Below are 144179 nucleotides of genomic sequence, written 5' to 3'. Positions count from 1 at the left end.
GAAGAGATCTAGCTGACACCAAATTATTGTTAGTTTAGCAATATGCATGGATCAGCTGCTGTAAACATTTTGCCATCAAAAACCAAAACAGGGGGTATAGAAATAGCAGTCTGAGGTGACTCAGGGCAGCCAGAAAGGATTTCCTTTAGCAGATTTACAAAGGCATATCTTCATCCATGATAAGCAGAGAGCTGCAGTAAATGAAACCTCTGCAAGTTTGCACCAAGGTGAGTAGTGCAGCTGACACTCCTGAGAGATAGGTTGCCATCCACAAGAATGTGGACAAGTTTCAGGAGTAAGCCCATGAGAACTTCCTGAGGTACAACAAGGCCATATGCAAGGTGTGGCACCTGGGTTGGAGCAATCCCCAATATCAGCAAAGGCTTGGGAATGAGGAGATTGACAGCAGCCCTGCCACAAAGGATTTGAGGCTCCTGGTGGATGAAAACCTGGAGGTGTCTTGACAACATACACTCACAGCTCAGAAAGTCAACCAGACAGCATCAAAAGCACTGTGGCCAGCAGATCAAGGGAGACAATTTTATCTCTCTACTCTGCTCTAGCAAGACTCGGGGTGCTACACACAGCACCCCAGAATGCTACACCCGGCTCTGGGGCCCTCAGCACAGGAAAAACCTGGACCTGCTGGAGTCCAAAGGAGGGCCATGAAGATGGTCAGAGGGCTGGAGCACCTCACTTGAGGAAAGACTGGAGAAGAGAAGAGTCCAGGAAGACCTTACTGCCACAATTCAGTGCTTACAGGGGGCTTTTGAGAAAGATGGAAACAGACTTTTTAGAAGGACCTGATGCAACAGGACAAGAATAGATTGAGTCCAGATAGGTGAAACACTGGAACAGTTTGCCCAAACACACTGCAGATGTCCCATCCCTGGAAGTGTTCAAGGTGAGGTTGGATAGACCTTTGACCTTCAACCTGGTCTGGTTGAAGCCATCCCTGATCATTACAGGAAGGTTGAACTAGATGAGTTTCAAAGGTCCCTTCTAACCCAAACTATTCTATGACTTAGTGTCAAGGGGAAAGTAATGATGATGATGATGATGATGATGATGATGATTACTACTTCTCTTATTATTAATGACTGTAAAATTCATTAATAACTATTCAAAATTATTAATAAGATCATGTCACTCTGTAAATGACAGTTAAAAAATAAAGGGCCACTTTTGCCCTGCATCATCTTCTTCTGTCCTACTTCATTTTCAAATAGACCCATATTTTCTGTTGTCCTCTTATCATGTAAAGGAGGGCCAATTCTTTTGTTGTAACTAGGATTTTTCAGAATAATAATTAGTCTCAGAACTCTGCAAACAAGATTGCCAGTGAAATTGTAACACCCATGAAAACATTTTTTATCTTTTTTTTCAGAAATTATTTGTAAAGTTTTCAGCAACTCTCCTAATAATTCTGTTGGTGTTACAATGGAAGAGAGATTACACTCATGTTTCTCTGAATTTCTGTTTCTAACAAGAATAAAGTAGAAACAAAACCCAATTTCTAAAATCATAACAAAATATATTAATAGCTTCAGAAAAGTAATTTTTTAGCAGAAATGCCAGATTTTAATGAACTTTTCAAAGCAGACCAAGCCATCCTTTCAAATGTTGGACAAATCTACTTTTCAAACAGCATTTCAGAATTGTGATCTTCAGATTTGCCTCAAAATGCCAGTTTCTGTGTTTTTTCTGCAACAGGTAAAATCTTCATGTTGGAAACTACATGCTCCACATGTATGTTCAATAGTTGTTGACCTTGAAAAGAGCACATTAACCCTCGTAAATTTCTAGTTCCAATAAAGAATATATTTGGAAATCATGAAAAGAAAAAATATCACCTTTGAAACTATACTTTGAAACTATAATCTCTTTTAAACATTACTTTAGAAACTACATTTGACCGTGCCATCGAGAATTTAATTAGGATATTTCACAGGTAATGACTTTTTATTTTCCAGTTCAACCATCCATAAAATGGAATCCTCTGTGTGGTCACTGAAGCATTTGTAATTAGACTTTTCTTTACAACTAAGCAGAAGACACCCAGAGTAAGAAATAACACTTTCAAATTTTTGTGTCCTCCAGCTTTAGAGAGAAAACATTGTCATGAGGTAAGCATGGAATTGCCCCTTTTTACAGAAAGTGACTGTTCAGACCATGAAATCTGTGACTAGTGACCAGAGAATCAGTGCTTGTACCAAAGAGCCTTTTCCCATGTTGCTGGATGGCTCACAAGCCACTGTAAGGGGCATGTCTACCTTGTTGGACAAAGTGCTGTGAGGAAGTGTGCCTTGCCTTCAATGAGAGAAAAGGATGAGAATCCACAACAGAAAAGCCAACTCCCTGAACACAAGTTTATTCCAAAACCTGTCAGAAACGCACATATATGACAGTCTTTCTCATAGGTGAGAATGAGTGGTTTAAGCTGTTACTATTTCTTGGTTACCTGATATCTTCTCAAGGTCTGATTTGGAATATGGTTTGAAACAGTTTTACCTCTCAGAAATCTTCTGTCTTCAGCAAGTTCTTACTGATTCCCTTTGTTTAAGAGTCATACCACTGTTAACTAAAGGTCCCCATAGTGACAAATGTAGCCATTATCAACAGACACTGAAAAATCAGCAAAGAGGAAGAAGCCAGGAACAAAAGTTTGGCAATGCATCCAGTCAGCAACAGTAGATGCCTGTCAAAAACAGAAACATCCAAATCCATGAGTCCACACCCAGAACACAATGTACAGTGGGCTATCTGACTCTGACACCTACCTCTGACACTGAGCCTGACCTGGACTTATCCCACCCCCAGCCCACCTCCTTTTCAGTGGGATCCCCAATCCATCTGCCCGGCTACTATGCCTGATATCTCACTCATCTTCCTGTATGGAGCAGTGGGCTCTCGCTGCCCTCTGTCACAAAGAAGGTGGGTGAAACTAAGCAGATAATGACTCATAAATCATGGAAACTAAAGAAGGACACACATAGACAGTGGCCAATGAGGAGGCAATCTGATACCTTATTTTGCACCCACAAACATCCTCAAAAGACAGATAGAGAAACCTTCTTCTCTTAACGCATGAAAGGAAGTTGATGAAGGTATTTTTTCTGGTCTTAATAAGACTTCTTATATTGTGTCTCACTACATCCTTCTGGACAAGTTACTCAACTGTGGTATGAGTAGGGTAAAGGTGTACTAGCTATAGAACTGTCTGAATAATAGCTCAAAGGACTGCAGGGAATGGAGCTACCTGTGGCTGGAGACAGCCTCTGGAGACAGAGGTGCTCCTCAGGGCTCAATTCTAGGGCCAGTGCTGTTCAATATTTGTCAATGACCTGGATGCTGGAGTTGAATGCACCATTAGAGAGCTTGATGATGAGTTCAAACTGGGAGGTGCCATTGACTCTCTCATGGGACAAGAGGCCTTCCAGAAAGCTCTAGATAGATTGGTGCATTGAGCAATCATCAAGGGCATGAAATTTAACAAGAACAGACACTGGACACTGCCTCTGGCATGTGTTACCCCTGGCACAAACATGAATTGGGAGTGGCTGGAGAGCAGCCCTGCAGAAAGGGACCCAGGGGTGCTGGTTGGCGGCAGGCTCAGTGTGAGGCAACAGTGTGACAGGGCAAACCCCAGCAAGAGCTGCATCAAACACAGCTCAGCAAAGCAATAGTTTTTTTGTTTCTTTATTGTTAGTACACTAGTCCATGTTACCTAAGTAATTTTCGTGATTGTTTTGTATTTTGTTTTTTCTTAAGCTTACACTGTACTTCTAACGTCACGCTTACTTATCTGACCCACTTTTCACTTCCCATACATTTTGCTTCCTATCTTGAAGTCAGTGAAATTTTGTCTTTAAAACAGGCTTTATATTTCTTCTGCAACGGGGTGCTTTTCACTTGTTCATTTTTGAATGAAAGTAGCCATGATCACTGTGAATTCAGCATTGAGTCTATGTGTGAGTCTTATTGGGAGCACAGACACCAGACAGTAATGTTCAGAAAATCTAAGAACTCTCCATCTTTTAAGTGGACCTCTGTAGGGTCTGTGTTGGAGATAGGCACCAATGTGCTCGGGCATATGTGCTGGAAAAAGTGCATCACAGAGTAAGAGATGCTTAGGAAGTTTCTGTACCACAGAGGATGCAAAATTGGGCTTGGTCCATTCCAGTGGTGGATGGGTACTAATCAGAAGTCTTGTGCATTCTTTTATCCTCTATAGGTGACTCAAGATTTCTTTTCCATCTGATACATGGATGGTCTCAGGAATCATAAATGCTCATAACCTTTTCCTGTTTTGAAGCACAAAGCTTTTACACTGATAGACAGACAGGGTCTTGAAAGAATTCAATACTTCATAATTATTCTTATTTGGAAAAGTCATTTTCCTTCCACACAAAAGATGGAAAAATTTGACCCACATAATACACAATAACCACTGTCATTGTATTACTTAAAGAAAAGATTAAATTATTCAGGAAAACTGTCTTATTGGTATTATATTTCTACCCTAGAAAGGAAAGGAAGTAGAGTCTTAGACTGTCTGGGATGAACTTTCCTTAAATTAGCCCTGCATGGCAAGAAAAGCCATTAACCCTAGAGTACAAAAATGACTGCATCATTCATCATAGATCAAGGCTTGTAGTTTTCAAGGTTTCCATACTAAAAATACAACAATTTAATTAGTATTATAAACTGTGCAATGCTTTACTGACATCTATTTAATATAAAAGTGTCCAGATTTTGGTATGAAAAATATCCACTCATTGTCTAATATCCAAAGGCATCCATAGCTGCTCATCTGTCTCTGTACAAACTGTGATAGAATTTATAATATAAACCATTATAATAGGGATGATTAAGTACAAGGAGAAGAATCCTGCTCTCTGTGCAGGGGTGTAAATGCAGAGCAACACCATTAGCTCATATGTCATTGCCCTACAATTTAATAGGAAGGCATCATCATATTTTCAGTTACAGACACGCTAGTAGTAGAGATAAAGAATGTTGCATATGCCTGTAACCTAATGATTTAAAGACACCCTCACCCTAGGTCCTTCTTCTTGCCAAATGTCACATACATTAAATATAGAATCATCAACTCACAGAATGTTTTGGGCTGGAAAGGACCTTTAAGGGCCATATAGTCCCACTTCCCTGCAATGAAAAGAGTCAATTTTCACTAGACTTGATTGTACAAATACCCAGTCCAACCTGATTTTGAACACTTTCATGGATGGGGTATCCACAGCTCCTCTGGGCAACCTTTTTTAATGTCTCACCACCCTATTGCAATTGTTGGGTGTAGCTGTCAGTAAATTCCTTCTCCACAAAATCCTTACATCTGCAATTTAGAGGTAAGAATGTTGTGGAGCTTATCAAAGGCCTTACAGAAATTCATGTAGGTGACATCTATAATTCTTACCTGATCCAAAAATGCAGTTTATCAGCATTTGTTTCCTATAGCAGCATGAGAGTATAGCTGGCTGTAATGTTTTGGCCATAATTATGAATACTGCTTTACAGTACCAAGAGCTTCCAGAACATCACAGAGCACATCCTATCCCAAAAATAGGTTAATGCAGGCACTTCCAAAACTTTCCTATTTGTCATTATGAAACCATTACTAGAATGAAATAAAAAAATATTCTGTAAAAACTTGTTTTAGAAAATCCACATAATTACTAAATTAAAGCCTTATTTTTGGTAGGTCTGTAATAAAATTTTATTAAATTCTGTGGAAGTCATTGTTTAGCAGAGAGGAATCTGTGGACATAATCATTCTAAATATGTATGCTGGTTCTCAAACAGGTTCCAGAGATTTTGATTGGTTTTTTGGTAACAATTAGAAGGCTTGATTACAAATTTTTGCTTTTTTTTTTCATTGACAATTAGAATGCTCTATTTGCTTTTAAGGAAAATCACCTACATACAGAGTGAGTTGGGGAATCTCAGAATGACTGAAAATTTAGGCAAAATACAGTCTGATTGAAGTAAGCAGTTCATTTTCAGGGAGCAATCCATTTTCATCATTATGGTCACATAATTAAATCAAACAAACAGCAAAGCAGAACTTCTGCACTGCAACTACTGGAATTTTACCAAATGTTAATGAAAAAACATTCCACAAATAGCTTCAAAAATGCATTTGAAGCTAAAATTATGCAGGTAGTGTTTTCATTTATAAATCTATGTTCTTCCAATTCTAGAAATGGAGATAACTTGTGGGTTTTTTGCTGTATCTCCCATCTGCAGAAATTGGGCTTCAGATTAGCACCACATAACATTGTAATTTTAAAACATGTGTTCTATAGATGTGCTGTGTGCAAAGTTAAAGTACTGTTCATAGTGTCCAAAAGAACTTCAAAAACTGGAATTCATTATTCCTGCAAGCAAGAAGTGCAAAGAAATCTGTAACCTTTGGGTTTTGAGAAAAGTGGAATAGTACAGTATGAATGAGTAGATGGATATAATCTTTTCCATACAAATAAGACTGAGTCACACAATCTGTTTCACACACAGATGAATAAAGGAAAATTATTGTATGCTTAACACATTTTACTTATTTACTTATGACTATAAATATAATCACTCTACAGATGAACAGAAAACATGGAAGATTTTGTGATGCTGCCTTGCAAAAGGTAAGAAACAGGCAACATATCAGTGTCTCAGAAATGAAGCTTTACCATCTGTATTGTTTTTTGAGGAACATTGTGTTGAGGGCTAAGATGCTACTCTACCTCAGTTGTAATGCATTACTCATGATGTAATTAATTACTCATGATGCAGATCCCAGACTGCTCCTCTGTATTCAACCACCACCAGTAGAGAAAATAGTGTCACTAAGTGAGGAGATGGTATTGCTTGTTCTAATTAGCAAGTGTTCACAAATAGATGTCTGAAAACAACAGGAAAAACTAGCATTGCTGAAAATAATGTCCAGAAAAAGAAAGAAAGATGGGGTAAATTATTGCCAGCACAATAACTACTTTCAATAACAAAGGAAAGCTGCTTCTCACGACTGCTGTGGCAATGCGAAGAGCATTACAACTGACTTGACAACTAACAAAGGCTTTGGACTGATGCCTTTACTGTCTTCCCTTGACAAAAGCTGATGTCCTGGTTTGACCTAGTGTTTTTGAAACAGGCTAGGCTCTGCACCCAGGAATAACACATGCCAATATTTTTGCAGAATCACTGGAGGAGGTATGAGGATAAAAAATAAATGAACTATTATAGAGCGTTTCATACCCTAATTAAAAACAATATAGCACCAGGTCTTATTCCCTAATAGACCTGAGCCTCCCTGAAGCAACAGAAGGACACTTACAGGCTTTACTGGCATTCTGAAAGGGAAACAAAACTTCTTCAGGCCCAGATGGATTTCATGATTATCAAACCAAATTTCTAGAACAGGACGCTGCCTACAGAGTTCACCACTTTGTAAACATATGTAAATATGAGCTATTCCGTCTGGATGTTATTGCTCAGTCATCTGAAATATGACTGGTCCTCCGACAGGTGAAAATTGGGTTCTTCAGATCAGTTGTGCCAAGGTACCCAGCTATCAGGTTGGCAGACCTGGCCTGAACATTACTACCAGGACATTATCATCTATTCTGTATCTCCTGCTTTACTAATGAGTCTTTCCACTCTTATTAAGACTTTTGACTGCTTTGAAATCATTATATCACTTTATCAAGAGAAGTGTGTTAGGCTAGACAGAGAAGTTTTCACTTCAAAAACATATTTTAGACGTCTTCTGTGTGAGGGAAGAGAATTAGGAGCACCTTCACACCTTTTAAACATGGAAACATATTGAAGTTTCAAGTACTCATTAATGCAGAAAATGCAATCTCCTTTTATCAGCTTTTTCAATGGAACAGTTTTATACCAAATGAACTTATTTGACACCCTTTTTCCCAGGCACAGAGAGATATTTGAATAAATAGTGCATTAACCTATTTTTTAAAAGTCTGCAAAGCTGGAAAGGAGCCAGGAAGATTTTAATGCAGTATTTTAATTTTTATAGGATTCCAATATTTGCCAGTTTTCCATTTTGTTGCTTTACTATAACTCTTGAATTCTTACATGGCTTCAGAGCTTTAAAAATATCAATAACAAATGCTTTTAAATCATTTATGGTTCTGAATTAGACTCATTTACAAAAGCATAATTTTATAGAGTTAGATTGAAATCTAACTCTATGGTGGTAATTTCATACAGAATAGAAATCCTTATTCTCCTAAATTTTCTTCTCAAAAGTCAACAACCTGCTTATAAGAGGTGGATGGGAGTTTAAAAATAAGGATGTTTTTACTTAAAGGTCCATAAAGTGTAAGCAATACAGAAATCTATGCTGTACTATGCTACTAGAACTAAAATGTTTTTTCTGTATCTGAGGCTTAGACTACCTCTAGCAAATTCTCAGCCTTTGACAAGACTAGAAACTATGTTATCAGATTAAAAGTGCAATTTCCAGTCAAACTATGAACTTTGAATAGGAACTGAATGAAACAGATCACATAATCCAAACTGATATTTACCAAGGGTCAGAAATTCCTATGGCTTTCAGAAAGGAAAAGAAAAGAAAAGTGTATGGACTTTGGAAGCAAAATCAGGCTACATAGAATGATTACAGAAGTGTTGTTTGACACAGTAGGGAGAAAATTAATGTGGCCAAAACTTAATTTCAATCATTCTCACTTTAGTTCATGATAATATTGTGTAGGTTATCTGGGAGCTCTTGTCAAACATTTGAAAGACAATGCAGTCATCAATCAAAGCCAGGATGTGTTCCTGAAGGTCATGCCTTCTTAAGGTTATTGTCTAGTGGACAAAGGGCAGGCAGTGGATGTGGGGTATTTTATTTTTAGCAAAGTTTTTGGTACAGTCTCGGACATTTTCCTTCTGGACAAAATGTTGAGCATACGGGAGGACACATACACAATATAATGGTTGAAAAATTGGATGAAGGATTGTGTTCAAAGAGCTGTAGTAAAGGGGGTAACTTTTGGCCATGGCCAGATACTGGTGGTGTTTTCAGGGCTCTCAGCATAATGCTTTTATGGTTTTTTTTTATGTCAGATACCTGGACACAAAAGTGAAATGCACTTTAAGTAAGTTTGCAGGCAACACTAAACTAGGAGGAGAAACTGGTTGCCTTGAGGGTAGAGATGCCTTACAAAGAGAGATATTTAAAAGATTAGAGTGCTGTAAGATCACCAGCATATAAAATTTAACAGCATGTCTCACTTTGTACCTGGGAGAATGTAATGGAAAATGTATATATAGACTGGGCAACCAGATTCTGAGGTGCAGCCCTGTAGAAAGGGATAGAGTTTTGGTCAATGGTTGTTCTGATGGGAGTCAACAATGTGCTCCAGCAGCCAAAAGGCCAACAGTATCCTGGGGTATGTCAAGTGCAGTATAGCTAACTGGCCAAAATAAGTGATTGTCCCAATGTACTTAGCACTGGTGCAGCCTCATCTGGAGTACTGTATGCAGTTTTGGGTTCCCCAAAATTAAAACAAAATTACAATGCGTCCTAAAGAGGGCAACAAACATGTTGAAAGGACTAGAGAGCAGCTGAGGATGTTAGGTTTGTCCAGCTTATTGAAGTGTAGGCTAAGACATAATCTCATTGTTGTCTACACCTTTGACATGAAGGAAAGCAGAGACAGAGATGCTGAATTCTTCTGTCTTGTGTGTGCTAAAAAGACTTGAGGGAATGGCTTAAGCATCAGGGAAAGTTCAGATTGGATATAGATGAGTATCTTCCTCACAAAGAAGGTGGAAAGCACTGGAAATTGTCAAGGCTCCAAGCTTGGTTTTCATGAAGTGGTCAGACATAAGTCTTTGATATATAAGCCTGTGATCTGTCCACAGAGCAGGTGACCAAAGCATTTATTTATGCTGCTGCTCAACAGTAGCCAATCATTTTATTTAGACTGTGCATTGCTGGTGTCCTTTCATAGCTAAACATTTCTTCTGCTGTAGAGTCCAGCCCTACACTTTACTTGAAGCTTAGCAGCACTACCTATTTCAAGTCTCCAAGTCATAATGCATCTGTGAAGGCTCTTCATCCTGCAGAATCTAAGTATGCTGCACAGTCAATGGGTTTCAATTTTTTTCTTGTGTTGTCAAATTGATTGTGCAGGCATAGAAGGTGTGTCCTGGCCATTTGGACAGATGGAAGCCAGTGAGAGATTCTTGACCTTCCTAGTATGTACTAAGTTCGGCCATATAACGGCTGTTTCTTCTTCTTCCATTTTCTGATAAATGCCTACTAAATTGTTTCTCCTGCACCTTACATTCATCACCTGTGGTGTAAGGTTCAATCTCCCACAGCTCTCAGCAGTGCTAGGAAATTATTTTATCTGCAAACTTCTTTAAGGTCCTTGAATGTAAGATGCGATGGAAGAGTGACATAGAAGTTAGAGGAGGGAAGTCCTCTGGATAAAAGTTTTACTTTATAACATTACAGTGATTATTACTTTATCTGCCTTGCAGAAAAACAATTTAATATTTTCCATAGGAGAATGCATTGATGTGTACGAACACTCAAAAGAGAGGAATTCCCTTTCAACTACATATTTCTGCTTATTAGTTAGTAATCCTTTAATGCTGGTGGTGTTACTGCTTTGAAGAACAAGTGCCTACAGGCAGATGTCATAGCTTGAAAAGTGTCAAGAGACTCAGCGATTTCTGAAGACAAGTGAACTCAAAGAGGAGAAGAGAAGGATTTGATTTAGGACACACATATCAAATGTGGCTGTTCATAATTCTATTTATGTTAGTAGGACTAATGTGCTTCAGCTTGCCAGCTGTATTTAAAACTAGCAAAACATATTGCTCACTCTCAAAACATGTACATCCTTTCCCTGTGAGCTGCAGGGAAAGGGCTCCAAAAGCAGCACTTGGACAAAGAGCAGCAGACCACAGGAACAGGGAAATGAGGAACATCTGGATAATACATAATTGCAAAGTTAAGCAGCTTCCAGTCTATTATTCTCATGCAGTGAGCAGAGAAACTGCGATATTAGTGGTAGAAAGCTGGCATCTTTTCTGTTTGGCCAGGTATCATAGTTTAACCTCAGCCAGCAACTAAGAATCACACATCAATTTGATCTCTCCTCCAGTGGGAAGGGCAGCCAAAGGAAAAAAATTAATCTTCATGGCTTGATATAAGTACATTTAATTATTGAAACAAAATAAAATTTAATAATACTCCTAATGACAAAAATAATACTAATGACAAAAGTAGCAATAATACTAATACTTCTAATAACAAATAATAATGCTAATAACAAAATAATAATACTAATGACAAAAATAGCAATAATTACAATAATAGTAATGATAACAATAGCAACAATAATAATTTTAACAAAAAGGAGAGAGTAAAACTCAAGAGAAAGAAGCAAGATGCACAACACAAGTGTTCACTGCCCGCAATAGCGAACAATAGTGAACAGTATCGAACAGCAGTGAACAGTAGTGATGCCTAACCCAGAAGGCACTTGGCCCCTTTCCACATAACTCTCCCTCATTTATATACTGGACATGGTGTTCTATGGTATGGAATATCTTTTTGGCCAGTTCACGTCAGCTGTCCTGTCCATGGTCCCTTCCAGCTTCTTGGGCACCTGCTCACTGGCAGAGAATAGGACACTGAAAAGTTGTTGTCTCAGAGTAAACACTGCTCAGCAATAGTCAAAAGCATTGCTATGTTATCATTATTCTCACACTGATTTCAAAACACAGCATGTACCAGTTACTAAGATGAAAATGAAGTCCATCACAGCCAAAACAAAGATAGTATCCACCCCTGATTCCATACAATTTACTTCATACCAGGTCCAACACTTCCTAATAACACATCACCTTTTTGTCTCTTGGTATTTATTATACACACAGGTATAATTTCCTTAGTCTATGAACCATCCCTGTAAAAGTCCAATTAGTTAATTTAGACCATGACCTTGGACTCAATCTATCAAAGCTGCCTAGGTCAGTATCTAGAAGTAGTTTTGGCTGTATTTCCACCCTGGGGCAGGTGATTTCAGCTGTACTAGACACCCCTCTAAGTGAAGGCTGTGATCTTCACTCTGCCGTTAAAGAGATTGAGAAAGATGCATCATCGATTTAAATTTTGGTACGACTGGGTTACCTTTATTACCTTTACCTTTAGCAGTTCTTATGTTTCAGTTCCAGCATGTCTGGTATGGCCATAGTCAGTGATGGCATGAATCACAGAATCACAGAATCACAGAATCATGGAATCACAGAATCACAGAGTGGGTAGTGATGGAAGGGACCACAGTGGGTCATCTGGTCCAAGGGCCCTGTGCAAGCAGGACATTTCTAGAGCACATGGCACAGGATTGTGTCCAGACAGTTCTTGAGTATCTCCAGTGAGGGAGACTCCACAACCTCTTTGGGTAACCAGTTGCATTACGGATCACCCACACTGTAAAGAAGCTCTTCCTCATATTCAGATGGAACTTCCTGTACATCCTTTTCTGTCTGTTGGCTCTTGTCCTATTGTTTGGCAACACCAAGAAGAGGCTATGTCCATCTTCTTGACACCCTTCCTTCAGATACTGACAGACAATGATGAGGTCCCTCTCAGTCATCTCTTCTCAACACTGAACAGGCCCAAGGCCCAGCTTCCTCAGCCTTTCCTCATAAGAAAAATGCTCCAGTCCCTTAATCATCTTCAGAGTTCTCTGCTGGACACACTCCAGGAACTCCATGTTTCTCTTGTACTGAAGTACTCAGAACGGGACAGAGGACTTCAGATGTGGCCTCACTAAGGCCACGATGAGAGGCAGGATCACCTCCCTTGACCAGGTGGCACTGCTCTTCCTAATTACACTCCAGGTTATCACTGCTGGCTCACAGAGAGCTTGTTGTCCACCAGGACCCCCAGCTCCTTCTCCACAGAGCTGCTTCCCAGCAGGTCACCCCCAGGCTGTGCTGGTGCCTGGGGTTGTTCCTCCCCAGCTGCAGGACCCTGCCCTTGCCTTGGCTGAATTTCAGAAGGTTCCTCTGTGCCCATCTCTCCAGGCTGCTGAGGTCCTTCTGAAGGGCTGCACAGCCCTCTGGGCTATCGGCCACTCCTCCCAGCTTTGTGTTGTCAGCAAAATTGCTGAGGAGGTCTCTGCCCTTCATCCAAGTCATTGATGGATAAATTAAACAAGACTGGGCCCAGTATTGAATCTCAGGAGATGCCACCACTGACAGGCCTCCAGCTAGAGCCTGTGCCACTGATTTTGAGTCTGGGATCTGCTGTTCAGCCAGTTCTCAATCCACCTCCCTGTCCATTCATCCACTGTTCCTGAATTTGTCTGTGAGGACATTGTTAGAGACAGTGTCAAAAGCCTCAGAGTTGCTGCTCTCCTCTCATCCATCCATGTAGTTGTTTCATCGTGGAAGGCAATCAGGTTGGTCAAGCATGATTTTCCTTTAGTGAATCTGTGCTGACTACTCCTGATCACCTTCTTTTCCTCCCTGTGATAGAAGTGGCCTCCAGAATGAGGTGCTCCATCACCTTTCCAGGGACTGAGGTGAGGCTGACTGGCTGATAGTGCCCTGCATCCTACTTCTTACTTTACTTGAAAACTGGGGTGACATCTGCTTTCTTCAGTCCTCAGGCACTAGTCCTGATCTCCATGACCTTTCAAAGTTAAGGAAACATAGCTATGATGTCCATCAGCTGTCTCAGCACTCCTGTGTGCATCCTGCACATAGGACTTGTAGATGGCAAGTTTCCTTAAGTGTTCTCCAACCCAACCCTTCTTGACCAAGGAAAATGCTTCCAGCATTTTTTTTACCCTGGTCTCCTGAGATCCCTGCAGGCTGGTCTTGCCAATTGTCACGCTGTTTTTTTAAGATTTTCTAAGCCTTCTGATGATGACATTCTTGTAGTGAACTTTCTCACACACTTTCTGTAAATAACTTATTGTTTTGCATTCCTTTATGGAGGAGGAGAGAGTTGAGGGACTGTTGGTTTGACCGGTGTCATTGGAGAGGTGGCACTGTCACCCTCCAATCCGCTGTCACTTTTAGAAAACTATAAATGTTGGAGTCAGAAAATAAACTTCCCTTTTTCTCTTCACCTTGAGAACGGTGGTGAGCTTGTGTTCTTTCGTGTCCTATAGCAACAGCCAATCATGACTGTCTAAGACAGACAGGACACAGCTTTGACTCAATTGGCCAAGGAAACAAAACAACCTTCACCAGTGTCCAATAACCAAATCACTTTTGGTTAAAAATCTCCATAACACATTCCACATGTGCAAAACAAGAGGAGCAGTGAATAGGGGTAAGAATTGTTTCCTCTTCTTCTCTGAAGTTCTTACTGCCTTCCCTAGGAAAAATCCTGGAAGAGAGAATTATGTCTCTCTCTGTTCAAAGAATGTGAATACCACAGCCAGTGAAGACCAAAACAAAGGTGTCACTCAGTAACTCTGCCTTCTCCACATCCTGTTACCATGGTCCCCTAGGCCCACATTATCCTTTGTTTTCTTTCTGTTATTGATGTATTTGAAAAAGCCTTTCTTGTTATTCTTGACATCCTTGGTCAGATTTAATTCTGTGTGGGCCTTGGCCTTCCTTGTCTCATTTCTACTAGTCTGACAGCCTCCCAACATTATTTCTAAGTGGCATGACCCTACTTGTACCTTCTGTGTGTTTTGTGCTTATACTTGAGTAATGACACGAGTTCTTTATTAATCCATGCAGATGTCCCACTTCTTTGCCTAATTTCTTGCTCATCACAATGTATCATTCTTGAGCCTGAGGAAGCCATCCTTGTATAACAAACTGTCTTTGACCTTCTTTCCCCCCAAGGCCACAATAATCTTCTTTTAGTCTCAATCTCTGTTAAACTTTTATACTTAAAGCCCCATATAGGGGCTTTTTACCCCTTAAAAGCCCCATATAGGGCTTTTACGAGGTAAGCAGGTCCTGCTGATCACCCCTTGGCTCTCCAGTCAGCAAACCAGCCTATAGGGAGGAACCGTGGAGTCTCCATTGCAGAAATCCTCTGACTGGTGCACCTTTGAGGTAGCAATTGGCACCAGCTGTTTTTCAGCAACCCCACAACAGAAAGGTCCTTCAAGAGACTAGTCAAGGTAGACAGCTTCCTAACTTCCTTCATCTCCAGGGCAGCTATACCAAAGACTAGTTGTTATCCTTTTGGGTCCTTGAAATACTCTCTCCTGAGGTAGTTTACTCCAAAGATGCCTCTCAGGCAATCATAATAAGGCGCTTTTTCCACTCAGTCCCAGTCAGGCTGACATCAGCCTCCATTACAGTAGCTTCTGGGATTCCCCTGCCATTCCAGAAACACAAATGGATTCTCTCCCTGCATAGTTTGATGGTATTAAGTGTACATTGTGCACTGGTGTCTACTAGAGATCCCCATGGAGCTGATGGGCCAGGTCATCAGATCTACAGAGTCTAGTAAACCATGTCCCACTCCTCCACCTGACAGGGGTCAGACCCCTCTAGTCCTAGTCATAGGATTCCTCACTTAGTTGTAAAAACAGATTAGAATTCCTTTCCATGTGATATTGAGGAAGATCAATCCTTCCACTTTGCCAAGGGAGCTAGTAACTGAAGACTGGACAGCAAGTTTTCTGGAAGAGCCCTCATTTGTGATTGTTTTCCCTTCCAGGTACCCATGCCTCTAGGGTTGTGGTGTGTATTTTCTATAAACTCCCTCTTGATCAAAAGAAGGCTTCCTATTAATAGCTGAGATACTGGTCCACACATGGTTCATGTGCACTGGACTTGGTCTGTTTCTGTGGGTAATTGCACATTTCTTGCAAGCAGATGTGTAATCTCTAGCACAGCTAATTCCCTGAGGCATGGGATACCTCTTCCAACTGTGGTCCACTTGCCAGGGTGTCACATAACCTCTTCTTTGTTGGGATACTTCACATTTAACAGGAGTTACCTTCAGAGAGTCTGAGGATTTATGTCCCTTTTCCAATCACATTGTCAATGCCCATTTTCCTTACCATTTAGGGTAAGCACTACCTAGCAAGAGCCAAAACATCAGTGTGTTATCAGCATTATTCTCATACTGAATCCAAACCACAGCATTGTATCAGCTACTAGGAAAAAAAAGCAAGGCTGTACTGTGGAGTCTATTGAATCTTTTCTCATGAATCAGAGCAGAAAGTAATTGAGATCAGTTAAAGATGCATATCACTGTCTCCAGTGCATTTACTAGGCATAAAACAATGGGTGAAATTCTGCATCCATCACTGCGAAGTACCATGAATTGAAAAAGAGGAAGCTCTTTATGATATACATGTACAATTACAGGTTTTAATTTAGCCATTATCTCTCAGGAAGAAGCTTAGAGCATTTGGGACAGTTCCATGTAAACATAACATCAATATATAACATTACTCAAAAAGACAAATAGAATGTTAAAAATTGTAAGGGGAAAAATCAAGCAAAGAGCAGGAAATACCACACTGCTACTATATAGATATTTTTTGCAACTTCATCTAATCAATACAATATAATATAATATAATAGCTCAAAAAAATAGAAAAATGTATCTTCTCTTCAGAGTAATGTTGCAGAAATTGAAGAGATACAGCAAAAGGTGGTGTAGCTGATCAGTGTTGCAGAACAGCTCCTCAAGTAAGAAAAGATAAATAGATGAGGATTCCTTGAGCCTTGAAAGCAAACAGCTGCTGAAAAAAAATGGTACATGAATGTGAACAAAAAAGATTAACAGGTAATCAACAGGTTTGATGAGGATAAAATTTTGGGAGATACCTTGTGAAATTTAAAAGTAGGATAGAAATTTTTTCTATTGAAAAGCAAGTCCTTGTTCTCCATAACATAATTAAAGTGCAGGCTAATAAGGTCATTGACTGTCACGACTGTAAAAGCAGGGAAATTCCAAAGCAAAAAAAAGAAAAAAGCACCACGTTTTTTCCACACATTGAAACATCTGATCATGTGTCAATAAAAACTATTCATATGAAAGCTGATCATTGTCCAAGCATCAACACAACTCAAACCTTGAAGTACAGCACTGTTTGAAAGTAAAGAAAAAGAAGTCATATTTTTTTTATCCATCTCATAACTTAGTTTAGGTTCCAAAGGGAAAACTCCTGTTTGTGCAGGACTTCAGGAAAAGCCTCTTTAACAAGAAAATACTTGCATTACCAGCTAAATTGACAATAATGGCTGTCCCCAAGGCCCAGATTGTTTTCCCTTCACCTAGTCAGTTGTTCTTCTGTAATTTGTCTTGCAACAAGCTGTTCAGACAACACAGGGGATGCACCACACTCATTCAGTTTTCTGTTCTTCATTGCAAATGGGTTTGCATTGCCTTCAGCACAAGGACATCATCAATCAAGTTGATTTTTGCTCTGAATATCTGGAATAGGTGGCTTTCTTTCTACCATTTAGGTGTTCCTTAATTCTTTGTTACTATTGCAGTTGACGTGAGGGGATAAAGAAAAAAAATTATGATCATGGTCAGATGAGAAGGAGCCTGGCAACCAGACTGACTTGTGCTTTGCATTTGGGGAGAACATTTACTATTTTGTAGTGCTCTCCCAACTTTAGTGTGATTTAGCAGCAGTTGCAAAGTGAAATGCATCTGATTTGTACTTTTTCTGTATTTTATATCAGTAATAGATGCAGTCTCTTTGAAGTCTCTGCTTAGATTAAAGAAGAATGCATTTAAATGAATACTCTTCATTTTTATCTACTCTTATAAGAAAGATAGTGATGGAGAAAATATGTCCTTTTTTATTTAGCTCTACTATGGGATGGGAAGATCCTCATCTGATAAAAGAAATAATCATGATGTCAGTTGACCTACTTAGAAAAAACATGAAACAGAATTTAAACCACCTTAACCTGTTGCCTTCTACTCATTTGTCACACTAAAAGAAAAACTCATAGAAGCAGGGTTGGAAAATAGCTTGGAACTAGTTCCACAAGCTGCAAATTATCATGCTTGGAGTAACTTCTTTCTGTGCTGAGTCAGAAAGAACTGTGTAATACTGAACTACTGCTCCTGGGATGTCTGTATCACATGCAATACAAAACCATGGGCCACAACAAACACCCTCACCACTGAGGTGTGGAGTCACTGACAGTGCCGTTTTACTCCTAACATGTAATCAGGGTGAGCCTGTGGTCTGTAGAGTATGTTGGAATTTTCAGCCTAGAAGCCCTGGTCTCATTTAGGGCAGTTCCCCACACACATATACAGAAAGTTGTTGATGTAAGTTATAAATTCATAAAGCACAAATGTAGCTGAGATTCTGAAATTACAAATAAGTTGTCTAGAGATACTCGGGTCTGCAGTGAGATGCTGTCTTGTGCTGATGTAATTTTGCTGCATATATCCATTGCAGTCTCCCAGTCCACTGTTTTTCTCATCCTCATTGGTGTACAGATTTCATCCTTCTTTACATTTACTGCCAAAAGCAGAAGCTTCTGCTATTTTACCAGACACTAGGTAAATCCCCAGTAAAACAGATCCCCTTGGAGAGAAATGAAAAAGCAGTTTTGGCCTCCACTGTGCACATAAAGTAAGAGGAACTGGAGGGTGTCTGTGACCATGTTCTGGGCAGGCTGAAAGCTTCAGAGTATCCAAATATTGGTAATTACCTTGTCCCCAGAGAAACAGCAAATTTTGAGACAATCTAAACCACTGTGTGGATGTTCAAGATCCTCATTTTTTGACTTTTAAACCAACATCATCTTAGCCATAGTTGAGCAAGCACATTACTATAATTCTTCTAAAAATAAAGAGCAGCTAGAGAGTACTGAGAGGCTTCAACAGCTTGACAATCAGCTAAGAGTAAAGGTTCATGGATCATTAACTCTTTGGGTTTCCCAATGCCTGCTGTTGCAGTCTGATTTGTTCCCTAAGGGCCTCAGGCCCAACAGCCTTCTAGGAGCCATTGGAAAGTGAGAACATCCACTTCTTGGGATCGGGTCTCATCACTAAGGGTTGACAGACAGGACTGCAAGTATATGAAGAAATTTAGAGGTAATAGTGGAGGCCAGAGAAAGAGATGGAAACCTGTCTCAGCTGGGTGAAACTGGACTCACAATGAACAGTATTATTCTCAGCAGCAGTGTAAAAACCCTAGTGGGAAGACCTACAGTAGAGGCACGCAAAAGCAGAAACGTAAGTGAGATGCACTGGCAGGAGCAACCTTTGACAATTTGCACTTGAGGAAGTTCTGACACAAGCTGCTCAGAGTTGGAGGGTGCTCAGGACAATGGGACCCATGCTAAGAGAAAGACACCTCTAACTGACTTTGCATGTCTTCTTGACCACTTTTCTATGGTTGAACAATGGTTCAGAGTAATGCAGTGGAGACAAGATTAGGGGGTGTGGTGGAGGAACATAAGGGATAGAAAATGGTGGTAGTCAATTTTTACAAATGTTTGCTGTCTGTTTCCATTAGACATCCAGTATTCCCAGTGTACAAGCCTCAAATCTTGGCACAAAATACATTTATAGGCAGTTTACAGTTAAAGAGTTTCACTAAATACAAATTCTTTTTAGGTGGGCCTCATTTCCTGGTATCTTGATTAGTAATTTGCAGAGCAAAAGACTTCCCTTGAATTTCTGGTCCAACTTCAGCAGTAGCAGCAAAGACCCTCATCTCCATTTCAGATGTACAAAAGTTTATCCAACTTACACTATGATAGCCAGATTCAGGTTATGAATATATTGGCAATGTAGTCTTCCACATTCAAGAAAAATTAGGCTTGCTGGGTCCCGAACCCAAGGCAGACTACTAGTATAGGGTAAAATAGTATGACCTGATACAATGTCTAAGCCACTATTTATCTCAGGAACAGCAGAAGTGGTTCAGTTCTTATTATATCAAGGAAAAACTACTAAGCACTGAAGAATTAGCTGCCCTTATACTCTTATCTTGAATTTTGTATCCCCTTATATCTCATCTCCTGCTGTCTTTTCTGTGTTTTTCAAAACTCGATATCTTAAAGTCTTCTACTTTTCTTTACCATTTGGATTCTTAGCTAACATTTTTTACCCATAGCAGAGTATTGCCACTTCTGGAAATATAAAAATTAAGGTGGCATTCTGCTTCGGAACAACAAGAGCAAAAGAGTACTAAATAACACAAAACCTAATCACATATATTTTATTAAGAGAAAGCAGAACACTTCAAGTAAAAACAGTTTGCCATAACCTAGTTACTTTTTTACTAGTAATATTCTAGGCAGTAATATACTTAACAGGAAATGTTGAAATTGAAAACATATAGCATATAAAATAACAGATGTCAAAAAGAAGTGTCATCATTAGAGCAGGGTACAGGCATGGAAAATAAAACACTTCTATTTTGTCCAGACAAATATGGTCTATGAGCACAGTCAGCACAACTGTTCTGTTGTGTTTCATTTAACCTCCCCATAAAAGAGGAAATTGCAGGCATAGCTTATTGCATGGTCAAGCTAATCTACTTAATATTAGTAAAGCTGAGAGGGCAGAAGGCAATATCAAACTGTGGGTTATACATTATGTCAACTAATTCAGTACTGCTCCAATAAATCTGTCTTACTAAACGAATTTCTGTGCTTAAGCAATGTTGCTAGCAATTTGAAATTCTCCAGGAAGATGTAATATATTTGTATGGAAACCAAATCTTTGCATTGCTTCATTGCCAAGAAGAAATCAAATATATATCTATTGCAGAAAATGTATACTAAAAAAATTGGATAAATGGAAGTAACAGCTGTGTGAAAACAAGGACTTGAAACAACTAAAAGTATCATTTCTTTCAGTGAAGTATTTGGAGCTGCATAACCTTGAAACAAAATCTGTGCATAGCAACAGAAGTGAATTTGGCAGTCAGCTGTATTTACATTCTGTGCTATTAGCTTTTTGAAATATAAATATCTTGCTTTTACCACTCTTCTGGTACAAAAGTAACTGGTATAAAAGTTGAGGTTTGATTCTTTTCACCCTTTGACGGAAAGGAAAGTGAGTGCTTGGCAGAAATGCAGTCTTAGGAGAAGAAATTAGGTTTTACAGGAAGAACAAGAAAAGAGAGAGGAAAAGAATGAGAAAGAATCCAGTTCTCCTTTTGATACTGTATGACCCCACTGGCAGATTGGCTCCACAAAGAGGGTGAAGATAGATGTGCTCATTTCTGGAATGGCCCTCTGTCACATTGTGTTTCTGCAGCTTTCAGCCACCTCACTGGTCTTTGGTCACCTGAAAGTATAAGTATCACTCCCACTGTGTATATGAAAAGCAACTAAGAAAAGCAATTCATTGCTCAGAATTCGCTTGACTGCTGTTCTCACCCCAGGTGGAAAATTTTCAAGGGCGTGCAGTGAGGATGACGCTGTACCAAAGCCCTGACTAGCACGAGAGAGCATTGCAGATGCAGAACTGCACATAGCAGCATGAGAAGCTGCAGAAACAAGTCCCTGCTCAGACCTCGGCTGACCCCATTTCCCTGCCCCTCCATCCGAGGCTGCTTTGCAAGCTGAACTGCTCTGTTGCTGCTCTGTGAGCGAGGCGGGTGAAGAAATTCTGTGTGAGCACAGAATGCAGTTGTTCCCTCCTGCCCCACATGTTCAAGCTCCTCTGTTAACATACAGGTGCTGTGCAGATTCAGCCACTTCTCCTGTGGCCAGGTGGAAGCAGCCCACACAAAGCATATGTGGATAGCACCAGGAGGCAGTGCACCAATGCCGTGCTTAAGCCTTGGGAAACCTCCCCACTGTGGCAGTTCCAGCAGGACACTGACCTACCAAAATCAGTTTGATGGAAGAAGAGCTCCTCTACCACCACTACCATCACCTTTTTTCCTACTTTGATCATATCTGTCTGTCAGACTTAATTCCCATCTAGAGGGAAGGATGCTGTGGCCAGGGCTACTTCTCCCAGACACATTGAGTGCTGTTACTTATCTCTGAGGAGAGGCTGAGGAGACCCATCCTGACAGAAGGGCAGAGGCCACAGATAGACTGCAGGGCTTCCTGGGATTTCACCATTAGTACTGTGGTTTTCAGAGCTAAAACCTTGCAGCAATAAAGTCAGCAAAGTATTGCCAAGGCCACCAGAGGAACGCACACACACAGAACTCAGCATATTCCAGAGTGGATATGCAGAACATGGAATCAGGTTTTCCTGTATTTCTTTATTAGTACCCTAGCATCAAATCTTGTATCAAGAAAATAGTTTGGGCACAAAACATTTGGGGCACTAACTTAATACACAATGGGTATTAAGATGCTCAGAATACCACATCAGGTGAAACAGGTTAATCATAATTTTGATTAGTCTTCTACTGTTAGCATAACTTAAATATTTAACCTTGATTTTTCCTCTCACTGAGGGGAAAAAAATCCCAAATAACTGGAGAGTGAAAGTCCATGTAAATCTTTCAGATTCCATACAGATTTTCCTACTAAAAGGAAAATGATAATTTTTTTTTTCTTAAGAAGATAGTGTCAAGAATAAACCTATCATTAAAAATATGAGCAGCAGACTGGGGAATCTCCCAAGTCAGCATCATGTGTCTTCCAGGCGAGAGGAAAACTCCCTGTAAGGCAGACAGGGAGTTTGAATTATTAAAGCTGAAGGAATAATCGACTCAGACTGATCAGAGCAGGGCTCTCTTGAGAGCTGGTGGGGTTTTTCCGTTGGCAGGGAGACTATGTTTTGTACGTGAGCTGCATTTAAAGCAGTTTATTTCCATATTGCTTTCTCAAGCAGAATTTCTATTGCTGCAAGTAGTTTCCAAAGAAACCTCCACCACTTCACCACCCACACACACACAAAACACCCCTGTTGTTAGAGATGATCAAAAATCAAATGAGAAATTAAGATTAAACTCTCAAGAAAATAAAAAGTAATTTCCCCATCACTCCACTGATTCCAAGGGGAGAATTTTGGGGGAATTTTTTGGCTGAAAATAGCTACACCTACAAGTACATAATGCAGCAAAATGAAAATCAATGGGCACAGGGTTTCCCAGGCAACCTCTTATCAATTGTCTGTTTCTTGGTGATACTGTTCACTGCAATATAAAACCTTGAACAGTTTCATCTGCCGCAGACTGAAAGAAGGGGGGTGGCAGAGGGAATCACCCAAACAAGAGGCTCATGTATAAATGAGTACTTATGAGTATACTTATAAATGAGTACTTATTTATACTCATGTATAAATGAGTACTGCAAAATAAGATTATTTTGATTCCTCTGAATAATTTCCAAGCTATCCGAGTGCAAAGACTGGTTGTCAAGTCATGCATTAATATATTAAGAGAAATTATTATCCTAAACACTAAAGTATTTTCAGTCTCTTACAGAAAATATATGCTGTATTTTAAAAAATATTTCCTGGCACCCCTGTGAAATAGTTCTGGCTTCTTTCATAATTCAGATCTGTCGCTCACATTTATTATGACTTGCACCTCCTGAGGTTTCACAAGAAGAAATGCCAATCATGCTGCAGACATACATAAATAATCACTTTGTTGGAGTCAGCCTCAAAGAGCCAGGCATCAGGAAAAGCAATCTAAGGTCCTGACATTCTCTCCTCACCATGTCAGTTGCCTTGTTTATAAATTCTCCTCGAGGTGGGGAACAGAGCACAGCTGGGTGCTGTGCTCTCACCTTGCAAATTTGCCTGGTGGTATCACAAAGGGCTGGAAGTCCCAGTGCAGCTGAAAGCTCATGAAAGCTCATGTTTTGGGTGGGTATTTATGTGTTACAAAGGTACCCACCTGCATTGAAAAAAATTAAAAGTCTCCAATTACTAAACACAAAAGCTTTTCAGGTTATAAGAATGCCGTTAGCCATAAGCCTACTATCCTCACTGACAAACACCTTGCATAAAAATTCTCCTGCAAGTTCCTGCAACTGTCAGATCTTCACCTTCTCTTTCTCTCCAGCACCTTTCCCTGTCCTGGCTTTTGCCTTTTCCTGCCTTTTTTGTCTATTTGCTTTCATGAAAAACTGACATTTGGGTCAGTCCTGCCAAGGTGGGTAAAGAGTATGCGCTGGTAACCTATGGAGCCCCTAAGAAATCACAAGAGTATTTCAGGGGCCACCTTTCAACTCCCATCCTGCTGCACCAATTGTAGCTCCACAAGTACAACAACAAGGCAAACTCTGCTGTCTTTTTATCCTTTCATGTTCCCTTGAGAAGATGGTGAAAATGTGTCCCGTATCTTGGTGCATACACACAGAGGGAAACAAATCCTTCATTTTCTTTTATTTTCTCCTCAAATGGCAAAACCACTAAAGTCAGTTGTGGGCACACAGCTTTGTGGATTCCTCCCTCATGCAATTTAGATTGGAGATATGGGGAAACACACAGCTGGGAACCTTCAGATCAAAATAGTTAGCAGGGAAGTAAGGGAAGAAATTTATGCCAATAAAATGAGGTCAAAAGCTGACACTATACTTTGAATACTAAACAGACTAGCACTGCCTGGATATGTTCAATCACTTCCATATTTTTACTGCAGCTTGATTCTAAATTTTACTTTTAAATCAAAAGGGTAAAACATTCGACAGAAAGGGAATGTGACCTAGCTTTGGTAACAGCAACAACCAGTAAACAGCAAGTGAAGCAGAACACACATCACTGATAGCTGACATCTCATTGAGTTGGAGTTTTTGAGACTCCCAGAGTAAAACTCAGTAATAATTACTAAATATTACAAAAGGAGATTGATTTTATTTGGTACCCATACCAAACACTATGGCACAATTTACTACAATTGTTTATTTTGTTGGCTATATGTAAATAGTAGAACACAGAAATAATGTTTTGAAAATTAATTGAAGCAGAAGACAAAATCTGCTAGTCTCATCTGCAAGAGTCAAGAGGGAGAGATTAAGCAATACTACTACTTGAACTTCGCTAATTCATAAAAATTTTTCTGGATTATTTAATCTACTTTGCAAGACAGTAAAGTAATCCAGTCCCTGATCAATTATTTTTGCCGCAGCAGCACCTCTACACAAGACAGCATCCTGCAAGAGCTGCTTCACTATTTCTTAGTGTGGAACAGACTGGCGAGCCTCATTGGAGGTAAAGCACTAGATGGAAAAGATAGGGTGTATGGTCAGTACGGGATTGATCACTACAGTACAGAGGTACCACCTCTAACTGCAAAAGATCACCTCCAGAGAAGCAATTCAGTGTAGAAAGAAGCCTCACTAACATCAATATCTTGCTAGTGTCAGAAAGCAAAAGCGCTTGCAGTCTTACACGGCATAGCTATGGAAGGCAGGGCAACAGCAATTTTTCAATTTGATAGTAATATATACAAAATACTTGAGTGCTTCTCTCCATTCCAGATCTCCAACAAAACTTATTCTACAGTAAGTAGAGATTTTGGATATTTTAGGGACAAAAACCATCATTGCTTCAGATTTATTAATATTTTTCTCCGCAACACCTGTTGCTATGTAGGCAGGACATAGGTCTACTGATGAAAAGCCCTTCACTGTCACCTACCTTAACACTTAGCTACTGGCCAGAGGGTAATATAGAGCTTACACTCAGAGCTAAAGAAATCAAAATTAGAAGTCTTTTTCCTCAATGAAATGGGGGTGAAAATGTGTGATGCACTCTGTGATCTAACCACACCACTTCCTCTGTGTAAAATGTTTTATCATCATATGTTGTGGTTACAGGAGAAAGAGTACCAATATGGGTGTAGCCAAAGTATGCATTCTACACCCATCTGCATTATTCCTGATGAACTGTTAATAGTGGGCCATTTGCAGAAGCTGTCCCATGCACATCCCACAAATGAGCTGGGTGTAAGGTTTTCTTTGTCTTCACATGATGATCCTTAAGGGGGATCATCTCTGCCAATGAGCCATCGAGGACCCCCCATAATATTCTATGGCTCATAGGAATACATAATTCCATTGTGAAAATGCCCACCCTGGGGGAGGTACCAAACATTCCCTGCCTGTATATAATCTGTGGCTCAGGACACCACCACCACCACTGGACATCTGGAGGGGGACCAGACTTTCCACAGGACCACGTCTTTTGACAAGACTGCAATCATCTCTCAACAGCACCACAACCACTGCTTAATTGGACTGAGACCACCACCCCGATTAACAGGGGCCATGTTGTATCCTGTGGTTTTAAGCCTGTTTTCTGTATTCATTGTATGTATTGTAACCTTTCTATTAAATTTTAACTTTGACCTAAAGTCTCTTGCAAGCTATTTGTGTGGGGTTAACTTCTCCTGCTGGCTTACCTTCAAGCCAGCACAGCTTATTAAAAATAATACCTAAAAAACACTCTCTCATTACAGCTGACTGACCTTAAATCTTCATGTATTTTTGCTATATGTCCAGATGGCCATAATCCTTAAAACCCCTCTATTAATTACCTTGATTAGCTAGGCAAAACACTGTAAGTTTTTGATGTGCAGAACTCTTTACCTTTTTATCACCAGTTCCAAGTTCTGAAGTATCAAAGGACAGAGGTACCACCACCTGATCACAATCACACAAAAAGACGTGAAATTAAGAGGTGTATCCATCCTGAACCCAAAGGGAGTGCTCCTCTCAAATGCAAAATCTGGCCTCTGTAAACTGTAGTACAAGGTTTCTCAGTCAGCAAAGAGTCTATGCTACCCCCTCATTGTACTTGTGGGTTTTGACAATTGAAGAACTTGATGCTGATTTCACTCTCCTGCTGCTCCAGCCAGTTCTGCTTTATGCAACCAGGTATTCCAGAATGCCCCTGCACACACAGGCTCCTCACAAAGGCTTTGTTGGTGTTGGGACTGGCATTACTGGAATGGCTTAACGGCACAGACATCTCTAGGGGTCTTCATGAATGAAAATGTTCCAAACTAGAAAAACTAAGTAAAATAACTGTTATGCTAATTCCACTACTCACCCAGCAGGAGAAAAAGCACTTTATGACTGATTTTTGGCAGTAATTTTACTCAGTATTGCCCAAAAATACTGAAGCAAAAGCAGTTACCTGTGCACAACTCTGGCATTAGAGTGCTGTTGATAGCTGTTTCCAGTTCCAGAAGTTAAATGAATGCCCAAAATCTCCTTTCACTCAAAAGTAGGATCAGTTAAATGTTGAAAGAATGGATGCCATTCTGAATTCATCACCAACAGAGTTAACAGGCTTCAGCATTTTATTACTTTGCAATATAACCCAAAGAATATTGCTGTTACTGAGATATATCATGATTGTTTATAAGAGAATATAGCACAGCTATTTTACTGAGAGTACAAGCAGGAGCCTCAAAGTTTAAATTGTGGCTTTTTTCCTAATGTTCACAATAAATGAAGTGCAGCATAATTAAATATATTAAAATTTGGCTTTTTGTCAAGGGTAAACAAAACTAACCTAAAAGATTACCATGATAACAGATTATGTGCATTTTTTTCCACATGTGGAGTTTGCAAAGTTCCTAAGTGGCAGCATTAAAAATCTATAAAACTCAAAGGTTATTACTGAATTGAGACCTTTACAGAGGAATCACAGTTTTCAAATATAAATATGAATCCTGTTTTCTCAACGAAATCCTAATATTTAATATAGAAAGCATAGCTGAATACCTGTTTTTTTTCAGAAAATATAACAGAATTTCCTTATGAATGACAACATTTCAAAGGTTATTAGCTTTTCAAAGGACTAAATGCCAGCAGCCTGTGGATTGAAAAATGTTTTATTGCAAGAGGAATGTGCTAGAATGTGCTATTTCACTTTCTTATTAACTATTTCTGGTTAAAAGAAAAAATGTGCTGGATAACCACAGACTCCTGCTAAATGCTCCACTCACCAGCAATGCTAAGGACTCATCCTCTGGACCTTATAAATCCAGGTAAGCTCATGGACAAGCTTTCCCCTATCCTGTTGGATACAACTTTTTACTTGACTCTAAAATGAGATCATGAAATTAAAAATATGTGTAATAAACAGAGGCATCTTTATAGTAGTCTCCTAATTTAATTGCACAGCATCCTGTTGGTTGTCCAGCAGTTTCTTGAGATTTCAATATTATAGAGTTGGGATGGTTTTGTCTCTAACAGCACTTGTGTCTTCAAGATATGATCAATAATAGAATCTTGGTATTTTCTGCCCTGGAAAGATTTTCCTTTTGCAGCATGATTAGACATGGCATAAAACAGACAACCGCTTTCAGGTGGGGCAGTAAGAGCTGTGGAACTTCTTACAGGGTGCATGTTTTCTGCTGTGAAAAAAGCAAGCTATCATAGTGTGGTTTGATTTTTGCCTAAAAGCCACCTCCATATCAGGGGGTTTCATCAGTATCTACAGCAATGCTGGAACAGTCACGACATTTCTAAGGGATGAATATAGAACTTATTAATCAGATGAAAATTTGAAGTCACTAATGTCTCTTTCATTTTTTGTTTGTTGCCAGTGAGTAAGCTCCTCTAAAAGGCTTGGTCTACAGCAAAGTTAATGAACCCCCACAGGACAGATACAGCTTACACAGCAAGATTTCTTATGCTGACACAGCTTGTTACTACTGCCACAAACGAAATAAACTGTATTGACTTGTTTGTGAGAATGAGTTGCATTTGCACCAGACATTTACTCTGCTGGTATAAAAATGCCCATTATTTTATTTTTTACCCCACAAGCCTCAGAGACATCACTGGACTTGGAAGAGCTTTTTGCACCTACCTGTCCCAATGCCTTTCCCCCTCCCTCTTCTGTTGGAGAGGTCATTTCATAACTGACTGTGTTGTTTATGAGTTGGTGGGTAGCCATAAGTTATTTGGGCATTTGTTTTTCACTGTCCCTAAAAATGCTTGGGGGAAGAGGCAAGGGAGGAAAATTAAATTCTTATTTTTATTTAATCAGACTTCAGAAATTTGTTTTGGAATGTAATTGGCAGGAATAGGATCTGCGTGGAAAATTTTGGTTTACCATTTCACACATGCACAATTCTCAAAGGTATGTAATAACTCCTAAAACAGGTTGCTGCAGACTTAGGAGACTATTTCTTTCCCCTTGTGCCTATCCAGTCCAAAATACTGTGTTCATAGATTAAAATTCTTGGTAATCCAAAAGATTCTTATATTATTTCATAGCTTCCAGTGTATTTCTGCTCCCTCTTAATCTACATTAAGGAGACTGCAAAGACAAACAACTTTGCAGAAGTAGGAATGGTAGTCACACTAAAGAAAGTATTTGTATTTGCTGGAAAAGGAGAGTCATTCAGCAGAGAAGCACATATTAAAAGGCAGATATGACTGAATTCACTTATTTTAGCATACAGGTGCTCTGTATCGTTGCAAGTTTCATAACATAAGCTGCAAGCAGCAACTGCCAGAGAGAAAAGAACTAAATATGTCTTTTCTGCTTCTTTTTAATACAGAAGTAAAGACTAAGACTTCTGTTATACATTGGAAAGGCAAATTCTACCCATCTGGTCAAAATTTTAGGAGATAACAAGAAATTGGTATTTGGGAAAAAAATCAAAGAAGTTTTAACATCTGTTTCAAAATTATGAAAAGATGATTCTTCTGAAAGTTCAAGTACCCTTTATACTATTGCCTGTGACGTAAGGAACAATTATCCTCTTATTTAAGGGAGGACCATCCTCGTTTTAAGGAACACTTCTGCACCTCCTTATAGATTAGGAAAACATATAACAAAGCAAATACATTTATGAAAGCAGAAACGTCTCATATCTACATGTCAATCTCAGCACCTTATTTACTCCCTTCTGTATCAACTCCAGGCATATTTTTAAACTTCAGATTTGAAAATGCAGTATCAGATGCCACCACCCTTCCCAAGATCTTTACAGCAGTACTGTCAACTGCCTGGTGAAGGAAGATGTAATTATTCATGTACAAAGCCATTACTCAAGTTAACGTTCATAACAAACAATTCATAAATTTGAAATTAGTCAACCAGAAAAGAGGATTTTTTCTCCCTGAACGTACACATTTTGCAAAACTATAAAGAAAAAAAACTGCAATAACTAAATAATTGTAAACTCTACATTCTCTGGCCTTTTTCATTCTTTATTCATGAATCTGTAGCTCCCACATTTTAAGCTTTTCTTTGGCAGAACATCACCACCTAGTGATCATGTGTGCTTACAGGAGCTTCCAGAAAGCTGATTAGAACCCAAAAACAGAAGGCTGATGGGAGGAGAAAAAGAAAGTTTAAGTGAAGAAAAATCCTTTTATTATTTACGTTGGAAACAGTTCCTAAGGAAGATTGAATAGGACACTCTAAAGTAATATAAGAAGATTTTTAGAGACTGATTAATTGAATAACAGTTAAGTAACAATATTATTAAATGGATCCTTTTTGCTGACACTATCTCAGATCAATTTATTTCATTAATATCAGATAAAATTACAATTAAATTTACATGTAAAATACTAAGAAAGAGGAAATTCAGACATTTTTAGGAAAACCCTCCCAGTAGTGACAGCTATTAAGTGGAAATAGCATCTTGACTACATGTTATACCCTAAAACAAGGCTAGTACACATCATAGAATTAAAACCCATATTTACCAGCATCTCATATAGTCCAATTGGTAAGTTTCTTTGGAATTTTTTTTTTTGGCTCTGAGATACCCAAGAATCAAGATGGAGGTCTCATTTGTAGATAAGCTTCTCCCAAGCAAATCACTTAGTATTGCAATCACTGTTGAAGTGTTTCTTTCTGTGAGACCATACCACCACTCCAGTTACACTCTGTTCACCTTTGAAGCAATTTTAAAAGGCAGAAATACAAAATAAAGACTAACTCAGTATATATTTTCTAAATATTAGAAAAAAAAGGAAACATACCAAATTTTTGCAAATGTGTTCAGACTTATAAAATTAAATGTCATTGCTATGTTGAGCTAAATAAAGTAAAAGATAACAAAAGAACACACATTTAAAAGCCAGCAACATTGAACTGTTCCCTAGAACGTTTCTCAAAAGTGGACATACCTGGAGTTTTCAGCTTGTTCAAACAATGAACATAGCTATAATTAACACAAAGGAGCCACACAAATCTGTGCAAAAAGCAAGAAAGTATTTAATACAATGAAACTACATTGCAGTCAGTTTCACCAGGGAAGAATCACCTCAACAAAATGGTTTATTTTCAGGAAGTTCCTTCAGAATACTCATAAATGCTTTAAATGCTTGCTAAAGCTTATTCTCCCAAATTCTTCTGCTTAGATGCGCACTGGAAGGATCATATTTATGCCTTTCCTGCCAATAAAGTTCAATTCCAGGCCCCATTCTGCAGTTTTGTCGGTTATATTTTCAACGGCTAAAAGTGGGAATCTCAAGCAAGAGCCGTAGCAAAGGGAAGATTACAGAGTCCATGATCTATCCTAAGCAGGAGGTGACAAAGAACTGCCCAAAAGGGAAGGCAAGCCACACCAAGCCCAGGCACAAAGGGACAGAGGCCAAAGCTTCACTACTCCTGCATACAAGGGGCTCACCCCTTGTGAGCACAGGCCTTTGGCACGGGGCCAGTGCCAGGCTGCCAGAGGGGAGCCCATGGCCTCAGCAGGGCTCAGGCTGTCCACAGCCAGCATCCCTCCAACTTCAGGTGGGCATTCCAGGCTCTGAGTGCCACTCTGCCTGCATGGGGGGATGCCCTGAGCATTACTGGCTGGCCCTGAGCCTGCTCAGCATCCCACGGGAGCAACACAGGTGGAGAATGCCAGCAGACAAGAGGCCCACACTGTGTGTGTGTCTCAAACACCGATAACTGCATGGCTGTGGAGTCAGCCAAGGACTCCTGGTAAAAACATGCGAGAGCTGTTGGGAGGAACCCAGCACTATTGGTAATAACTGCACATCAGAAAGAACAACTTGTGACTGGAGAAGGGGGCCATGCAGAGGTAGGACACCACTTCTCTGGGACAAACATCCGTGTTCTAGTGCCTGGAGGTAAACACAACACAGTACAGGAAAACAGTAAGAATAAAGCTAAGAAGTGAGCCTAGGCTGCAGAGCAGAGTCAAGATCATGCAAGAACCACCACAAAGCCTCTGACCTATTTCCAGAAAGGTCTGAAAAAATGGACTGTGCATGACAATTAATTGGCATACTAAGCAAGAAACCTGGTTTCTGAGCAGGGAAACCTACCCATAGAAAGGAAGCCCCTAAATCCTGGGCAGTGCTTACAGGACCATGGACATCTATTTTATCATCTGCATCAATCACAAAACCAGGAATGACATCCCATCATCTGGGTTGATAATGGAACTAGGATTGCTGGTCTCTTTTTCTCTCCCTTTTTCTTTCTCTCTCCCTCCTCTTTAATCCACCTCTCCTTTTCTCCCTTCTCTTTCACCATGCCCCTTTCTCCCAAACCCTGTGCCATGTGTAAATAGGGTAGGCTAGGACTGACATAGCAATTTCCATGCCAAGTGTGTAATCTAGAACCGGGACTAGTGGTCTCTCATGCACATTTTTTTTCTTGCCCTCCCTCTGTTTAATTCATGGTTTATTCTCTGTTTTCCCTTTCACCCTGCCCTTTCTCCCAAATCCTCTGCCTTGTGTATAGGACAGGGTATGGACTAACATAAACATAGCAATTTCCATGCCAAGTGTGTAAGTTACTAATAAAACTTGGTGAGATTTTGCAGACCCTGTCACTTTTGCTGTTCCTTTTGATCACGAGCATTTATGAGTATTGGATGCTTCCTTCCCCTTAAGGGGGGATTTACAAGGGGGTGGTTTCACCATGGACACACTAACATAAGTTCTGTCTGAAGAAGTTTTCTTCCTCCCATTTCTGGGAATCTCCTGGACCAGTCCTGCAGGAGAGGACCACAGAGATGCCAATGGAGGAGAACACGATCCCCAGCTGGTGGGGCAACCACAGCGAGCAGGGCACAGCCACAAGCTCTTAGGGCTTGGGGGCTGCACTGCGCTGTACCTCATCCCATGGCACATACACAGTGCACAGGAGCCGTGTTCCTGTACAAGTCGCCCGTGTGGTCTCTAGTGGGATCCAGAGGCCCAGCCAGCAGTCAGCTGCCACACAGGACCAGGCACACAGCATGCCTGTGGAAGCTCCCCTGGGGAAGCAGGACCCAGAAATGCCTTTGCCCAACATGGAGGAGAACATCAGCAGGACACCTCTGCCAGGCCCTGAGAAGCATGAGAAGGATCAGAGAATCATCTCCCGGACAGAACCTTCTCACATGCTGAAGACCAGCAGCCAGGTAGCCGTTGTACATCCCAGGAGACCTGCATCAAATACTGGAGCTATATCACAGAAAATATCCTTCACAAGAAACTGCCAGGATCTAAATATTTGGACTACCTCCCAGATATTACCACCCAGTTGGATCTGGCACCCTTTCCTACACCTGATACAATCCTGAGGAACTATTATCAGGTATTAAGCTTTCACCAGACCTCTTTAAGGTCTGTTTGTTTTTAACACAGTAGGCCACTTCTCACATTACACTTCATTTACCCTGGATCACCACCAAATGGTAGACAGCTGATTTTTTTCTCTAATTTAAGACCTCCAGAAGCAGTGCATCAGCCAGAACTATCCCTTCTGTATTTGGTACTAATTACCTGTAATCCAGCCAAACAAAGTATAAAAGCCCAGCTGCAGCAGGATTCACAGACTACAGGCAAGACAGAGACACGTATCTTAATGAACACAAGAAGCAGGAACCATTGTGTAACCCAGCTTCTCTCCAGTTTGGAACTGGATCTCAGTTCCATGCCGTACTTATCCTCACTTGAAATTAAAGAAGGAGGTCCTTAAGATAGTCCAAATCCAGAGATAGTATTTTGTCTTACCTCTGTTACTCAGCACCTTCCCTCCCTCCACCAGTAGATGTGAACCAAACCCAAACTTCAATGGTTCCCTTAAACAGTAAATAGATACATCCCAACTGGCCCACAGGTAACTGGGAATGCTCCAAGAGACTGCAGAACAACTGCAGAGCCACTTCAAGCAAGATCAATACAAAATCTTTTATCTACAGTTTCATTATAAAATTTTTCATACAGGTTATTTGACAGCATGAAGACAATCAAAAAAAAACCCCAAAAACTGAAGGACAGAGAAAGGCACCAAGTCTAAAAAATCCAGTTTATGCCAAGTACCTTGTTCAATGAGAACACTGAGAAGCTGAACATTTTAGTACAGATTTTCTGCCTCCCTTCCATCAGTTTCAGATCTAGGGAAAAAACAACACATTCCAGCTTCTACTCTTACAAAGAAATAAGTTTACCTCTTAGGGTCCTTTTAATAAGGATTCCTCCAAATGCCATGTTAATGAACAGCAATGACTACTTTGATCATGTGGAGAGAAAAGGTAGCAGTCAGAGAGGACATGAGAAGCATGTCCTAGGCCTGTTTATGAAATTATTGCATCTTGACTGGCAGAGATAAGTAGCAACATGCAAAAATCTGACTGTTTTCTAAGAGCAGGGTTCCTGTAGGTTATATTTATTATTTTTATATAAATTAAAGAGGGTGCTAAACAAGTAATAAATGTCTCCCTAGGGAAAAAAAAAAAAAGAGAGAGGAGATGGATTTTAAAGAACACTACTTGGTGCAAATGAGTCTTCAGTTCTGGATTCAAGATGAAAACATATTATACATATATTTTTTAAGATGTTTGTTTGTTTTTTTAATGCCTAAAGATCCCTTTTCTTTTAAATCTCTGGATACCTTTTTCATTTCCTTATCTTCCACAGCCATTCACATCCTTGGCAGCTTTTTTATTGACTGCACAAGGCCCTGCAGTAGCCTGTTTCAGGTCTAACTTAAATTTCTAATGATGCTGTGCCAGAGTTAATGAATACATGGGATAGTCTGAACTATGAGAACATCCTAAGAAGACATCAGAAACTAAGTAGAAGCTCAGAAGCAGAAAAAGCTCTCAGTTTAACTCAAGAATGAGCAACATTGCTGACAGTGAGCAGACTAAATTTGCAACAGCCTTACATTACAGTATGTTAATGACTTAGGAAAAGCCCAATAAATGAAAACAGCAGTAGTAGAGAAGAAAGAAATGAACTTGAAAGACAAGGTATAGAAAGAAAAATTGAAGACTTCATTGAAAGATAAAGCAACTGGTGCCAATGTACTGGCAATTATTTTTTATTTTTTATAAAGGAAGTAGAAATCTTATAACAATGTTCAAGTTAGTGAACTGTTAGAATACCATTTGGCCACAGGCCTCTGAAAGATTGTTTCAGCTTGTCAAAGTGTGAGTATTTTTCCGGGAAAAAAAAATTGAAACTGGAAATACCACTGGATCAATCCACACTCAAAAAAGTCTCACACTTCTTTCCCTTCTGTATTTAAACTAGAATTCAAAAACTAGCATCCTCCAGCTGTCTAGTTGTTTGTAATTTACTATATCCTTCTCTCTTGTACTATGGATACAGAAGTTCATCAAACTATGGATACAGAAGTTCATCAATTACAGAATCTCCCAACATATTTGGAGACTTCTATTCTCAATTTATTTATTTTAATCAAACTGCAAGAATGATTAATTAACATTAAACTGGCTTCTTTCATACATTTATTGGATTGAGAATGCTTTAAATGTAAACTGTCTGCTGTGCTATTTTAAACCCACAAACAACTTACATGTGGTGCGCTGCTTTAAACTTAGTTTTGAACTTTACCACATTATCAAGTATCTGCCCACTACTGTAGAAAAAAAAATCAGTCAAAAAAAGACTCGTGGATAACCTTATTGACATTTTTTAAAACAAGGAAACACTGAAACAAACATAATTCCCTCTTTTTTTCACTGCTAGCTAAGAGCTAGCATGACTAAGAGCTTCAGGAATTCGTTTGTTGTGCCACCTTCTTCCTTATCTTGGTATTGTAGGCATGCTGCTGGTTCTAGTGGTTAGAGCTGATGTTTCAATGTCAGCTAGAAAAAATCAAAAGGAAGAAAACATTTAGTTCTCTGTGTACCTGTTCTTCCACAAGCTACAAATGACAGTACTGAAATGATATAGTGCATGTTGAGACCTTCTCCTCTATCATAAAACCAGAGTGCAATACAGGAAATAATGACTACCTCGACTTCATTATCTGACATGCTTAATGAGTTGAGTTTTTTCATTCCAAAGGAATATGGTCCCAAAGCTGCAGCAACTGCTCTCCAACTTGTGGTTCGAGCTCCTAGAAGCAATCAGGAAATTAAAAAATTTATTAGCACTGCTGCGATTGTGCATATAAAAACTATTTTTTACAAAATCCTTAGAAGAGGTTGCTGGTGGTCTTTCTGAAAGAATTGTTACTTTTGCTATTGTGACTTATATTAGAACTATCCCTACAACAAGGGGTCAACAGCAGATTAGAAACATTCATAAGCAATCCTCATCTACCAGTTGTTTGGGGTTTTTTGTTTCAGGCAAGATGTCTGTTCTCAAAAAAGAATTCTTAATGAAGATACCATCACTAGAACAGATGTGCCATACAATTTGTGCGTTCCACAGGCCACTTCCTTATTAACTAAAGATCATTATTCTCCACATCTTTTAGGTTTAATTCCATTAAATGCAGTGGAGAATGTGGAAAGGCAGGTCACAGATAATGCAGTGGTTCTTGGTGGAATCACAGACAATAATATAAATCACTTATTTTTGATATTGTTCAGATTCTTTAGGTCTTAAGAACCACTTAGAGGAGAAGCACTGTCAACTTCAACATGTGCTACGTTCCTTTCCTTATTCTTACAATACTCTCCTTCCCTTATTTTTCAACTGAAGAGTTTTTGGGGAAGCAGTGAGAAGACAATACAAAAAGTTTAGCTCCAGAATCTTGTATCAAGGAGATGTTTTGGGAGAGGACTGAGGAGAATGCAAAAACTGCTGCAGAGAATTCTTGTGCAAATTCTTTTCTGGCTTTTTGTACTTGCATTTAGCTTTAATAGATTGGAGAATAGTACTAAGCTTTATTCTGCCTCAAATATCAAGATTCTCTTGAGGCTTTACAGAAAATGCAAACCTATAATTATGAACGGTTATTTGGGTATGACAGACTATTTTATCTCAGAGGACACATCTGAATCAAACAGGAAACAAACCTCCAGAAATTAAAAGAAAACCACCACCAACACTTCATTTATTTTGAAGAAATCCAGCTTTAAATATTTTTTTTAAATAACTGGTTTGATTTTAACAAATTCACTACTGCAACAGTAATTATGCATTAGCTGAAGCTACAATGCGCTCCAAGGAACTGTGATTCAGATTAATACATACATGAACACAGTTGAGTTAAAGGCTGAACAAGCTAATGAAGAAAACACAGTTCCACCAAGTAAAGGAGACTTTAGAAAAGAGTAACTACCTGGCCATCTCTGCTTATCTGTACTTTCTTATTGTCATTCCAAGGGTTGAGCAAATGATGTGCAAACTGGAAAGGAATGCTTTCTTTTCGGATCCACTCCACCTTAAATACACCTCCAAATCCAGCAGATCCCCAGTCCTGACTTTTCTCACGCCCTATTGATGAACACATTCTAGCAAAACCCTGGAAAAAAAAATTAAATATGAAAGAACAGACATAATGAGAGCACATCTATTTATGCTGGAATTAAATAAATGAGTGGACTTCATATGAAACTTTCAAATTAGTTTCAGTGATTGATTCAAACATTCACACACATGAAGCTGGATCTCCCAAAATGTTTACACCTAGAAAGTTGGAAGTATAATTTGTTTTTTCCACATCAAATATACATTCTAGAATATGAGCATAAAGGATATCTTTCAATTAATCTTTCACAATTAACATTCAAGCAGCTTTTTAAAGCTTCATAACAGAGGTTGAAAAGCTGCTGTAAAAAGTGCAAGGTATCAAGATGAATGTTCTATGCCCATTAGCTATTCCTCGCTACTTGTACAAAATTCTTTCAAACATCTCTTCCTTCCTTCCTTCCATCTGTCCTTCCATCCTTCTTTCCCTTATGCCCTCTTTGTTAACAAACATTCATATACAATTAAAAATGAGGAGCTGCTCTCCAAAGAAATAAGTTAAAGCTGCCAAAAGTTTCTTCTTTAATGAAGCTGAAAGAAATTCCAACAAGACAAGTATTCAGAAATGAAATGAAAGAAACCACAAATCCAAGATTGCATTTAATTTATTTAGGGATACCCTTTAAACACAGACCACAAACAAAACAAAAATAAACCCAGACCATGCACAATGTATCAACTGTTCAGGCAAATTTACTCCAGTTATGACTTAGGAGTCCAAGAGATGCAGTGCACTGCCTAAGGTTACCAGCACACACTGCTGCTGTAAGTCATGTAGTCCTAGACAGCTCAAGCCTTAAATTAAAATAAATTAAAATTAATAAAAGGAACAGAGGAAAAATACAGGTGGAAAGTAGAGACACCTGAGGCAAGAAAATATTATTAGAAATGTTAATCTCATGTTCCCATGAAGATAAGTGCATTGTCAAAACCGGAAGGGCAAGGCAACATAATCCATCTACATCCCGAGTTCCATGTGTCCTCTCCTCCCAGCTTTCTTGTCTAAGACCACCAATACAACAGTCCATTTTCAGATTCAAATGGCATGCTGAAAATTACTTTCCAATATGGCATTTGCATTTGCCAAATCACGGTACACATACGTACATTTCACCACAATCCTTCAGTGATATCATCAAGATCTCTATGTTTGGACTGGTTAATTAAATTTTAAGTTTAGCTGACTTCTATTAATAGTTTATAATATATAAAGAGGTAAATTGAACTTTCTTTACTTGGAGCAATTGAGTTTAGCAGGCTCTACAAAACAGTTTAACTGCAACTTTGTACTAGCAGGCCAAGTCTTTACCGTTAAGCTGGCCACAAATACATCAACAAACTGCTGACAAATACCTCACTAAATGTGAACTCAAGACAGCTCTGAAAGAAACATGGCCATGTCTTTCCAGCTTCCTAACTTTGAGAAACTACAGTTCCAGCAAAACAGTTTTTATTAAAACTTGTATTAAAGACATATGAGTTTCCTGGCTTTAGAAAGCTGTGACTTGATTGTATCTTCTTGTTCACTTACAATATTTATTTTGGCATGCAGAGAAAAAGTCAGCAATTCCCTGCTTTGTATGGGTTTCTTTGTTTGTTCCACTGCTGCTGTTTTAAAGCATTTATGTAGGGTAGAAACATTATTCTGACTCATTATGTTTGGAGACAATCTAGTTTTATCCTTTGAGGGAAAAATCGAGTTCATTAAAAGAGACTACTTTGGAGAAGAATGAACTACTCTTCCTCAGCAATCAAGACACATTGGCACAGTACTTATTATGAAGTGAGAAGTCATAAGCAAAGCCCTCCACACTGTACACAGCCATTTGCTGCACTTTCCTAAATCATCAACCACTACCAATAGTTGGTATTAGCTAAGGACTCACCTGGAAGTGTCCAGACCCTTGAACAGAAAATACTAAGTAAACCATGCTGCTTTCCCAAAAGGCTCCATTCAGTTTTCGTTCATTACTTGGCATAGTGGACCATATACCCTTCTGCTGAGAAATCTCAATGTTCTGCAAGTTGCTACTTTTCATTATAAAGTACCGAACTGGCATATTTTGTCTTGGTGAAGGTGATTTGGAAGCCTGAAAGAATTAAATTAAATTAATAAATACAATAAAATAATAATACAATAAAAATAATAATACAATAACAAAAAATACAATAAAATAAACCAAGCTTTAGCTCTGAAGTTCTACATGCATGCAGACAGACCTTTCAAGGAGTTTTTCTTCTCTTCTCCAAGGTTATACAAGAAATACACTATCTATCAGCTATTCCTGTCAGAATTGACTTGAAAGTATATTTACATCTATTTTACATTTTTAAGCATTTTTCAAAATTATAATTAATTCATGAGGGGCAGCAAACAATTATGGCAGAACAAGCCTACAGAGTCTAGTGATTAATTACAATTTTTTGAAGTCTGAGACAACTTCAGATGACACAAAATTAATCACTCTAGACTGCAGCCTGCAGCACACTTGCATTTCCATTTCCAGGAAACAAATTTTCTCCCTGTAACATTGGCTGAATTTAAAAAATACAGGGAGATTTATGAAAATAACCTCACTAAAAATGTATGCTTTAATAAATAATCATCAAAAAAACTGCCAAGCAGTCATAATGTTGCAGATAACACAAAACTTAAAGAGAATCAGTACCAATGTATGCTATAACAGAAACAGAGGAAGACAGAATCCACAGAATTCAGAAATGCATGTACTGTACACACTGTCACTGTTTATTATACCAAGTTCCAAAAAAAAACTACCTCAAAATTGGATTTTTTTTTCTACTTTGAATAGCTTTTATAAAAAGATATTTATTCTTGATTTTTGATTCCAAAAGAAATATTATGTGGTTGTTAACGATGAAAATCTAAGTTAGGTTCTTAATTTATCAATACAATACCTGGTAGTTTCTGAAAGATATCACCAAGAGATTCTATTAATTTTGAAGAGCATGGTAATATGTTTGTAAGAACTGTACCTTTCCAGACATTGGAGAAGATGGACTAGCACAGGGGCTAGGGAAGCTACTGCTGTCTGCAGATTTCACTGATGATCGATCTGACCGGTCATCTGAAGTTTGTTTGGAGTGTAAAGTATTTTTTCGTTTGTACTTCTTTGGCTGATGAAGTATGGGACGTGTAGACCCCATCAGAACTCTAAAATGTAAAGGTAGATACACAACAGATCCTTTTTGGAAGAGGTCACAGAATAATTTATATCTACATATCAGCCTACTAGATGACCATATATATTAGTCATTCCAAAACATATAAAACACTAAATAAAAAAGGATGCATTCACTCTGTAATGGTTAAACCTCTTCTGCTACTTCCCAAGGAGTACAACTCATGGACACTATTTCTGACTGCTCTCCCAAACAGCCAGCATAGATATTAAATAATTCTCAATGAAATCACAACTAACAACACAGCACAGGGCAGTATCAAAGCTTTCAGCTGTATTTATGTAGTTTCTTTCTTCTTAAAAGTAGCAGAAATTCAAGTGATGTTTTTACAGATAAATAAATTTACAAGCTACAGTCTCTGGAAGATCTCAACATCTTACTTTTCAGCATGAGAGGAGTCAGAGAATTCAGTTTCTGCTGTACTTCTCCTGGTGTTAGTTGACCTCCATGTAGATGGTACAAGACGATCTTCAGAAGCCACAGGTCTTGGTCTCTGACCAATTCCTGAAGGCTGCTGCAAACCTGCAGACTGTTCTTCAGCAGTTAAAACAGCTACAACTGCTCTTACAATTGCTTCATCAGCTTGAGACCATGATTTAGAGGGAGCTCGCATGCGACGCAGAAATAAGCTATGCCACTTCTGTCTGAGTTGCAACACCAAGCCAGCAGCCTGTAATGAATTTCAGTTCTGTTAAAGACTAATAAATGTATCAGTTAGGCAAAGGGTATCCTACGCCCCTGCGTCTTTCCTATCAGGCAGCAGGTGGCATTCTGGCAAACTGAAAGGCAAGTCTAAGGGCTCGGGGTGGCGGGGGGGGGGGGAGAAAACCTCACATTTAAATTATGCTGTTATCTTTTCTCTCCTCAGGTCCAAGATAATTTCTAAACCATTTCATGCTGCACTGCACAAAACTTTAAATTCTATTGTAAACACACAGGATTTTTCATTTTTCACTTTAAAAATTTATTGTTTCTTTAAAAGCAGTCTTTTCATGTCTAATGCCCTTCTGCCAGTTCAGTTTGTATTTATGGGCTCTTCAGACATACTTGATGGAAAAGACCTCTGGTTACTCTTCCTTCTAACACAATCAGAGCTTTGCAATAACCAGAAGACTTGTATCCTCAAAGGCTAGGGCTCTTTTCTTCTTTTTATAAAACCTGACAGCAATTTTCTTTCAGCAGCTCCAGTTTCAGGTGCTCCATTTTAGTCAAGCAACTTAAGTCATCCTCTCAGAAGAGGACATACACAATATGCCATTTTTACTGTTCTCTCAGCTCCTGCTCAAATTTTGTCTAACCCAGCTCAAGCTAAGGTCTTGTGTGATGGGAGAACCACACAGGCAATACAGGTGACCACAAACAGCAGAAGAGCCATTATACAGCCACTACTCCTGCACCTTGCTGCTCCCTGCAGCCATTTTCTTTTGTCTGGCAGTTTCTTTAGAATCTCCTAACTTATGGAAATGGATCAAACTGCCAGGCTGGAAATCATAAAACATCAGATACCCAAATTGCTTCTGAAGCAAATCCAACAGCAGCTGACTGCTGAGGCTTTCCTGCTTCCCAGTGTGATATGTAGGACAGCCGCACCATGACAGAGGAAGAAGGATGAACACTTGCAGTTGGCTAGGTAACTAATTCTTTCTTACTTTTTGCTCACAGGTGCAAGATTTAAGAGTTATGAGTTGTATCAATCCATAGGAAGCCCTACAACTTGGATATTGAATATGTGAATTCACGCAAATGACTAGCCTGGGCAAAAGAAGATTGAGTCCGTGTTTGTGTGTTTTTCATATTTCTTACTGAACTCATGAAATAAAAGTTAACTAAAAGATAGTGTGTTTTCCTGTAAATTTGAGAGACTTGAAGGGATCACAATAGCCATTCTTACAGCAAATCTTTGGCTATCCAACTGTTTTAAGAATCTTTTTAGGATGGTATGGCATAAATATTCTTCTACACAAAACAAGCATGGAAGTGATAGATTACGTACCTCAGAGTCCAGTTTGAGGTGGAGCCATTCATCTAGCTTCAGTAATGATACATTAGAAGTTGTTCTGTCCTCCATCTCACTGTCACTGCTACCACTGGATACCCTGTCTCCTGAATTAAGTATAAAAAATGCATTAACATTTCTGTATTATTTACATTCACATACAAAAACTCGAACATCACTATATTACCAGTAATAAGCTAATTTTCCTTCTAAATTTTCACTTAAAATGTAAACATTTGTAAACACACTTTTTCATTTCTGCATATACATCCCAGGGAAGGTCTTTGCATCAGTTAGAAGACCAGGTTCCCAGACCTCCTAAGAGCCCTACTACATAAACACCCATACTGATGTGATCTGACTCTTTCATTTCACCAATAACAAGCCATTATCAAAGTTTTGCCTGAAGTTGTTTGTAAAACCACATATTGCTCTATGCTTTCTATTTTAGTATAACGATTAAGAAAAAAAAATATAAATGCACATGGCTATTTAGGATTCCTTTTTCAAAGTGCAATTCAATCATCATTAACATTATTTTAAGGGTAACAGTTTCAGAGCAATCAGGAAAGTCAGCCTGGACTCTTACTTCAAGCTAGTATTTCTACAGAACTGACAACAGATAAGATTATTTTTGCTTCTATTCTTACAGCACGCCATTTAAATATGAAAAAAGGAAATCTTAATAAATTGTCTACTACTTCTAGCTAATAATTTGGCTAATTGACATTAAAAGTTATCAGTAGAAAATAATCTTTAAAATGCATGTGTCAATTGAAAGCAATATGATTATTTGCCACATTAACTCTAACTATATTATTCAGTTTGAATCATCCGGTTCAAAGTATCAAATAAACTAGGCTGTAGAAAAAATATACATACTACATTTCTCAGCATTAGTACTGTCTTTAAACATTTTGGTTACATTTTTTATTTTTTTGAAAACTATACTGTAATTTCTGAGACTCCAGAATCGTACAAGGATTCACAAAACTCAAGACATTTGTTACACAGCCTCTAAATTATTCCTGAACAGCTACAGGAACTATATATAGCTCTGTATTTCAAGAAATAGCCAAATTATGTAGAAAATAGACTTGCAAAATAAATTTTCCAAATCACATACTAGTATAATACCAACACAAACATTCCAAATCCAGACTCTGGTATACCTTGACAGGATGAACATGCCTGTAAAGCATTACTTGGTAACCTAGCTGGTCCACAGAAGAGAGCCACAGTGATGGGTGTTACAACAGAACAGCACCTGATGTTTGCTATCCTGTGAGCTCTCGTCATTTCATCGTATATCAGCCAGTCTGTAGGGAGTGCCTGAACAGCTGCAGTTTGGCCATTCACTGGGGGAATCTGTGCAAGAGCAAATAAGACTAGGTTATTTTATCATCTATGTGTCATTAAAATAAATTTTAAACTTAGTTCCTACATTATGTATGTAGAAATAAATACATAAATATTTACATACACAAGAAAAGCCAAGTATATTCAACCAGACTTACAAGTTATCTTATCACTTTGAAGAAAAATATTTTGCTTTAAAAGAGGATCTAAAGAAGTATCAGTTTCAGAGCAGAACTTTTTCTTCATAACAATAAGCAGAGATTGTTACCTCATCCAAATACTTATACAACTAGCTTTTTCTTTTAATATTTTGTCTTGTTCCACTTAGCACGACTAACTGAAATACTGGAAAAATACATCAACTCCAATTTTTCATTCTACCACCCGCCAGAAAAAATATTTCCTAAAACGTTCAAAGTGTCTTTACCTTTTTATACTGAGGTTGACTAAGAACAGAGGTTGGATGAAATCGCACTTTCTTCTCCTTTGGTGCAGTTAAAACCAGGCTCTCTCGGTCTACATGCACGAGATTGGGATACATCCCAGCCACTAAGGCAGCTTTAACTACAGCCCAGTTTTCAGAGTTAGCATTAACATCTCTAATATCAGCTCCTGCTCTGGCTCTAACAAAACCTGAAGAAAGAAGGAGATCAAAACTGTGTTATATTTGCTTGTATTTAAGATCTTTTTTGCTTCTCAAAAGGAATTTGAAAAACAAAAATTAAATAAACTACAAATTGCATTTTTCACAACTGCCAACATTAACAGCACCCTTACACTGAACTCCTTCCTGATACGGGGTTTCATACTAATGCAAAATAGAACTACTTTTTACAATACTTCTTAACACAATATTAGAAATTGTGTAATTTAATTGCAACTTGATTACAACTTAGCATGAGTGGACCCTGCCTAAAACCTAGAGTAGGTGAACTTTAAATATAGTGCAGGTGAACTGTTTGTTAGCATGAACAGCTAAGCAGGGGAAGTATAAGATATCTCTGGATAAAGGATGAGACCTTGGAAGTGGCCCAAGGCTGGCTGAAGCTGTAAAATAAGAGCAGGTGATGGGCTGCCCACACTGAGTTAGTGGAAGACCCCAGACCATAAACTGCCATTGGATCAAGAGAAGCATGCAAGGAACAAGCAGGGCACGTGAAGATCAGGCACACTGACAGTAAGGGATAAAGGGATTTCATTATTCAGGACACTCTCCAGGGACATCCAGCTTGACCTGAAATTAACTGACTCTGCCTCAGAACCTAGGGTCTGAACTCATTTTAACAACTGCATCAGGAAAAAATTTACTAGAACATAAAAACCCAAGGAAACATGTCTCACACTGCAAGACAGCAAGATATTGAACAATCAGGGTGCTTTCAGTTATGCCTGCTGTTCCCCAGCCACATTTTCTTACCCTACCATCTCCCCCATGCCCAGCATGAATATGTACTGGTCTTTTTCAACAATAGGAAGGAAAATGACAAGTAAACACTACTTTCCTTACAATTTGTAAACACTTAACTCTAAAATTATGTTAGAACTTTTTCTAACATATTTATTTACCTGAGGCTCTAAGCTGACCAAGCAACTGTGTTCTCATTCCTACGATGATTTGCATTGTGGCTTGAGACAGGAAGTTCTTTTCACAGAAGGCTCTCTCCCAGCCATCACTGCGTGCCTTCTGCCATGCCTGTAAAGAATAATTTTTTAACATTTGCCTACTAATTTAAATATCTAAAATTCAAAAATGCAGAGTTCTAAAAGCTACATTTATGTCAATAAAATTAACCAAAGTAAATGTATCGAACCTGATTTATTTAACTACTAGATTTTTTTTCCCATTCCCTCACTGAAATATAATGATAATTAATTTATTTTAAGTTCATTATGTTATTATTGAGATCACTATGTCAAGGTCACTATTTTAAGTTACCCATGTAACAGGATATAAAGTGGCATCTTGCTGGAACTTACAGAATTTAATCAGGTTTGAAAAGGTCACACAAAATGTGTGCCTCAGAATGTGAGTCCAATATACAGGAAGGCCACAATCTACCACTCTATGTCCAGTTTGGCTGGTAGGTCATTTACTCTGATGTGTGAACAGTCCTTGTTATGAAAGGATACCTGAAAAGCCCTGAGAAGCACCATGTGGTCGCTGAAGGTTCCCGCAGTGAAACACTTCCTGCACAGCATGGCCGCACGCTTTTGAGAGGCCAGCGTGGGCAGCACAAAAGGGTCTCGGTAGGCAAGAGCACAGGCAATGGTCAGGACAGGATCCAGGCACTTCAAAACAACAGCACACAACACCATTTTACCGAGGTGTGGCTCCACTGGCAATTCAGTGAGATGATAACCAAGTTCAGTGAGATCTTCCCAAGGGTCCATGGCATCTATAGTCTGTTTGAAAAAAGAAAAAAAGTGGGGATGTAGGGAAAAGGGGAAGAAGGGGTAAGGGGGCAAAATTAATTTACAATGAAAGCAGAAAAGATATTAATTACATCACCTGGATTTGCTCCCAAACACTAAAGAAGCAAGTCAAACTAGTTTCAATTAAGATTTTACAGTAGTCCCTTCCTTTAACATGGAAAAATACATACACACACACACAAAATGAAAACAAACAAAAATTCAAAGCATCCTTAAGTAAGTGAACAAGACTTTCAGTACAATTAAAAGTCAGTAAGATATGTTACCACACCACAAATACTAATTAAACATAACTCCCATCTAAATTGTATTCCTCTGCTGACCTTGAGCATTTGCAGAGCATTTTTCACAATGAAAGCTGGTGGAGGATCAGGAGCTTTCAAAAGAAAGTCAACAACTGAACAATTAATTGGAGCCAGAAGTTTTGTGTGTAAACAAAGCTCCTGCAAATTAAAAAGAAGAAAAATACTATTAAGGTTTGGGAAAGAGAAAATACTTACACACCTTTTTGGAGTTATTAGTATGGTCTGGTGATAATACATTTTTTAGAAGTTGTAACTTCTAAGTGAACACACACCTGAAGTGGCATTCTTAGAAGTTCTGGAGTCTGAAATTCCAACATATTCTCAAATCGGAGCCTACTGAAGAGACGAAAACAGACTCCAGGCTGACAGCGCCCAGCCCTGGAAAATAAAATGTGGGAAGCTGTGAAAATTAAGAGTTTCTTTTTTATAAAAACCCAACCAAACAAAAAACAACCCACAAAAACTTAGAATGCAATTGCAGAGGAAGGTCTAAGAGAATGGTAATTTTGTTGTTAAGAGGAAGTCCCTCACATGAATTAAAAGAGTTTTCCAGTACATTATTTTTGACAGTGTGGAAATTTATATAATTTTATTATAAGAAAATACTTATAATTTTATTATAAGAAAAATCTGGACAAAAAAAAAAAAGCAAGACCTATCTAAATAAAGTGATGCAATTTTGCTAACTTGAGATCAATCCAAACCTCAGTCATCTTTTGCCATAGGGAACCTAAGTTGGAAACTTTGTTTCTTCCTCTTTAAATTCCCCAGTTAGAAGTCTAGATGTAAATGGTAAAATGAAGACCCAAAAACATGTGAATGAAGGAACAGAGACAGCAAATGCTCACAATTCATGCTTAAAAACCTGGAGGATAATGACAACATTTTATCTCCAAACGGGCATTTTTTGCTGTCTACACACATAACTTCTCAGCCCTAACTCACTGCGCTGGGAAGAATATGATCTTGAGCATCCTGGTGAATATACAAAGTCATGAATACTCTGGAGCTGGTCAATAAGGAATCACTGCTCCGTGTCACTTCTAAAAAAGGGATGCTAGGATATCAATTAAAAACGAGCAGTAGGCACTCCTTTGCCCACTGACAAGTTACTGTGGCTGCTGGTGCTACATGGCAGAAAGAGAAATTAAGTTCACAGGGGACAACAACCTAGACCTAATATAAGTTCTGGGACATTCTTGAGTGCTGCTTCTCTGTATCTTGGGAAATCAGTCCAAGAAAATACATGCTGACTCTTTGTTTACTGCAGAGAAGAAGTATTAGCCATTGTTCAACATGACACTGGACTAGCCTAGAAAAATTACCCAGTGTGGCTGCTATAGGTTTGCAATTTACTCTTAATATATGGGATGGTGGATATCTGCAAAATAAAAATCAGTATGAAGCATTTATTACCTGCCTTTTCTCTGGATAGCACTGGCTTTTGAAATCCACACCATCTTCAGCATTGTAACACAACTCAGTGCATCAAAAGACTTCTATAAAAGCACAGCAAGGAACATAAAACCATGATTAACCATGATACATGATATAAAAAGTTATTATTAAGCTTTTAACAGAAGTTCTTTGAAAAATAGAAAAAATAATTTTAACAAACATCAGCAGCTTCTGGCACAAAGGTATGCTCTGAGGTACCTCCTTTCAATTGAATTGATAATGTATGTTTTGCATTATCTTTGTGCCATAGTTTCCTAAATTGAAGTTTTCTTTCTAGTCTCAGGAGGTAATTTTGAATGAATAAAATTATATCATATATATCAAATTTATTACAAAATCAATAAAATCAAAATACAGACTGTATTTTGAATTATCACAAATCAGGAAAAAAACGTGTTGTTGTATTGATTAAAGTCTTCTTTGTCTCACTTGGAAATCACATCCTTATTTTCTTACATTTGATGCAAAGTTACAGAAAAACTGTATTACCACAGCAACTTTAGAAATTTGGCATGTATTTCCTCTATGAAATCCAACTTCATTTTCAAAGACATAGGTCTTAAACTACCTCATCATACTGTATCTCCTTTCCTTCACACATAATTTGTGAATGGGCATTCAACACAATACTTAAACACTTAATGGCTTTGATTTGGACTTGACACAATAGTAGGACAAAGAGAACTCCCAGTGCTCTCTTAAGTCTCAGGATGTTGGTGGTCTAAACAGATGGACTTGTTTAAAACAACTAACAGAAACTATAAATTAAAAAAAATACATTAGCATATCAATCTACAACAGTTTTTACAAGGTTTATCAAAAGCTAATTATTTACAGTATTTGTCATAAAATAAATGTCAAAACCTCTGTGATCTTTGTTACTTGACATGCACTAGCTGTCAGCCTACTAGAAGAAAACAGTCCTCTAAAATTTACCTATTATGTATTGTAGAATAACACTAGGAAGTTTACTTGTCAGAGAAAGTTTTAACCAATCATACCTCTTTCACCTTGCCTGAGTCAATAACAAATACAACATCATTGACTGTTATGCTGGTTTCTGCTATATTTGTAGAAAGAATCTGCAAATAAAACAACCAAAACTGTAGTTAAAAGCAAAGACAAAAGAGATTCATACGGTATCTGATAAAGTGCTCTAAAACTTACTATTTTGCGCACACCAGGAGGTGGACTTTTAAGCACTTTCTTCTGATCCGAAGTCTGCATATTTGAATGAAGCATGAAAACCTGGCATCTAGTGCAAGACAAAGAGTACATTTAAGTATTTTTAAAGACACAATGAAAACCTCGACCATAGGAACCAGAGACTTTACCTGTGCGCATTGTCAGCAAATCTCCTGTCATCAAATAGAATACGGTCCCTCAGGCTAACTATCTCATCATATCCAGGAAGAAATATTAAAATCGCTCCTGAAAAAGACGGGGGTTGGCAGAGTTAAGCAGCAAATTCACTTAAAATACACATCAGTACTGTGCAGAGTAGCATTTGGTAGCATTACCTATTTAGTGTTTCCAAAAGAAGGGCACAATTCATCAAAGGCTGAAAGTACAGTCATCTATTGGGAGTGTGTGTTCATACTTACCGGTCTCACAACTATGACAGATGTTATAAAGTAAGTGCATAATAAGGTCAAGATCCACTTTTTCATCATCAAAACTGTGATGATAAGCTGTCAACAGCTCTCTGTCCTCTGCACTAAGGTCACTACCACTTGTTCGGACCAGGGAACTTTCATCCAGATTTCCAAATCCTGCTGAAGCACTAAAATAGAAAAATGCACAGACCAGAGTCAAGTCCGCTTGTTTCAGGTTTGCATTCAGCCAGTAAGTAAATTTAGATCAACACCAAGACTACTCCTTTCAAATTTAAATTTTAAAGAGTAGCAGAACAGCATCTTCAAAATACTATTACTGTTCACTGATTTAAGTGTAATCCAACAAAGCATGAAACTTCAATTTTTAGCATACCTTTACTTTTCTTACTCTTTATTGAAACACAGCCATAAGCAAAGCGCCAGAATTCAAAGTATAAAGACACTACATGTTTACCTGTTAAATAAAAAGTATTTAAAAGAAATGTTTGCCCAAATGTTTTCCTCACATGAACAGGTACTACGCAAATGAAAACTACACTAAAAAGTGCTCTAAAAACACTGGTCTCTACCAAATGATAACTGAACTATAACTGTAAGGTAATCAGAAACCAATTCTTAAATGACCTAGTGTAAGTGTTACTTGTATTAAATTTCTTTAATATGGCTACTATGTAATGACAACAATGTATAGATAAAAAACAACAGGTTTGTTTCCTAAATAAGCATCTAAATTAAAATGGTAAACGGTAGAATCATTATCTCTATTTATCTAAGTCAGTATATTCATATCCTGCCTAGACATATAATCATGATAGCAATGCCCACATCAAAATGATAAAAAATAACAATATGAAAGAAGTCTACACAACTCTAACTATATTTATCCTAGGATTTGCAAACATAATCAATGAAATACACCGTTTTTTTTTTTAAGACCATCTTTTTGAAACATTCCTGGTCTCAAATAAATCCTGCTATTTAGGTCAGATTTAAAGGCATAAAAAGCTAAAAATTGTTCTGATTAGAAGACAAAATTCCAATTTCCCTTCAACATTTCCCTTCAACTGTTTCTGCAAAGTAATTATAGCTTACCTGTAGGATTCCAACAGGTCAACAACCTCGGTCTGTCCAAAGTGCTTAGCCCAGTCCACAGCCATCCTGAAAAAAAACACAGAAATCTTTTTTAAATTTCTCACTTCAAAAGACACACAGCCTAAGACTCTGAATTAAGAATGCAATTTATAATTTCCAGAATAAACTGTGATAAACAGAAATTAGAAAATGCTTTGAATGTCAAAATTTACTATTGCATATAGTAGTCTATTAAGTTAGCAATTGGTTTAAATGTTGAAGAAAATTCTTTCTCGTTTGTATATTGACAAATGAATCTGTGTTTTGGTTTGTCTGTTTGTTTTTACCAGCCATTAGAAGATCTGCAGTGGATATTTGCTCCCATACTGATCAGCTGCTCTACTTGACTCAAAAAGCCTCTCCCTGAAGCAATCATTAATGCAGTCGCGCTGGTTTCACTGTGCCTATAATCAACTGAGAATTACAAATAAATTAATAAACAAATAAACCAGCAAACCAGATAAAAACATTCTTTCTTTTTCACCTAAATGTGGTATGAATGTGGCTTACATGACTTTTAAAATCTAGGCCAGAGAGAATTTGTTTTCTGACTTCATCCCACCATTCAGTTTGCATGAATTTAACACTACTTGAGACACACTGTAACATCTGTTAATACTTCAAACCAAGTACAAACAAAAAATAACTAAACAATTCATTAATTCTGCTAATTCTATTCACTTTTCCAAGAGGCATCAATTCAAACCTAGCAACACTTGAAACTGGAGATAAAGCAGCCACAGAAATTCAACTCATTTGTTATTGCTTTTTTCTTATGTTATAAGATGACAGACTTACCACTGACATTTTCATTTAAAATGAGATGGAACACCTGAGCAAAGGCATCAGTATCTTTATGCAACCAGATGTCAGAAAGACAAGAATCCATTTCTTTTATTAACCATAGTTCAAGGCAATTCGCATCTTTTTCAGTCTGAAGAGGAAAAACAGTATTGAAAGATAGATGTCTTCCAAGATTTATCTTTATTCTCCTATATTACACATGAAAAAATTGAACAGTTGCTTTTCCAAGTAGCAATCAGCATTCAGGTACCAGTTAAAGCATTTGTTGTACCATGCAAGTACTTTAAGCAATGGCAGTTCAGCTATTTAAGCTGAAGAGAAGTTGTGCACAAACCATTTTAAGTGAAAAGCACACTTTGGCTAGAGTAGTTCTTGGTAACTTCAAAAAAATCATCTATAAGATATGTTAATACCCTTCAAGAAATTCTACAGGACTAGTATCTTTGGAAAACAGCTCTTAAAGCAGATTTAAACACATTTTCCAACAAAAGGAAAAACTTACCAGTTGATTAAATACTGAGTCACCATTGTCACCCAAAAGACTACACTCTTCAGCTGCTCTTGGGACAAACCTTGGTCTCTCAGGTTCCAGCTTACTATTATTTTCTTGAGCAGCACACCACTCAGTAAGAGTGCTTTGCTGTTTTTCTTCTGCAATGCATAAAAGATTTCCATGGAAAGTTTTACAGCCATCCTAATTATCCATTAATTTCAGTTTAAAAAAACTGCAGTATCTAATTACAAAGTTTAAACTGTTTGATCTCTTATTTAATCTAGAACATTGTTACCAGTCCAATATAAATTCCATGATTAAGAGCACCTAAAGTGCACCATGGCAAAAATCTACTATAAGAACAAGGTAAGAAATACCACTTGGTTGCTTAAACCATTAAGCCTGCAACTTGCTGTATTCAAACGAGATTCCTAAGTAGCTTCTACACAATTCTCAATCCAGATGTTCCTGCACAAGTGAAATGCCAAAGAGCAGTGATATAACTCTTGCATGTAACAACTAATTTTTGCGTACCAGTAAAATAAACAGTAGAAGCCATCAGTGCCCCAACTGAGCTTTTCTACTTACAGTGATCAGAGCTGAGCATCACGATAAATATGTAGTTAGGACTGCATGTTACAGCTTTGGGATTGGCCTTTTCAATTTTTTTTATACTCATGAAGATAATTACTTTCAGCTGTCAGAAAAATTTCTCAAATATCGTGATCAATATACCCAAATACCTAATCAATTGAAAAGAATCCCCTATATTTGGTTCAAGTGTTACTGGAGGAGTAACAAGGAGTTACTGTTCCTTGACCTAAATATGTTAAATGCATCCATGTCTGCAGAATGTACTTAAAAATGTTAATAGTAGAAAGTACCTCTGTGCAAGACATACAAAAACCTGCATTCTCTAATGGCCACATTTAAATTTGTGCCTAAATGTCAGCATATTGTATCTTATGTTTCTATAGTGTTCATGTGGGCAAAGCCCCACATTATGTAATTCTACTTCATAATAATTAGGAAAAAATATAAAATTTATCAACTAAAGAAAGTAAGAATATAACCACTGAAAGTAAAAATACTTTTCTTCAATCACAATTTACATCAACAATGTAAACACAGAGTTTTAAAGATACGCGCTGCCATCTAATCGTCTCATTTAAAAATCTGACTTTAGAATTTTAACAGAGAATCATTTTACTTGTTCAATCAATCAATCCAGTAGAGTCATTGTCAAGACATAACAATTAACAAGTCCACCAACCTTGCTGCTTCTCTTTTTTGTACTTGACCATCTCTTTGTTTGTATACCCAGTACTTCGTAAAATGTCCTCCAAAAACATCTCTTTAACTTCAAAAGGTCTTCCTTGGACTAAAAGTAGAAATAATTCAAGAAAGATTAGATATTCCCAAGCTTTGCATTAAGAACATTAATTCTTAAAAATAGTTTTTACAGACAGGAAAGTGAATTAAACATGATTAGGGCCATATTTAATGAATTCTTATATTCCTTGGAAGGTCTTGTAAGAATATCTTCGCTTGAGATTATCTTCTTTAAGTGATTGGGACATAAAAAAAAATTCAAAAAGGAAATGTCAGGTGCATATCATGTTTTTCATTAACCTCTTCAATTCTATTAAGTGTGAATAGCAAGAGATGTAAGATTGACAGTTCTTTACTGCAATTTTATCAAATGAGAAGAAAATAGTCACTTTTGTTTAGGCGTACAAAGAAAAATTCACTGTGTCAGCCACCTGAATTACTCAATGTAAGAGCAATTAAGACAGTTTTAGTGTAAGATCCCACGAGCAGACTGCCATGTCTGTATTCAGACACTACCTCCTTTCATGAGAAGTATACAAGAAGATGGACTTCTCTCAGTGTCCTCAATTACTGCAGCCAATTTTGGCTTTCTTTGCTGACCACTTCCCATGCTCTTTCTCTCCTAAGAACTTACTCTGATTTCTCTTTTAACATCACTGTTTTCTAGACCTTATTTATGGATATCAAATTATGTTTCTACATAGGAAGAATTCATATCTATTTTAGGTTCCTTAGCAGACACTTACCACAACTAAGTTCAGATCACCTAGGACTTATCTCTCCTTCCGAAAGAACCAGCTACAGTTCACATATTTACAGAAGCTGTCATAAAAGAAGTCTTCTAACAGTAATCACAAATTCTGTGTTCTACAGAAACTCACAACTAAAAAATATTGGTTTCTGTGGTCAGGATTGTGTCAACTATACTGCTGAAGAATCAAAGCTTTTTCATTATATTAATGGATAAAGTATCTAAACCCTCTTTTCTTCACTCTTAAATTAGCAAAATTGGAAAAAGCATCTTTTCAATTGTGATTATCCTGTGAAGTCCAGTATGTGATAATAGTATAACCACTGCAGTAAACTGAAGAAAGAGACAGTAGCCAGAATTTCTAAAATAAATCTATTAATCTAAAAGGATGAGAAGCTGCAAAAAAAGTAAACTGGAAAGCCACACAAAAATTACAATGAGGTTTTTTCCCTCCAAAAAAAATTAGCAAATATTAAAATCAAGTGTAACTTCCAGATTCATGCCTCCAACAAGCTGCAAGCCTTATTTTTCTAGGCAATAATTTAAACCTGAAAACCAGAAATGAACCCTTTTATGTGTAAATAAGAAAAAATAGTGCTTTCTCATTAACATCCCATAAAATTAACCAATGACTTGTGTAAAAAATTCTAAACAAAGCAAAGAATCATATGATTAAAACATATATCCCAATTTGCCTAGGACTGCATTTCTGAAATGAATAGATATAGTTATGTGAGTTTTATCCTCTAACTAGTAGCAATCTCTGAAACCAGAACTACAATCTACTGGAATATACTAATATATATCACACTCTTGTAAATGCTAGGGTCTGTATCGCTATGCAGACCAGCATTTTAGAACCTTCTCCTTGAACTGAACATAGACGGGACCAGGACATCCCTGCATTTACAAAATATCCATTGATTAAAACAATTCCCTCTGAGGTAGATGCAAATAGTTAAGAAATAACAAACATAAGTAAACAAGGAACAACCACTGCTGGTAACTGTAAGTGTATTTATCACCTGCCTTTACTCAGAACGGTTTGGTACAGATCAGTTAAGATCTAGGAACCTCAAGGCAGGTATACTGAGATTTCAGAGTTTACTTAAATACTTACTGTGTATTACTGGGCAACATCCAAAATACCTAATAAAGAGGTCTGCATCTAGAGCAGCACTAGAAATAATTAGTTTTAAATTAGCTTGGCTTTGCAACACATCTCTCAGTTTTATAAGCAAGAAGTCACTGAACCTATCCCTTTCATGTACTTCATCCTGTATGAAAGAAAAGCAAAAAAAAAGAATGTCTCAACATCACAGATCCAAGATCATAACTTTTCACAAATATGATTTTTTTTTAATTAAAACATGTAATTTGGTGGTGCATTGCAGAGGTATTAAAATGCTTAAGTTTAACTTAAGAAGGATTTTTTTAAAAACTTAAAAGTAAAAAAAAAAAACTTCAAAAAGTTTTGTAATGGTATCAGAGTAGATTGCACTGTAATGAACAACCTATCACAGACCCTCATTTCAGAGATCAAAAGGAGCATCAGAAACTTCCCTAACTCTTGCACTTGAATCTCATTTTCAAGATAAAGCCACAAACTGCAAATACTAAAATCTTATTTCAATAAAATTACCCTTCACAACTGATAAGAATTTTTAAAAAATTATGATACCACATAATGATAAAAAATATCGTTTTCTTAGATCAAATAAATTATGCACAAAGCTAATCATTAAGGCACATGTCTGATTAATCATCTTTGCCTATCTTCTGTTTAGTTTTATATTCCGAATGTATGAATCAAGAACAAGATTTGCAGGCTGAAGTCAAGAATGCACAAACCATTCTTCTGCTTTTTTCCTCCTTGGTAAACAGACAGCCACCTAAACTTACCATGGTTTTTTTCTTTTTCAGCAGTGGAGAACTTGCAGTAAACATTCTGGTTCCACTGACTTAATCAAACTCCACAACAGGAAGTTCACATAATCATACATGAACATAAATAATTTCTAGAAATTAGACTACATTTTATGTTGAAAACATTGGGCAAACAAAGGGACTGCAAACTTGGTACTGCAAAATCAAGTACATGATAGCAGAAATTCTGACACACTTGTATTGAACCTTCCTAAGGCTTTTCTGCTGACAGAGGAAATTCAGAAAAATTTTGACCTCTACCTCCACAATCCCATCACAATTCCAAAATTAACTGTTGACAAAAACCTAATATAAGATGCTTTTACAAGAAAAAAAACAACAAACCCCAGAAAAATATGCATGTTACAATAAAAAAATCGGTAACTCTTTAAAGTTAATTCAGATTCTAACTTAACAGAAAAACCTTAAATGTCCATCAAATTAATACAGAAAACTAGGGCCTCATCTTCCAATTAAGAAACAATACATCCTGCTCCACCTCACATGAAATACAAGGTCCTTACCACAATGACATGTGTCACGGTTGATAGGGTGCTGTCTCCTGCCATCAACGTGCGAAGCAGTATGCCATTAGTGCAAAAGGTTACCAGTGTCTTTGGAGAAACCCTAGTGAACAGTGAACAAAGATGCTTCTGCTTTTTTCACCACTTAAATGCTGCTAGCTTTCCACTATTTACTGAAAATTAAAGATTGAAGGGCTCCTCACCAGAAGTGGAATCACAGTTCTGTCACCAAAGAGTTCACGCATACTGTTTGTTTATAAACTATGCCTGTTCCCTAAGAGTTCTTAAGGATTCTTAGTGCTAATGCTCAAAAGTTTCAGACAAGTGATTAATAAACAAGGAGAGATTAATTTTTTCTAAATTAATAAGCAAGTGAAACAAAATCTGGAGAACCTCGCCATGTTGTTGTATTAATTTACTGGAAAATCCAGTGTGGACTGCCTTGAAAAAACAGGTTACAATTCTTACAAATGCCCTCAGATATAGTCTTTGTCTACATGTGGTAGGTTGACCTTGGCTGAATGCCAGGCACCCACTCAGACTGCTCTATCCCTCTCCTTCTCAGCTGGACAGTGGAGAAGGAATTCAACAAAAAGTTAAAGGGTCAAGGTAAGGACAGGGAGAGATCACTCACCAGTTACCACCATGGGCAAAACAGACTTGACTTGCACAACTAGGTTTAGTGTATTACCAATTAAATCCAAGTAGGATAATGAGAAATAGAATCAAATGTTACAAGACCTCCTGCCACACTGCCCTTCTTTCCAGGTTTAACTTCCATTTTTCTCTAATTCCTACCCCTCAGTACACAGGGGGACACGGAACAGAAGCTGTGGTCAATTCACATGTTGTCTCTGCTGCTCCTTCCTCCTCACAGGGGGGATTTCTCACACTCTTCACAGATTGCTCCAGTGTAGGTCCCTCCCATGTGGTGCAGTCCTTCAGGAAGAGACTGCTCCAGCATGGGACTGCCATGGGTTCACAAATCCCATCAGCAAAACTGCTCCAGTGAAAACTCCACTCTCTTTAGGGCATGTCCTGACATGTCCTCTCAGGAGCCTGCTCCAGCACAGGCTTCCCACAGGGTCACAACCTCCTTTGGACAACCACCTGCTCTAGTATTATGGTCCTCCACAGGCTGCAGGTGGACTGCTCCATTGTGGACTTCCATGGGCTGCAGGGGAACATCCTCCCACACTATAGTCTTCACCACAGGAATCTCTGCTCTGGCACCTGGAGCACCTCGTGCCACTCCTTTGGCACTGACCTTGGTGTCTGCAGAACTATTCCCCTCAAATATTCGCAATCCTCTCTTTCTACTGCTGTGCAGATTTTCTTCTCAAATATGCTGCTCCAGAGTCAAGCCCACTGTTGCCGATGGGCTCAGCCTCGGCTAGAGGTGGGCGTTTCTTATAGCCACATGCCAGAGGCTTTATCACATACATGGCAAGCTTCTTCTCACAAAAAACACCCCCCTCACTACCAAAACTTTGCTATACAAACACAATACACTATACTTGACTGAATCTCAAAGATAAGCTTATACTTGACTGAATCTCAAAGATAAGCTGAACCTTTTCATATGCTTTGATTTTTCAAGAATCTAAAGTTCTTTAAAAGTACCAACTACCTGTGCTAGTTGTGCAAGTAAAAACAGCAATTACTTCCTCCAACACTGACACTGTAAGTACTGAAAACTGTAGAGTACTAAACAAAGGAACACACATACATATGTCTCTATTTCAAGTATGTAATTCTTTTTTCAATTCAAAAATACTCTTACATGTTGAATTCAGGGAACACATACCAGATGGAAGTGCTTTACTTTTTTAATCTCTTCTCTCTTTTACATCAGCCTTCTAGAAATCAGCCCTGCTGTCTAATAGACACTAAAACATAAAAAAACACATTTCTGTGTTACTGCAAACACTTCTATCCAACATTTTTTGCCACAATGGAAATAGTGCCATCTCTCCCTTTTGCTCTTTCTCAAGTGAAGTCTTTGGTTCTTCTGCACTGCTTCCAGTAATTCTTCCAGCTGACCTACACTTTGTTTTCTTCATACAGCATAATTCTTCCACACAATAATATCCCCCTTACTTGCAATTAATCTTTACTTGCTCTTCTAATCTTCTAATGCTCTTCTTCTAGCCTTGTGGCCTTCAGTATGCGTAACAAAATTCTTCAACTTGGCTTTGCTGTTGAAGTGCATTCATTTTCATTAGAAATGTATTATCTTCATCCATATAAGCAACATAACTTAAATGCTACTCTTTTGCCATCTTCCTCTCACTTGTATCCCAGCTGCTGCCCATTCCTGAAAATCCCACTATTTACACAATTCAAAGATTTTAGAAACCCTACTCTATTTTAGGAGCAAATTCCTCAGGTCATCTAGAATTTCTGCTTTTGTTTTAAAAATAAAAGATGAAACAGAGTAAATTTAACCCAAAGTAGATTGTTAAAGCTCAACATCACTGTTCACTTTCCAATTTTGTTGTTTTCCCTCTTCTCTGCCCTGTAAACTCTCCCCACATCACTTTTGTCACAGCATGCTGGTCTTCCTAGCTATTTTCAAATCTTGCAGAATTTTTGGATCTATCGATGTTAAAAGTACAGAGGACAAGGATATCCACACACATACTCCCTAGAAGAAATCAAGAGAAAGCACTTGCAGTTCAGTTCCATAGAACAACTCACTGCATGAAACTGTGTCATACAGGAGAAAAAACATCCTTTTCAACTCTTAAACATTCATTACCCAAAATAACACATCCTACTGATCCTACACAGTGATATTTTACTGGGCTGTAAACCAAATACTCTGTTGTTTACATAACCAAGACACAAAACATTAATACCAGATCAACTGACTTTAAAAAATGTCATCAGTACCTGCTTTCTAATCGGATCTGATAACCAATTGTATGGCCAATCTTTTCTCTTCTTTCTGCTGCCACTCTTTCAGCCACAGCAAGTGCTGCCAAACGTCTTGGCTGAGTGCAAAATATACGGCAGGGAGTTCCATTTTTGTGACAGTCATCAAGAATAAACTGGGGGATCTGTAAAGAAGTGGTTTAAATGTACTTTTTAGTTTGATAGACTCATAACTTTTTTATGACAATTAAACAATTTAACTACACCTCAGTATCACACACATTGTAAAATTATTCACAATAGGATTATCATTGCAAATATACCTGAAGTGGTAAAAAAGGCCAGAAAAGTCAATTTCGTCTATTAAGTTTCATCTCCTTCAAACAAAACACAGCAACAAAAACAAGAAAACCCAACCAAACAAACAAAGGCTGAAGTTCTCTCCTCCGCTTCAGGGAAATCTATATAAAAAACCCTTGCAGACAATCTTTCACTGTAAAACAATAATACTCCAGATACCAGGAACTAGCTTTAGAAGGAAAAGGGCATACAAAACTGTAGCTACTTTTCCTTCAATATTCTATGATTATTTTAAAGAATAGCTGATATCCATCAGATAATTGTGCAGAATATTTTATGCTTTAAATATGTATCTACTGGTTTAGTACTGCAAAAGCAAAAAAGTTAACTGGAACACTAGACTTTGAACCATACAGGAAAACAAAATCCTTAGAACTAGAATAAAAAAATTCCTTATTACAAAAATATTACAGATTTGGCATCAGTTTGGTATAAATACTGTTATGTTTTTTATTTCACTAAAACGTACTTGAGTGGTTTTTCCTGATCCAGTCTCTCCTACAATCAAAACAACTTTATGGTCCTTTATTATTTTAACAATTTCTTCCTGCTTTTCAAAAACTGGTAGTGATTGCCTGAAAGAATCAAACTCTGATTCCCCTCTTTTCACAGGAACCTGGGGGATACCATCACTAAGTCGTCCACTTGTCTTCACTTCTTTGTTTTCTGTGAAAAGAAGTCAATAAATTATAAAGGAAGGTCACTAAAACACTGGTTAAAATTGTACTTAAAAATTAACATTTCTGATTTTATTAGCATCCCTGTTGATAAAGTGAGAAACCCGTGAGATATTTAAAAGTGGTTTTCACAGTAACATGTCCTGTTATGGTGCTTGAAATAAATATAGTTCAAATTTTTTACTTACATAGAAATTTTAAATTGAATTATCACAGTATTAAACTGAATCATCACAGTACATTGCTCAAGTTATAAAAAGGCTTGAAAAGCTTAAAGAGAAATAGAAACTAAATCAGAGAAAAAAAGCCTTGGCCTTTGTATCTGTTTACACATTCCCATCTCAAGGATTTCTGCCTACAGAAATCCACCGGAGAGGTAAACATTTAAGTTATTCCAAAGTGACAAGTGTGTTTTCCAACAAAAAGACAACTTTACTGTGATTAACATGCCTTCTTTCACATCCTTACTTGTCTTTTAAGACCTCCTTTCAGTCAGTCTTAAATAACCTAACAGTCTAGTCCATAAGATTTGTCTTAACAGGTACTAATTGAAACATGATGTAATGAGAGCCCAGGAGCCACACAGCAGTGTGATGTATCAGAAAGCAATGCGTAAGTAGGTAAAAAACCTGCAGTCTTCTGAGGAGGCTACTTCAACATCAGTATCTTAAATGCTACTCTACAATTCCTTAATAATTATTTTCCACAAGAATGAGAAGCTCACTGTCAATGCAATTATATAGGCATAATGCAATTATTTACTGCTATTAACAGATTCATGTGTTAAATTCTAAACACTGTATTACCAAGACAGACACAGACTAACAGATTAAAAGAGCCAAAGAGCATTCTGGAGACGTAAAGAAAGATAAATTTTACACTATTCATTAATTTATACCCTATATCCCTAAGAAATTGCTTTTTGGTACTTTTATTATAGTTTCCCTCTGCTCACTAAACAATCCTATTAAACAAATGAAAGAATGGAGAAAGAAAACTAGCAAAGGAAGCACTTAAAGCACGAACACAATTAATGAGAAATATCCCTTTAAACAAAGCATACTGCTATGTTCTTTGTTTACTACATCCAGCTTTTTACACAGAAACACAACATAACTTTTACAAACGTGACTTTAAGGCAACAACCACGTTAAAAGCATTATTTAAAAAACCTATCTTTTATCAGAAGTTTGTCTTCCAGAGGACTTTATATACTCAAGAAATCAAGAAGTTTATATATTAGCCCGAGTTTACTTAATAGCTCTTACAGACCGAATCTATTTTAGATGACAAAACAAAATATGAACTCCTTATTTTATCAAGGACATGAATTCCTACAAGCACAACAGACAGTCTCATTTTCTCTTAAGGATATTCTTACACAGAGTGATGTCTCCTTAATCGTACCCCATGGAACTTGCAGGAATACACATTTCACAACGGTATTTAAAAAAAAAAATCTGTCTGAAATTGTCTCAAAGAAATCAAAATTAACTTGACACAGGGTAGACATTGCAACGTGGGTGACTTGACTGCATGAGCATCCTATGACATGGGTTTTAAAAGATCCTATATTAACAATTACAAGACAAGAAAATGATAAGGTTTGCTTAGAAGGAAGAGTTAGGACAGAAGAGACAGAAAATAGAGGGGTTTGTTTTGGGGTTGGGTTGTGGGTTGTTTTTTCAAGTAGTATTGATTGATAAGTCCATGTCCATATTGACAAGACACACTGAACCTACCAGATTCAACAGCATATGCATTTCCTTGTTCTGTCTTTGGCAGAAGTTCTGTTCGTTCTTTATTTGTGACAGGAAAATTTCGAATTAAAGTACAAATACTGTGTTTTGTACCAGGAGTTAAGGCACAACTCATTACTGCACGTTTGAGTTCTGATCCATCCTTTTTTCTTACGGTTAGGTACCGATTTGCTCCTTTTCTGGGAGAAAGAAAAAAAGGCATTTCAGGAATAAGCAAACTAGTTACCTCCATGTAATGATCTTTGACAATAATTCCTTCAATGTGACTTTCAGCTTATTTTCAAATACAATGTCATAACAAGAATCCTCCAAATAATGTCCTAGGTAGCATAATGCAACATTCACAATAATCATCATCAAAAGCAGCTTCTCTTCATGTGAGGTAATGCAGAACAGACACTGCAGACATTGGATGACTATGCCTCGGTTATCACTGCGTTTGTCTCTCAAAATACAGCAGCTCTACCAATCATTTTATCAATCAATACTGAGAGTTATGACATCAAACAACTTTTAGACTAACTTGAAAGATTTATAACATAAAAATCAACAAATAAGCAGAATAGACAAAAAAGCTCCCTGCTAGTGGCATTCCAAGCCTTAACAAAATCCAAAAAATGTATCAGATCTCAGGATGTTCAATATCAAAGATTTATTATGTAGAAATGGAGCTGAAACACTTAATCATAACAGTGATCTACTTCTCAGACTGAACTCTTGACACTAAAATGCAAAGAATTGTCATAAATGTATTTGAAACTGAACTAACTTGTGTCTGGGCTACAACTGACACATCAACACTTTTAAAACAACTTCTCAGGGTAAGAACAAAAGGTCATACTAAGAGCCCAGTGACCTGTCCCTGGCAAGGGTGGAAGACTGCTGTAGGTATGCCGGTGCTGGCAAGGGCAGCCTCTGTGAGGAGAGGCACAGCCACCTCCAGCAGCCCCTGGCAAAAACTACTCTGTCCTCTTTACATCCTCATTTCAAATACTTACATACACTGTTGAGACCCCCCTGAGCCTTGTCTTCTGCAGGCTAAAAAGTCCTAGCACCCTGGCCCTTTCTGCACAAAGGAGATGCTCCATCCCCTTCACCAGGTTTTTGGTCCTTCACTGAACTCTCACCCCAGTCTAGGTCTCTGTCCTCCTGGTGATCCCAACCCTGGACAGACACAACACTCTTGGTGTAGCCTAATCAGTGCTAGAGTAGAGTAGAGGTGAGTAGAGTAGTGAACTATGACCTCCCTCTGCCTGCTAGCAACACTTGAACCCTCTACTATGCTTCCCAACAGAAGCACTCTTTTGAACATGCTATTTTAAGTTGCACCTGTCAACGCAGGAGATTCTATGCAAAACCTTTGAAAATACATTAGTGCAGGGAAAAACCACAGGAAAGATCTTTATGAGAAGTCTTTCTTATGCACATGAAGTCCTCAAAACTGCATTACAACCTAGTACATCATGCGTTTTTTTATTCAGACATCAAGCAAAGCACAGAGACAATTATTTTTATATTTACTTATTAAAGTCTCTTCTCTAGTACCATTCCCCATGACACTGCAGGACAAGTTAAAAACAAAGATCGTTTTAACACTGATAACGAAATCCCATAAATTTGCACCAGAAAAAGAAAATAAGACATAAAATAAGAGTCAAACTTACCCTTTACTCTTCGATATCAGTCCAAGAGAATGACAGAGCCGGTGAACAAATGCTCTTTCGGTTCTAGTGAAAGAAGACGGAAACTCCATTTCTGGAAAGAGAATTAAAAAAATAAAAACCCGAGCACAAAAACTCAACAGGCAAAATCTCTGACGTAAGACCTCGGCGCCGCGAGTTTATCAGTCGCCAAACCCACCAGGCTTCCCGTGCACAGCGGGACCGGTGGCAGCGCTGTCCCCGGGCAGCCAAGCGGGACTCGGCCGCCTCGGGGCAGCGCGGCCGCCCGAGATGCTCCTGCCGGGAGAGCCCGCGGGCCCGGCTGCCCGCCCGCCCCGCTCCGCCTGGCTCCCCCACGCACCCGTGTCCTCGCCATAGCGGAACCGCTCCAGAGCGAGGTTCACCGCGATCTCCACCTCCTCGTCCACACGGATATCTTTCAGACCTTTGCCGCCTCGGCCGCGGCCCGGCGCGGCGGGAGCGCCCGAGCCCGCTGTGCCCGCGCCGTGCTGCCGCGGCGGGACATTCCTGGGCCGCGACATGGCTCCGGCACAGAGCAGGGGCTCCGCCGCACTCCGGGACCGCGGGCGCTGCCCACGACGCAGCAGCAGGGCCGGGCGGGCGCGGCGCCGTGACGTGTGCCCAGCGCCGGGCGGCGGCGGGCGGAGAGCGCAGCGGCGCGGCGGCGGCGGGAGGCGGAGCCGCCCTGCAGACGGAAGGAAGCGCCGGCGGGGTTTGTGCCCGGCAGAGCCTTACGGAGCGTGTCGTGGGGCCGGTGTTGCGCAATAGTGCCACAGTGGCCGTGACTGAAGAGGCGGCGCTGATACCTGTCAGGTATCATGCGATTTCATTGAATGACGTTCAGAGTAGGTGGTAATATTGCAGTCCTCAGCCGTGTTTGTTTTGAATGTTTTACGGAGTCATCAAGATTTTCCTTCTCCTTTTCTCTCATTTCCGTCTTTATTTCTCTTCTTTCTTGTTATGTCTTGGCAAAGTACGGCTAACATATTCTATTCCTTGGTTTGTGCCAAAGTCAGTGGTGAGGACTGGCAGGTTGTTAGTTGTAGAAGTTGAGAGCTTGTTAGCCAACACTTCTGCAGTTATAGATTAGTACTGGAAGGGCTAGTTGCTGTATTTTAGGTGACTGTATAGTAAAAGGATAAAAGTCCCTGACATGTGGACTGGTGTCTTTGTTCAAGGGAACAAAGAATTTACAGCGAACATCACATCCCCAACCAAATGGGTCATTATATGTCAGACAGGGAAGTTTTCTCAACAGTTTGGCAATCCAAATGGGGTCCCAGGTCACCACCTTCACAGCCTCCCTTATTCAAACATCCAGCTGCTGTGGAGTTCATGGGGAACTACCTGAGTTCACCTGAGATCTTTGAAGCAGGGAGGATACAAAAGATAAACACTAAAGTTCCCCAAGTATATTTAACATAAGCTACAAGGCTCTCCAATTATTTTTAATAAATTTCTCTAATTATTTCAGACTTTTCCTTCCTGCAGCATTATGTACATGGTTGGTGAAATTAGGTTAGCGCATAGAGCATGGGTCTGATCGGGAAAAGGTACACTTAAAGGGGTTTTTAGGGTCTCTCCCAAGTTGCACAGGGGACTGAGGTCACCTGTAAGGTGTGCAGGGGAGATTGAAATCTCTCCTAAGGCATGTGGGAGCTGTGGTCCCCTGTAAATCATGCCAGAGGTTTGGAGTCCCTAGTAAGGCATGCAGGGGCAGGGGTCCCTCGGAAGGCCTGCAGGGGGGTTGAGGTTGAAGGTCAGCTGTTGAACTGGGATCAGTCAGTCCTAAACAACAGGCAAAAGCTCTTCAGAACAGGTTTGTGATCTCTGCTGCTCTTCACCAACTGGAGTGGGGAGATGAACTCAGATGCCCAAATCCTGAGTGGCACAGATGAGTGTCGCAAGACACCCAGTGTGCTGATGTAACCCATCCCAGAGAAGCCATCAGGAGCTCCAGGGAGAGTTCTGACAGTGCCCAGTGAGTTCTCAACAGCCTGTGGCTATCCAGGGGAAGGGGAAGTCCATGTCACACTGTACCCATATCCACAGCAGGTCTCCAAGGTGAACTGCCCATATCCTAGCATTGCTCTGTGAACATTGATGGATGATTTGAGGGATTAACTAAACTTGGTATAGCAAGAGAAGATAGGTAGGAGAGTTGTTTAAGCATTTTAAAAGATGAAGTAGGAAACTATTTAAAAGCCTGTGCTATATCATGTGAAAGCGGCAGTGCTTTAGTGTATGGTGATTCCTTGAACACATTTCAAGAGTTTATTTTGCAACTAACAAATAGGCAATTGACCACATCTCTGGAAAGCACTCACACTGAAGGAGTTGCTCATTCTAGATTGCTATGTGCACACCATCTCTTCAAAGAGGGGGACCCAAAAAGATCTGATGTAGAGGTACACTAATCTTCAAACCATGTTTGTGACTATTTGATTGTTGTGGTGTAAATTTGAAATACTATTCCAAGAGGAGGTTCTTCAGAAGTTATGCTGAAGTGCTGCTTTATTTTTTGTACTTGCACAACTAGTAATTGTAATATGGTGGTAATTCTGCGTATATGTCAAAACAGTAGTTACAAATGCAAATTTTTCTACACGTACATTTATTTCAAGTGTGAGGATGGTAAACATGCAAATAATATTTCAAGACTTCCTCCAGAATATGGAGAACTGTTGCAGTTGTCTGGTAAGATTTGCTATTCATAAACAAAGGGCATTCTCAGTGGCCTGGTTTACCAGTGCAGTTACAGGAGCAGGAAATCTTTTTAGTATTCAAAATAATGTTATATCTATTAACTTGGAGAACTCCGTTTCATTTTCTTACAGGAGGATAATATGCAAAGAGTACTGCCTGAGCAAGAAACTGTCTCTGTTGCCTGGTGTTTTGCATTGCCCCTTTGATGAAAAACAAAAGGAAAAGCTGCTGTTTTAAAAAAAAAAAGTTGAATGAGAAAGTGTTTTTACCTTTAGGAGGTATGTTAGGCCCCGTGAATCTGCAGAGACTTCAGCACTTACTGCTAGACCTTGATGCAGAAGGTACAAGGTTGATCTTTGCTGTTTATAGCTTAGTTTTCATTTTTATTTAATCTTTTACTCATGGTACGTGGTCTCTATCGCGCCAATGGTGTCTTTTCTATCGCCTATACTGGGACTAGTAAATGCTTTAGTTGGGTGTGGGGAAATAGCTTTGTTATTCCAGGTCATGTCGATTGGGCTAGAGTTTGGCATCAAGACGATCTGGTATTAGCAGACATTTTTCAGGTGTAAGCTGAATGCTATGGCTTAAGCTACGTCTTGGTAGCCTAAGTGCACCTTCCGGTGCACCCTTATTTTGTTACGACTTACCTCATCTTTGCCTGGATAACTTATTAGTTTATTGGGGGGGGGGGTTGCGAGGAGGGTGCCGGGCGGTATGTACATGCCCCAGGGCTGGCCTAAAGAGGGCTGTCCCTCTTGATTGTCCCACTTTACTGCTAAATCCACCTTTCAGGGGTTATTTCATACCCCTTTGCCATTATGTTCTAACTTAGAAAATGTAGCCTATTGCTGCCATTCCATAGGCTATACCTTGACCTGTCTTTTTAGCGTGGTGGGGCTATTGCGCTCATTGTTGGGCTTTCAGGGGAGGTGGGCTGGCGACGGCGTTATGTAGGCTGTTTTGACAAGGAATGGTCAGGTATATCGTGTATCATCGATTACAGAACAGGCTCCTCTAGGTGGGTTTGGGGCACCGCCAAGTCCTTAGAGTTTTAAGTGTTGGTGCTCATCATTCTCAGGCGGATGCTTTAGTGGGTGTAAGCTTCAAGATTTAGGGCCAGGCATAGTGGGGTATCTAATCCCAGTTTGGGCCCTGGCTTTCGTGGAGTTCAATTAATCGTTGTTCTAAGATCTTCTTTGATGGGGAGGCCTTATTGGCATCTTGGGCTTGTGACAGCTTAGTTGCTTTTTAATCTTAGCTACTTGGATAGCATGTGACCACTCTTTACGCCATTATAAAGTTAATTTGGGTCTCCTGTATGACCGCGGTGGCTGGCACAGGATTTACCAACCCTAGATTTGCTATGGCTAAGTCAAGTTTACACTCATTGCTTAATATTAACTACTGCTGAGTACCCGTGGGGGTGTGGCAACTGCAAGGCGTTCTGGGCTACGGTTGTGGTGAGCCTGATACCCGCTCCTGTCTACCTAATTAAGGTGTCCAGGGCACCTACACTGGAGCACGGATACTTGCATGTATATACCTAGCAAAAACTAACAGTAAGGTTAGGATTAAGTATTTTGTCCTTGGGTGTGTGTGGCAGCCATCTTGACATCTTCAGTGTCATGCTTTCTATAAGCTACAAGGACGTAAAATTTGGTGGGTAGTTGGTTGATGGTTTGTCATCATGGTTTGTATTTTTTTTTTGTTTTTGGAGAGGGGCCAGTTTTGGGGTTAATTCTGTTTGTTTGGGGGTGGTTGGGGAGTGATGATGGTGGCTGGTTGTCATTTTTGACAGTAGGAAATAGAGAGGAAGATTAATTGAAAGTATATTGAAGGCAAGTGGTTTGGACAATGTAGAGATAAATGGTTTAGTTATTTGACAAAAAAAAAAAATGTCAAGATAAAAAAAATAGATGCATAAAATGGAATTTAAATGTTAATTCCTAGTAAATGATAAAATAATTAATATGTCCGGCAAGCATTACACTATCTGTTGTGTAGAGGTAGGTACCGCGCCCTCCATGAATGGGGTCAAGTGCATCAGTGCTAAGTTTGGGACGACCTTATCCGTCAGACCATGACGTTCTGGGTGTTAGGGGATTCATATGCTCGACAGTCATGTGATGGACATGTCAAGAGGAAGATAACAGCTGCTGTGCACTTGAAGGGCTTATTGAAGAGACGCTAAAAGAAAACAAGTGTAGGAGGTCGGTATGCCAAGGTATTGAACTTAGGAAGGAGTATTCAACCGACCACTTGTATCTGTGAAGAGCAAGGAGGAGAGAATGGGGCAAGTTATAGTCCTGAAGTTACAACCAATAGTGCAAAAGAGCAAGTATAGGAGAGGTATGTGCTTGCAGGGCAATAACCTAAAGTATATATGACGTTGAGTATCTTGTTGAGTCACCATAGCTCGGTTCTCGTGAGAAGCGCGATCAATAGATAACCATGTCCTCTGGCTTGGGAGCGCTTGAAAGCTGTTGGTCAGGAATATTACCTAGGAGGTGGGCAAATCCTGTAGACTAGGGGAATTCAAAGGTGTACTGGGACATTCCTCATTCACAAGGTTGGGTGTTGTGCATAGTAGATAAGGTCCTGGGTCTTTGAGTAATGCTTGTGGCTTGGCTGCAATTAAGATACAAAATTACTGGAATCAGCTCTTGTTGTACAGTTCATGAAAAAAACCTTTCCTAAGAAAATTGTGATAAGAACGAATGGTTGTAATACTAGATTGTGTTGCCCTAGCAGAAAGGGAACAGACTGCATCTCCATTCATGTTTCAGCTGTGTCAAAAGGAAATTTAAGTATTTAGACTGTATTTTGGGGAAGGGGCAATAAAAGATAACAAAGAGGGGTCATAATTAAACTCCCACGTCTGATCACAAAAAGTAGGCTTGAGGTTTTCTCAGAGCTGTGGCATCTGACATCCTCAGATTCCTAGGTTAGGGCAATTGACTAAGTCTTTGATTGAGACAACTGACAACTTCAAGAATAGCTAGTGGAGAGGTAATGCAGAAATTAGGACCTCACAAGAGATCGATTGCAACTAATTCAGTTGCAGCAGGAGCACCAGCTTGTATTAACTCCGTGGCAGCAGCAGGAGGAACCCAGAATTCTAACACTACAACAGACACATAGATATCACATCTTAACACCTTTAATTCAAAATCTAATAGCAGAACCTAATGATGGAGAAAAACATCACCAGTGTGAACAAATGATACCCATTCCAAGTAAAGCAGAATATCAATTCTGACAAAGAATATTTAGTCACTCTGGCTAGATGGTTTCATGATAAATCCTATAGAGGGACACGGGCAATATTTATCCAAGTACAAAAAATATGGCCAGCAATAGCCACCACAGGAATTTAGCTCCAGGAATTTATGCCACCACAAAAGAGAATCACAAATGGCTGCCTGACTTGACATGAGTTTTCAGGCAGCAGACTGAGTTCACAATTAGGAGAATGACCATGGACTGATTTCCATTCTCAGGGAATGCAAAGAGACCCTGCAGACATACCACCTGTGGCTGGGTGGTAGTCAACCAGCTGTAAGGCTGGGCAGAAGCCTTTTTTTCCAACAAAAAAGACTTATTCAGGAGGAATAATAGAAGCCTTCTTAAAGAAATCAGTGCTCATTTTATAGCAAATATGATACCAAAATTTTCCAGATAGAAACTTTCTACAAGAGTTCTGAGTATTAGAAAGCAGGCATTCTTTATTGAAGCATGCTGATCACTTGGAGGACCCTTTCTCTAATTAATTGCCCTGAGTGTTGCATACCCACTGATTTACATAATCGTTAGCTATCCCCACTTACTTGATGTGTATGTTTTACTTTATTTTACATTCTCACACCCCTTATCAGAAATCCTTATATGGTTCTTTGGGGGTCGTTTTCCATGGTCTTCAGCATCTGGTGTCCTTTTTAGGTAGCTGCTCCTTGACCCCCACTTTTGAGTAAGCACAATATTCTTTATAACTCCTGTTTTGTCAGCCTTGCAGAGCTTAGCTGGCATCCTACTTGTCTTCCAGGACTTCTGTTTGATTAAGTTACATCCTATTTTTATTTTTCCAAGGCTATACTGTTCTGTTCTACTGTCCTTATCAAATACAATCAATCAGCTTGCTAACAACACCAAGGTCACATAAACATTCATGTATTCTCACACAATCCCCATATGAATCATTTATTTAAAGAGTTGGCCTCAATGATCATTGTAGGTCCCTCAGAATATTTTCTGTGTGAACTTATGTCCCAGTTAAGGCCTGTTAGATGGTGATGAATGCTTGACTTAGTATGTTAACAAGTAGAGAAGGATCAGTCTCTTGATCAGTAACTGACTTTTGAGGATCCTTTGTGGTTTCATATCAATAAACATTTTTGTCCTATGACATTCTTGTTGGCCTTCATACTGTTAACTTTGTTACTTGTTATAATGCTGTATGTAAAAGCAATGGTAAAATGCATTGAAATGGTTTTGTTTCCCTCTCAGTATATTAGCAGGTATGCTTAATGAATACACGTGTGTTAAGGTAAGTGTTAAGATATCTAGTCAATGCAGATAGCTCCGTGTGCAGCTGCAGTGCCAGCTGCAGACTGGGCTCTGACAGGCAGTAACCGAAGGAAAGAGATTGTGAACTAGTGCCTTTTTATTTTGCATTTTAATAGTTTCCTTAAAAGGGGTGAAGAAAAGTGATCCTAAAAGTTTCCCTAAGAGAAAAGCTGTCCTGGGGGTTGGAAGAGGCCAGAAGCCATTGAATTTTTCTATTCAGACAGCCCTGAGAGTTCTTGGGATCAGTAGTGGGGGAACCTCCTGCTTTGTGACCCAACATTGTACCAGAGAGAAGACCAGCCATTTTCCATGACAGAAGCTCTCTTCCTCCATGCCTCTCGGAGCTGGTTTTGCAGCAGCCTAACACTGGAGTGAGGATTTCTCTCTCCAGTTCTTAGAAAGTGCCGAGTTTGAGTTATGAGGTTACAGATAGAGGGGCTAAAGTTATTTGTCATGCGTTGACGGGCTGGAACAGAGAGGAACAGAGACAATTCACAGAATGACTAGGTTGGAAGAGACCTTCAAGATCATCAAGTTCAATCTGTGCCCTAACACCTCAACTAAACCATGGCATCGAGTGCCATATCCAATCTTTTTTTAAACACATCCAGGGATGGTGACTCCACCACCTCCCTGGGAAGACCATTCCAGTACTTTATCACTCTTTCTGTGAAAAACTTTTTCCTAATATCCAACCTATATTTCCCTTGACACAGCTTGAGACTGTGTCCTCTGGTTCTGTCAGTTGCTGCCTGGTGAAAGAGACCAACCTCCACCTGACTACAGCCACCTTTCAGAAGTTGTAGAGAGTGATAAGGTCACCCCTGAGTCTCCTTTTTTCCAGGCTAAACAACCCCAGCTCCCTCAGCTGTTCCTCACAGGGCTTGTGTTCCAAGCCCCTCACCAGTCGTGTTGCTCTCCTCTGGACACGCTCAAGTGACTCAACGTCCTTCCCAAACTGAGGGGCCCAGAACTGGACACAGCACTCAGGGTGTGGCCTCACCAGTGCTGAGTACAGAGGAGAATGACCTCCCTGTTCCTGCTGGCCGCATGTTTCTGATACAGGCCAGGATGCCCTTGGCCTTCTTGGCCCCCAGGGCACAGTGCTGGCTCATGTTCAGCCGGCTGTCACCAGCACCCCCAGGTCCCTTTCTGCCTGGGCACTGTCCAGCCACACCATCCTCAGCCTGTAGTGCTACAGGGGGTTATTGTGGCCAAAATGCAGGACTTAACACTTGGATTTATTAAACTCCATCCATTTGAACTTTGCCCATCCATTCAACCATTCCAAGTTTCTCTGCAGAGCCCTCCTACCTTCCAACATATCGACACACGATCCCAGCTCAGTGTCATCCGCAAATTTACTCAATACCCTCATCCATGTCATTGATAAAGATACTGAACAGAACTGGCCCCAGCACAGACCCCTGAGAGACATCACTGGTGACTGGCTGCCAGCTGGATGCAGCACCGTTCACCAAGGTCACAAAGTCAGAGCCAAGACCTTTGGGGATCCCAGGAATCTCTCTAGTCATGGCAGCCCCACTCTGTCCCACCTCACCCAATCCCAGATCTTCCCATGCCCAGAAGGCAACTGGGAGTAAGAGGATAAGCCCAAGTAAGGTGTTCCCATGAATACCTCATGTGTCCATTAAATCTCTGCTCTGCTCACACCACTCCCTTGTAGACAGAGCAGAGCCCTGCCCAGGATCTTTCATGCATTCACACCTGTCCCTTCTGATATACCACTGCTCCCATTGATCCTCACAGGTCACCTGAAGCAATTCCTGCTGCCTGCTCAAGTGGCAGCTGCTGAGTACTAGGGACACCAAGCTTGTCATCACCCTAGTGGCACAGCTCCACAACACCAGTGCTGCCAGCCTGTCCACATGTCCTTCTCCCCTTGGCAGGGCTGAGCCATGTATAAATGTCAAGGGCAAGGGTGGCAGAGGGTGGCAGGGCGTCCTAAGGCATAGTCAGAGTACCACAGCCACTGGGCTGAGTCCTGCTGCTGGGGTTGGGGCCAAGCTACAGTAGGGCAGCGAGGTACCCTGAGGGTTTTGGCTCACCAGTGAGCCTGATGGCTGCCTCTCGTATGGACTTCTGTGGGCTCTGCAGGTACATCGCGGACTGGCGCAGGTACCCATCTGCTCTGTCTCTGTCCTCTTCCAGCTGAAGAGAGCACAAGGGGACAGAGGGAAGGGTTGGCATTGTCTCTTCCCCTTGAACGGGCAGCCTCTACATCCAGGACTGGCATCCTTGCATGGACACTCCTGATGGGCAGCCAACAATTGGGTTGGAGGGAGCATAGAGTTGGTTACTCCACAGGGACCCTCAATGCTGTCCTGATGCCAAAGCACAGCTGGGCTTGGGCTCTCTTGGCAGCCTGGCTCAGGGAAGCACAGGAGTCTGGAGAGGAGCCTGCTGGGCCACATGCCAGAGGGGAGTAGTGTGTGGGGAGCAGGCTGTTGGAGATGAGTGCAGCAGTAGGCAGGGGCCACAGCTGCCAGCCCCTCACAGTGGGTATTGAGGCAAAGGGCTTGTTCAGACAGTCTGGGGCTTTGAGGCCACTCTTACCAGGCACTCGCCAAACCTCCACAGCTCTTCTGATTCCAGAAGCCGCACAAGATTCCATTTTTTCAGGAATATCATTGCTTGAATTAGGGTTTCCCAGGAGGCCTGCAGAGCAGCAGAGACTGGGAGATGGCACAGCATCCCAGGGCACAGGCCCAGCCAAAGGCCAGAAGGAGGCCAGAATGCTTCAGTCTTTGCAGCATTAGAGCAGGCTGAGCCCACTCACAGGGGATACAAGTAGCTCAGTGTCCCCACCTCTGCCACAAACTGGTTTTCATCATACATGTGATAGAAGAGTGGGACCAGGCTCTGGCGCACGCAGTCCTGCAGGGCCCATTCTCCTCCTTCACCCACCAACTCCATCACTGCTTGAAAGAGGTGAATGGAGAGCAGCTGCACATGGCTGTCATCCTAGTGAAGAGAGCAAGAAACTCAGCACTGCCTGCTCCGAGCTGACCTCGGCATGGAACTGAAAATCCACAACGGAACAGTTTCCTGGCAGCATATAGGGGAGAGGGGGGGAGGTGAGGGGGGCAGAGGAAAAGAGGTGGGCACAGAGCCTTACATTGTCAAAGAGTGGCTGGAGTGCCTTAGCCAGCTGCAGAGCAAGGGAACTGGCAATTGGCACGTCTCTGTTCAGGAGCAGCTCACTGAGCACAGAGAGGGTCATCCACACAACCTCCCTGTCTTCATCCTTCAGCACCTCTGTGAGCCCTTCACTCAGGTTTTGCATACTTTCAGCCTGTGTGGAACACACTGCAATGTGATGCCATGAAAGGCTGCATTGCCAAAAGCACTCCAGGAGTTTAATTCCATGCTAATGCCCTAGAACCCAGAAGCCAAAGGCTTTGGCCAGACAAATAGGGAGTCAGGAGAGCTGGAATAAGGAGCCTATCTTCTGAAGTCCATCCAAGTGCAAGCCACTGTGTTACTCAGCCCCACACTGCCTGCCCAGCTTCAGTTGGGCAGCCTGCTTCTCACCATAGACGGTCTCTTGCAAAGTACTATCAGGCATCTCAGCACCAAGAGACGCATCACTCTGCTCTCCTTGAATAGGTAGATTTGGACAAGTTGTAGGATGCGTACATCCCAGTTGTCTAACTTGAGGTAAGGAAGGACCTGAAACACAGCAGTGAGAGTGTCATATCACCCCAGGAGCAAGGGACAAAGGGCACAGAGCAGAGCCCACCTCAGCTCCTCCTTCACTGACTGGACTCCCCTGCAGCTGCATCTCCAAGAGGGCAGGGTGCTGGGACACAGCTCCACAAGGCAGTGCTCACCATCAGGCTCACCTCAACAAGGAAGGCCATGGCAGCCACCTCCCAGCGTGCCTCCTCTCTGCGAAGCAGCCTGAACAGGTATCGTGCAATCCGGTAACACAAAGACTGTGAGATCCTGAGCATTGCTCTGGCAGGGGGAAAAAGACATTGTTGACTCTGAGCAGGGTGGGCAAACCTCACCTGGGACTGACTCACAGAGGCCTCTTCTTTCACCACTACTTCTTGCAAGGAGGAGGGTGGAGCCAAACACCAGCAGGCTCATTTCAGGAAGGAAGAGGCTGAAAACCACCCTTTCTGCCCACGGGGCAGTTCTGTCCCCCAGGCTGTCAGTGGCCCTCAGAGCAACCTCCCTGTTCCCAGTAGGCTGTCCTCAGTGAGGCTGCCTGCAGACAGAGCTCCTGCTCTGTGCCATCACCACAGAGACTCTGGCACTCCTCATGGGAAGAGATGCTGGCACTTTGGGTTGTGGCTTCCCCAGTGCACCCAGCCCTTCAAAAATTGTCCCTCTGCTGTACCATCCCTCAGTGACAAGTCCCTCTCACCCATGGTCACAGGATTATGCATACACTGTGGAGAAATAACAGCTGGAGTGAGGAGAATGAGGCTCTCACCTGGCCAGAAGACCCACTGTATGGTGGTGGGTGTCAGTGTTGAGGAGTGTGTCCCAGCCACACTCACGTTCCACTTCAGACACCACATCCTCATACTCAAGGTGACAGAGCAATGCTTTCATGGTCATCAATGCAAATCTGTGTGCAGAGAAAAGCCCAGGTCATGCCAGGAATCCTGGCCCCAGTTCCAAGGGCACTGTGGAGATGGGATGACCAGAATGGAGCACCTGTTGGGGTTCTTGGGCAGGCAGTGCTTGTGCTGACATCGCTTCCAGAATGCATTGACTTCCACTGGCATCTGCTCTGTGCTGGAGAAAACTTGGAAGAGCAGGGCCACAAAGAGGTGGGGAAAATACAGAATCAACATCTCTGGGCCCTGGGGCAGGTGAATGATCTCCCACAGTGCTCTGGTTGCCTGCAAAAACCAAAACAGTCACAGACCACACTCAGCACTGAGTCATCTGTGTGGCAGGGTCCAGCCACGGGAGGATGAAGGTCAGGTATTGCTCTGTGCCAGGGGGACCAGCATGTGCCCTGGCTGCCTCTGCACCTGCCATGAACAGACTTCTAGAACACCATATGAGACATGGGATGCAGTGATGGATGGGGGACAAAGAATGGAGAGATGCCAGAGAGGCAGCCCTTGAGGATGTGCTTGGGCCTAGCCCAGAAACTCACAGCCAGAGGAAAGACATCTGAGTTGTCCTTATCAGAGGTGGACGTGCTGTGCAGTGGCCAGTCCTCCAGCACACAGAGGAGCTCTGGCAGCACCTTCTCCACAATTCTGCTTGAGGAGATTATTGCCCTCCACATGGCCACAGCAACTCTGCAAGCCCAGAGCTCTGTGTCAGTGGGGTTTTGGCCACAACACTGTGGCCTGGCCAGCTGCAGGGTCCTCAGCTGGTCAGCAGCTCTGCCTCTGCCCTCTGCCCCTCTTCAGCAGCACCAGGCCACACTGCTACTGTGAGTAGCACACGGCCAAGTGATGGTGCCTTGAAGGACAGGGAAGGAGCACGGCAGCAGGGTCTCAGGCCAACATGCCATGACTGGGAAACAATGGCATGAGAGGGGCCTGAAAATCTTCCTCTTTCTGCCACCATATGTGGGGCAGTGTGTCTACATGTTTACGAGCTCTCAAGCTGATGAATCCTGATCCCTTCATGCCAGTGGGCCTCATACCTGTCACATGATGGGGCACACCGCAGGAGGGTCACCACCACATCAAGAGGCTGTGCAAGGGTCATCTCCTGCAGGGTCTTATCTAGTCTGTGCTCAGCCGACACATCCGTGATGAATGCAAGCCATTGGTAAATGTCCCTCACAATGGTCGGCACCTGGAGGAGACATGGCAGGGAACTGGAGTGCCACTAGAGAGAGCCATTTCCCCAGCTTACCCCAAGAAGTGTTTTCCTTTGCAATACACCGCACTGGACTTAAAATCATTGACACGGTTGTCTGGGGCTTTGAGTCCATCCTTACCAGGCACTTTTCACCCCTCCATTTCATTTCCAATAGCTCTTCAAACTTCCTTTCTTGCAGGAATGTGTTAACTTGAAGCAGAGTTTCCCAGGAGGCCTATAGAGCAGTAGATACCTGGAGATTTAACCACTGCTGAGACTACAGAACCTGTATCCCTGCATGTGGGCAAGGCTCAGGGTCTTTCCCTTAGTGGGAGGATGCAGCAGCTGGGAAACCAAATTCATGAGTCTGGGCAGAGTGATGGGTCAGCCCCCACCCCAGGCAACTAGTAGTGCCAGGACAGGAGAAAAGAAGTATGCCAGAACTGCTGCTCTGTAGCTAAGTGGAGGAGGATGCAGTGGCCATTGGCTCCACCAGGCATCAGCAATCAGCACAGGAGGCAGCCAAGTCACAGCCAAATTGAACACCAGCATTTAAGAAGTTCTAACCTCTGCCACAAATTGGTTCTTGTCATGCAAGTGGCAGAATAGTGGGAACAGGCTCTGGCGTACAATTCTCTCTAGGGGCTTTTTTCCCTCTTCCTCTACCAACTTCATCACTGCTTGAAAGAGGCGAATGGAGAGCAGCTGCACACGGCTCATATCCTAGTGAAAAGGAAGACAGCGAGAACCTCAGAACCGACTGCTCCAGGCCCACCTGGGCATGGAACTGAAAATCAACAAGGGAACAGTTTCCAGGCAGCACCCAGCACCTGTGGTGGGGGGCATAGAGCCTTACATTGTCAACGAGTGGCCGGAGGGCCTCAACCAGCTGCAGAGCGAGGGAACTGGCAATTGGCACATCTCTGTTCAGGAGCATCTCACTGAGCACAGAGAGGGTCATCCCCCTCACCTCCCTGTCATCATCCTTCAGCACCTCTGTGAGGCTTTCAGTCAGAGCCCACATTGTGTTGGCCTGTGTGGAACACAACGCAATGTTGTGAAGCCATGAAAGACGGCATTGCCACAACCACTCCAGCAGTTCAATCCCATGCTGCTGCCTCAGAGCCCAGAAGCCAAAGGCCTGTTCTGATGGAGTCTGGTAGATAAATGGCAAGTCATGAAAGCTGGAAGAAGCTGCCCATCTTCAGAAGCCCATCCAAGTGCAAGCTACTGTGTTACTCAGGCCCACACTGGCTGGCTGGATGCCTGCTTCTTACCATAGAGGGTCTCTTGCAGAGTACCATGAGGCATCTGAGCACCAGGAGACGCATCACTCTGCACTCCCTCCATAGGTAGTTTGGGAAAAGCTGTAGGATGCGTTCACCCCATTGCTTTATGTTAAGGCAAGGCAGGATCTGAAACACAAATCAGCGACAGGGATACAAAGCTGATAGAACCCTATCACTGCACAGGGCTAGGTATGGACAACAGTAAGGGCATATGCATAATCAAAGGCAGTAGAGGCTGAAGAGCACCCCTGTGCTTCCACTGTCCTGCACAGGTTGCTCACTCTGTCCATCAGCTCTTGGCGGCCTCCAATATCTTGGCCTTGAGAAAGCATGATGGAAGATGAGGAGCTATCACTAGAGTAGCACAAACCATAGGTATCACCCCAGGAGCAAGGGACAAAGGGCACAGAGCAGAGCCCACCTCAGCCCCTCCTTCACTGACTGGACTCCCCTGCAGCTGCATCTCCAAGAGGGCAGGGTGCTGGGACACAGCTCCACAAGGCAGTGCTCACCATCAGGCTCACCTCAACAAGGAAGGCCATGGCAGCCACCTCCCAGCGTGCCTCCTCTCTGCGAAGCAGCCTGAACAGGTATCGTGCAATCCGGTAACACAAAGACTGTGAGATCCTGAGCATTGCTCTGGCAGGGGGAAAAAGACATTGTTGACTCTGAGCAGGGCGGGCAAACCTCACCTGGGACTGACTCACAGAGGCCTCTTCTTTCACCACTACTTCTTGCAAGGAGGAGGGTGGAGCCAAACACCAGCAGGCTCATTTCAGGAAGGAAGAGGCTGAAAACCACCCTTTCTGCCCACGGGGCAGTTCTGTCCCCCAGGCTGTCAGTGGCCCTCAGAGAACCTCCCTGTTCCCAGTAGGCTGTCCTCAGTGAGGCTGCCTGCAGACAGAGCTCCTGCTCTGTGCCATCACCACAGAGACTCTGGCACTCCTCATGGGAAGAGATGCTGGCACTTTGGGTTGTGGCTTCCCCAGTGCACCCAGCCCTTCAAAAATTGTCCCTCTGCTGTACCATCCCTCAGTGACAAGTCCCTCTCACCCATGGTCACAGGATTATGCATACACTGTGGAGAAATAACAGCTGGAGTGAGGAGAATGAGGCTCTCACCTGGCCAGAAGACCCACTGTATGGTGGTGGGTGTCAGTGTTGAGGAGTGTGTCCCAGCCACACTCACGTTCCACTTCAGACACCACATCCTCATACTGAAGCTCACAGAGCAATGCTTTCATGGTCATCAGTGCAAATCTGTGTGCAGAGAAAAGCCCAGGTCATGCCAGGAATCCTGGCCCCAGATCCAAGGGCACTGTGGAGATGGGATGACCAGAATGGAGCACCTGTTGGGGTTCTTGGGCAGGAAGTGCTTGTGCTGGCATTGCCTCCAGAAGTCATTAACTTTCACTGGCATCTGCTCTGTGCTGGAGAAAACTTGGAAGAGCAGGGCCACAAAGAGGTGGGGAAAATACAGAATCAACATCTCTGGGCACTCGGGCAGGTGAATGATCTCCCACAGTGCTCTGGTTGCCTGCAAAAACCAAAACAGTCACAGACCACACTCAGCACTGAGTCATCTGTGTGGCAGGGTCCAGCCACGGGAGGATGAAGGTCAGGTATTGCTCTGTGCCAGGGGGACCAGCATGTGCCCTGGCTGCCTCTGCACCTGCCATGAACAGACTTCTAGAACACCATATGAGACATGGGATGCAGTGATGGATGGGGGACAAAGAATGGAGAGATGCCAGAGAGGCAGCCCTTGAGGATGTGCTTGGGCCTAGCCCAGAAACTCACAGCCAGAGGAAAGACATCTGAGTTGTCCTTATCAGAGGTGGACGTGCTGTGCAGTGGCCAGTCCTCCAGCACACAGAGGAGCTCTGGCAACACCTTCTCTGCAGTTCTACGTGAGGAGATTATTGTCCTCCACATGGCCACAGCAACTCTGCAAGCCCAGAGCTCTGTGTCAGTGGGGTTTTGGCCACAACACTGTGGCCTGGCCAGCTGCAGGGTCCTCAGCTGGTCAGCAGCTCTGCCTCTGCCCTCTGCCCCTCTTCAGCAGCACCAGGCCACACTGCTACTGTGAGTAGCACACGGCCAAGTGATGGTGCCTTGAAGGACAGGGAAGGAGCACGGCAGCAGGGTCTCAGGCCAACATGCCATGACTGGGAAACAATGGCATGAGAGGGGCCTGAAAATCTTCCTCTTTCTGCCACCATATGTGGGGCAGTGTGTCTACATGTTTACGAGCTCTCAAGCTGATGAATCCTGATCCCTTCATGCCAGCGGGCCTCATACCTGTCACATGATGGGGCACACCGCAGGAGGGTCACCACCACATCATGTGGCTGTGCAAGGGTCATCTCCTGCAGGGTCTCATCCAGACTGTAGTCAATAGATAAATCCGTGATGAATGCGAGCCTTTGGTAAATGTCCCTCACAATGGTCGGCACCTGGAGGAGACATGGCAGGGAACTGGAGTGCCACTAGAGAGAGCCATTTCCCCAGCTTACCCCCAAGTAATGCTTCCTTTTCTAGCTCACTATGCTGGCCTGAAAGTCTGTTGGATGCCCAGCAGGCCCAGCTTGAGAATGTACGCCTTTGTTTGTTGGCCAAGTCCTTGCCATAGACAACTTACTTTCTTCAATCTGGAGGTGCTACTTCCCATGATCACATCCAGCATGACAGAATCCTCTGTTTTATGGAAGTCACCATTTGGTATGTCCTCAGAGGCGATGCTGGTATTGTCTTCAGGATCAGTAAGCTTATGGTAGTTTAAAAATATCTTAAGGTCGGAAAAAGAGGGATCTCAAATCTAGTGCTCTGCAGCAGTGCTTGGCTGTGCTGCAACAACAGGTCCAGCCCAGGCAGTGAAGTCTGCAAGTACCTGTGCATTTCTGTGGAAGTGGCGATGGGTGTGATTCTTCTTTTCTGGCAGTTTCTCAACTGGATTTGGCAAAAAGCAAGCACAGTCAGTGCTGAGGGACTACAAGAGAGGCTGGAGAACATAGCTGAGCCCTGCACTCCCCAGCAAGGGCCAGCTCTCAGACAACAGCTTGTGGAGACACCAATCCCTGTTCTCTCTGGCTGTCCCCTGGGGCTGAGGGTGCCCAGTGGATGGAGCAGGGCTACTGGGGGCATCAGCTCCATTCTCATTTCCCCTTCTTCCCTGGGGATGTCCACAGTGCATGGGATGGCCCAGCTCAGCCACTTACCTGCCTGCAGCAGCTGGACTCCCTCTACTTCTTGAGGCTGCTGTGCTGGAGCAGCCCCAGGGCTTTTATCATCATCCTCATCCTCCTCCCCCTCCTCCCCTTCCCTCCCGTTCACCGAGGTCAATCTGAGCATGCTTGGGGTTCCCTGCATTGGGGGTTCTCTCCGTTTGATGCTGCTGGAGCTTGGACTTTGAGGGCTTCAGCCACAGGGATGGGAGATGTCCTGGAAAAGAAGACAGGGGTCAGCAAGACATGAGGCGGCTATGCAGGGCCTCCTTGCAGCCCTGCTCTGTTCTCTCCTGTCCTCTTGTGTCCTTCAGGGTTATGTGGGTGGATGCTTTGATGCCAGAGACGGGTCACAAAGTGCCCATATGGTGGTGGGTCACAAATGGGCCATGAGACATGACATCCACTTGGCAGTGCCTACGTCATAGTGGGTAACACAGAGTCAGTGGCATGTGCCATCCAATTGTCAGTTCCCATATCATGGTCGGTGGTTGCCATGAACATATGTTTGTTGATGGAGAGATCACTTTCACACAGCAGAAGTCAGAACTATGGGCATGTGTTGCTTTGAGGATGTCTCCACCAATGCTCTTTACCTAGATTTTCTGTCTGATCCTTTCTCAAGCCCCTGTGTCTTCATCCTCTAGGGTTCTGATGTTTGTCCCAGTGGGTCAGACTGCAACCTCCCAGGCCTCTCATCCTATAGTCCAAAGAGAGAGGGGAAAAAAAACCACACCATATCAAAGCCACCTTGTTTGTACACAATAAAAGGACAGTACAAGCACAACCCAGAAGACCTTACCTCAGCAAGGTATCAACACGTGACAATGCCAAGAGTGTGGGTAGTGGGTGCCTCTGCCACACTCTACCCCAGAACCACAGTCATGATCTGTTGCATCCCAAGACACAGAGAAGGATGCTGAGGCAGGGATGCCTTGTGAAGAAACACCCCTTTAAGTTAGGGTGACACAAAGAGTTGCTCTCCCAAGTTTCTTGCTGTTGTATATTAATAACCCAAGTTATCCTTTGTCGTCCCTTAGGAAAGGGATGACAGTTCTAGAATGTTCCTCAGTCCTAGAATGTTCCTTGCTCCTGCCTTCCCTATTGGTCCCCATTCCTCCCCTGAATCCCAGTTGGTTGCTACCCTATAACCCCACCCCTGTACTGCCCCTATTCTCTTTACCCACTGGGCCTTGGACCTGATGCTCTGCCTCTCTTGTCCCATATATAATCCTGGACCCTTCCTTGTTCTTTGCTCTTTTTCCCTGGTCCCCTTCAGTGTGCTGATAATAAAGGTCACTGGAATACCATACAAAGAGCCCCTCCTGTACTTCTTCGTCAGCTCTCAGATAACAACGTGTAGTTCAAGCGTCTGGTGCACGCTGAGCTATCCCCTTCTCGTAGAGGATGCTCTCGGGAAGGCGGTGACTTCAGCAGCTCCTGCCACATCACTGCAATGATCTGACCAGTGTCTTTGGATGGGTGTGCCTCCAAAGTTCAAAGTAGCTGCAATGTTACCCTTGCAATGCCTACTATAGATGACCATTCTTCAAGCACCATTAGCAATGAACAATCAAGCGACAATAAGAGCAATAAGCATGCATTAATAACCAACATCATAGGAACAATTAACAGTAGCATTGGTCTCTGTCGCAGACCCTATCCTTATCCCATCCACTCTGAGCTCCTTCCCCAGAGGTCCCTCCACCTCCAGTTCCCACAACACCGCAACTGGAAGACATAATGACAGAGACTGGAAGGAGGCAATATTGGCCTCCACTGCCACCAACCAGAGGGCAGATTCCAGTGCCCCAAAAAGGGCCCACACAATCATCAAGCACTCTCCATCCTCTTCAGAGGATGAGAACAGCAACTCCTCAGATCCCGAGTCTGAGCATCGCTGGGCCCAGACACAGAGGGAAGCCACTCAGGAGAGTGACTCAGAGTTGGTCAAAAAGATCCTGGCCTTCCCCCTAATTTGCAAACACAGTAGGAGGGTGACTGCCATCAACACCTGGGAGCCAGTCCCCTACAGGGAGTTAAAAGAACTTTGTAAGGTGGCAAAAGAGCATGCTAGAGGATCCCACTTTTTCAAAAACCTACTAGAGGCTACCTTCTCCATGCATGTTCTAGTTCCACATGACATTAAAAATATTATGAACTGCCTTCTCTACCCTGCCAAATACATGTTATGGGAGAGGCACTGGAAAAAACATCTAAAATCATTATCTAACAAATATGCCAAAGATGCCAACAAGCAAAATTTGTTAGTGGAACAGATTGCCAGAGAAGGTGACCTCCAAAAACCCCAAGCAAAGTACCTTCCTGAAGATGCTCTAGCTGTCATAGCTACAGCAGCAAAGACCTGTCTGCTCCTCACGCCTGATGACAGTGCTCCCACCCAGAGTTTTGCAAGCATAAAACAAGGGGCAACAGAAGCCTTTGTAAAGTTTATTGACTGATTGAAGACCACACTCGAAAAACAGATTGAGAACCTGGAGGCTCAGAAAGAAATTTTAGTAAAAATGGCTGTGATCAACACAAACCATGAGTTTGCAGGTCAGTTTTGAGGAGCTCTCCCCCCAGACACAGAACCAACCATTGGTTGAGGTGTGCACCAGAAAACATGGTTGCCCAAGCAGTGGCAAAACGAATTGCAGAGGGAGTCTCTGGAGCTTTTGCCATCATATCATCCAGAAAAAACTCAGTATGTTTCAGCTGTGGGGAGCTTGGACATGTTATTATAGACTCCCCTGAAAAGCCCTTTCTCCAGGACCATCAACCAGATCATTGGTGGCCCCAAAGACAGCCTAGGATCCAGCCATATTTGGGAAACTCCCAGCAGAGTGCAGGACAGCCCCACGGTCTGACACCAAATCAAATGCCATATCGCTCTGTCCTGCCTGCGAGGTCCACTGCCAACCATCAGGAGCAGGGAAATGGACCACAAGTGACACCATCACCATGGGGTATCCCTGAACACATTGCCAAGATCCAACACACGGAGCAATACAGGTGGGAACCCAGTGCTAACTGGTAACCTCCCTATCAATTGACTTCACTGATGAATACATACACCGCATTCCTACCAGGAAGTTTGGGCCATCCGATGGGTCATTCCAGCATTTTAATTATCAGAGACAGTATCATGGGCCTGAACAAATTTACGTTATTCCCAAAGTCCAGACTGTCGGCCCTGGAAAAGAGATTTTTGTACAGATTTGGTATATTGACCCTCCTTTTTATCTCTCAAAAGAGACACCAATTGCACAGGCTTTCCTCCTGCCAAGAGACAACCCAGAGCGAGTTCCCCCTCAACCCGACCATCATGTGGATGCAGACTGTGGGCATGAGCAAACCCATCATTGAGTGTGGGCTGTTTGTAAGGGGGAGGAGGTCCACTGCCCAGGGATGCTGGACACAGAGCAGATGTCACCATCATCACTCACTCCCACTGGCCAGCAAACTGGGAATTACAACCAGGCAGGGATGATCTCAGGGATTGGAGACGTGGCTGTGTTGATGTGAAGCAAGAGAAACATCATAGTTGAAGGTCCCGATGGCAAAATTGCCACCATCCACCCATTTGTGGTGAGGGTGCCTATTACACCCTTACCCTTACAATAGGGCAGGGACCTATTGTCCCAATGGGGAGCCTCTCTCTGTCTCACCCAGGGATTTTTAATTGGGGCCACTGTAGAGTGTGCACCCACCATCCCTCAACTCATGTGGAAACACCATCCAGTGTGGGTTGACCAGTGACCCCTTTCCAACATAAAACTGTGTGTGCTAGAGGCCCTCATGGAAGAACAGCTTGCCAAGGGCTACATCACAGAGACCACCAGCCCTTGGAACTACCCTGTCTTTGTCCTCAAAAAACCAGGCAAGGACAGTTGGAGGCTCCTCCACGGCCTTCACAAAACCAACAAAGTCATTGAGGACAAGGGTTCCCTGCAACCTGGCCTGCCCTCATGATTGATCTCATCCCAGGACTGGAAGCTAGCTGTCATTGACATCAAAGACTGCTTCTTCAATATCCTGCTCCATCCTCAAGACACCTCAAGATTCACTTTCTCTCTGCCCTCTCCCAACAGGCAAGCCCCACTCAGGCAGTAACACTGTCTGGTTTTGCCACAAGAAATGAAGGACTCGCCATCAATCTGCCAGTGGTACATGGCTCACATTCTGTCCCCAGTGCGGAACGATCATTCTCCTTTACATGGATGATATCCTTATCTGTGCTGAGACACAGATTTATCTGGACTTGACACTAACAAAAACCATCCAGATCATCAAAGCAGCAGGCTTTGAAATCCATGAAGACAAGATGCAGCACACCTGCCTACCTGGGACTCCAGATTCATGAGTGGACAATCATGCCCAAGCAACTGACCATCCGGGATGGCCGAAGACCTTGTGAGATTTACACCAACTATGCAGGTCCAGCAACTGGGTATCCCTGCTGGGGATCATGACGGAGGTCCCCACACCACTCTTCAACCTGCTCCGCAGCAGCGAGGACCTAGATTCACCATGCACCCTCACATCAGAGGCCAAGGGATCCATTACAAAGGTTCAAGAAGCCTTGTCTTCACAGCAAGCCCACCACTTTGAACCCAGCCTGCCTTTCTAGCTTGCCATCCTGGTAAGGCACCACACTTTTACTCACTAATTTTCCAATGGGACAAGACACTGAGAGACCCACTCCTCATCACTGAGTGGGTCTTCTCACACAATCAACCTTCCAAGACTGTTACAACACCTCAGGGATTAATGCCTGAATTAATAAAAAAGGCTAGGGCTCGCCTCTGCTCTCTTGCAGAGAGTTCACATGCATCTACCTTCCATTGAAAACTGGGGATTTGGAGCATTTGCTCCAAACCAACGAGAGCCTCCAGTTCACCCTTCATAGCTATATGGGGAAAATTTCAATTCATTTATCAGGACATAAAATATTTAAATCTGAATTTAATCTGGTCCCCAAATTACTTCAAAGCAGTACACCTCTCAGGGCCCTGACAGTTTGTACTGATGGCTCAGGGAAATCCCTAGTCATCACTAGTCAGTGATGACTTGGAGGGATCCCAGGATGCAGGAGTGGGAATCTGACATCCAGGTGGTCAAAGGATCACCACAGATTATAGAATTAGTGGCCATCATTAAAACCTTTAAGAAGTTTCAAGAACCTTTCAATCTGATCACCAATTCAGCATATGTCACTGGTGTAGCTATGAGAGCTGAACATTCTTTTCTAAAAGAGGTCTCCAATGTAAATTTGTGTTAATTGCTTTCTAAACTAATATACCTCATTTCCCACAGAAAGCAACCATATCATGTGATGCATGTGAGGTCACACGCCAACCTCCCAGTGCCATTGCAGAAGGTAACGAGACAGCAGACACATTAGCCATGCCAGCTGGGACCACCAACATCCCCAATATTTTCACACAAGAGAAGTTACCACATTCCTTATCAGAATGTACCAGCTCTCATGTGGATGTTCAAGTTACCAAGGGATCAAGCTAGAGCAATTGTGGGCACCTGCCCCAATTGTCAATCATATCAAATACCGCCAATAGGATCCAGGGTTAATCCCTGGGGGCTAAGTACATGCCAAATATGGAAGACTGATGTGACTCGTATCTCATCCTTTGGAAGGACAAAATACGTTCACGTGTCCGTACACACATTTTCATGAGTGGTTTTTGCATTAGCCCACATGGGAGAAACTTCCAAGTGCAGCTGTCCGGCCAGAGAGATGCGTCCCAGCTAGCTCGCCAGCACAGCTAGCAGAACAGGGGGCACTGAACCCGATAGCTGCACTTCAGGTCAGCGCCTCAGGCCATCGCCCTGCGTTATAGCAGGGGACGTTGCCAGTTTCAGGACGAGGCTGAAGAATGGCTGCGGACAACAGGAAAAGAAGAGGGTGCTCTCCAGTCAGAGCAAATCCAGGTTTATTGAAGGTCCTAGGGAGGCCAGCAACTGAAGAGAGCAGGGGAGGGATTACATGAGGTTATAAAGGGTGTGGGCAGTAGGGGTGGAACCAGTACAGGAGCAAATGGGAATCTAGAGGGGAGAGGGGTACACAAGACTGACATACAGAAAACACCAATGAAAACAACTTAAAGGAGGGGCCCCAGCCCCTAAACAAATCACTCTGAGCCCTCAGCTGAAGTTTCTGGAAAGAAAGGTGGTAGCGAGGAGTGACTGGAGGGCACTGGGGCAAAGGATACATCCAATCGCTAAGGAAACCAGGGCAGACTATAAAGAGATACAGGGTTGACATGGCAACTGGGGTGACAGGCAGAAACTGGGAGGGGAGGGAGAGCCAGGGCAGAACCATTTTAACCTATAGGGGGAACGGAACAAACCAACACAATACAACATCCAAGGACACCATCTGGCATTCCTCCTTGCATTTGCTATGCTGAGAGTCCCTGCACTGATAAAAACTGATAATGGACCTGTCTACACCTCCCACAATTTAAGAGATTTCTTTAATCAGTGGGTGGTAAAGCACACCACAACTCACTCTTCTACAGATCCCATCAGACTTTTAAGAGAGTCCTTGATCAGCAGCAGGGAAGAACAGAGACTATACATCCTGTTTAGAGGCTCTGTGTAAGGCTCTGTAGGTTATTAATTTCCTAAATTAATAATAATAACCAATAATAAAACCAATTAATAATTGGTTCAGCCTCAGAGCCAAATCCCCCACCACTGCTCATCAAGGACCGAGAAACAAAACAAATATCACGGCCTTTCTCTTTGATTACCTAGGGGAGGGAGTGTGCCTGTCTGCCCACACCATCTGGCCCCAAATGGCTCCCAGCAAACAGCATAAGACCATACCTTTGCTCTGCAAGTACTGCTCTTGCGGCAATTAACTCAGATCCTTCCGGGACCCTTACAGAGACACCTGAGAATCAGAGAATGACTGCCTGGAAACAGAGACAACATCAAACACCCATGCACCAAAGACCAAGCCATCCCATCACCAGGTCACAAACAGGACAAGTTCCTGAACAACCCTCTGCATTGTCGGTTTAGTCTGAGTTGCATCCTCCCACTTATTTGTCAATCTTACCCTAAGTCTTGCCCCTTGCTGTAGAATGTTCCCTGCCCCTCCTCCTACTTGGCTATCTCCCCTTGTACCTGCCCCTGGCTCTGGAAATCCCCTTGGAAATCCCCTAATATTGGAAGCCCTATTGGTTTATTTAAACTGTTCCCCTCCCCCTGTGTTACCCCATTAGTTTGAGTGTTATAAACCCCACCTCTTGTTGCTGGTCCCCAATCCTTTCCCTAATGGCTGGAAATTTGTACCCTCCCCTGAGACCTCCCCTGTATAAGAATCCCTGCACACATGTTGTCCCTGGACCCTCCTTAGAACAAACCTCCTTGGAACCTATACAAAAGACCTCTCCCTCATTCTTCCCCCTCCCTTCAATGCTGAACCAGCAAAGCTGTAGAGCTTAAGCCCTACAGCTGTATCCTAGACTCTGCTGCTTTCTGAGAACAGCCCACTCTTGGCCTAGTGCTAGGAGCTGGCTGGGGAAAATCTGGCACCACATCAACAGCTGCTACAAAAAGTTCCTTCTCTGACTCCCTTCTCCTCAACTCCTCCCACTCCCAGAATCCTCAATATTTATTTACCTGCACACCCTCATTCCTACCCTGAAGACTCTCACTTACCTGTATTCCCACTGTTGGGGAAACAAACAGGACAGGACTGCTGGTTCCTTGATCTTTTATTGCAGTATCAGCTTCATTACCTGGTTGAGACAGTAGGAAGATGGCAAAAGCTCATGTACAGTCAGCAGCAGCCAAAGATTTCTTTGTTAAGAACATTTTAAAAATTTTCTAGCCCACAGTATATTGCTGAAGCTTACAGACACTTGTTCTAGCCAATTACTAAAAGTACACGTACACCCACTTCACACAATGCTTGCTTGTCTTCTTTCTACACCACTATTAAGCTTAAAACCTTCTACTATCTTGCTAAGCATATTTTCTTATTGCTGTCTTAAGGTCTATCTTAGCCAAGCCTAAAACTCAAGGTATTGTTTAATGGCCTTGCTTCCTATACCATTGTAACTTTTTCTACCTTAAGAGTTTGCAGCTGCAGCTAGTTCAGAGTTTTCTGTTTCTAAGGCCTGCTTTCCCAGCTTTCTAAAAATTTTCTTACCTTTACAGTTTCCCATGTCCACAGCTCCTACAGCCTTCCCAAACTTCCCATATTCTGCCTCAATGCTGCTTCTGCCAGCAACCAACCGAGCATCCCCACTACGTAAAATGGTTCTGCTGGCAACATCTACCTCAATAACATTCCCCCAAATCCCTTTCTTCGTCCATTTTTCACAGTTGTTTTTAAAAGAGGAAATAAAGAGGGAGGAGGGAGGAAAAAGGAAAGCTTTGGAAGGGAATGACTTCCCTAAAACTAATAACCTCCCATTTAAAACTCCAAACAGAAACACCCTTAACATCACCCTACCACCAAGATGGTTGGCAAACCCATGCCAGTGAGGTCCTTCTGACTGTCCTGGTCTTCTGGATGTCCATGAGAACAGCAGAGGTGGATACATAGTTAATAGCACAGCCCAAAGAAAACATCCGAGTTACCCTTGCCAAGACTCTCTGCCAAGAAAACATGTGCCTGTCTATGGGCAGTGCCAGCAATCCACTGGCCTTGTGCCTGGTAGGGATTCTGCTAAAGCCCAAAGAATACCCCTTCACGAGGAAGGAACTCAAGCTGGTAGACACTTGGGATGAGTGAATGAGGATCTTGGCCATGCAGGGGGGGTTCCCAGAGGAACCCCAGGAATTGGAACTTTTGGGGTCCTCCAAGGCCATTTATTGTGCAAAGTTTTATTACAGGCCCTCGAGTAAACCATGGTCTGCATCAGAATATCAAAAATCTATCTGCCTAAAGGATGTCTCACCTACCAACAAAATTTACAATTCAATTAATTGGGGCCATTACACCAGCAACACACTATCCGTGTCCTCTTGCCATCCCAGAGTTCTTCCCCAGGATGTGTTCCTGATCTGTAGAGACAGGGTGTGGGCAGGAATCCTCTCTCATCTACAGGGAGGTCCTTGCAACCTTGGCCAGCTTACCATCCTAACCCCAAACTCAACCAAAATTCACGATTCATAAAAGAAAAATTAACTGGCCTGCCAAAAAAGAGAACTTGTACAATTTGATGAAAATTATAACTGCAGAATTGTTGATTAACATCATAAGAAGGATAATGATGTCCCTTTTTCTACCACGGGTTGCCACCACAAAGGCTTTCAGTGAGCTTTCTCACCTGGAGTGTTAGCTTGGTAAGCAGGCCAACCTAACATCTGTGGTGCTAAATGATCTCCTGTCAGACGAGGAGACCACCAGGTATGCCACCCTTCAAAACTGAGCAGTCATTGATTTTCCGCTGCTGGCCCGTGGACACGGCTGCAAGGAGTTCAACGGGCTGTCCTGCTTTAACCTGTCTTCTCACAGCAAAAGCATCCATGCCCGCATCCAGAAGATCCAGGACCTGCTAAAAAAACTCAAGAAAAAGATCCAAAATGGTCTGAGGACCTCTTTGGACTCTGGGGACTTAAGAGATGGGTTGCCTCCCTTCTGAAAAATATTCTTTGGATCCTTTTGGTTGTTTTTGGTTGTTTTTGGTTTATTTTTTGTTTGTTTTTTTTTTTTTGGGGGGGGGGGCATGTTTGGTTGTTTTAAGGTTTTGCTTCTGAAGTCTCTGGGGAAAGCCTTTTTGCTAAGTAAAGAAGGGGGAGTTGTGGGGGCTGGAGAACTGGCCAGGGAAAGGCCTGCCACACTCCCCTGGAGAGCCAAACCCTAAGCCACAACCCTTTTGGTTGTCACAAGTAGAAAGATCACACCAGAATCCTTTACGGTATTATGTTAATCCCTTGTACCCCTTTGGCCCATGCCCTTTTCTCCGCCCTTGTGCCCTCTCCCCATTGTTTCCCAAGTTTTGTCCCACTCCTTGCTTTCCCCATATAAACTCCTGTCTCCCCTGCCTTCCCAGAGCTCTTGTCCCTGGCCTTCTTCACAGAGTGCCCTGCTCTTAATAAAGGTTAGTTCTCTGTGGAATGCCATACAAGCTCCCATCTCTCCTTCCTCCACATGGCCTGAAGCTAGCCAGAAGACAAAGAACAGAATCACTGGCAAAGGTGAGGATGTGCCTGTGCCCCCTGGACATCCTTGTAAGGACACTTCTTTGGGAAGCCTGCAGCACTCCTACCACCACTCATCCACTGCGGCACCCATCCCAGGATAGGGGAGAAGGCGATTGGGAATTGGACAGAAACATTCATCCTCTGGAGGTGACTCCTGTCAAGCATGAGGAAAAGGTATTCTCTCAAGGATGCAGATGGAATGCCATGGACAAAGGTACCTGGTGCCTGCAAGAATTAGCTGTGCTGGAGGTAAGCTATAAGGATTCAAATAACAAGCAACCCCATCTAGATCCATATGATGTCCACTGTACACAATTGCCGTGGTTTAGGAATGGTACTTCCCAATTCAGTGCTCTTATTGAGGCCCTAAACTACACTGCTACTCGGTCCCTTCCTGTCCCCCTTCCCAGCCCTTTGTGGGTGGGTGGGGAAAAGAACTGAAGGCACAAAAGATAAATATCATTTGTTGAGATAAGACCAATTTCCTGGAAACAGCAATGAGATGAAGAAACAAATGGTAACAGCAACAATATTCATAACAAAAGTGTATTAAAGAGAGATTGATTCACAGGCAAAATGTTCATCACAGAGCTGTGGCTACAACACCCCAACTGCCTTCTCTAGTTTGGAACAAGCACCACGCATACTTGACTGAAAGGAACCCCTTCTCTTCTGAAGAGACCCCTTTCCCCCATCCCTAGAAAATGATATGAGGCAGTACAGAATCACAGAGTCTCGGTTGATGAGTTGTTGCCAACAATGCACTGATGTAGCATCAGTACCTGTTGTTCTTTGACCTTCAGCAGTCTCATAGCAGAAGGGTCTTCTGAGAGGCTTTGGAGGGAATAGAACGGGGTACATGGGAGAAACCACTGTGACTAACTAATACAGAAACTCTAACTTTTATATTAAAACTGCAGCCAAACATCAAACTACCACAAAAGATTCTGCCTCTACTCATTTTGATGGCATCAAGGTAACTGCTTGTTATATGAAAGGATCATCTCCAGCACATCTGATAATCTCAGGTACCAGATACCTTGCTCCAATGTGTTTAACTTGTCTTGGTGTACTGCAAGGCCTTCTTGCAAAAGTGCCTTCCCCTCACGTGTTGTGTCTATATAAGTTGGACTGCTCCATCTCCCCTTTCATGTAATGGCTCTGCCCTGGTTCTCGCCTCTCTCCTTTGAGCTGCCAGTTATCCCAACTCCTCCCCAGTTGCCATGGAGACCAATGTATCCTATCTCAAATCCCTCCCCTGTGCCCTGTCCATCACTCGGCGCTCCCACTCTTCTCTCTAGAAACTTCCAGCTAGAGCATCAAGTGATTGGTTCAGGGGCTGTGGCCCCACCCTCAAGTTGTCCCCATTGGTGCTCTCCCTAAGTCAAGTTTATGTATCTCACTCCCCTCTGAAATTCTATTCACCCGAGGACTGACTCCTCCCCTGTCTCCTTCCCTCCTTATAAGCTGTTGTAACCTCCCTGAATCTGTCTTTGGCTCTTGGTTCCCCTGGGCACCAATAAATCTAAATTCACCACAGCTGGCGTCCACTCTCTTTTTCTGCTGATTGTAGCTGCAAGCCAAGCCACGTCCTTCGACAAGGCTATCGCTGCTGTCATAGCACAGGACGGTTGCCTAAGGCGCTCTCCTGGATCACTGAAATCAGGATAGTGCCCCTCTGCTGCTAGCAGTGCTGGATTGCTAGCTGGGACGTCAAAAGGGACAATCCTTCTCCAGCTGCCTGCTTCACCCTCACAGTTGAGAAGAGTTACCTCTGGCGGCTCAGAGTTTCTGGTCTTTTCCCAAGCCCCACACTGGATGCAAGAAATACGGTGGTTTAAAGCCCAGCTGGGAAATTAAACCCCACTCAAGATGCTCTCTTTCCCTGACCCCTTCTAATAACACAGGAACCCTAGGAAAGATTATAATCTGGAATAACAATTTACTGAAAATCATAATAACCACAACTATATTAATAACAAAAAGAGCACCAGAGAAAGAGGGTGTTTTATCCCAAAAGAGAGCGTTCACCACCAAACATCCTCCCAGGCAGTACTCAATGTGGTCTCCAACAAGGGCAATATGTCAAAAATAGAGCTTTCACCATTTAACATTCTCCTCTCCATAGACTGAAAATAATGGAAAACCACAATGAGGAGGAATCATGCTGCTGAAATGACAACTCCGTGGCACCTGGCAGTACTCAGGCCCCACTGGGGCTCTCCGGCCCAGTGACATAGTTCCAGTGCAGGGTGAAATAAGTAGGGCAGGAGATTTTTCTCCTTTTAATGCCTTTCTTGAGGTCAGCTTGGGTGGGGTCTGACAGGTCGCACACGCACACCGCTGCTGCTCCCACTGCTCCCACTGAGGAGGAGGAGGAGGAGGAGGAGGTGTGCAGCTTTGTCCGCAGGTGTGCAGGCAGAGCTGGGGCTTCCATCCTCATGAGAGCACCAGAAGATTCCAGTTTTCGATTTAATATTTGAAGTCTTCCTTCTAGCTGACATCTCTGGTTTAGGGTGAGAGGTTATAAAAGGTCTTAGCAGACACTAGATTCAGTTGCTTACCCTTAGACATCACTTAGATTGTTTAATTCTGTGGTGGCTCATTGTTTAAAGGGCTTTCTTTGCTGAACTTGGCAAAGTGTTTCTACATTCGCATACAAGCTCTGACATCACTTCCTCCTCACAGTCCCAGGTGCCATTTTCCAGGAAGCAGCAGAGGTGATGCCTGACAAAGGGGGATTTCTAACAATTAAACTATTAACAACAGGTAATTACAACATGAAACTATTAAAAAAATGTAATTAAAACTCTAACTTAGTAGCAATTGGTTTAACTTTTTAACTCTATAACTTTTAAAAATGGACAACTTTTTACTCCTAACACAGGGCATCTCTCTCCAATAAGGCAGCAGTGGTGGCAGTGAAGCAGTGGAACTGTCCCAGATCGTCTTCTCCAGAGCCAGGCAAAACCAGCACACTTTGTCCTTTCAGCTTTGGTGTGTTCCTCTTCCTAGGACTGGTATCTTCCTGCTGAAATCATGCCTCCAGTGATGATGTAGATGGTGTGGAATTAAACACAGAAATTCCATGCCCATTTTTCTCCAGGTCACCTGTGTTCAAAATTGCATTTCTCAGGTGCAGTGTAAATCATCTAGATTTTATATAAACCATCCTATCAGTATTTCCATATTTTTGGTGTCCTTTTGGAGTGAAGAAGGAGTTATTATTTTTTCCCTGAAGTGATACAAGAAAATATTGAATGATCTTTGGTTTCCTATCTCTTTTACATTTTTTCTTTTATTTAGGGAGGATCTTGCTGTGATCTTTGAATGTTCAGGATCTCAGCCTGTGAAGGAATGCCATTTAATAATTCAGATCATAATGGCCATCAGGTTCAAAGCCCATGTAAGGACTGAAGTTTCTTTGTCTGTCTGGAAAAAGAACAAGCCTGGAGTTCATTTGCTAAGGTGAGAATATCTCTGTTGAGTGATTGAAGTTCTCATGGATGCCATTAGCAGTGCTAGTGCTGTGACTTTATGGGGGCACTTTTTCATTTTCTTGACCTGCAAGATCTGGCCTTTTATGGAAATATCCTCATTTTGCTGTGGATTGAGGTAATTTTCAAGAAAGGAGTCTATTGTTTTTCCTCTGTGTCACACCATGAGTTTTCTGTAGGCTCTTGGCAACAGCTCTTTCAACTTTGAGGTGCTGGGGCCTTGAAGGGATAAAATGAGGGGTATGGCACAAGCAGAATTTTCTGCAAAAACAAGCAGAAAATTCTGCTTGTTTTTGCAGATCCTGCCAGGAGTTTAGAATAATGAACATTTGCCAGTTGGTTTTCACAGTAGTAAATGCACAGGTAAATAAAGATCTTGGAGACCAGGAGCTCTTTGCTTCAGTTAGTTTGGTTGTGGTTTTCTCTTTTAAAATTTTTAAACATTAGAAGAATTCCTATTTTTTTAAAGGGCAGGCCTCAAATTCTGTGGTTGGAATCTGTTTTTCAGGCTATGTTTCATAGTCCCTGATAGAAGTACAATTGCTTTGTGTGAAACACACACAACTGATCTTTATCCTGTGTTCCCTTTACTTCAACCTCCATCTGCTGGCAGATGTGCTTTTCAAGCAGGGGTGATTGGCTAACAAAGCAACAAGAGAGAAAACATGAAAATGTGCAGCAGCTGCCATCTGGGCCTCTGTGTATATAGCTCTATTTTTATAAGAACATAGTTTTACTTTTATTCTTATGTACTGTTTTTTTGTATATGTATAAAGTTATATATATATATATATATATATATATATATTCAGACATATATGGTTTTGTTTTTTAACATAGTTGTAGGCATATGGCTATTTAGACAGGCATATTGCTATTGATAAAGGTACATGCTCCCTTTTTAACTTTTCCCTACTCTGCCACACCTTAACTTTTTTTCTCTCTGCTGGGCTGGGCCGAGCCAGTATGTTTCACCCTGGCTCCCAGCTGGCCCCATCCTCACAGGAGCAGCGGGAGCTGACAGTGGTACCAGACTGCAGGAGACGGTGGCACTGAAGGGACAATGGTGATGGTGGCATGGAGGAGACAGTGGGGGAATGGGGCTGAGAGAAGGCAGCAGGGCTAAGGGAATTTGGGGGATGAGGGTGAGGATTGTGGACACGGAGGGGACTGGAAGAGCTGAGGGGGATGGTGGAGCTAAAGGGACTGATGGAATCTGAGGGGAATGGCAGGGTGTCATGGTTTAACCTCAGACAGCAACCAAGCCCCAGGCAGCTGCTCACCCATTTCTGCAGCAGAGAGACCAGGGAGAGAATGGGAAGGGTAAAAGCTGGAAAGCTCTTGGTTTGACATATAGACAGTTTAATAGGGGAAACCAAATCCATGTACACAAGCAAAGCAAAGCAAAACAAGGAATTCATTCACTGCTCCCCACAGAGAGGCAGGTTTTCATCCATCTCCAGGAGAGCAGGGCCCCATCATGTGCAGTGCTTATTTCAATAGACAAATGCCATGACTCCAAACATTCCCCCCTTTCTCTTTCTTCCCCTCAGTTTTATGTCCTGAGCATGATGTCACATGGTCTGGAAATCCCTTTGGTCAGTTTGGGTCACCTGTCCCAGCTGTGTCTCCTCCCAGCCTCTCATGCACTCCCAACTTCCTCACCAGCATGCAAAAACAAACAGCAGAAAAGGCCTTGGCTCTGTGTAAGCCCTGCTCAGCAACAAAAACATCTCTGTATTTTCAACCCTGTGCTCCACACGAATACAAAATACAGCTCCATACTAGCCTCTGTGAACAAGGTTAAGTCTACCTTAGCCAAAACCAGCACACAGGAGCTGAGCAGGCCAGGAGGGTTTGAGGGTGATGATGGAGAATGAGGGAACTGGAGGTTCTGAGGAATGTTGGGGCTGCAGGCCTCCAAAGGGGATGGCAAGGCTGGGAGTATGGTGGGGCCAAAGGGACAGCAGGGGCCCAGCAGTGGCAGAGTGGGGTCTGGGCCATCATCAGCCCTGGTGGGTAGCAAAGACTGATGCTTTGCTAGGTCCCCGTTCCACTTTCAGAGTTCCAGAGCTTGGTTTATGTGGTAAATAGGTATGATTCATGCTGACAAAATTGAAACAGTAATCAATATTGATGCAGTAATTAATATTTGGAAATAATAAAACAGTTAAAAGTTGTAATGCCAAGAAAGAAAGGGAGAGGAAGGACTCCACCCTCTCTCCCTGCAGATGTTCAAGGACAGGAGGAAAAAGCAAGACATAACAGTTTTAGTAACATAACAGTTACTAAAAATTAACAGAAAGAAGGGAAAATCTGGTTGGGTCCCAGGAAAATGCCAGCTATAAGAGATTTATTGCTTTGATGCTTAAATGTAGTAATATGTTAGTTTTGACTTATATTGTACTGGCTTGGTGCGCATGTGTAACCCAAAGGTGAATTAAAGGACATTAAGGAAGAGGAGAGGCCTTCATCAAAAACAACCCCCAAAGACTTGTGTGACCACCAAAAGGAGTGGTGGAGCATGCGTGGTAAAGGTGGTGATGAGGGCAGATGAATTGAAAATGGGAGGAGATGGCATTGACACATGGCATATAAGGGGGGAATCTTGGCAAGCTCGTACCTGAGGTGGCAAGGGTCCAGAACCCTGCACTCCATATCCCATGGTTATCTTTTGCTTATGCGCTATTATTGGAACCAAATTATCCCTTATTTTTAATCAAATTATATTGTCAATATATATTTTCTAAACTATTAAATTAAAATTGCTACTACGTAAAATATTGTTTGGGGTTTTTTTATGATGGGATAATTGGGCAAACATAACAGTTTAGTTGTGTGCACCATAACCTGCTCTCTGGTCTGTTCCCTCTCCTGAATGCCCTTTTCCATGAGAAACAGGTGCTGACAGTGTGTCACGGGTGTCAGAAATGATGCTCCCTTTTAAAAATATTTTAAAATGTTCATTAAAAGCCTTAAGAAAATACAACAAAGGACTGAAGGAAAAATTACAGTGCCCGGAGTATGGGACCAAACTGCCATGTGCACATCTACATAATGGATGCTCTGCCTGTTACAGCCCTGGCCCCTCCCAAAGTCTTGTCAGTCAAATCCTTCTTTGCCATTTATTGGTGGAGATCACTTTTGTACAAGTTGATTGGAGATAAGGAGTTGCCATGCTGTGCCTCCTAGTAACAAGCCTGCCTGCTCCCCAAATGCCCTGCCTACCAAGGCTTTCCAGTGACAAAAATACCAGGGAGAGGGGAAAGAGGACTATGGGGTACAGTAACATAACTATGCATCAATAAAACTTCTCTTAACAGACGCATAATATTAATCTACTAATTGTGAGAGCCAACCATCATATTACCCATCCATATCATGGGGCTTGCTGTCTGCCTATTCACTGAAGCGTTTGCCTTGAGGTTTTTCCTGGGAGGCTGACTTTTCTGCTGAGCTCCCGGGCTGTCCGGCAGCCCTTACCCATCAGACATTTTGCCTCTTGGGAGGGTCCAGCAGGCTGTGGGGCTCTGCTGGAAGACATTGAGGGGATGTGGACATTGAGGCTCTTGCCAGCACACCCTGAGGAGAGACTGTGAGACAGTGGCATCTGCTGGAATGAAAGAGGCTTAGGCTGGAGACAAGGAATCAAGCCCAAAATCCCAGTGAGCATTAGGAAGCACTGGAGTGCATTACCTTTGTGAGGCTGGGGGATAATCTAGCCTTGAGATCTTTGGGAGTGGCAACCAGCCAGAGCACAAGTGCCAGGAGCCTGTGAGGCCAGGAAGGAGAAAACACTGCCAATGGGAAATGTAGCTAAGGTTTCCAAAGGTGCAGCAGCTTCCAGCATCACATGTGCACTCCTGGATCTTCGCAGGAGCAGCCCCAGGAGTGGAAGCTGCCAGACGGCAGACAAGGATGGCGAGCAGGACCATCACTCCCGCCGCATCTCAGCCTCTCACGGCGTCGGTGTGGGGCTTCTCGGGTATCCTCCCATCTCGGTCTCTTGGTTAAGTGGAGTAGTTTAGGGGCTGCTTGCTTGACAGCTGTCAGCCACTTGTCAGCTTGTCAATCAGCTTGTCAAGTTGTGCAATCCTGTGTATGTGTGTGGGGGGTGCACATGTGAAGTTGCCAGTGTTTCCTTTGTGCTCATTTCAAAGTTGTAATGAAACTGTCTTTAATGGGTGCCAGGATTCCAGAAATTTTGAAATTCCAAGTAAATACGAAATCTCATTTGTTAAAAATAGGTAAGAGGCTTGACAGAAAATGATGTAGGCACTCTAGCACTGGAAATACCTCAAACCTGTGTTTTACATTGTTCTGACAATTACTCAGTAACGAGTCATACTTCTCTTGTTTAATTTAGACTTGCTTTGGTCTTTTCAAAAATTAATGCTATTGAAATAATTGCCAGCTTTCCACCTTCCTCATCCCTTGCTTCCCAGCCTTGAGCTACATTAGCCAATTGTCCTACTTTAGGGAGAGTTTTAAACTAGCAAGGGAGAGCATTATATCCTTGTTGGTTGAACACAACACACAGCTGGTACAGCCTGAGCCAAAAGATTCCTGAAAAACCTGGACGACAACTGTACACAGCAGGTCCTAAGGGAACTAACTCAAAGATGCCTTCTGCTGCTTGTCAACAGAGGGATCTCGTGAGCAAAGTGGAGATGAGTGGCCACAATGATTACAGAACATTTGTTGTCAGGAGGGAAAGTGCAAAAAAGCAAACCCTCAGCTCTGGACATGAGGAGAACAAACTTCAGGCTGCTCAGGGCACTAGTGAGTAAAGTCCTTGGGGAAAATGTTTTTGCAGCATCCGGGTCCATCAGTGCTTGTCACTTTTCAAACATCACCACCTAAGTAATAGGAGCAGGCAATTCCCAAATGCTGGAAGTCAAGCAAATTGCTTCCATTATGAAACAACAAATGCATGTTTACCTATCTCTAATATACACTGCACATAGGGATGCAACACATGGCAGGAGAAGAACTTAATAATCCACAAATCATTAACAAGGTTGAGACTGCAGTAATTGGGCTTTAAAATCATTCTTTCACAAACTGTAGACACGCACAACCTAATACACTGCAGAAGAGTAAGTAAGTAATTACTTAATCTTTCAACCAAACAACAAAGAGCAACAGAACAGACACATGGAGTCCTCTGCAGTAGGGGGGGATTGTGCTTTAGACAATGTTCTGGCTCTTCAGGCCTCTTCACCAACTCCAGCATGTGTCACTGTTAATGTGAGCAAACCTTTTAAGACTGTGTTCTTACAACAGGAGACCACCTCCAGCTGCTGCCCCATGCAGAAACCTGGGTCATTTACTGCGCAGCTGGCCTGTGTCTCCCAAAGGAGACTCCAGCCCCTTCTGCAGTCCTTCACCTCATGGCTCTCGGCAGCTACTGCATCACAGCTGACTCCAGGACACTGCTCAGAGCCCTCCTCCAACACCCTCAGTAGGAGCTAGAAAATGACGTCCCTACAGACCTCCTCTGCCAGTCTTTGCCAAAGGCTGGACTGATGTGGATATTGCCAACCATTTCCCAGCAGCCACAGCTTCCCTGGTTACTCTGCCTAAGTTGATGGGGATTTCAGTGACTCACGTTGAAGGAAAGCTCTCAGACTAGAAGGGCATCAGCAACACAGCTCCCCAAAACAGCAGCAGCATCTGTGACACACCACACACAGAACATTGCAATCAAGGTATCATGACCATGGTTCCTTACATTTCACATTAAACTTCCTAAATGATTATTCTGCAGTGCCCTTGCAAAAGACACCAAAGTTTATTTGTTCTTCTCTCAAGTCTGTTCTGTTCTCTTTCTTCATGAAAGAACAGTTGTCTAAACCAACATATTTGAAAGCACTTGATCTTGCCAAGAGGTCTGCACATACCGGGAGCCAATCTTCACCACCTTCACCACGATTCCAGCATGTGGAAATTTCTCTCCCATTTGCAATGCAAACTGCGAAAAAGAAGGAACCTTGAGAACATAAGAAACTCACTTGAAAACACAGAATATGCACAATTTGTTCCAGGGTGTAGGTAGGCTTTATTATGTATGTAGTGTGGGAGAAAATTTCAGAGCACTTATTAGACAGAAACTTCCCACTGTGGAAGCTGTGGCTCCTCCACACCCCACAAGGCTGTGAACTGCGCCTTGGGACCTCTCTCTCTGCTGACAGCAGGGAGCCTGCACAGACTCTGGGCACAAAGGGGCTGCCTTTCACAGCAGTGGCCCTAAAGGACATCATGCTACCGCATATCTGACACCAAGGGAAGTTCACAGTCCCTGTGAGAATTCCCTCTGCCCATTTCCTGCATTGTAAGGGCAGGCATTCCAATTTAGGGAACTAGTTTTAATCAGAAGCACTGGTGGCCAAAGTACGGGGTGTGTGGGCTTGGTGCCTGTTCTGTGTTACTCTTGGATCTTTTGAGCTATGGGTTATGCACTGCAAGCAGGTTTTGTGCTGCTTTGGGACGGTGTGCGCCCTGCCAAAGGAGTCCTTTTTGTCACCTGATGTTGTAAAGCGTGTGGACAAATGCAGGCATCCTTTTTCCCCCCGCTGCAATTGTAGGCTTTGCAGATATGGGCAGGTGTCTTTTATTTTTGCCTTCTTCTTATACAGTCGGCCAATTGCTGCGGGTGTCCCCTTTTCCCCTTTTCCTTGCACAGTCTGGGGACTTGTGCAAGTGGGTTCTTGCTCCATTTTGTTTCCTGGCCCGCAGACTCGAGCAGCACTGATCAAATGGTGGAGTGAATCCACAGAGCAGTTGGCAGGGCTTTCTTGTTGGTGTTATCGCACAAAGTTTTTAATGGTCCAATGGGTAAGCAGAAGTTTTTATGCTGGGGCAGCATATTGTAACCAAAATGGCATAAAGATGCCAAATGTTTGGTAAAGCTCCTGCCAAAAGCTTCAGGTAAAAAGGGGGTGTCTCTTGCCCAGCAGGGTGTGTGCAGGCATCCTTTTTGTTCTCTGCGATTGTAGAGTCTGCAGACACATGCAGGTCTCCCTTTTTCTTCCTTTCTCTTGTACAGTCTGGGGATTTGTGCAGGTGTCCCTTTTTTTCCCCCCTTTTTGCTCTACAGTCTGAGAACTCATGTAAGTGTCCTTTCATTCCTCTTTTTTTGCACAGTCTGCAAGGTCATGCAAGCGTCCTTATTTTTCAATTTGAGTTGTCTGGGGACTTGTGCATAGGGCCCTTTTGTTTTCCTCTTTTCACTGCACACTCTGGGTATTCTTGCAAGTGGGTGATTTTTCCCTTTTTGTTTCATGGTCTGCAGATTGGAGCAGCATTGCTCAAATGATGAAGTCCATAGAGGAGCCAGCAGCGCTTTCCGCGGACCAAGCTCTGCAGCTGGAGAGAGCAGCCGCCCGCCCCGAGCCGCCGGTGCCCCGTTCAGATGGGGAAGCCCGGCCCGGGGCGCTTGGGGAGCCATAGGGGGGAAGTCGGGGACTGTTCCCGGCCCCGGCCCGAAAGCCGACAGCCGCGTCTCACCCGCAGAGAAAGTGCAGGAGGCCCTGCAAGAGCAATTCTGCTGGGTTTGCTGCTGCTGCTGCTGCACAGCAGCTTCAGCAAGGTCTGCTCAGGGACGTGGACGGCGGACGGTACCCCGGTGGGTGGAGGGGATGGCGGTGGGCGGCGGAGGTGGAGGACGGGGCTCGGCAGGGCGGGATCCGAGCTCAGCCCGCTGCTCCCTTTGGCTCGCAGGTGGCCATCAAAAGTGTGCTGCGGGATCGCATCCATGTGCGAGTGACCGGGGCCAGCGGCAGAAACCGGCACAACAATTAATGCTATTGAAATAATTGCCAGCTTTCCACCTTCCTCATCCCTTGCTTCCCAGCACTGGGCTTCAGTCTCTCTCTTCTCAAGGAGTAAGTATCTTCAAGTAGTAACAAAAGGGGACATCAAAAGCCTGTGTCAAAAGGATGATCCTGCCTCTCCAGCCCTTTTCTCCAAGCTCTTTTGGAAGATGAAGCTTTATTCTGTCAGACTTGTGGCACAGGTCTGCTGCTGCTTCCACAAGACGCTGTGCTGGCACAACTGGAGTGAAGCGGGGAAAGAAGAACTGTGCTAGATGGATTTGTTGTTGATCTGTGCATTGCGTGTATTAGCACCTAGCATAAGACACGCTTTAAGACATTGCATGATGCCTCTCTTTCCCCATCTTGATTTCATTTTACACCCTACTCCATTTACTTCATGATTTTACTTTCTAGTTCACTCCATATTCTACTTTTTCCCCAGTGCACCCGACACCATTTTCGATTCCTTCTTTTTCTCTTCACAACAGATCCAGACTAAGACCGTGGCCCAGTGTGTGGAGTACTACTACTCCTGGAAAAAGGAGCATAAACTTGCCAGCACTCTTGCTCAGGTGAGGGGCAAGAAAATGGAGACGTGCCAGGAAGGTCGAGAAACTGGGAGAAAAGCTGCTGGCGAGCCATGCCAGACGCCCCTTTGCCAGGATCACATCGTCCCATACGCTGGGAAAGGCACAGCAGATGCTGCCCGGGGCTTACTTGTGCTGCTGCCCTGAAGTATGCAATTCTGGAGCCTAACTTTGACCCAAGAAAGCAGCACCGCCACCAAAATGGGCTTTGACTCTCTACAGATGGGCTTCTCAAGGGCTGGCACCCTCGCTGACTCCAGTCAGACCCTTCATTCCCCACTGCTTGCTGACATCAGCAATCCGGGCTGCCTTTGTGGATATGCTGCAGATTTTCAGGGAGATTTTCTAGCATCCCAGCATACTCCCCAAGAAGGAGCTGCCGGTGCTGTGGCTCCCCTAAAACTTTCCTTACTGGCAAAGAGCAATTTGCTTCCCATCATGTGAGAGAGAGAGAGAGAGAGAGAGACAGGGAGGGAGATTATTTTGGGTAGTAGAAAATGGCTAACCATGTGTCTACCCTAATTGGACTGAATTGAAATGCCATTACCTATACATTTGTGGAGGAAAAGCAGAGAGAAATAGATGTTAGGCAGAAAGGTAGAAATAAGAAATGTAGAGCTCTAAATAGCCAGGTCTTTATCCCACCCCTTTGGCCTGTAGAAAAGAGGAGTATTTTCCTCCAAGCTCTGGCTTGGCAGCCCACCGCAGCCCATTGGCAAAGGCAGCCGTTTTCTCAGCTCTTGAGGCTTTGGAAGGATTTGCTTAGGCCGATAGATTTTTGTGCTGGATGCTCTGATGTCCAGCTTTGTGAGAGGAAGGAAGCATTGATAAGGACTCTTTGATTTCCAGAGTGTGGGCAAAGCAAGGAGGAGGAAAAGCCCTCCCAGAAAGGAGAACGGGGAGCCAGGGAAGAGAAGCCGCAAGAGGGCTCGCAGCGCCGAGTGTCCCTGCTGCCAACCGCGCCAGCCGCCCCCTTCGGCGGGAGGCCCCTTTCCCTGCGGGCAGTGCAAACGGTGCGTAAGTTCCTCCTCTTTCTGCTCAAAGCTGCGCCTTTGGACTAAAAGGGGCTGACCCTTTTCAAAGGCACCGCAGGGGAAGCTGGGGGCACTTGCAGCATCGCCCCCGGCAGCCGTGCTCAAGCTTAACACCCACCTCAAACCCAAAGAGCTTAGGTAAAACCCAGCCTTCACAATGAAACCTTGCCGTGCCCCAACAAGACACAGTTGATACAAGTAGGAATAGATCCATCAAAGCTTGGTTTGATGCTGCTGATCAAATTCAAAAGAGGATGCAGCAAAAGGAGGAAGACATTTCAAGGCATTGAAAGTAGAACCATCAGACTCATGGTGCTGATCCATTGACAAATGTGCCACTGCCCGAAAAGACAGAAATTCATACTCAAACGGAGATCTCGGCACTTGCTTTCATGGTGTGTACTAGCGTCAGCAATGGATGGTTTGCTTCCTATCTTGCAGGGTGTTTGAAAGCATGAAAGAAAGGAACAAACACAGCAGAAGACATCGGCCTCGGAAGGAAGCAGAGCCTCTCCCCAAGAAGAAAAGACTTTGAAATTAGACAACCCTGCGGGTTGTCCAGGGCTAGCAAGAGTTAGGTGTCAATAGGCCTAGATAGGAATAGGACTGTTTTTTAAGCTTTTAGGGTAGTTGAATCTTCTACATAGTTAGTGATAGGACATGATAGGAATCTCCTCAATTTAGTAGTTAAGATCCATTAGTATTATTTAAGATTCATTAGTTTTATTAGATTTCTCAATAAATTTCAAAGGTTGGGTGTTGTCTATGCTCTGCCTTTTGTCATTTTGCCTTTGTGGAGAGCCAATGGGTCTTTATCATTAAACCAAAGTTTGTTCCATTTTGTCTTTTTGTCTGTATAAAAACACTCCGGCAATGTTTGTTCCATTTGCCTGGTGTTGCAAAGACGGCACTTGCCCTGAGAGAAGAAGCTGGGCAGGCGCCACCTCCCCCAGGCCCAGCCCCTTGCTCAGCTGGCAGGACTAAGTGAGGTGTGTCTCCTTTACTGCCAGTGAAATAACGCTGGGGCTTCAGCCTTTGATTCCTCAACATCTCAGCTGGGAGTGGAAAGGGAGGCTTTGTTTAGTTCACTGAATTGCATCTAGATGAGTGGTCTGGTCTCCCCATATTTTCTGGCATAAAAGCAGCGGGTTTAGTCCTTTTTGGAGCCCAGCCAGAAAACTTTCTTTCATTTTGGGGGACTGATGGAGCTGACCACCTTGGAGGACATTTCTAAGCCCTCCGATTCTATCCAATTCCTATCCGCATGCACCACAAAGGCATGGCTAGTTCAGTTGCAGTTTCTCCTGAAAAGACCAGTGTCCCGCTCTGGGCCTCCAGCAATCTCCTTAGCTAAAGCCGAGCGGGTGTGATCATTATCCTCTGACTTGTCACAGCTGGGGCACTTGCGCCAAAGAAGAATCCAAGTCACTCTTTTATGGAGGCCAGCAAATGGCCCTGCCTAGCAAGGCTTTGGTGGCAGGGGCTGTGGAGGGTGGATGGAGAGGGGGCGAGGGAGGGGGCAATTGCCAGGCTGCTTCTGGGAAGCCGAGGGAAGCTTGCCCTTGTCTGATGGAGCCGGTGCAGGTGGGCTTTGGAGGCTACAAAGTATCTGCCTTGCAGTGGGACTTGTTCCAGCTGCCCCCTCAGTTTGCTGGCCAGTGGGTAACATGCAGGCTGGGAAGGAAGCAAGATTGGGACTGAAGCAAGATTTGCTTTTCCTTAAGGACAGGCAGGAAAGCAGCAAAGCTGCCTGGCTTTTGTCATATCTGGGATCTAGGCGTTAAAAGCAATGTGAAGGCCAGCAGTGTGCAAAGGTAATTCTGTTAGTGTTGCTTCCTTAGAGGAATGCCAGAGTCTTTTGGGACAACCACCGAGCTTCTCCAAGGGAGCTGGCAGAGGGATCTAGAAATTCTGCATGAATGTTTGCTAGAGAAATGCCCGTGTGCTGTCCCTGGGTGTGTGTGTGTGTATGTGTGTGTGTGTGTGTGTGTGTGTGTGTCCCCATCAGTTGGCCTGAAAAACATCCTGTTTCTCCAAGTTTCAAGGGAGGAGTGATGAGGTGAGAGACCAGCTCAGAGGCCCAAAGGAGGGAAACCATGCAGTGACATTATTGGGCAGCAAAAGGAGAATTGAGAAAGGGGGCAGGATGAATGCCTCCACTTTGAGAGGAAGCTTTGGAGTTGGCTCTCTGCTGGACAACTTGCAAATTCCAGCTCCTCTCAGAGCTGGAGGAGAGCCAGTGGGAGGAGCCCTTCTGGTTCTCCAGGGCAGGAGATGAGGTCTGGGCCCTTGCACAGAGGCAGGCTCCTGTGCACTTGCAGCTGGAGGCACCTTGCAGAGAAGCACCGGGAAGAGCCAGGGCTGTCCCTGCACTGCTTTTGCCCGTCTCATCAGACGACTGAGGAGAAAAGGCCCAATGGGAAGCTTCTCAGAGCAAACTTGCAGCAGAAGAAGTACAAGGGGCAGAGGCGGCCCATGCCCCTTTCTGTCCCATGGCTCCCCCGGGGGTTCTAGATGGAATGTTGGGCTGTGCCCATAGCAACTGTCGTTGTCTCCTGCTCCTGCGGCCCTTGCTGGAACGCTGGTGGAGCAGCGCTGGAGCAGCAGCTGCAGGATCAGCTCCTGGGCTGTCCCTGACCAGCCGCCTTCTGCACTCAGTTGCAGACCCAGCCTCTGCACCGACATCCTGGTCTCCTTGTCTGCCCCAAGGCATCCCCACAGCCCTTGGGATCCAAGTGTCCAGAATCACTGGCAGGTCCACTACCAGGGGCACACAGTATCTGAGCCCGACTAGGAGTACAAAGGATAGCCAGAAAACGGCTTGGGTCAGAGAGCTTCCTGGGGCCTAGTCACTTGCTTGGTGCCAGCCTTCTGCTCAAGCAGAAACAAGCTCGGCTTCTGTCTTTGGCACAATAGGCAGCCCAGGCAGAGCCAAGCAAGGCCCAGCCGCTCTCATAGGCAGCAGGGACTCCCTGAGCGCTGCCGCGGTGCCTCAAAGCACAACAACAGCTTGTGCAGAGGGGCCTAAATGCCTCTGAGACCGAGGGGCAACTTCTGGCGCAGCCTACACCCAGACACGCACACAACACACTGCTCTGGCAGACAAGAAATGCACCGGACGTACTCAGTGTCTTCAGGCCCTGCTCCTCCCTCATCTCGGGCTGCTGGGCTGCGCTGCTGCAGGAAGTGCCAGCAGCGGGGGGCGAGCTTGCTGCTGCAGGCCATGCTGGTCCAGCGCCACCAGGTGTAATTGCAGAGCCTGTCTTGAGCTGGGACAAGAAAGGATTGCCTGTCAGAAGGGTGGCTGGCAGAGATGCCCCGCGGAGCGCACGGCAAAAGCAAGGCCTTGGGAAGGTGCTGTCAGCCACCAAAGGCAGTGCCAAGCTCAGCTGCCACTTACTGGCTCTGCAAGTTCAGGCTGTGGAGGGACAGCAGCTGGAGGCTTGATGTTCCTTTGCTCCTCTTCAGCCTCTTCCTCAATGACAGAGGCAGCTGGAGGAGCTGCTGACCCAGCTGTTGAGCCCTGCAGACAGACAGAAGTGAGAGAGATGGGCAAAAGCCAATCCCTTAGGAGCTGCTTTCTACTGAGCTGGGAAAGGACCCAGAAGTAGGGGAAATCATAGACTTTGATACATGTGGGACTCTGAGTCACGAAAACTCGAGGAAGATGGCTGCTACTCCATGAGGTGCTACTCCATCTTGCTGTGCATTTGAGCTTCCCTGCTGGCTACAAGCAGAAAGATGCCTTGGAGCCGTCCCGTTTGCCTTTCGTCTCTTGAAAGGCTCTTCACTGGAAAATCAGCAAACGGCCAGTGCTCCCTTTGCTACTGCTGATGCCACCGGGCAGTTGGCCTTCCTTTCAGCCTCCCACGCTGGCACTCCACACTTGACTGCAACAGGCCAAGCTGGCAGAATTGCTGCACAATTCTCACATGCCAGCAACCTCTCAGCTTCCTTTGCCACTCACCAAAGGACTGGCTGGTCTCCACCCGCGTGTCAGGTGACCTGCAGCGAGCAAGGCAAAAGTTACCAGAGGCCCTTAGAAAAGTGCCCGTGCTGGCGACTCCCACAGCACAAGGCAGTCCCAACACAGAGCCACTTTGCCAACGTGCCTCCAGGAGCAAGAGCTCTTTCCCACAGCAAGCAAGAGAACCACAAGGGCGCTATAGTAGGCTCTGTCGACATTTGGGCCTCTTTTGCCAAGAGAGAACTAGAAACACGGTGGTGGAAATGCCCATTGCTCTTCAAAAGTTTGAGCTCCTGTTGTGCCCAACAGCTCAAGCAGCATTTTCCTCTTCTCTTTCCTGCATTTTAGATCTCTATTCTTTTAAATTGCATGCCCTAATTCCCATTCGTTGGCTGAAGATGATAGCCCAGCAAAGCTTCCATAAAGGGCCCCTTGGCTGCGGCAGCTCCCTGCTGAAGCAGCCCAGGAACAGCTGCTGGGCTCAGCAGCAAACCCTCCCTGCATTGGAGTTTGTGCTGCATCGCCAAGGGAATCGCAGTCTTGGCACACCATCAAAGGGTCAAGTCACGCAGCCAAGGCCTCTAAGGGGCAATGTTGGAGCGAAAGGCGCTTTCCTTCACTCCTGGAGAGAACCACTGAGTTGGTAGAAGTACTTCTGAGGATCTCCCCTCAGAGTCTGCAATTTGCAGCTTGTCTTGCTTGAAGCAGCAAGCTGAGGAAATGACGGGCTCCGCTGCCACGCACTCTCCCGGGGAGGGAAGGCAACTGCTGCAGGTTGCACTGCAAATACTCTGCACCCGCCACCCAGTACAGATGCCCCCTTTTTAGCTGATGCTGCTGGCAGGACATTGACCAAAGCGGTGGCATCTTCATGGCCATTTTGTTCCCAAATAAACTCGGTCACTGGTGCGGCATCAAGAGCAGAGTGAAGCAAAAGCTGGGCGATGCCAGCCCCAGGAGAAACCTTTACTTACGAGTCAGCTGGGTCAGGTAGTAGCCGGAATAGACAACAGAAAAGACGGTGCAAACCACAGCACAGACTTGCCCAATCATTTTGGCAGCACTGTGCGGGTTTGCACGCTGAATGCCACCCAAGGGAAAGCCAAGACTCCTCTCAGGGTGCAGGCCATCTGCTGAGAACTCCTTGCGCACGAGGATCCTCCTGCAGGGAGCGAGCGGAAGAGCTGCTCTGGACGACCAGGCCTTGTGCGCACCGAGACAACGCTGTGCTGACAGCACTGTTGCACCGCTCCCTTGACCTCACAATAGCAGCTGCTCTGTGGCTTTCTTGTGCCCAGCAAGGCAACCTTCTGTACAGCTAATGCAAAAGAAAAGCCTGGGAAGTTCTCCTCACTCATAAAGCAGCAGAAAATGTCCTCCCAGCCCATAAGGCAGTGCTCAAGGCATGCCAGGGGAACTCAGAAAATGCGCCAACCCAAGTGGCATCCAAGGAACCCAAGCAAACAAGACTTTTGGTCTCAAAAGCTTTGACTGAAAGCAAGTCTGCCTCTTTTAGATGGCATCCTAGCTGGTTCTGAAAAGCCTAACTTCTTCAATGACATTTAGGGGGCAAAAGAAGCAAAGAGAATCAATTTCCAGGACTCTTGTAGGCTGCAGTTCCTTCTTTAGAATGCGGGTGCATGCTTACCTTTGCTCTGACTCCATTTGCAGGCTGACCTCGATTTTGTGGCAGGGAGATGCAAAGCTCCTCTGGTCCTGCTTGCTGTTTCTCTGGCAACTGAATGTCTCCGAAGATCCGGAAGATCCGTGCACTGATTCTTGGGCTGCCACACTTGTGTTGTGTTGGAGCTCCGGCAGCAGCCTGTGGCCCACTGCTCTGCAATGGCCTGCAGATGACAAACCCAAAGTAGACCCCTTTGGAACAGTCCAAAGCTTCAGTGGAATATTGGGGTGCATGAGACAGAGAGTACTTTGGACCTTATTAGCATAGGAGAATTGATAGATAAAATGCCTTGGCAAAAGCAAACGGAACTTTGAAAGTTAGATCTAGATAGCAAGAAGATTTAATGAGACAGGTTTACCAGAAAAAGAAAATCCTATTAAACAACGTAAGCACGAGGTGTTGTTACATGAATGTTTGTGTGTGTGATTTCAACCTAAGCATTGTAGTATACATTACTAGTCTCCCTAAAATAGTATGTAAGTGTTCGTATCCCACAAGAAAATTGGATTCTGATCACCGAGTCAGTCTCCCTGTCTATCTCCATCGCCGACAATTGGTGCCCTGTGTGAGGAAATGAATCTGCCTGACAGGCGGGGAGTCGGCGAGCCCCTGGAACTGATCGTGACGGTTAGAGAACCGCGTTTGGGCCTGCAATCCCTGTCTGCTGCAACTTGACAGGTGAGCCAGGGGAACTAAAGGAATGGAAAAGGAAGTGTTCAAAGAGAGAGACGTCTGTGAAACCGTGCTTGCCCTTCTGGACAGGCGTGGCTCCCCCATCTCAAAGCACGACCTTAAGTCATTTTATGATGGGTGTCACACATGGTCCCCGACACTACTCCTTCTTCTGTATTTAGTCTCTGCTTCCGGGACAAGGTCGGAGTAAAGCTCTATGACCTCACTACACTGCCTGGCCACGAGCCAGAGCTCCGAATGCTTCCTGCTTGGAAGGCGGTCATGGACGCAATTAAAAAAGTGGGAGGGTGCGGGGAAGACTGTGAGGCTACAGATTATGAGGCTACCCTGAGACGGCCCCAGCTGGATTGAAACCTGCCCAGATCCCACTCTCCATCCCCCGTCCGCACGCCCTCCCCAGCCAGTGCCAGGGATAGAGCCCGGTCGCCACCCTCAGTCCCACCGCCACACAGCCAGCCATGCCAGAGCCGCCGCACACTTATCGCTTATGCAGCAGACACTGACTCTAGCAGTGGAGGGGAGCTGGACTCTTTCAACCCTGGCCCCTGAAAAAGATGCGAGCTTACTCCCTTTGGATACGTGTAACAATTGGTTACAGATAAAAAGGAAAGCCCTTAAGGACAGAGACCTTGACACTGCTGCAGAAATCTTTGTGGCCCTTGTGCAATTTGGCCTGAAGGGGGAAAATCCACAATGGGAGCCCCTAGATCACTTGGAAATTGAAGAACTGCGCCATACGTACCACTGTGCAGGAATATGGACTGGGGTCCCCCTACTTTAGTAATTTATTAAGAGCAAGCTTTACTACTCACCTCATGACTCCTCATGATGGTAAATTTTTGGCAAATCTGTTGCTCACATCAACACAATATGCTATATTTATGCCACAATGGAAAAAAGGGCTGGAAAATTTAATTGCAACATATGCAGGGCATGCAAACCAAGCCCTGGCTGCCTTAACTATTGACCACCTTGTGGGGGAGGGGGCGCTTACCAACCCTAATGGCCAAGCCACCTTACCAAGAGAAGCCCTACAGGATATTAGGGCAGCTCGCCTGGCATTCCTTAAGGTTCCTGATGCCAAACTATGCAACAGTCCTTCATGAATATCAAACAAGGTCCGCAAGAGCCTTACTTGCACTTTGTGGACAAATTGACACCAACATTGGAGAGACAAATCAATAGCAAGCAAGCCAGAGAGATTATACTCCTCAAACTGGCCGTCAAGAACACCAACCTGGACTGTAAGCAGCTTTTAAAATCTTTACCCCCTGAACCTGAACCCACTTTACTCCAAATGATACAAGCGTGCCACCGCTTGGGGACATTACAACACACCACAGCAGTCACATATCAAGCCGTGGGGCAAGGCATAGTGGATGCTTTTGCCACTGTGAAACTAACCCCTGGGAAACAGCTGGCTTGTTTTGGCTGTGAGAGATATGGGCAAATCTGGAGAGACTGCCAAAGAACGCAAAAACCTAAAGCTCCGGGTGTATGCCCTTGCTGCGGGAAAGGCCCTCACTTTGCTAATAGATGTCGCTCCAAGTTCCACCACAATGGCCAGCCTTTGCAGGGAAACTTCTCTCACAGCACAGGACGGCGACGCGCGAGGATGCAAATTCCGCAGCCGACGCAGCAGCTGGGAGCAACCGTGAACTTCCAATCGGCCCTGCCCTCGCCCGCTGAGCAATTGTTGCTGACTTACAACCAGCCACCCCAGGCAGCGCAGGAATGGACCTGGCAACCTCCGACACAGTAACATTGCTTGATTCATCTGTCCATTTGCTTCCCACAGGAGTTTTCAGACTGCCAGGACAGAATATGCATGCTTTGATTATAGGCAGATCTTCCACCTGGATAACAGGGTTGTTTGTTCTTCCTGGGGCTATAGACTCTGATTTCCTAGGGGAAATAAAGATCATGGCTTGGACACCCCCATCCGCCCTGTGTAGTCCCGGCCGGGAGCAATATAGCTCAACTTATACCCTTTCCTGCAACACCCCTGCCTTCATCCCCGATAGATGAATAAAGGGAGGGGGGGTTCAGTTCTACAGGGGTGCCACAGATTTTATGGACACAAAATATTACCTCTGAGCGTCCAACATGCCAATGCAAAGGGACTCTGAAAGGCAGAGACACTCCTAACAGGACTCATTGATACAGGAGCCGGTGTGACTGTTATCTGAAGCAGCCAATAGCCCAATGAGTGGCGATTAACGACTCAGGGACTCTCCAGCGTGGATGGAAGGAGCAAAAGCCTGGAAAACCAACACTTGGTGCAAATACCAGGGCCTGATTGCCACAGTTAAACTTTTTGTGATGTCTGTGTCCCTGGTTTTGTGGGGGAAATATTTTTTAACAGAGTGGAGAACTTTTATGCATTTAAATTTTGTACAGGAGTCATTTGGGACACTCGACACCCCCACAATGGTCCCCAGCTGAAGTGCCCCAGGCACTTTCAAGTATTGGAAGGAGCAGCCCAGCTATCAAAAGCCATAGTTCATACAGATCTAAAGCCCTGAAGGACACCTAGCCCTGGTCAGTTTTCCAGTTACTTGCCTTTTTTTTAACAATGTGTTTGTTAATCAGTTTTTGGTACAGCTATTTAGTACTGTATTGAAATAAACACAGGCAGGGGACCTTCCTCCTCCTTGATGCCTTTATTAAAACTGATCAGCTCTGGTGGGGAGAACTTCTGGGTGGCTCCATGCTCATAACACTAGTGTTCCCAGGAGCGACTCACCAAAGCAGGAAGAGTGCAACTTCGTCCACTGATCCGCGGACAAGAGCTAGAAGTTCCATCCTCAAGACAACATAAGGAAATCTGCTGCTTTTTCCTTCAACATTTGAGGTCTTGTGTGTAGCTGACATCTTTGAGGTTAGGGTGATGGGTAAAAAGGCCTTGGTGGATGCTGGATTCTGTCCTCACGTCTAGTCATCACTTTGATTTGTCCATTTTGTGTTGGCTCGTTGTTTTAGGGGTTTTTGGCTTTGTTTCGTGAGGGGTCCATCCCGTTGCATGCAGGAAATGAGGTCATTTGCATGCCGACTCGATGTCCCTTCCCCTCCAGCGTCTGGGTGCCATCTTCCAGGGAGCAGCAGGGCGACGCTCGGCTAAGGGAGCCGTCCAGCAGCTGCTCCCGCGGGACACGGCGACCCGGGCCGGTAGCCCCGGCACGACCGGGACCCGCGCCGAGGCGGGAGCGCCCCCCCGCTCCCCGGGGTCAGCCCCGGCACGGGCGGGCCCACGCCGAAAGGTGGGGCCCCCGCCGGGGCAGCGGCGGGCTGGCTCGAGGCGCTATTAAAAAGGAAACTGTTAACAGGAGATTACAACATGCAATTATTAACAAGAAATAGCTACAACTCACACTTGGCAGCAATTGCTTTAACTTGTGAACTCTGCAACCTTTAAAAAAATGGGCAGCTTTTTCTGCTCAGAACAATAGAACTAAATCTCTTTTAGTTTAGCCTTCAATGTTTATCTGCCATTCCTCTTACGAAGCCAAACTTCAATCAATCCTCCAAGCAGTCTTTAAAAGCTGCTGCAGGGGGTGCAGCCCCACCTGCCTGGCACCAGCCAGTGTTGAGATTTACCTTCTAACTTGTGATTTGTGATTTTTAACAGGATTGTTACTAGAACAATTCTAGTGTTGGTATAGAGGTGCTGTCTTTTTACCTATTAATAACATAGCAAAACTGCATGGTTCACTGAGAGTAATTAGATAAGTCATAAATTCAAGATTCTTTAGCTCACATTCAAGACAAATCTTGAACTTTATCTGTAGTAATTTTTTGAGATTTAATTCCACTGACGGCTTTTTTAGGTGCTTGCTTTTTACTCCATAGTTCTAACAAAGTAATTTTATTGTAAAGATTTCAGTACAGTTGTTTACTCGCATGTTGTTCCCTTTGATGTTTAACTCTTATATGACAAAATTTCAGTAACATTTTTGTAATAATAGAGTTTAAATAAGTTAATTCTTGTTAAGATTGATTTTTGTTTAGTCTCAGCAATGTTAACTTTAAGTTCTTTTAGAGATACTTGATTAAGGTTAAGTTTTAGTGAAGTTGATTTTAAGTTTTGTTGAAGTATATCTCTTTGAGTTATAAGACATAATTCCTTTGCTATAACAAGTGAATATGACATAAAGTCTGAATGAATTTTTGTCAAAATTTGCTCCTTTAAATTACAAGATAAAATATTTTGCTCTAGAAATAAGAACAGGTTTTGCTATTTTATTTTTTATAAGCAATACTGAAGAATGAGAAACAATTCCATATTAGGACTGTAATTAGTTAGGAGTTATTTATTGCCTTCTTTTACTTTTTTGCTTTAATGTCATATATGTCTAGGGAAATATTACCTTAATTTCTTAAGACCATTTTTACTGATATATCAAGTAACCCTGATTATGGTGTTGATTTTGTGATGTGAATTTGCTGTCTTTTTATAACCAACATGACTTTTTTCATTTGCTACTTGTCTATGGTCCCATTAACTAACTATTTAACTAACGATAAATGAGAAAACCAGCTACTTTTCAAACCTTCACTTATTGTTCTATAACTATTTATAAGACATCTATTATTTTTCTAACTACTAAGAGGTTTCTAAAATATATTAAAAAGACTCTTCCGGTTAAAAGCCTAGACCCTAGCCAAGTCCTAGCTTTAACTAGTAGAGAAAATTTTCTGCACGAAAATTATATTCAAGTAATTTTGGCTTACCAAATTTAGACCTAGAACAGCTAAACCTCCTTTTAAAGTGAACTTAGAAATCTTACCCGAGAATGATTTTTCAAGCCCTCACTTTAAAAAAATAAAGCTTGCCAATTACTACAGACTCTAAGTAATGGTACAATATTCAAGAAATTGATCATGTATTCTTTTAAAACACCATTCTATTTCTCATGTGCTATAATTGTATCTATTATCTGATTAATTTTTACTTAGTAAAAGTTTATTGTTATGTTACATACTGTTTTGCTTTGATGTTACCTTCTCATGTTCATAATGAGAAACACACATGTTATTAAAAAGCAAAAGAAACGGGGGGGAATATAGCTCCTCCAGAACTTTACACGATTTTTTTTTTTTTTGAAAGCAGATCAAATCACATCAAATTGGATCCCTTAACCTCATGAACCACACCATTGGTGGAACCCCAAGGATTAGAATTCCTGGGTTCTGTGAAATTGCATTTTTGTCTTCATTTTAAATACATGGGAAGGAATCAGTCTAAAAATGCTTCTCCCTATCACCCTATCTATAAGAATTAAACTTGCAGTACAATTACACTTCTGGCAGACTTTCTAAATCCAGTAATGCAGCTGCCATCAGGAATGTTTTTAGTTTATAAAGATCAAGCCTGAGATTTTAGTGGCTGGAGTTTTTAACTAAAAGATTCTTTTTAGGATGGGTATGTATGTGGTAATTTTGATAATAATTATATTAATCATGATACCTTGCTTGCTTCAATGTGTGCAGAGATTAATTAATAAGACCATTAAAGGAGTGGTTTTGGTTGACACAGAAGGGGGAGATATTGGGGTGCACAAGACAGAGAGTACTTTGGACCTTATTAGGATAAGAGAATTGATAGATAAAATGCCTTGGCAAAAGCAAACGGAACATTGAAAATTAGATCTAGGTAGCAAGAAGATTTAATGAGACAGGTTTACCAGAAAAAGAAAATCCTATAGAACAATGCAAGCAAGAGATGCTGTTATATGCATAAGTTCGTGTATGTGACTTCAACCTAATCATTGTAGTACACCTTACTAGTCTCCCTAAAATAGTATATAAATGCTTGTATCCCACAAGAAAATCGGATTCTGATCACCGAGTCAGTCTTCCTGTCTCTCTCCAGAGATGACAAGCAGCCATCTCAAAAGGCAAACAAATGAGGCTCTCCTGCACTTCAGCTGTGCCACGCAGCTACACAGCCCTGGGTAGACATCACGGAGCACAGGGACAACAGAAGGCACAGTAAGAGGGACAAAACCACCCAAGCACACAGACTTTCCATCATTGCTGAGCCCCAGACAACCTCAAGTGCAGCATCACCCACCAGTCCTGTACTGTTGACAAAGAGCAGGTACAGGGGGTGCTGGCCAGCGTCCTGCCAGGCACTTTCTCTCTGCTCCCCTGTACTGCCAGCAGACGTGCCTGCCTTCTTCGTTGCACTCTCAGAGCCTCATACCTATTAGCCATGGCCACCTGGGAGGTGGGAGCAGTCACAGGGGAGATGTGCCAGCTACACCGAGCAGGAACCAAAAGCATCCATGGGCACAGCTGAAAGCCTGGATCTGCACAGGAAGTTCTGGCTGTGTCACGATCCGCTCACGCGAGCAGGGAGCTGTGATGGGTCATTTTCCTGATCTCAGAGTGCAAAACACAACACAGTGGGGATTTCAGTATTAATCCAAACAAAAGCACCTTTATTGAATGAGCACAGCAAATGCCATAGAGGGATTAAGGGAGAGGAAAAAGACAGACAAAAGAGGAGAGAGAGAGAGGGGATATAGCTAGCAAACATACAAAGACAAAGTCCTTGTAATCCAGCTGATGGAGTTCACCTAGTCATGTTGGGAAGCTCTCAAAGGTTCTGGTTAACTCAAGATTCTGTTATAGTCCATTGCTGAGCAGGAGGGAAAACAGATCTTGAAGAAAGTCTATTGAAACCGCTGCAGGGGACAAAGATCCAATAAAGAATAGATGTAACAGGTAGTCCATGTTCTCAGCAGTAGGAGAGGAGCAATGTCTTCTTGGTCCAGTGGCCACACCTGCAGGCAAATATCTTGCTGTGGTCAGGTCGGCTCCCCCACACAGCTCCCCCGTGTTGGGAGTTTCAGTCTCAGTCCTTGGGAGGGGGGAGCTTCTCATGTCTCAGTCCTTGAGAGAGAGGCTTCTTCCATCTCAGTCTGTCTGTCACGGTGGTTGAAAAGCAGATGAGGGGTCTTCTTTGGACCACCAAAGGTTACCCCAGAAAAGTCCAACCAGGCCAAGAGGTGGGAAAATTCCTGGGCTATTGTCGCCAAGCAGGTGCAAGCACATGGGGTGCCTCGCCCCCTGGCAGGCCCTGCTGGAAGCAGTCACTGTAGACACAGCTGTCAACAATTGCTTGGCAGGCCAGAACTCTGCTCAGGGGCCTCAGGATTTCTGGCCTTTATCCAGCACCGCAGGCCAGGATTCCAATCAGGCTCCTCAGGGTCCCAAAGTCGGTCCTTGAGACAGTCATGAGGCAAATGAGGGGAACTTCAGACCGGTTCTCACAGGCTGCCCTGCTCTTCACTGGCTTTTGGCTGGAAATGCATTTGCACTTTCTTCCTCATTGAAAAAGTCCTCGGCTGGGCAAAAACTGGCCAATGGGCAGCATTCCAAAGGCAGTGTAGGTTGGAGCTGATCAAGGAACGGAGACTGTTCCCAATTCCAAACCACACCAGAATGCCCTTAGGAAGGACTTTCCATCTTTAAGAAAGAATGGCCAATTCAGAAGTGAACGTAGAGCCTTATTCCCTGGCTGACAAGGAAGGGAATCTTCCAACAGGTTTGAGGGTGTGTAGGACTATTATTGTCAGTCCAGCTCCAAGCTGCCATTGCAGAAAGTAATCCTGAAGTGGTCCTGATCATCTCTTCTGCTTCCTCAATTGCTTCGCTGCACGTTTCCTTCGTTTTCATTTGAAAAGCTCTTAGAGTGGGTGTTGTGGTTTGTTTCTAGAATGTTCTGTCTCCCCCATGTTATGGTGTTGATGGTTCTGCCTTTTTCCACAGTTACTTGTCAATTTCCCAACCCCTCCCCGGTGGCCCCAGTTACTGATGTATCATTTTAATTCCCCGCCCCCAGCTGCCTGCCAGTCACCCAGCACTCCTGCCTCTATCTCTAGAACCTTCTAGCCAGGGCGTCAGGTGATTGGTTCAGGGGCCGGGGCCCCTCCCTCAGTTTGTTACAATTGGTTCTCCCTTTATGTCTGTCACCTATGTATCACCCTTCCCCAGACAGGCTAGAAGGTTCTGGAGATAGAGGCAGGAGAGCTGGGTGACTGGCAGGCAGCTGGGGGCGGGAAATTAAAATGATACATCGGTAACTGGGGCATCCGGGGAGGGGTTGGGAGATTGACAAGTAACTGTGGAAGGGAGGGGAACAAAGGCAGAACCATTAACACCATAACATGGGGGAACAGAACATTCTAGAAACAAACCACAACAAGTGGGGATTTAGATGGCGGGGCCCATGCAGCCTGCAGAGAGAATAACAGAAGTACAAACAGTCATAGAAACAACACCAGCATTAAACCAGCCCCACAGCCAAGCAATTTCTGTGAAGTCTTTTGTCTCCAATGACTGGTGACAAGTCAGGAGTCTAAAGGGAATCTAGGAAGCCAAGTGTTCTCATCAGTTTGGCAGGACTAGCAGACACACCTTCACTGAGTCATTGGCTAGGTCGCAGCCTTCTGCTGCTTGCAAAACAATCCCAGCTTTTGTCTTTACTGCACAGGGAAGCTCAGGCAAAGCCCACCCACTCCCACCTTTTGCCTTTAAGGCAAAAAGAATGCCCCAGGTGCTCCCTGCCAGCTTCCAAGCACCACAATGGCTTCTGTAGAGAGTCCAAATGTCTGTCCAGCACCAAGTCAGGAGGAACATGTGCTACAGCTCATGCTGAGGCACCCACACGGTACACTGTTCGATCAGACAAAGGATGCACAGGACGTACTCAGCAGCTTCAGGCACCTCCTCAGCAGCCTGACTGGCAGCCCACTCCCACAGCTCTAGCCTGGCTCTGCAGGGGGCTTCCTGTGGGACCTCCCTCCTTCTGAGACAAAGCTCTGGCTTTCCCATTCTCTGGCCCTGCAACGCCATTGCTGCCTTCCTCAAACCTGCACTCTGGTAGCCTCTCACCTGACCGGTCCTTGCCCTCTTGGCACCAAGGTCTCTCCAGCACTGTTTACCAAGGGACAATGCCACCCAGACAGACAGTGTCCAGAGAAACAGTGCCCATAAGGAGCGCAGAGCAGTCCAAAACAACACACAAGCTCTCTTTTCACAGCCTTTGCCTTTTGACTGGCTCTGCTTCGCACCTCTTCTTGTTCAGCTTGCATGGTGGCAACTTCTTGCTTCATCTCAAGCAGATTTTTCTCCTGCTCCTTCTGCACCTCTGCCAGGAAGTTTGCCCCTTGTGCCAGCAGCTGCTGTGCCGCCAAACACTGCCCTTCCAGCTCCTGGTGAGGGGAGAAAGACACTTCCACATGAAGTCCCAGCCATCTCCCCCAAGAATCAGTGGAAGCTTCATGCCTCACACCACCCCCCAACTGAAAAGTGCATATCACTAGTGACTTTGTGCCCTCCAGCAATGCTGTTCTAATCCAAAAGTTAGAGGGAGTGTCAGCAGCTGGGAGAAAAGGAGATGCCACCATGCTTTCCTGCTCTGATGGCTGCCTGTTTCCTGGCCCCTCTCTCCTCAGGATTTCTACCTGCTCTCAGAGGCTCTGTTCTCCAAGTGCTGAAGTTGTCCTTGTCATCTCCTTTGCTTCCTGCATTTCCTTGCTGCAGGGATGACAGCAATCAGCCTGTCAGAAGAGGCTTAAGAGAGGCTCTGCTGATTGGAGAAATGGATGCTGCCCAAAGGGAAAAAGAAACAAAAGAAACCAAATTAAAAGAGACAAAGGAAAAAGGAGCCATTCTTTTCCAAACTGAGTTCCTAACAGGGTCAGGCTGGATTCCTCTAGTGCCCAGAAATACACAGACATCGGACTGAGGGCACCAGCAGCACATCTGCCTTCATGTCCAGGATGCTGCTATTGCAGGAAACATGGCCCAGAACTGCACTAGTCCATTCCTCAAGGTGGCGTCACTTGCTGGGATTTTGGTCCTGATATCACTGTGGGATTGCTGCTTGCTGTCCAAAGGTTTTTTCTTTTTAGGAAAGTCAACAGACCTACTCAAGATCCTATTTGCTATAGACATGGGCTATTTGAGTGACCAAGAGAGATCTGGGGCATAAGGCATTCCTCAAGAGACTCCCAAGAGCTCTGAAAATTATTGATCCCACATGTTGTTCTCAGAACCGCTGGACATGCAGGTTTTCAGCAGCAAGCCAGGAGCAAGGACACAAGCAGCAGGGCACAGATGTGCTCAGCTCTGGCTTGCAGGAAGAGCAGTGTCTGCCTCGGCATGCACCCCCTATCCTGTGCTGGCTGGCATCTTCCTTCACAGCAGGCACAGCCAAGGAAGTGTCCTGGTCAGCAGCTCCTTGTCTGCCACAAGACCTGGCAGCAAAGCCACAGCGATTCTCATCTACTTGACCGGGCCAGGCAGCACATGGGGCTGGCACAAATCCTGCACAGCTGTCCCCGTTTGGCTGGCAGAAACCTCTAAGAGTGCGACAGGAGGGACAAGCTGGCTGCCCTCAGATGCTCCCAGTGAGCTCCCCCACAGCCCCCGCCTTCCCACAGACCAATCTAAAACCACTTGGCAGGGATTGCTTTCATTGTGTTCCTCAAACCCCGTCCCTGGCATTGCAATACTTCGGTTCCTTTGCTACCAGGTAAACCTGAATACACCAGCCGAGAGCAAAAGAGGGCCACAGAAATTACCAGAGGGTGGGAATTCTCCTCTAAGGAACAGCAGTGAGAGTTGTGCTTGTTTAGCCTGGAGAAGAGGAAGCCCCATGGAGACCTTTCCATAGCTGTAGGGCCTTCCAAGAAAGATGGGGACATATCTTTTAGCAGGGCCAATTGCAAGAGGACAAGGGGCAACGGTTTGAAGCTAAAAGACACTCAATTCACATTGGCTCTAAAGAAGAAGCTGTTTATGAGGAGAATGCTGGAACACTGGCCCAGCCTGCCAAGAGAGCTGGGAGAAGCCCCAAGCCTGGCAACATTCAAGGTTGGATGGCACTCTGAGCAATCTGATCTACTTGAAGATGTCCTTGCCAGGGGCCGTGGCTTTGGAGTAGATGACATTCACAGATCCCTTCTAACCTCAAGCAGTCTTGGATCCTACTTGGTTTCCATTTGAAAAGCATCCAGAGCAGAGATTACTATGTGGGGGCCCATCTGATTGCCTGGAGTTTGGCCAAGGAGCAAACCCTGACAGGGAACAGCTGTTTGGCCTGCAGCCCCTTTGCCTTGTACCTGCAGAAGTTCCTTGGCAGAGCCTCGCCTGTCCACATCCATCTGCAGGCAGCAGCCCAGAAATTCACACAAGCCACGGGGTAGCCTGAGCTGGTGCAGATTTGGTACCCCTTGCTTGCCTATCAGGTAGTTAGCCTGAAGTGAAAGGAAACAGGAGATTCTACGTGATTCTTCCATAGCCTTCAGTGCTCACCTAGACCCCATCTTTTAAGCTGCAGTCTACAGTGGCAATTTCTTGCCTTAGCAGACGGTTAGACATGAGCCTTCTCTCCCAAAGGTAGAAAGGTCCCAGTGCAGCCCCAGCTATTCCAAGCTGCACCAGGTCTAGCCTTGACAGCTGATGTGAGTCCAAGGGACGGTTTTAGAAGTGGGCCTTGCTGGAAGCACTTCAAGCTGTGGGAATGGGATTTTGTCTAATAGACAGGGACCAGAAGGACACGCCTAACTGAGCATATTTGCACCTTACCCTGTCACTGGTTTCCTGAATATAGGGAGCCTCTCCTTTGGCCATTTCAATTCCCACGATGCCAAGGGACCAGGTGTCCACTTTGGGGCCGTAGGGCTCTCCTCTCACCACCTCGGGTGCCATCCAGCAGGTGGTGCCGACCATTGACCTCCGTTTACTCTGCTCAGGGCTGAGCAGAGCACAGAGGCCAAAATCAGCTGAGGAGAAAAACAAACACTGCTTCAAGTAGGAGACCAAGGAAAAGGATTCTTCACTCTAAGTCCCAGAATGCAGTGCTGAATCATGCTGGAAAAGCAGCTGGGCTCTCTTTCCTCAGGGCTGCAGCCAAGGACATGGGCAGTTGTCCACTTAACAACCCTCCCACCATGGCTTTTCCTCATTCGCCTGATGTTTACACTGTAACTCTCTCCTTTTGCAAGGAACACACACAGAAACCAGAGTTACTCTTGGCACCTTGTTGCCCTCTAGACCACCCGGCACCCTCCAGCTGCGCCCTGGGCTTGCAGAGTGCTCCCTGCACTCTCACCAGCGCCACTGCTGGGCACCCAGCAGCCACTCCCAAGCAGCCCCACACCGCCTCCCCGGAGCGCTGCGCCTGACCGGGAATACCCACCCAACTTGACGGAGCCATCCCGGCCCAGAAGGATGTTGTCACTTTTGATGTCTCTGTGGATCACCTGGTTGGCATGAAGGAAAGCCAAGCCTTGCAGGCACTGCGAGAGAAAAAAGAAACAGGAAGCCAAAAGTCAGCCTGATCTGATTGCATCACACGCAAATGGAGGCTGCTCCTGAAGGTTCACAGACATCAAGGGGGCAGCGAGTGCAGGAAAGAGGAAGAGCTTGCTGCTGCAAGACTCGGAGAGCAGGATCTTTCCAAAGGAGGCATATTAGCTATTGACGGGGAAATGTCAGTCCTTGCTGGAGACTGTTCCCTGCAAGGGCAGTCAGAATGACCGCTGCTGCAGTGGATGCTCTCTCCCCATCTGGAGGACAAACAAGGGTTTGCCAAAAGAGAAAAAGTCCCTGCCTTGGGTACCAAGGGGATCACTGTCGGGCGGGAGGCTGCAGGACAAGGGTTATACGGCTGCCTCGACAGAATCTGGAAGTAGCTCATTGGTCAGTTTTCAGCGGCAAGCACCATGCTGGGTGCTGTGCCATTCTTTGAAGTGGAGACCTGTGACAGGTGAGTCTCTCTTTGGCTTTGCCGCTGGTTGAAAACTCGCACACCAGCACCTTTGCACTTACAGGCAAAGAAGGCAATGCAGAAAGGTTTGGGGCAAAGGCTTGGAGAGGAAAAGGGCAGAACAGAAAATAAAAATGAAAAAGAGACAGGGAGTTCAACAACGGTAACTCAGAGTAAAGAACAGACTACAGTAAGGGCAGGGACACTGGCAGGCAGTTCAGTGCAGATGCCCCTTCTTCTCTGAAGCATGAGAGCAACACAGAAAGAAAGTTCTGAACATGGAATCGCTCACTTAGCATCACTTTCAAACTACGAGCCCGTCCAAGCCATCCCAAGCACAAGCAGGACCCCTTACCTCCCGACACACTGTTGCTATGTGTCCTACAGCCATCCTTCCCAGGCTGACCACATCAGCTAAGGAGCCTCCATCCATATATTCCAACACCAGCAGGACAGCCTCATTGACAAGGTAGCTGCAAGATGAAAGCAACAGCGTGGAGCTGAATGTGCACAGCTAAATTGCCATATGGAAGAAAAGACTGCAGCTGAGTTTTGTTTCCAGGTCACTGGGAAATGAAGACGGAATCAAATGAAGACACACTCCACCCAGGCTATCCAGGGCCCCGTCATCTGTGCTGCCTCAATGAAGAAGGCACACCCGTGGAAAACTAGATGGCTTAGGTGGCAAGAAGGGGAAAAAGGCAGTTTGGTGAGGGCAAAGATAAATCCGGAAGCGGACGCATCCCAGCAGCTGCTTCATCATCTTCATACACAAACTGCACCATTAGCTCCAGCAGCAAGGAGACACAGTTTTCACAGCTTTCACTCAGGGCATGTGGCTGTCCAGCACTGCCAACACCCTTTGGAAAACTTTGCAGAAAGGAAAGTACAAACAGGAAAAACCATTTCAAACCTGGCAAATTATGTGCCTCCTAGCCTAGTCTTTTGGCATGCAAGGCAATGAAAAATAGTGGGAATGGTGCAAGGGAAATCATCTCTGGGATGCTTTCTCAGCACTTCTCCTCCATCACTTGGAAAAAATCACGCCCCAAAACAGCAAAATGTGCAGCCAGCGAACATACAGGCTGCTGGCTTAGTAAGAGAGCCAGGTTTCTGAGATCAATCTTCAAGCTGTTTATGCCAGGAACCACTGATGGGGACAAAATGCAATCTCCTCCCATGCCTCATACAGGAGTGGATTGATGTTAATTGAAAGATCCATTTTCTGTCAGAACTACTTACCTTTCAAAGTAGGTGACAATGTTGGGGTTCCTAAGTTCCCGCATGACCAGGATTTCCTTTACCACTTCCTCACAACCCTGGTGCTGGAGATTAAGTTGCTTTACGGCCACCTACGATGACGTTGAAAGCAGTGAGGGACAGACATCACCAGAGCCTCTTTCTCTGTGAACTCACAGGCCTGGGTGCCTTGTCACCTCGGTCAAAAGGGACTCTAAACCATCAACCACAAAGTGCTAACAGCACTCTCTGCACCCACAGACTTCTCAAATAGACTTTGCTTAGCACTACTATTATCGCTTACACATGTTTTGCAAGCCAAAAATAATTTTGCTCCTTTGAAGACAAATTGAAACCAGTGGCAATACGTTAGCATTTCTAGGGGCTTTGACCAGCCTTTCAGAGACGGCTGCCATTTCCATTGTGTGCCAAAGTAAACACATATGTGACAGGGAAAACGCTGTCCAAAGAAGAACTCCAAAGCAACTCAAAGTAAGTTACAATCCTAGCACATCCTAACTTCTTCAGTTTGGGTTTCGCAACTCCGAAGAACAATCTTGCACATGGCTTCGACTTGTAATTATTTAATGGGTTTATAAATTAATAACCCTTTCTGTGGTACACTGTGGATGCGCCCCAGGTTATAAGCATGTAAGGGCTTAGGCCTTTTGGACGCCTCCTAGACCTCCCCTCCCTCCAAGTGCAGTTCCTGAGCCCAGCACTGCAGGTGGATAAGGAACTTCGTTATCTAATTCCTTACTATTAAGGAAGATGGAATGTATGTGCTGAGAGCCAAAAACCTGAATTCAGGACTCTGAACTTTTAGCCCCAAAGAGCAGCAGGACTCTCCAAGACACCACCATGTCTGTGCGGTACAGACAGCATCTCTCTAGTGGAATGTCACCCACACAGGATCAACACAAGGTTGTACTATTTAAGGCTCTTCAACAACTCCTTCATATTGATCTCTGTGTGTGTGCGTGTATGTCAACTAGGTTCCCTAGGACTGAAAGGCAAAACTGTGCTCCACACAAGATCTCTCCTTCTTTAGGTCTTGCATGATATTTTCCAACTGAACCACATGATGGAAAACAAAATATCTGTCTGAACCTGTGCTTAAGAGGAATTGGGCTGGAATGAATGCTCTTGCCATCAGCTAATCTATGCAGATTCATCCAGTAGGTCCAAGCTAGGGTGTCCTTCTCTGAGACACCACTGCCATACTTGCATTCATTCAGGTGAGTAGGAAGGACAAAGTCTGTCCAAAATGCATTTTGCAGCCTGCCTCTAGACAGGCTGCTTCTGCGGGACAGCCTTTGCAGCAAAGACAGGCAGCCCAAAGCTCTGGCCACAGATCACATCCCAAGGGAAAGCACTCAAGAGCTGCAAAATCTGCGTGGGCACTTACCGCTTGTCCTGTGGCAGCGTTGAAGGCCTTATAAACAGTTCCAAAACCCCTAGAAAAAGAGCAGAGGCAAAAACAGAGAAGTTGTTCAGTGCTCAGAAGCAAAAGGCAGCCCAGGCAGAAGCTCTCTGCTGCCTGCAGTGCCTCTAAAACACTGGGCTTTGTCTGCTCTTCAGCCAATGGCCCAGCGGCCCAGCAGCCCTCTGCCATGCAGAGTGTCCAAGAGAAAAGCTGGGTCCAACAGGAAGAAAATGGACCGCTACAAATCTCAAACGTACACACTAGATTATGCATGCAGGGGTGTTCTTTGCCTTTTCCTTCTCGTGTCTGTGCCTGTGGCACGCCTGCCCAGCCAATGAAACACACAGTCCTGCCGGGCCTTCTCGCTCCTCTCTTGTGATCCTACCTGCCAAACTCAGGCAACACCACACAGCCTTTCTTATTTTCCTGACCACTGAATATCCAGCAAAATACTACTAAGAAATGCTACTGAGAGCTGTTATCTGACAGCTATCAGGTGGGAAACTGCTCTCTCAGGTTTTTCTTCTTTCAGGAGTGTGGCCATATTACTTGGAATCATACAAAACCATGGCTCATGGGAAAACAGGCAATCTGGTGGCACATCTTGGAGGGACAGGAGGGCTTCCAGGTCCTGCTCCTTGAGGCAGCCAAGACATTGCCAGCATCCAAAGATTCATAATCTTTGATGAAGCCTTGCACTGCCTCAGCACTGAGACAGGGACAATCTAAAGCCAGGGTCTGAAGATGCTTGCAGCTTGCCTGACTTTCCATGGGATATTGCACCACCAAACTTCCTGGCCCATGGTTCTGTAGAAGTAAGCCTGGCTGCACTCACCCACTGCCAATACGTCTCCATCCCGTGTACTTCTTTTCCGGACCTCCCACACTCACAACACGCCCTGAAAGAAACAAATTGCAAGAAGCAAACTTCAAAACAGAGATCCTGACTTCCAGGACAGCTGAAACCCAGCTCCACTCTCTGGGGCTCTGAGCAATTTCTGGTCACTTGGCTAACAATAACATCAACAAGAACAACAACAACAACAGCAGCAGCCCCAGCAAGACAGGCAGCTCTGGCCTGCACAGAGTCTGATTCTCCCACACTCCTTTGGAGGGTTGCCTTGAAGGGAAACTAAGCCCATGGAAAAACCATCAGAACAGACAGAGACCAGAAAAGAATGGACACCAAGGCAAGTGGTTGTCATCTACAAATGGGAAGGAGGGGTGAAAACTCCGGACCCTTCATTTTCTTGGCAAGAAACACTCTCTTGTGAGACTCAACAAAAGGCTTCATACTTCCAAGGATTAAATGCACCCTAACATCTGGGACGAATTTTTATCAACATCCTCTTTTTTTGGATCAGAAAGAATATTGCAAAGTGAATTCCAGGAGAGGAGGGGATTTTCTCTACTTCTCAGCAGTTTGCCTAATGAATGCCTTGACATTTTTGGAGAACAGCAGCTCATGCTGTGCTACATCCAAGAACAATGGCTGTAAGAAATAGAACCCTTTTCATTTATGAGCAGGCTAAGTTCTGAAGACCACTTTGCCCGTTCCCCATGTAGCGAAGAGCTACAAGTCCTTGTCTTCAGCCTGGGCTGAAGCAGTCACTAGCAGCAGAAGCAGTCACTAGCAGCAGCAGTCACTAGCACTGCACTCGGCCCCTTGGACACCACCCACGGGTCCCATCTTCCCACAGGACACAGCCCAGACGGGCCACAAGGACAGCGCCGCTCCTCAGGCGCTGCCGTGACACAGACACCTGCACAAATGAGATGCTGATCCTCTCACGAGTCCAGGTGAAGGCAGCTGAAACCTCACAGCTAAGGAAGGCTGCAGCCTCTGCAGTCACACCACTGTCAGTGGCAGGGCAGGTATGACAAAAAGCTGGGCAAAGCCCACCAATGGCCACTGACAGCCACTGTGAAGAAGCCAGAGCCAGAGCCAGCTGTGTTACAAGCTGTTGACTGTGGAATCCTCTGATTCCTTGGCCCTCAGGGAAATCCCCAGAGCCCTCCCATGAAGGGAGGAATACTTACAATAGAGTTCCACCCTACCTGGGCAGACAGAAAACTCTTCCTCATGGACTCTTGCATAACACCGATACATCCCACTTCCCTTCCCCATAGGTCCCAACTTCCCCTGGTTTCTCCTTCCCCTATTTTCTCATTGGTTGTGATACCCCTGGTGGACGGCCCCTTCTTCCTGAGAGCCAATTCCCTTTGCCCTCCCCCTTGGTACCGCCCTCGTACCCGCCCCTACTGGAACCTTGTGCAGAGGACGTGGCTCATCTTTTGTCTTCTGGTTCCCCTCGGGCGTGCTCAAATAAACCTCGCTGAAACTGACCTTATAAAAGGCCTCTCTGCCTCTGTGCACTGAGCTTGCTGTGGTGAGTGTGGTGTGTGTGGACTTGACTGCCTGCCTGCCTGAATGTTTACCCATTCAGGTAAGTGGCTTTTCCCCAGGAGATGCTTATTGGGAAATAGGTAGCAGCAACCAGCATCTAAACCCCCCGCGCTGCTACAGCTGACCCCACTCAAGACAGAACATGGTTGTCTTTGAATTCAGACCCCTGGAGGAGTCGATCCAACCCCCCTTTTGTCCCAGCAGCTGATGGCAGACACTGAGTAAACTGGGCTCTGTTCTGTACCTGACCGGTTATTCTCTGACAGCACTGCACTGGCAGCTCTTACTAGTTGTAAGAAGCGACTCAGTTGTACTGCAGAGTCACTAAGCCTTGGTGTGCTTTCCTAGAGTGCAGGACTCTGTGCAGGGATTGGAACACTGAGCCAATGCTCAGTGTTCCAAGAATATTTACCAGCTGGGCATTAGCAGTGACAAAGTGCCTGCTACTGGAGGAACATGCAGCAGAGGGGCTGCAGGCTTCCTCCTGAGAATTGCTTGCAGGGCAGTTTTATCTGACCATGCCACATAGATGTGTCTCTTTGATGCATCTTCCTAAGGACACAACTAAAATACCAACTAGGGATTGTAAGAAAAGTGTCCTGGTTTTCTTCTTTAGGGGCACTTTGAAAACAGTTCTTCCTCTCTGATAGCTTGAGATTGTTCTAAGAATGTAACTTTTTAACTTGTAGGGGGTACTGAAAAGACATCTTCCACTCTTATTTGTGCTGTCACCTGATGTTCTCTTCAAGGAGGTCAGGCTAACCAAAATGTAGAATTCTTATCAAACCAAACCGTAGAAGGAATAGTAGAAGTACCAACAGTCATAGAAACAACACCAGCATTAAACCAGCTGCACAGCCAATCGATTTCTCTGAAGTCTTTTGTCTCCAATGACTGGTTACCAGTCAGGAGTCTAAAGGGAATCTAGGAAGCCAAGTGTTCTCATCAGTTTGGCTGGATTAGCACATACACCTTCACTGAGTCATTGGCTAGGCTGCAGCCTACTGCTGCTTGGGACACAATCCCAGCTCTTGTCTTTACTGCACAGGGAAGCTCAGGCAAAGCCCACCCACTCCCACCTTTTGCCTCAAAGGCAAAAGGAATGCCTCCAAGTGCTCCCTGGCTGCCCCCAAGCACAACACTGGCTTCTGTAGGGAGTGCAAATGTCTGTCTGACACAAGAGTGAGGAGGAGCACATGCTACAGCTCATGCTGAGGCACACACACTATAATACACTGCTGGATTGCACAAGAAATCCCCAGGACGTACTCAGCAGCTTCAGGAAGTGCTTCTCTCTCTCCTGGCTTGAGCGGGGTGAACTGCTCATGCTCCGGTTTTCAGGCTGCGGAGAGGAGGCTTCTTCAGAGGATGCTGCTGCTGCGGCAGCTTTGATGGCAGATCCTGCGTCCATCTGGGACAAGAAATTTGTTTGTGTCAGAAGGGCGCCTGGCAGCGATGGCCCAGACACAGCATTTCAAAGCAAGCCCTTAGGAACAACACTGGTGTTAGGCTGCAAGCTGAGCTGTCAACTCTTCCTCCTCAAGTCAAACCCAAAGAGCAGTCAGAGACTACAGCTTGTCACAGCCAGCCATAGGAGAGACTGTGACAGGGAAAGAACGACTGTACATTTCACCCCGTTCTGCGGACTGCATTCACCATGGACAAAGACAACTTGTTCAGAATCTGTGTGGCTCCCCATGCTCACCTGAACAAACCCCTCAAAAAAAAGCAAGCTCTAGGAGGCCAGCAGAAATACATGCACAGGATTGCTGGCCCACTGGCCAAGGCACCAGCCCTGCTGCCCAGGGCAGCAACTGAGATTCAGTGGCCCAGTAAGTGTCCTTCTGACCAGCTGCCATGGAGACCACAGAGCATGGCGCTCAGAGACATTTCCCCATCCACCTGCTGCTCTGCAGGGGAAAGGCAACAAGGGCAGAGACCACTTGTTGCATGAGTGCAGTGCCTCCTGCTCTTTCACTCACCTGCTTTTGGTCAGCCAGCCTGTACTGCAGCAGGACCTTGTGCATCCTTTGCATTTCTTCTTGGTGCCTCTTCTCCATTGCCTTCATCTTCCTCTGAGCTTCCTGCAGTTCTGCCTGCAGCTTGTCCTTCATATTCCATCAGGAGAAATCTTACTGGCACCTGCCATCATGCTCAGGTTTCCTCTTTTCCAGTCTCAAAAGCACTTCTATTCAGACACTTCCTTCTTCTTCTCTACCCAGCTCTAACCCTTCCATCCTAGCTCTTCTTCCTGGTGCTCAGCGCCTCTGGAACCTGCCAGGCTCTGTGCTCCCAGTGCCTGCAGTAGTCCTTGCCTCCCCTTGCCTGAGATGTCCAGTTCATGCCCCATCACTGCCCTTCCCTCTGCTAGCTGGCTAGTCAGGCTCACCTGCCCATTCTCCCACTCCTCCTTCAGCACCTGCCACAGCTGCTCCCTTTGGTTTAGCTCTCTCTGCAGCCAGTACACCCTGTGTAGGACAGCAGCCTTCTGACGCTGCTCTTCCTGCAGGACCTGCACACAAATGAAGACAGCTTTAAACTTCCCACCCACCACTTGTGTGGCAAGCAAGACTACTGTGCTCACGCTTTCCAAAAGCATTTTGTTCTCATTCTCATTTTCATGAAGGGTCAGCTAAGAGACAATCCCATCCAGACAGACAATGTCCAGAGAAGCAGCGCCCATAAGGAGAGCAGAGGAGTCCAAAACAGCGCACAAACTCTCTTTCCACAATCTGTGCCTCTTGACTGGCTCTGCTTGGTATCTTGTTCAGCTTGCATGATGGCAATTTCCTGCTTAATCTCAAGCAGCCTTTTCTCCTGCTCTCTCTGTACCTCAGCCAGGAAGTTTGCCCGTTCCTCCAGCTGCTCCAGCGCCTCCAAATGCTGTTGTGCCAGTTGTCTCTCCTGATGAGGGGGAGAGACAGTTCCAGATGAAGTCCCTGCAAGGATCTCCAAAGAAAAAATGGAAGCTTCAACCCTCCAACAACCCCCCCCCCCCACCTGAAAAGTGCACATTAGTAGTGACTTTGTGCCTTCCAGCAATGCTGTTCTAACCCAAAAGGTAGAGGGAGTGTCAGCAGGTGGAAGGAAGGAGATGCCACCTTTCTTCCCTGCTCTGTTGGCTTCCTGTTGTCTGGCCCTTCTCTCTTCAGGATTTCTGCCTCTTCTCAGAGGCTCTGTTCTCAAAGTCCCCCTGCCCTTTGATCAAGGAAGAGCTGCAGATGGACTGCAGGACGAGGACGAGGCCAGCACCTCGATGACCCAGTCACTAGGCAGGCCACCAGCTGAAACACCAGCAACATGGGGCCTGGTGCATCTGCTTCAGGCTCAAAGGGAAGACCTCTGTCCACCATGGAAGGACAGAAAGCAAGGAACCCAGTTGCTGGCACTGCAGTTGGCAGCAAGCTCAGCAGCCGTCTGCTGCATGGCACGAGGCTGTGGGGAAGATCCTGCCCCTTCGCTGCCATGCTTTGGGTGGTGGGTCCACCAGCCTCCAGGTTATGCCCATCCTGAACCTGTGGCTGCATATACTATCCCGGCATTATCCTCTGGGTCTTCACAGACCTTGGACTATGAGCCCTTGAAGCCCCCTGCTGCCTGGCTCAGCAAGGCATAGCCCACAGCAGATGCTTGCGGCCATGTCACATACTCAGGCTGCTCTTCTGCTAAGCCAGCCCTCCAAAGTTGCCTGAAATCTTCAGGTGTGTATTGTTTCTTACCAGTTTTTGCAGGAGCTTTTTTTCTTCCACTTGCTGAGCAGATTGCCAGAGTCTCAGAGCCTTCCCGCACTGCTCCCCTACCCAGCGGAGCTGTTGAGCCATGTGTTCACTTTGCTGCTGGTTGAGAGATCTTAGAGCCAGCAGCTCACGACGAAGGCCCCTCACATCCTCTGCAAACATGACACATGGCAAGAGTCAGAGACTCCACAAGCAGAGGAATGTGCTGAAGTGAAGCCCTTTCTGTTTCAGGCAAGGAGGGACCTGCCCTCAGCTCCTTCACTCCTCAGGAGCCTTGCGGACAGAGCTGGCTTGGGAGCAGCTGCACTAGGCAGGGCCATCAGCAGAAACAAAGCGCACGAGGCTCTCACCGAGTATGGCCTCCTGGGCCTGCGTGGCTGCGCACACTTGGGCTTGCACACGGCTCCTGGCCATCTCCAGCTCCGATATCTGCTGCTGAGCCTCCAGCAGGCTGCTTTGCAGGCTCTCCTTCTCTGACCTACAAGGGGTGAAGATGAAGAGCAATTGTTCCTGGCACACAGGGACAGTTTCTCCAGTAACCTGTGCCTTAAGATCCCTACACCTTAGTATGGAAAACGTCTTGCATGGCAACTCAGATACAGCAGGACTATTTTACCACTTCACATAGCAAAGCAGGCCTCTTCAGGTGACTGGGCAGCCTTCCCTCATGACCTAGCCCAGCTGAGTTTGAGCTCAGCAGCCAAAGCTCAAATTGCTGTTGCCTGACACGTGGGTGTGCCCACCAAGTATCTGCAAAGGAGCAAAAGCCCAGCCTCTGCTCACAGCCCTGAGCTCATCAGCACTTTCAAGTCACTCTGCAGGGGGACAGAACAGTGCTCTCCTGGCTGACTCGTCAATGTTTCGTGCCATTCATTGTGTACAGATCGGTACTTTGTTTGCCAGGCACTCTCTGAGTAAAAGGGACTAAGGGAATTCACCAAACGATATAGTGAAGCCTCTGGCTTTCAGCAGCATGAGTAGGGAAGCAGAACTAGGTTTTTATCTGAACAAGAACTATCTCAGGGTAGGGACCGTTTCCTGCCATTTAAATGACTGGAATTTGATGAACAAGACCACTTGCTACCTTTATTTTTGGCTAACTAAGCCAGCAGTGCCCAAATATCTTGGTACTCTTTAAAAAGGAAGAAGCAGCAGCCAAAGGGACCTTGACAAGTTACACAGGTGGGCAGGCAAGTGGGCAAGAATCAGTGCTCATCAAGAATCCCCAGACACTGCCAAGAAGTCACAAGGCCTTTCCCTTCTGCTGCTGCTGGTGTTTGTAAGCCGATCTTGCTCTGGCACTATGCTTCACAAGAGTGAGCTCTGAAGGCTCTCAAGATTTTCAGCATGACCCTCCAGCTTCACCTGAAGCGTCAGTACCCTCCTCACAACATTCACATGGAAGAGCCTTGAATTTCAAAAATCCCATGTCAAACTGCTTGTCGTGGAAAAATCGACTATCAGCTGCACCCAAGGAGAAAGCAAAACCGGAGGGAAACTTCCGTTCTCTGCAAACATCTGCTCGGTTTCCCTGCTATTCAATTCATTGCCAAGTTGGCTTGCTTTGCACTCGTGCAAAGTGTAGGAATGTGCAAGGGGTCCCAAGCAGGTGCCCAAAAAGAGCTTTGAGTGCTTGAGCTGGCAGAAAAAAACCATTCAGATGACAGTATCCTTTTCTCTTTGCTTGTGTCTCCTTTATACTCCGTGTGAGAACCATCTGGAGAGCACACAGCAGGCTGTAAATCCTGACATCATGCCCAGCACCTTTGTAATTACAGACCTTCAATAATGTCCCACCCAGGGTCTCCTCCCTGCCCTTACCTGGCCTCTGCCAGCTGCTCTGAAAGGCCTTGTAGGTCCCGCTCTGTGGCTGCCAGTCGGGCTTCCAGGGCAGCATTCTCTTGCGCCAGCACCGCCTTCTCTCTGCACACCTGGGACAGTGTGTGCCCTTGGCGAGAGAACTCCTGGAGCAGCTTCTCCAGACCCCTGCGGGCTGGCCGCTGTGGGCGGCAAACCTGGAAGTGGGGGGCACCATTTTTCAAGAGGAACAACAACAACAACAACAGCACAGTCTCTGTCTCAGCTTGCTGCCAGAAGCAGCATTCGGCGGGGGGGGGTCTTGCTAGGACAAATCCCTCTCCCACAAGTGCTGCCTAGGAACAAGGAGAGCGTACCTTTGGCACTGCCAGAGGAACGGCTTCCTTCAGCAGATCCCTTTGAGGCTGCCATTCATCCTGCTCCGTCTCTGCCACCACTTCAGACATCGTCTCTAGTGAGGAGTGGCACTGTCTCTCAAATGCAGCCAACTCCTTCCATCTACGACAAGCAAACAGACAAACAAGCCTTTAATTGCAACACGGTCTCCTTGCAAGACCACAACTACATACCATGTCCCACGTAAGGCAGTCTCAGGGGCTTCCAACAGCCCTCTACTTCCACCTCAAGAGAATGCTGCAATTCCCTCCCTAGACCAGCATCTCTGTCGTTCGTGCTGGTGAAAGAGTCACCACTGAGGAAGTCAAACTAGCTTCCAGAAGCCACGGAACATTTCCAGAAAGCTCAGGTACTCTCAGTATAACAGCTTCCTGCCTGCTGATTACAGAGCTTCCTGCCTGCTCCTTTCTGATTACAGTGGATACCAGACTTGCAAAAGCTTTTCTTTGGCTAAGACACACTTGGGAAGTCCAGATGAATACTCCCACAATTCCTATTGCTCTCACTAGTGAAATAAGGAAAGAGCCTGCAAGCTATAACTTGGGGAGGAGGTGGGTATGATTTTCCAATCCAATTATCAAAGGATGGTTTAGGCTGGCAGAGACCCCAGAAAGCATCTAGCCCAGTCTTCAGTTCCAAGCACTTGGGGTTAGCATCTGGACAGGCTGCTAAAGGCTCTGTCCATCTGGGACTTTTGAATTTCCAGGGGTGGAATCTGCACAAGCTCTCTGAGGCGCTTGTTCTGCTGCACGACTGCCTTTGCAGTTCAATGCTTTGCTGTCCTTAAGGGCAGCCTGAACCTCCCTTGCTTTTTACTCTGGTCTAGTTCAGAATGCTTTTTGTCAAGGTTTAAGAAGTGAGTCCCAGCAGGCAGCTCTGCTCTAGCTGGGTCAGCAGCCAGACCTGCCCTGGGCTGCCTTCCCCTGTCTGTGCTGAGCAAGTCAAAGGATGAGAAAGCCAAATTTGTTCTTTGACACTTGGCTTCCTAAAGCCCAGCAATGCCCACCCTTGCTGAGAGAAAGCGAGAAAGCTTAACACACACCTGAACTCCTGGATGCCGCGCACCGCATCCGTGCTCTCCTGCCGCTCCGCCTTTCCTGCCTGGGCCGAGGAGTCCTGACTGGCAAGAACCTCTCCTAGCGGGGCCTGCAAGGAATGGGCAGGGAAAAAGCACAAACAAGCAATAAGGAGCAGGCAAGTTGGCTCCTGAGAGCTGGCAGAAGCAGCAAGCAGTGACACAGCTCACCTGAAGGCAAAAGCTCATGTGTGGGGCTGTTCATGTGGTATTTATGTGGTGTTTATGTCCCAACTAACCCTTGAGTTGCTCTGGAAGTGTCTGAGTAGAAGCAGGGAACATTTCCCTGCTCTGCTCTGCTCAAGTGGCTTCCCCTCAGGATTTCAGGCCTTAGAGAGCAGCCAATAGGAACTGCATTCCAGCCCTTCACAGACAGACTTTGTCTCTGCCACGCAGAGCTGCTCAGGAGTCTTCTCAACAAACGTGGGTCACGTCCAAGTTAAGGGTGCAGTTGAAGCAGTGCCTGTAGCTACCTAGATAGGGCGTGGAGAGGGGTAGGTCCCTGCAGGCAACAGTGGCTCCTCCACACCCCACAAGGCTGTGAACTGCACCTTGGGACCTCTCTCTCTGCTGACAGCAGGGAGCCTGCACAGACTCTGGGCACAAAGGGGCTGCCTTTCACAGCAGTGGCCCTAAAGGACATCATGCTACTGCATATCTGACACCAAGGGAAGTTCACAGTCCCTGTGAGAATGCCAGGACAATGATGCCTGCATGTGAAAGTTCAGATGCCATTTCACGTGGGTGGTCCGTGGCTGGGCTGAAGAGCTAGGTCATGGCAGGACTCCAGCCCACAGCATCCTCAGCCACAAAGGGCAAGTGCTGCCTGCTCAGAAACTTGCAGCCCTGCACTGCACCAAAGCTTTGCACTGAGCCAACCAAAGCTGCCACTGATTGCTACAGGATGCTCAGGCCCTGGACTGACAACACCTTTGTTGTCTTTTGCCTCCCCTTTAGCCTCTGGAGGAAGAGAGCGAGCCAGAGCAGGTTCTGCTGCTGCGGTGCTGCTCTGCAGACAGGCAGCAGCACGAGGGACAGGGAGGAACCTGTCATTTGGAACCTGACTTCTCCTGAGCTCTATTCCCAGCTGTCCTGAGCAGGAGTCATGAATTTGGATAAAAGTGGGATGCTCAGTCATTAAAACTCAATTCAAGTGGGCTAATGAGACGAATGTTTAGACAGGATTGCACATGCTTCTGAAGGAGATATTTCAGCCTGGCACCAATCAGCATGCAGCCTCCTGTCTGCAAAGCTTGACTTTCATTAGTTCAAAGCTCTTCAGGTGAAAAGGAGGAAACTGATGGAATCCTTCTGGTAGTCTTCATGCAGACGTTAAGGTGGACTCTCTTTTGGCCTGCCTGGCTGGCACTCCACTGCAACAGGCCATGCCCACAGCTTTCTCCACAATCCTTAGACACCAGGAATGTCAAGGGTGCCCATCCCACTCACCGAACCCTGCCCTTCACTCCTTCCACGTCTGAGGCGACCTGCCAGGGGCAAGGGAAAAAGAACCAAGTGCTGTTAGAAAACTGTTTGTGCTGAGGAATCCCACAGAACAAGTCCACCCAAGCAGAGAGCATTTTCCTTTCATAACATCCCTCCAGGAGCAACACTTCTTTAGCACAGCAAGCAGGACTGCAAACCAGTACCCTAGGCTGTGTCTACCTTTTGCTCGGCTTTGCCACTAAGGAACTAGGAACTTGGTCATGAAGATGCAAATTGTTCCTTTGCATTCAGTGCCTACATGGGAGCTCGTTGTCCAGCCTACAGCTACAGCAGCTTTTTTCTCCTCTCTTTCCTGGATTTGCTTTTAATCTTTGTAAAAAGCATGCAGGATGTCCCACGTGGTTTCTGTAAACAATTGCCCACAAAAGCTTCCAGCAAACCCCTCTTAGCTCTTGCAGCGCTGTTGGGACACAGCACAGGCCCAGCTCCGGGCTTCAGGAGCACACACAAACTGCTTGGCACTTTGCCCTTCAGCGCAAAGCCAGTGGCTCTTGTAGCACACAGAGGGGTCCAGTAAAACAGGCACATCCTTTAAGGAGGGAATGCAGAAAAAAGATGCTTTTCCTCAGCTCTGCAGAGAAGCGCACAGTTTTTAGAAGGATGCCTGCAAAGCTCTCCCACTCTGCATTTTGGAAGATCCTACACTCTGCTCGGCAAGAGACACCCCTTTTGCAGCTGAAGCTGTTGACAGGAACTTTACCAAACCTATGGCATCTTGATGCCATTTTTGATCCAACACGCTACCCCAAGGGGAAAAAAATCTTCTATTTACCAGTCAAACGACGAAAGGCTTTCCGAGAAGCCGCCAATGAAAAGGCGCTGCTGAGTGCTCTACGGACTCGCTCCATCGCTTGAGCAGTGCTGCTCGAGTCCGTAGGCCAGGAAACAAAATGGAAAAAAACCCCACTTGCACAGGTCTTAAGACCGTGCAAGGAAAAAGGGGAAAAACAAGACACGAGTCCACGGACTGTGCAAGAAAATACAGGAACAAAAGGGCACCCGCTGTAAGCTGAGAACAGCTCAGTCGAGGTGATCCTCCTGCACCGAGCGTGCCAAGAGCTGCTCTGGACGCTGAGGCCTTGCAGGCAGCAGAACAACCTCCTGCTGACAAGGCTGTGACGTGGCAGCCCTCTGCTGACATCACAATAGCAGCTGCTCTGGGCTGGTCTGTGAATTCATGCATAGCAACCAAACCTTCTCTACAGCTAACGCAAAAGAAAAGCTCGGAAAGTTCTCCTCTGTCCCAAAGCAGCACAAAACCCCCTTGCAGTCCGTAACCCACAGCTGAAAGGATCCAAGAGTAACACAAAACAGGCACCAAGCCCATACAGCCTGTATGCCAAGCTGAACACTGAGAAAGAGCCAGGATGTGAGGAAACCAAAGGCCACGTGCCCTTCTGCCCAGCAGCACTTCTGACTAAAACCAAGAAGAATTGCTTAAATTCTGTGGATGAAATTGTGCTTTGCTGGTATCCCAGAGAGTTCCCTCCATTGGAATGCCTGTCATTCCTGCCCATTTGCTGCATGGCCAACATCAACCAGCAAATTGTAGGGCTTGCTGAAGGAAGAATGACACCTGAGTGGGGAGAAAAAGCCAAGTAACCAACCTGCTGCACATGCAGCACACTGCTGCTGCACAATGACGGCACCTCAAAGAAGCCTTTGGGGCCTGTGCCTCACTTCTGGCAGCTTCCCTGCAGTAGGCATCTGGCAGTCACAGGGATCTGACTCTAATGGATGCACAGGAAGAAGGAAAAGAACGTTAAATCCCAATGTAGGACGATGTAGAAGCTGGTGGAGGGAGGAAACCAGTGCACCAAATGGGCAAGTCCCACTTAAAAGTGAGTTATGAGGCAGAGACCAAATAGCTCCGCTGGTGGGCACACCTGAGGAAGGCAGGCTCAGGAAAACAGAGCCACCACAAGTTTTCCAATGTTCGGAAGCTTCTTTCCCCCTCCTCTCCTCTGCCCTTGAAACCAGTTTTTGTCTCCCTCCTAAAAATAATTGCTTCAGCATTAGCAGCAAGTGCCTGGGAAACCACTTGTGATTTTCTTTCTTAGTTAAAAACTAAAAAGAATGGAGAAAGATCTGGGCTTTTGCTCTTTGCCTGCTTTTGCAGCCATGGTAGCATTTTGGAAGGGCTCTACACAAGTCCAGGTGTTTCCCAGCCCCAGGACCACCACTGGCATGAGCCCAGCAAGTGTAGCGGAGTGAGCAGCTGGTCAGGCACCACATGTGATGTGTGGGAGGCTGCATATTGTCCTGATGCAGATTCCCTCTGCGTGTCAGACTGAAAGTCAGGACAATTCTCAAGAAATCTCTGATTAGATGAGGAACACCTTTGGATCTACAGACAGCACATTTGCGCCTTACTGGTGTCATAATCCCCAAGCTTTAAAATGTTGCTGGGTGACCTCAATTTCCTCTAGGCTAGAGATCAGGGAAGAGTTTCACGTATGCAGCACTCTTAAAACTGTCCCCAGTGCCTGCATACCGTTTTCTGCCCGCCATTGACAAAACACTGCCGTTTCCTCAAAGGAAAGCAACAGAAAGCTCTAGCAGCCTGCCCCCACCCCAAGAGTTTCCAACCAATTTTTTCCTCTACTTTCTACATCCTATATAGTCTTAGCAAAAGTGGTCTCTGTCAGCAAAGTGAAGTGGAGACATCATTTGTTCATGTGCAACAGCACGGATTGGTGCTCCAGCCTGAGAGCTGGAACTCAGGAACTTGGGCAACTGTGCTTTGAGATGCAACCGCAGCCAGAGAATGGGGGTGACAGCTTGGGGAGGAAGCTGGCCCAGCAATGGCATTGCACACAGGCTGTGCAGGAGGCACTATCAGCATGAAAGCCCTAATAATGCCACAGAAACCCCCATAGTTATACACATTTATTGGACGCTGGTTGCTCTGCATGTATGTCTACACTTCTGCCTCTATAACATTTTGGAAATGGTCAGAGCTAGCAGGATTCACCCAGCATCAGGAGCTGATGCAGCCTGGGAACGTGCTGATTTACAGAGGCTTCTGGCTTCCCAGGTGAAGCCAAGGCAAGCCCTGCTGCTGCTGCTGCTGCTGCTGCTGCTGCTGCTGTGCGAGACAGCCCCGGCTGAGCAGGGATGGCACCACTGTGCCTTGGGCTGTTTCTCCTTCCAGAGCTGGGCGGTGCTTTTGAGGCACTAATGACAGCTGGTGGGAGAAGGAAGGCGCCTTTTCCTGCGCCAGCACTTATGGATGCACTAGGGCCACCTTCAGGGGAGACTGTCGGCCCCCACCAAGTAAAGCAGAGGGACACAGCTGGAAAACGCTTCCTTTCGAGCCTTCTTCTTCTGTCTTGGAAAAGAAAGGAGACACGTGACAGGAGGAGCAGCAGGGCCCGGTCCCTCCTCCGTGCCTGCAGTGAGGGGCGGCTGCCGCTGGGCGGCGCCATGGGAAGGGAGCGCCCCTGCGCGGGGCGGGCGGGGCGGGGCAGCCGCCAGGGGGCGCCCGGAGCGGGGCGGGGCCCCTCTGTGAGGGAGGAGAGCCTCGGGCAGCTGCGCAGCCACGCACGGGACTGTCTGTCCGCAAGGCACAGCGCCAGGGCAAAGCACAGCTTCAGCGCACGCTGACCGGCAAGGGAACCTTCCCATGGAGTGCAGGATTTAGCTGTTTTCATTCCCAGTCCTGTGCTGAGCTAGCAGGCCACAAAGCCTCCTCAAGCACAGGTGCCTCCTCTCCAGGCTTCCTGCACTTCCTTTGCCGACAGGGTCAAATCAGGCACCCTGGGGACAGGCTCGGCTGATGTTACAAAGCAATGCTGTCCAAAAGAAGAAAGGACAAAAGCCAAACCAGAAGGGAACTATTAGTTCCCAGGCTGAATTCCTCACAGGCGGAGGCAGGATTCCTCTGCTTCCCAGAAAGATGCAGAAAGTGGACACGAGGACACTATGTGCCCCTTACCTTCATGTCCAGGACCTTGCTATTGCAGGCCAGTATAGCTCACAATCGTATTCAGTCCTTTACCCAGGTGTCTTCAGCTTGTTGGGATTTTCCCCTGAGAGCAGCCTGAGAATGCTGCTTGCTGTCACAGGGCTTTGTTCCTGCCAGGAAACGCCACAGACTCACTTAGCTTCCTCCTTTCTAACACATGGCCCAGGTTAGCTGCCAAGAGGATGAGCAGTATAAGCTGTTCCTCAGCAAATGCCAATCCATGTAAGAAATGCTGATTCCAGTGGGAATTAGGCTCAAGTAGTGCTCTCAAGATCACTGCAGTTCAGGATTTAAGCAGGAAGACAAGAGCAGGCAGCTTGGCAGGCCTCCACCATCTCCAGCACTCACCTGCCTTCCAAATTCCTCTGCTTCCTGTAGCCATTGGCTGAACTGCTGCTCTTGACTTGCGGCCTTCTCCTGTTACCCGTGAGGCTGGCACCTGAGGCATGTTCTGAGGAGGTCTAGAACAAAATGACGGAGGAGAATTCCACAGAACCTGCACTTGGGATCGTCTGCCCCATTTGGTGCTTGCAGCTGTCCTCGGTAGATGAGGAGTTTGGGGTTCAGTGAGCTGTGCAGGCCAGAAAAGAAAAGACTAAGTTAGCTGAGGAAAACCAGGATCAACTGACTCAGCTGCTGCAGGCCAGAAATGAGAGTGCAGCAAATGACTGAAAAATGCAGTACTGTGCAGCAGGTATCCAAAATGGGCATGACAGAGATTTCAAACCCACATCCACGGAGGAATCTGAACTTGCAGGTTTCCCACAAGCCAAAGGAAGTGGGTTTTTGCAAAGGCACCACGAGCTCAGTGTTGGATAGAGAACTTTTTCAAGAGAAGGGCTGACTTGGGAGCTGGTGGAAGTGGAGAGAACGGGCAAATGCGCCCATGGGTGCAGCCCCACTGTGAGGGCTGCTCCAAGGGCACCGATTGCCATGCACAGGACATGGGCACTGCCCCATGCAGAGGACGTGTCCCTGCCATATTGACAACACAAACGCTGCTCCAGTGTCCTGCAAACACATATGGGTGGTTTGTAGGTCAGCATTTTTTCCCCAGCAGAAAGTCGTTCTTCCTTCAGTGAGCCCTAGGATGTGCTGGTTGATGTTAGTCCATGCAGGAAATGGGCAGGAATGACAGGCATTCCAATTTAGGGAACTAGTTTTAGTCAGAAGCACTGGTGGCCAAAGTACAGGGGGTGTGGGCTTGGTGCCTGTTCTGTGTTACTCTTGGATCCTTTGAGCTATGGGTTATGCACTGCAAGCAGGTTTTGTGCTGCTTTGGGACAGTGTGCGCCCTGCCAAAGGAGTCCTTTGTGTCACCTGCTGTTGTAAAATCTGTGGACAAATGCAGGCATCCTTTTTTCCATCCTCTGCGATTGTAGAGTTTTCAGATATGTGCAGGTGTCTTTTATTTTTGCCTTCTTCTTCTACAGTCGGCCGATTGCTGCGGGTGTCCCCTTTTTCCCCTTTTCCTTGCACAGTCTGGGGACTTGTGCAAGTGGGTTCTTGTTCCATTTTGTTTCCTGGCCTGCAGACTCGAGCAGCACTGATCAAATGATGGAGTGAACCCACAGAGCAGTTGGCAGGGCTTTCTTGTTGGTGTTACCGCACAAAGTTTTTAATGGTGCGACAGGTAAGTAGAAGTTTTTTGCTGGGGCAGCTTATTGAAACCAAAATGGCATAAAGATGCCAAATGTTTGGCAAAGCTCCTGCCAAAAGCTTCAGGTAAAAAGGGGGTGTCTCTTGCCCAGCAGGGTGTGTGCAGGCATCCTTTTTGTTCTCTGCGATTGTAGAGTCTGCAGACACATGCAGGTCTCCCTTTTTCTTCCTTTCTCTTGTACAGTCTGGGGATTTGTGCAGGTGTCCCTTTTTTTTCCCCCTGTTTTGCTGTACAGTCTGAGAACTAGTGTAAGTGTCCTTCCGTTCTCCTTTTTTTGCACAGCCTGCAAAGTCATGCAAGCGTCTTTATTTTTCCATTTGAGTTGCATCTAAGTCTGGGACTTGTACAAGGGTCCATTTTTTTCCTCTTTTCACTGCACACTCTGGGCATTCTTGCAAGTGGGTGATTTTTCCCTTTTTGTTTCATGGTCTGCGGATTGGAGCAGCATTGCTCAAATGATGAAGTCCATAGAGGAGTCGGCAGCACTTTCCCCAGACCGAGCTCCACAGCTGGAGAGAGCAGCCGCCCGCCCCGAGCCGCCGGTGCCCCGTTCAGATGGGGAAGCCCGGCCCGGGGCGCTTGGGGAGCCATAGGGTGGTGCCGGGGACCGTTCCCAGCCCCGGCCCGAACGCCGACAGCCACGTCTCACCCGCAGAGAAAGCGCAGGAGGCCCTGCAAGAGCGATTCTGCTGGGTTTGCTGCTGCTGCTGCTGCTGCACAGCGGCTTCAGCAACATCTGCTCGGGGATGTGGACAGCGGACAGTACCCCGGTGGGTGGAGGGGATGGCGGTGGGCGGCAGAGGTGGAGGACGGGGCTCGGCAGGGCGGGATCCGAGCTCAGCCTGCTGCTCCCCTTGGC

The 144179-nt window shown here is 44.3% G+C and overlaps 3 protein-coding genes and 1 non-coding gene across 4 annotated transcripts; all 4 read right to left on the bottom strand.

Annotated features, from left to right (window-relative positions):
- Positions 1-30221: 30221 nt before the first annotated feature.
- Positions 30222-64877, bottom strand: LOC129132458 (3'-5' RNA helicase YTHDC2-like). The gene is made up of 30 exons (XM_054651561.2): positions 64589-64877; positions 64231-64321; positions 62549-62745; positions 60599-60795; positions 59788-59954; positions 56893-56995; positions 55563-55719; positions 53633-53740; positions 52369-52517; positions 51861-51996; positions 51350-51476; positions 51024-51089; positions 49920-50098; positions 49650-49746; positions 49483-49570; positions 49317-49397; positions 48274-48356; positions 47130-47235; positions 46876-46995; positions 46250-46522; positions 45686-45812; positions 44547-44752; positions 43933-44128; positions 42758-42867; positions 41145-41434; positions 40558-40735; positions 39447-39650; positions 37373-37555; positions 36096-36199; positions 30222-35945 (listed from the first exon to the last, which is right to left on the bottom strand). Exons 1-29 carry the CDS (start codon positions 64767-64769, stop codon positions 36137-36139), a joined length of 4263 nt encoding a protein of 1420 aa, XP_054507536.2. The 5' UTR covers positions 64770-64877; the 3' UTR covers positions 30222-35945; positions 36096-36136.
- Positions 64878-67554: 2677 nt separating this feature from the next.
- Positions 67555-68535, bottom strand: LOC143692289 (18S ribosomal RNA). Its single transcript, XR_013180188.1, has one exon. It is a non-coding gene; the product is annotated as an 18S ribosomal RNA (ribosomal RNA).
- Positions 68536-70101: 1566 nt separating this feature from the next.
- On the bottom strand, positions 70102-79909 carry LOC143692285 (maestro heat-like repeat-containing protein family member 7). Its single transcript, XM_077172268.1, has 8 exons — positions 79737-79909; positions 79139-79253; positions 78603-78740; positions 77165-77319; positions 76213-76400; positions 75986-76123; positions 75387-75501; positions 70102-75213 (listed from the first exon to the last, which is right to left on the bottom strand). Exons 1-5 carry the CDS (start codon positions 79862-79864, stop codon positions 76346-76348), a joined length of 591 nt encoding a protein of 196 aa, XP_077028383.1. The 5' UTR covers positions 79865-79909; the 3' UTR covers positions 70102-75213; positions 75387-75501; positions 75986-76123; positions 76213-76345.
- On the bottom strand, positions 79864-89734 carry LOC143692256 (maestro heat-like repeat-containing protein family member 9). The gene is made up of 5 exons (XM_077172165.1): positions 89531-89734; positions 81256-82538; positions 80916-81070; positions 80415-80562; positions 79864-80151 (listed from the first exon to the last, which is right to left on the bottom strand). The coding sequence occupies exons 2-5, from the start codon at positions 81298-81300 to the stop codon at positions 79864-79866; spliced, it is 636 nt and encodes a 211-aa protein (XP_077028280.1). The 5' UTR covers positions 81301-82538; positions 89531-89734.
- Between the last annotated feature and the right edge of the window lie 54445 nt (positions 89735-144179).

This window comes from Agelaius phoeniceus, chromosome Z (genome assembly GCF_051311805.1).
Source record: "Agelaius phoeniceus isolate bAgePho1 chromosome Z, bAgePho1.hap1, whole genome shotgun sequence".
NCBI classification, from domain to species: Eukaryota; Metazoa; Chordata; class Aves; order Passeriformes; family Icteridae; genus Agelaius; species Agelaius phoeniceus.
This window is presented reverse-complemented; position numbering and strand designations above follow the sequence as displayed.

Excerpts from the sequence above, each read along its gene's own strand:
- LOC143692285 (XM_077172268.1), bottom strand. The coding sequence starts at position 79,864 with ATGACCATGAAAGCATTGCTCTGTGAGCTTCAGTATGAGGATGTGGTG. Across the intron at positions 78,741-79,138 it reads CCATGGCCTTCCTTGTTGAG|ATCCTGCCTTGCCTTAACAT; the intron begins GTGAGCCTGATG and ends TTTGTGTTTCAG. Across the intron at positions 76,401-77,164 it reads TGTGCCCCATCATGTGACAG|GCAACCAGAGCACTGTGGGA; the intron begins GTATGAGGCCCA and ends TGGTTTTTGCAG.
- LOC143692256 (XM_077172165.1), bottom strand. The coding sequence starts at position 81,300 with ATGCTGGATGTGATCATGGGAAGTAGCACCTCCAGATTGAAGAAA. Across the intron at positions 81,071-81,255 it reads GCACCTCCAGATTGAAGAAA|GTGCCGACCATTGTGAGGGA; the intron begins GTAAGTTGTCTA and ends TGTCTCCTCCAG. Across the intron at positions 80,152-80,414 it reads CAGATGTCTTTCCTCTGGCT|GCAACCAGAGCACTGTGGGA; the intron begins GTGAGTTTCTGG and ends TGGTTTTTGCAG.
- LOC129132458 (XM_054651561.2), bottom strand. The coding sequence starts at position 64,769 with ATGTCGCGGCCCAGGAATGTCCCGCCGCGGCAGCACGGCGCGGGCACA. Across the intron at positions 50,099-51,023 it reads GACCTGTTGGAATCCTACAG|TGCTTCAGCAGGATTTGGAA; the intron begins GTAAGCTATAAT and ends TTTCTATTTTAG. Across the intron at positions 45,813-46,249 it reads TGCTTCTCAGGGCTTTTCAG|GCATGGCAGAAGGCACGCAG; the intron begins GTATCCTTTCAT and ends TATTCTTTACAG.